This window comes from Ursus americanus, chromosome 18, assembly GCF_024610735.1.
Source record: "Ursus americanus isolate L20-20 chromosome 18, mUrsAme1.1.p, whole genome shotgun sequence".
NCBI lineage: Eukaryota > Metazoa > Chordata > Mammalia > Carnivora > Ursidae > Ursus > Ursus americanus.
Window position 1 is genome coordinate 35679492 of NC_142144.1, and position 113042 is coordinate 35792533.

The 113042-nt window shown below is 42.2% G+C and overlaps 2 protein-coding genes, 1 non-coding gene and 1 pseudogene across 7 annotated transcripts; 2 read left to right on the top strand and 2 right to left on the bottom strand.

The window, feature by feature from the left end:
- Window positions 1–1796: 1796 nt before the first annotated feature.
- Window positions 1797–14080, bottom strand: DNAJB5 (DnaJ heat shock protein family (Hsp40) member B5). The gene is made up of 5 exons (XM_045780642.2): window positions 13918–14080; window positions 12922–13066; window positions 10322–10566; window positions 6608–7209; window positions 1797–6477 (listed from the first exon to the last, which is right to left on the bottom strand). Exons 1-5 carry the CDS (start codon window positions 14078–14080, stop codon window positions 6244–6246), a joined length of 1389 nt encoding a protein of 462 aa, XP_045636598.2. The 3' UTR covers window positions 1797–6243.
- Window positions 14081–19026: 4946 nt separating this feature from the next.
- On the top strand, window positions 19027–19133 carry LOC123781364 (U6 spliceosomal RNA). The gene has a single exon (XR_006776699.1). It is a non-coding gene; the product is annotated as a U6 spliceosomal RNA (small nuclear RNA).
- A 1781-nt stretch (window positions 19134–20914) lies between these two features.
- On the bottom strand, window positions 20915–48401 carry PHF24 (PHD finger protein 24). 5 transcript variants are annotated; one of them, XM_087869581.1, is made up of 8 exons: window positions 48281–48401; window positions 32048–32429; window positions 31202–31387; window positions 27193–27271; window positions 26663–26868; window positions 26156–26316; window positions 25754–25849; window positions 20915–25431 (listed from the first exon to the last, which is right to left on the bottom strand). In XM_087869581.1, exons 2-8 carry the CDS (start codon window positions 32423–32425, stop codon window positions 25335–25337), a joined length of 1203 nt encoding a protein of 400 aa, XP_087725707.1. In that variant the 5' UTR covers window positions 32426–32429; window positions 48281–48401; the 3' UTR covers window positions 20915–25334. The 5 variants fall into 5 exon arrangements, with proteins under 5 accessions (XP_087725707.1, XP_087725706.1, XP_087725708.1 ...); XM_087869580.1 differs by lacking the exon at window positions 48281–48401 and adding an exon at window positions 47616–47746; XM_087869582.1 differs by lacking the exon at window positions 48281–48401 and adding an exon at window positions 47616–47740 and having other exon boundaries at window positions 31202–31322; window positions 32314–32429.
- LOC148108588 (uncharacterized) lies at window positions 42354–48314 on the top strand (annotated as a pseudogene).
- Window positions 48402–113042: the final 64641 nt, after the last annotated feature.

Sequence of the window (113042 nt, forward strand, 5' to 3'; positions counted from 1 at the left end):
GTGTGTAAGTGTGGATCTCTTTGTGTTTGTCCTGTTTGGAATTTGTTGAGCTTCTTGGATGTGTAGACTAGTCTTTCAGTCAGCATGGGTGGTTTGGGGGCATTGTTTTTCCAGATATTATTTCTGCCCCTTCCTCTCCCTTCTTTCTGGGATTCCTATTATTTGTATATTGTTATTCTTCGTGGTTTCCCACAGGTCTCCTAGGCTCTGTTCATTTTCTTCATTTTTTTCCCTGCTCCTCACATTGCATAATCTCAATTAACTTATCTTTAAATTCATTGACTTTTTTCTTCTATCTTCTCAGATTTGCTCTTGAACTTTTATTGAAATTTTCATTTCAGTTATTGTACTTTTTAACTCCAGAATTTCTATTTGGTTATATTTTTTAAAGTAATTTCTATCTCTTTATCGATAATACATATTTGGCAAGTCATTGTTTTCATACTTTCCGTTAGTTTTTTTAGACATAGTTTTCTTTACTTTGAACTTATTTTGAACAGGTGAAGTCTTTGTCTAGTAAGTTCAATGTCTGGGCTTCCTTGGGGGTCACTATTTATTAATTGCTGCTTTTTCCCTTGTGTATGTGTACGGGCCAAACTTTTTTTGTTTCTTTGCATGTTTTGTAGTTTTTGTTGAAAATTGGGACATTTTTAAATAATACAACGTGGCAAGTCTAGGAATCAGATTCTCTCCAGAGTTTGTTGTTTGCATAGTGACTCTTCTAAACTAATTCTTCAAGTCTATATTCTTTTTTGTGTGTAGCCACTCAAGTCTCTGCTTCGTTAGCTTAGTGGTCAGTTAATGATTGGACAGAGGTTTCATTAAAATTATTGGAACCAATGAGTTTCCTAGTTTTTGCTGAGGGAATACGTGTTTATATTCTTCTGAGACTATTTTTTTTTTAAAGATTTTATTTATTCATTCGACAGAGATAGAGACAGCCAGCGAGAGAGGGAACACAAGCAGGGGGAGTGGGAGAGGAAGAAGCAGGCTCATAGCAGAAGAGCCTGATGTGGGGCTCAATCCCATAACGCCGGGATCACGCCCTGAGCCGAAGGCAGACGCTTAACCGCTGTGCCACCCAGGCGCCCCTTTCTGAGACTATTTTTGAGTCACTCGCTGACATCCAGGATACCATAGGCTCCCAACCATGTGGAACACTGAAGATAAACAAGAGCAACTGCACAGTTTTCAACAGCTCCCACATTGCCAAACTTGGGGAGACCATTGCAGCATAGATGGAGGCAGCTTTCTTAGGGCTCCTCTCTCTGCACAGTGAGTCCCTTGTGGTTACTGTGCTGGTTTCTGGTGGTTGTTCCTCACTGGAGTCTCCCTTTGTTTTATGCAGTTTAATTTCTTTCTTTCTTTTTTAAAGATTTTATTTGAGATAGAGAAAAAGAGAGCGAGGAGCAGAGGGAGAGGGATAAGTGGGCTACATGCTGAGTGTGGAGCCCAGTGTGGGGCCCCATCCCATGACCCTGAGATCATGACTTGAGCCGAAGCCAAGAACCAGATGTTCAACCAACTGAGCTACCCAGGCACCCCTGCAGTATAATTTCTAATGCCCACTCCTCCATCCTTCAGTTTAAATTCAGGCTAAATGTTCCCCAGTTCTTCCCCAGCCCTGAACCCTTCTTCATTACCAGCCCCTACCTCAGGCCAAACTTCAACCCTTGCCCCCACTACTACTACCTTCTTTTCCAGCTCAGATTAGGATCTCTGGGGTATCCTTTCCTAGAACCCAGCATGAGGTACAATCTCTCACCTCAAATGAAATTTTATACCTGTTACAGAAGTGGTTTGAAAATTTGTGTTTTAATCGTTTTCAGTATATCCTGGCCACCCATTCCTATGTGCCAGTTTCCATTCTTCCTGGAGAATTTCCTATAAGCAATAATATTTGGAACTAGAGTGCACCACCTTTGAAAGAGTCCATGTGACGCTGGTGGGTCTTGGCTTGCAGGATCCAAGAGTCTCTGGTATTGATGAAGCCTTGTGGCAACTAACAGACAAATCTCAGCTAAGGAACAATTGTAGACTTTCATAGCCCTCTGTGTTTATGAGCCAAAGCAGCAAGGATCTAAGAAAGATTGGATTGTGACATCCAGGAAGTTCTATGTGAGGGGCCCACAAAGTTCCAGTTAGGAAATGACCAAGAGAAGAGTCTGAGGCATAGTCTAGAAAAGACCTATCAAGGAATCGTTACCTATCAAGGAATTCAGGAAGCTACCTAGTGAAGGCTTTGGGGACTGATTCTGTAGAGGAGATAAAAAGTGACTTGTTGAGTCACTCAGAGAATTGGTCAGAAAATGACTTATCAATGTGTTCAAAAGAGAACCTAGATTGGAAGCAACTGGAAAATGCATTGGTTTACTTGGACAGGAAGCTGGGGCAAGTCTATAACAGTGGTATCCCTATAGGTTCCCAATAGGTATTGTTCATGGCTTGCTGCCAATTATACATTTGCCCCCTCCTGGGAAGTCTTATAGCTGCTTGGAAACTGGAAATTTGGTACCCTCAATGAATCAGAAACACTGCCTGAATACCTCTTGGAGGGTATCTTCCCTTCCTTGATCTAGCCATTAGATAAGCACGAGGAAGCCAAGGTTACATAGTTTTGAGTGTGGCAGAGGTAGAGCTTACCTCACCAGGTCCTTGAATCCATAAAACTGTTATGTTGATAGAGACCCAATCATGGTTTCTTCCCTGGTCCACTTTTCTCTCTCAGCCACCCATGTTTTAGGAATGGCTAAGCCAAGGTTGCTTAGCTCTTTGACAGAAACCATTGTGTAGGTCAGAGGATTGGCTGATCACAAAATATTCAGTCCCTACCTTGGATAGTTCTTTCCCTGCTCCATCAGCTGTGAGCAAGGAAGCCAGAGGGCCCTGAGATGCTGGTCATGGTTCACACAGGACCCTCAGTCCAAGAAAAGCAGACAAATTTTTGCCCATCAACCTGGACAAATCATGGCAGAATGCAAGTGTATGGGGGACAAGAGAGGCTGTCCAGAGTCACTTCCAAGTGATGGCAGAACATGACCCAAGGGGTAAGTGTGGAGTTGTGTACCCACAGACTCCAGCCATGGAGGAGCACTGCCCCAGAGGCAGAGAACAGAGGAAGAGTGTCTGGAGGGGATCCCCACAGAGGGGAGCATTCTTCTTGGAGTTTCCACTTTAGGAAAAGGATATTGGAGATTAATTTAGAGATTCCTTCAAGGGTCAGATAGTCTAGGGAGATATTGAAGTCCAAGAAGATTCCATCTGCTAAGTCACAATTGGAGGATGTTCTGAGAGTCAGTGAGCTGGGAGATGCCCAGAAGCTAAATGGCTCTCTGAGTGGTCAAGGAGCTCCAGTGACCAAGGAATGGCCCCTACCACCAAGGGTGATGGTTGTCCAAGATTCAGGATGGCCAAGCCTTAAAGAACATGTTACTGTCATACAAATGAGCAGATGACAGCCATAGTACTGTCATTACGAAATTGTACACACACACACACACACACACACACACACACACACACACTACTATAAAAGGATTCAGGGGCTTCTCAAAGTGAATTAAGACCCCACTGCCCAGGGGCAGTGTGTGTGTGTGTGTGTGTGTGTGTGTGTGTGTGTGTGTGTGTGTGTGTGTAGGGGGTCACACAGGCATTAAAGGACCACAAATCCCCCCATGCAACCTCTAAGACAGGAAAGGCTCAAATTGCAGGCAGAGTTGCAGAGCCATGTTCAGGGCTTTCTCATGGGAGTGCCCCTGGCCTCAGACAGCCTGGCTTTTAAAGACTCATAGGCTTATCCCCAGAGTGCACTCAGTGGAGATAACGACAGTTTCCCGGGTCTTACATGTACACACTGAAGCCAGGGGAAGTAGTCTGGCTTAGCCGACCCGAATCCGAAAGCTTCAGGCCTCAGGAAAGAGCCAGGACAATAATTTAGCCCCAAGTGAAGAGGGATGACCTAGGGGACCCAAAACAGGAAAGCACGGAGTAGTGGATGCAGGATTGGGGATCTCCCTGCCCAGGCCAGGAAATTCGCAGACACCTTTGTGAGCAAGACCCCTTGGTTTCTGCAGTGGAAGGAACAGGTTCCTCCCAAAAGTACGTTAGCAAAAGGATGAGAAGCTTTTTCATTGGCATTGTCCCAAGAGAAAAGGCAAGGGCAGAATTTCTCTGTTAAAGCTTAGTTGGTGTTAGCCTCTGTATGGAGCCTAGGCCCAGGTGAAGGCAGAGATGTCTTCATGGCACTGTGGACACTGAAGCTTAGAAGGGCATGGTTCTTGTGGGCTTGATCTTGAAGAATCCGGAGCTCAGGCATGGAAGAAAGTCAGCATCAGGAGGAAGTCCAGGCCCAGGCATAGCCTACAGATGGGCATTCCTGCGACTACAGGGCTCTTCCTTACCCAGATCCAAGGAAAGTGACAAGTGCATCATGCAGGCAGCATGCAGGTCCTGAGGATCAGAGTTGTCTCAGCAGGATAAGTAGTTCAGAGACAAGGACAGACATGCCCAGAAAGTGGTAAGATTTAAGGATCAGCAACAGTGTTCATGCCTTCCAGGGAGCCTGCATCCCCAGCCAGGCCCTGCCAGCACGGGCCAAAGATGCCAGCCAGGTACCTCTAGCCGTTCTTTCCACTGCCCCTTTGTGGCTTTGTCTTTGGGGATGTGTCTCTTTTAGTTAGCCAGAAAGTCTTCCTTCATCCCCTCCTAGGAGGGACATTTCCTTTTCTCAAAGGAAAATTCCAGTCCATGTAGAGAAAATCTACAAGTTCTCATGCTAGCACATCCTTCAAAGAGGATAGTCTTTGTGTCTCATAACCAAGGATATTTATTCTTTCTAAATAGATTTGTGTCTTCTAATAGCTGAGTGGTATCTTCTGTCTCCGCTGTGTTTGGGGTATATGTTTTAGAAATGCCCGGAGCCTAGGCTTGGAGGAAGGAAGAAGCCCGCGTCACCTTATATTGAAGGACTGCCTGGATTTCTCAGAGATGACGAGGGCCCTTGAGTGGTATTTCACTCCTGCCCCCATCCCAGGTTCATTGCTCCTGCTCAGATGCCTTATTTTTAAAATACTTTATTTTTTTTCCATAATACTGTCATTACAAAAAAATACAAAAAAACTACTATAAAAACATTCAGGGGCTTGTCAAAGTGAGAAAACCATAAGACCCCACCCCAGGACCTGGCTGAAGCCGTCTTCCCCTAGCTCCTTCACTATTTGACCTTTATACAACTGTGGGAGTGGGGTGGGGTCACACAGGCATTAAAGGGCTGGAAATTCTCCCTCCATGAAGGGTAAGAAATAAGTAGCTTCACATATCACAAAAATGGGATTTGGAAATTTGGGGGTGGCTAGGCCCTGAGTTCAGAGGTGTGGGGAGAAACCTGTGACCCTGAATCTCTTGGTGGGGAATAGCTGCCACCTGACCCCCAAGCCCTTTCCCTTCCTGATGAAGGCTGGGAGGTGGACCCTGCCCCCTACCTCTTAGCCTTAATACAGTAGGCCCTCTGCCCCTCCCTCCACCCTTGCACACTCCTGAGTGTAGCAGGGAGGACAGAACTTTCAGCTCTGCGGGATCTGGGCAGGGGAGCTCTCAGGGGGGCTGCCAAGGGCCCTGTTCACCTTCCTGCCCCAAATGAAAAGTGTCTCGTGCTCAATGGCCCAGTTCATGGCTTACGGACCTTCCCTTCCCATCTCAACTCCGGAGAGGCACAGATAGCTCTAGGTGAGTGCTTTGTGTGCGTGAATATGTGTGCATTAACCTTAGACACTGTGGACCTATGGATGGGGCGGGGGCAGGGAAACAGTGTCCTTTCTATCTTCCTCGACCCCCAGTAGGAGGAAGCTGAAGCGCAGGGAGAGGAGAGGTATTAGCAAAGCTGAGAGGGGAAAGAGGACATGCTATTTACAGGCATAGACAGGGAATCTCTGTATCTTCAAGTAGCACTCAGGTCACTCTCCAGCCACTGGCGTGGGAACTGGATTCAAAGCTAGTGACATGAAAATTGACCCCTGACCTGGGCTAGCTCTCCCCACCTCCCACCCACTTCCCCAAGGCAGCCCAGCTCTGAAAGGGGTCAGGGACAGGAACATTTTCCTGAAATCCAGTGGCTTTTTTTTTTTTTTTTTTTTGCGTTTTAGAAAAAGTTGCTAGTGTCCAGTGGACATCAAGCTGGGTGCACATTGGGTGGGGTGAGTGTAGGGGGTATTGCTGTGGTAGACTCTGGGCTGCCTGGGGCAGAGCCTAGGAACAGGGTAGGTGCTGCTTAAGGATCTGTCGTGTCTGTGGTGTTAATCTGTCTGGGAAGCGAACTTTGAACTCGACAATGAGGTCTCCTCGCTGGGTGGGCACTTTGGGGAAGGGAAGGCCCTCCCCACGGAGTCTCTTCACGGTGCCTGGCTTGATGACATCATTGCAGGGTAATGGGATCACCCGGCCATCGATAGTGGGAATGTTCACAGTACAGCCACACAGCGCCTGGGGAAGAGGAAACAGAGTGAGGAAAAGGTGGGGTAGAGTGGGAAGGAGGAAAAGATTGAAGTGAGGTAAAAATGTTCCCATTTTTCCTCCCCTCCCCAACAAACACACCACCTGATCCAGGCCCTACCTCCTTAAGGCTAATCAGCGCACTGTAGAGCACGTTGGTGCCGTCTCGACGGAAGTGTGCATGGGGCTTGTCTTTGAGCACAAAGACGATATCAGCAGGGATGTTGTCAGGTGTGGCATCACCCTCTTTGGGAAAGGTGATCTTGGTGCCTTCCTTCCAGCCGCGCTTGATGACAATGTGCAGGATCTTGTCCTCGGTGCGCACAGTTCGCCCATCAGGGTTGAGACGCCGCCGTGTGATCTTCATGCGCTTGGTGGAGCCGTGGTAGATCTCCTCCAGGGACACCCGCAGCTCATGCACCACAGGTGGGTCCTGCACCTTGCGCCGAGGGTACAGTGGTTCTGGGGCTCGCCTTGGACCCCTACTCAGCCCATTGAAGCCAAAGCGGCCAAAGGCGCCAAATGGATCCTCATCTTCATCCACATCCATGTCATCTGGGTCAAAGCCACTGAAGGGTCTAGTGGACCGGCTGCTGGCAAAGAAGATATCGAAGGGGTTGGAGCCACCAAAGAAGGAGGCAAAGGTGGCATGGGGATCCCCATGAAAGGTGTAGTGAAAGGAGCCACTGGAGCCACCCGACGAACCACCGCCGGTCTTCAGGCCTGGAGGGAGGAGAAGTTAGGGATAGTGTGGCTGGTCCTGACCCCACCCCAACCTCCGCCCCTGCCCTCTAGCTCCAAGTTCATGGGCCTAGAGAAAGAAGTCACCTTTAACTCTCATAGAGAGGGCTGGCATAATAGAGTAAGAAAAGTCTCTGACAAGATTAATTTCTATTCTTAATTATATGTTTAATAATAAAGCACATCATGAGGTTCAAAGAGGTTGAGTTACCCAGGAGATAGAAAAGCCAAGGCTAGTAGACTTGGAGGATAGGACTTCCAGTCCTGTAGTCTCTTCCATGTCCCCATGACCCAAAGATGTCTCACAAAGCCTTGAGTGGCTGGCCTGCGATCACTACAGTCATACCTGACTCCCAAATCTTTATCTCCAAAGACACACAGAGCAAGAGGCAATTGGACAGGATTTAACTATACAGAAAGCTAGTAAGTGAACTGTCCCAAATAAGGTGGGGATACAGTCTAGGAGGAAGCCCACTCTCATTCTGCTTCTAGTGTAATTCCCTTTTTTTCTGACTCCTACCCAAATGGGAAATCAGGAGGGCCCAAAAAAGCAGGAAAGCTCATTAGCCTGGAGATGAGGAGTTATTTCTTTTCTTTTCTTTTTTAAGATTTTATTTATTTATATGAGAGAGAGAGAGAGAGCAAGTACCCGTGGCGGGGGGAGGGGCAGAGGGAGAGGGACAAGCAGATTCCCTGTTGAGCAGGGAGTCCTATGGTGGGGTGGGGGGACTGGACACAGGGGCTGGACACACAGGGGCTGGATGAGGGGGCTTGATCCCAGGACCCCTGAGATCATGGCTGGAGCCAAAGTCAGATGCTTAACTGACTGAGCCACCCAGGTGCCCCGAGGAGCTATTTCTCTAGAAAGTTTTCAAATGCTTTGTTTCTACACTCAGAGCTCATGGTATTATACAACTCCAGGGTGTCTTTCACACACTGGACAGATATAGAATACAATGGGAATAGAGCTTCTTGGACTTCTACACCAAGCCCCACACCCCAGAGCAACCAAAATGCATGAATGCGCTGGCACATTGTGGGTAGTGGCCTTAGCTGCTCTCTCGCCAGTCAGGTCCTATCTAAGGATCTCAGATTGCTGGAGGCAGCCTTCATGGGGGGATGGTAGTGGTGGTGATGGGGTGGGGGTGCGGGGAGGAGTGAGGGAGGAGGTTAACACAGAAATGATCTAGAATGTGTAGACTCAGGGGTGGGGCCCAGGCTAGGGGAAGGGACTCTTTTCTTTGAGGCTTTTTATCTTGAATTTCAATTGGCTGTGGAAGTCTAAGCCTAAATTAAATTAGCCTCTTATTTCCTGGGACCACAAGGACAGATTTAGGTTTCATTAGAGAGGCCAAGTGGCAGGCAGTTCAGAGACTTGTGGCAACTGCCTCTTCATCCCTCCCCTGGGGAGGGATGTTCTTTCCTTTTATTGAGGGTCTGATTATCAGGTGAGTTCAAGAAGTTTGGCAGAGCTCAGTGAGAGGGAGGTTGGACTGGTAACAACAGGGGGGGAAACTTCTCTGTGGGGATCCCTGTTGTACCACTGCCACCCCCTTTTTCAAGCTGGGAACAATTTGTCCCCAGCCAGGGTTGCGCAGGGAGTCTCTGTACACAGTTCTGCTGGCTGGCTGTTGGGGAGGAGGCAGGGCAGATAGAAACATAACCCACATTTTCAAGGCTCCTTCTCCTTCCCCAGGCCCTGGGTTTCTCCTTAAGGTTGTGTTGCATTCTTTGGAGACTTCCTGGGATGTAGATCGACATTAGAACCCATGCCTGTGCCTTGGGGCTGAGCTTTGCCCTTCAACTTAGGCTTGGTCATGCAGGAGGGGTGAAGTTTCTGGGTAGCTCTCCAGCTAATAAAGTGAGGCCAAGTGGAGAAAAGAGTGCAATTCCTAGACAGGTCACACGGTGGCGTGGTCTGTGCACTGCTTCCCTCTTCCCACCCCTGCTGCTCCCACCCCTCTACCCCAGGGAGAAAAATGTCTTAGCTGAGAGAACACCGGGGATTCCAGCAGATGTCTGTGAATCTGGGAGCTGGCAAGTCTAGTAGGCGAGCAGGGAAAAACCGAAGGAACTGGTGGCACGGAGAATGAGGAGAGGGGGTTGGGAGGACTGGGGTGCACAGAGGCTAGCATGGGACACCAAGCAAGGAGGAGAGGACAAGAACATTCTTTTGAGCACTTGCCTACTATCTACTCTGTAGCAGGTACAGTACATATCATTAGCCCATCTAGTTTTGAGGCTGGAGTGCGGAGAGTGAGGAGGAGAATGTGGAAGGCAGATGCTGTTGGGCAGGAAGGACAGTTCCTCCTAGGAAGCAGAGTCCTCGGCTGTGGCAACGTCTCTTAATATAGCCTGACAGGTGCCTGTGGCTGGCGGGTGGCAGGCGGCCCTGAGGGGCAGGCCCAGAATTAGCAGCTACATCATGCCTGTGGGATGTACTGGGAGGGGCCGCCCTCTCAGAGGCTTTATTTGGGCCTTTCCTGCCACCCTGTGCACGGCCACCAGCTACTTCAGGGAGGGGGGGGCAAGATGCCAGCAGCAGTTCCCCTTCCATCCTTGGATCCCTGCCACTTCCTCAGGGAGGCAAAGCTCCCCCTCCATTCTGCTGGTTTGAAGTGGGCAAGGAAGGGAAAATCATCTCTCTATATCAGAGCTCCAGTGGTTAATTCCCAGGCTGCTTAAGGGCCAAACTTTTATGCTGATGAATGTAAATGCTCTGTCCTCAGACCGCCAGGCCACACACACTCCTTTTCCCTAACCTTCCTTATCAGCCAATGAAGCAGCAGGGACTTCAGGCTGGACTAATAAGGCTGGGAGGGAAAAGGGGAGGGGGAAGGCCTCTGGTTCTGACTTCAGATGTCTCTAAGGCCTGAATTTGAGGAGAGAGAGGGGCAGAGAGAAGCGGGGAGAACTATGGTAAGCCAAGGCTGGGTAGTGGGTGGTCTCTTCTCTCCTCTGGGTGTCAGTGCTGAGGACATTTGCCTCCCTCACACCCTCCTCAGCTTCCAGTTGCCTGCTATGAAAACTGGGTCACCCAGCACCCCAGACAAGGACAGGGGTCCAGTAGCAGGCTGGAGCACTGCCCTCTTACCTTCCTCCCCATACTGGTCGTACAGGCCCCGTTTCTTAGGGTCACTCAGCACATCATAGGCCTCTGCAATCTCCTTAAACTTCTCCTCAGCATTGGGTTCTTTGTTCTTGTCTGGGTGGTACTTCAAGGCCATCTTCCGATAGGCTTTCTTGATCTCATCCTCGTTGGCTCCCGATGGGATCCCAAGAATCTTGTAATAATCCTTTCCCATCACAGCCACTGGACCAGCACTTGTCTCCTTGTTTCTGAAAGAAACCCAGGGCCAGTCCTTGAAGCCCCTCTTCTCTCCTGACCCAGCCCTGCTCCTGATGATCCTGCAATCCCTAAGTGACTCACTGTGTGACTTTCAGCAGGTCATGCCTGTTCTGTAGGCCTCTGTCTTCCCATCAGTGAAATGAAAGGTTTGGACTAGATGATCTCGTCCAGCTCTGACATTCTAGCATTCTGTCATTCTTTCGTCAGCTCCTGGATTTTCCCGGCAGGAAGCTGGGGGCTGTGGCCTACTAGGGGCTAGGCTAAGGCCCAGGTCCTTGGGCCAGACTGAGGACCCCTGAGAGGCCCTGCCGCCTGAGGTGGCACCATGGACTGACAGGCCCACACACAGAAGCTGGCAAAGATCAGTGTACTGGGTGAGGTCACCTGAGTGTCGTGGTCTTTTACGCCATGCCTCAGGCATGGTGCCCGGGCTAAGGGCAGTTGGGGCAGTGGCCCAGGACTGGGGACAGGCCTGGGTCTTTAGCCAGCTGTCCTGGCCAGCCAGGCTGAGTCAGGGTGTAGGTGCCTGGAGTCCTTTCCACTAGTGAAGACCCCAGGCCTCCTTGTCCCTGCTCCCCAGACGATGCTAAGCCTTACGTGTGACTCAGATCAGAGGATGACTCACAGCCTTTTGAAACTGCTGCTTCTAACTCCCTTATTAGCCGGGGATGACACTGTCCTTCCTCCAACCAGGGCAACAGTTCCCTTTACTCATTTCCCAGTGCCTGCACACAAAATGTGTATGAAGACATGTCTGTGCCACCTAAGCACTAGTGTTTGTGAACAAAAGCATCCTGGGCATAGGGCCTTTCTTAACCGTAGTTGTTAGAACAATTAGGCACTAATCACCATTTCCTTAATACCTTCCCTACCAGTCCCTCCTTCTCACCTGCCCAGTGGTTCAGGATCTGGCCCAGGGCCAGGTCCACACTCTTCTGATAGTTCCTTCTAAGCTGGATGCAGGGACATTTGTTTTGTGAGGGAGAAACACAGGGCTCTCATTCTTCCGCTCTAATCTCCCTTCACCCCTGCCTACGTGGTGGATAGGAAGGGAAGGGGACTTTCCTGTAGTTGGGCTATTTGGGGAGATGGCCAGAAGCCATTCTCTAGCCCTTCAGAGGCTTGGCCAACCCCTACCAAAGCCCAGAAAACCAGAGTCTTTCTAGCAATGTCCTGGACTGGCAGCCACAGCTGAGGCCTATTTTTCTGCCTCTGACTGCTCCAGTGAGGTATAGAGGGTTTCCTGGCAGGAGCGAGGGCTGTAATGGGTAAGGGGGGGCCTTAAGGCCCCAGGAAGGCAGGGACAATGGCCCTAGTTCCTGCCCCCACAGTGCCTGTTGCAGGTGGCTGAGTTGACTCATGGTTCTGGGAGTCACCTCGCTCTGACGAAGAGAAGGCTCCATAAAGGCGGGTACTCCCCCTTCTCCCCCTACCAGTATGTCACGCCTGGTGGGGGAAGCTGGGGTTGGAAGAGTGAGAGAAGAGCATCTGGGGGTGGGCAGCCATTTTCGGAAGCAACGGTAAAAGCCGTCTGAGAGGGAACTGGGGGTGGTCTGCCATCTCTGCCTCAGCCCACACCTTCTCCCTGTCACCCCAGGACTGGGAAGGAACCCTAGTCCACCAAGAGGGTGCCCCCAGAGAACCACAGCAGCTTCTAGGCAGAGGGCAAGTGGAAGCGCTTGCCAATGCTCCCAGCCTCCTCTTGCTGTCCCTGTATTACCTCCTCATCAGGCCAGCTTCCTTCCTGGCACTCACCTGATAACCGTTCTAGACCTACAATTCTCTTGTCTCCACAGACACAGGGCAAGCTCTTTCAGGAATTGCCTTTTTCCTCCTCCTTTCCTCCCTCTCTCCCTCCCTCCCCATACCCACAAGCCACGTGTTGGAATGACAAAGGAGCCCCATGGCATGGCACTGCCTTGGATGGAGAAGAATGAAGAGGATGTTCACGTAGAGGCAGGAATGAAAAATGAGAAATAGCAAGAAGGCCTGTGTAGGGAGGGGGATGGTTGATACAGAAAATGAAGTACTGGTGGAGGGGGACAAGGGATGACAAACGGAAATGGCTGAGGTGGAAAATGGGTTACCAGTGGGCTGAAAGAGAGAGATGTAGAGAGTTGAAATACTGGAGATGTTTGTGGAAAATGGATGGATGCCTGAACGGTTTGGTATAGGAGATGAAGGACAAGGGGTGCAGTTCATTCAAACGTAAGGGTGAGGTAGAAGGAGGGTTCTTACATGTAATGGGGATGAAATGAGGATGATATGATAGGCGATGAAGGGGGATGTGATGTGGAGAATTTGATGTGGTGGGGATATGAGTGCCCTTCTCCAGAGGGACTTACCGGAACTTTACAAACCCATTCAGCGTCCACGCTCGAAGTTTTAAGGGCTCCAGCTGAATTTTAAACATCAAGCTGGCTAAGAAGTCTTCTCCCCAGAAGTGTGGGAAGCTCCGGAAAGCTCCTCGGGCCTGTAGTGGGGGTGCTGCTGGGGATGGGCAGGAGAGCACTGTGCGCTTAAACATGCCCAGCCCAGCCCCTCACCTCTGATCGCTCCACTGGAGCCTGCTTGGAAAGCTGCAGCTCTGGAAGCCACCTCCTCAGGTTCTCAGAGGCACTTGCCCAGCAAGTCCCGTCCGGTGCAGCAGCAGCTAGACCTGATCCCCAGGTGTGGAGAGTGAAGGAATAGGGTCCAGCGGCCACCTGCTCTCAGGTGCAGCAATGTCTGTATGAATGGCTGTGTGGCAGTGGGACTGTAAGGCTGGCAGTGGCCAGCGTGTGCTTGCGAGTGGCAGCCTGTGTACCTGCGGTAGGTGTGATTGTGAGGGCCTGAGAGGCAGTGAGTTCCTCTCGCCTCTCTCTCCGGGGAGGATCCGACCCCGATCCCCAAGAACCTACTCAATGAAGTCACTGACCCGGAGTCTCCTCCCTCGCAGATGGGCGGGGAGGGGCGGGGCAGAGCAGAGCTCGCCCGGGACAAAAGGCGCGGCGAGGAGCGGAGGGGAAGGGAGGGGAGGGGGCTCGGGCGGGGGAGGGTGGTCGGTGATGTCACCGGCGCTGACAGGCGGGGCTGGCTCAGAAACGCCTCCGCCCACGGAACCTAATCCGACCCGGCCCGACCCTCCCCCCAGCTCAGACTCTGGCTGCCCCCGGTTAGAGGGTCGCAGACATCGAGCACCTTCCAGACCCCAGTCCCCGCACCACCACGGCAGAAGAAACGATGGGCCTTCAGTGTCCCAGCGCCACCCCCCCAATCTCCCCCCACCCCCTACACCAGGACCCCTGGCTCCGCGACGCCCCCGCTCCCGGGACCCCTGAGTCCTGGCTGGGTGCCCTCACCAGTGAGGAGCTGCGGGCGCCACCGCGGTCCGTCAGACAGCCGCTGCCCCCTCCCCTGGCTCCAGCTCCGCCGCCTCCACTCGGGACAGGAGTCGCCTGCCCGCCGGCCGCAGACAGCGGGCCGGGGAACCCGCCCCCACGGCTCCGCCTCCGCGCCGCCCATTGCGCGGCCTGCCCGTCACTCAGCTCAGCCTCCGCTGTAATTGGACAGCCTTCAACGAGTGCCTTGGTGATAGCCGCCCATTCTCCGCCCCTGTCACCCGGCCACACGCGCACACATTCCGGGCAGTGATTGGTGTCGGTCTGATTGGTGCACTCTGGGATCAGTCAACCACACCTCTTCGCTAGCTCGTCGTGTTATTGGTGAAAGGGACAGAGGGCGGCAACTCTACGCGCCCTTTGATTTTATTGGTTGGTCTGTGGGGCTCAGACCCGAGACTGGGGGCAACTATATTAGTCCAATCTCGGGTTTGAGAAGGTGGGACGTACTGGCCACCGCTCGAATCCCGGGAGAATCTTCTGGAACCTGTGTAACGTCAAAGGCAGCCTTAAAGGAAAACTGCCTGCCAGTTGGCGGTGACTCCGGGCATTCTTTCCTTTTTTCATTTAGGAGGGTCGGGGAGAGAGTAGTGTGCTGTGCGAGGTGTAGTCCCTCGACCAGGGTCAAAAGGTCACCCCTTCTTACCTGTCTTACATCGGAGCTGTGAACTGACCTGGACCAGACCTAATTCAGCTTTACCTTATCTTGACCCGGAATTGACCTGAGGTGACCTAACAAAACAGACCCTGATAGACATGCAGAATTTAAGCACCCTTCCGCTTTCTCCTTTGTAACCTGGTAGTTCTCCCCAGGTTTAGCGTCTCCTCATTCCCTTAGTGAGTCCCCTTTTCATCCTCTGTATAATCCCCTCATCCTAGCTCCCTTGTGAGCAGCCCCTCCTCAGCAGCCCCCACAATTGTCATTAACGTCCTCTCTGTAATCTTTCATCCTACTTTCCTCTTGAGTTCCCAAATGTTAGCCCACCCTTTCTTTCCCCTCTTCTTGGCTGGGTATGATCTCCTCCCCTCCCCCCCCCAAGTCTTCTGTTTTATCCTATTCTTAATCTGTTATCTACTCGTGTGATCTCTCCTATCCTAACTCCCCTCTTTAACCCTTCATCTCAGCTCCACATGATTTCCTTAACACACCCAGAACTCCCATCTCAGTCCCATCCCCCTCTCTCCCCCATTAAATCTCAGCCCTAGTGTCCCCGCCGCTGTTCAGAGCAGGCAGGGCTGCGGAGGCGGTAGCCAGCGGAAGCCGACGCTTGAGCAGACACGGTGCCTGGCGCCCACGTCACTGTCTCCCAGGCCCATCTGTGCTACAGGGAGCGGGGGTGGGGAGGGGGTTATCCGGGGGTGAGGAGGGGGAAGGAGTTCTTGGGGAGGTTTGAGGACAAAGGAAGGGCCAGGGCAGAAGCTCTCACCTCTCTTTCTTTCCCATTTCCCAGAAACAGTTTGGACACCCTTGAGTTCATGCAGTCTGGATAGAACCAGACACTGAGGCTTGGAGAACATCAGTACCTGGGCCACAGCAGAGCAGAGCAGGAGAGAGATCTAGGGGGTCCTGAGGTCAGATCTACATATTCTCCATTATCTGCCTTCTTTCTAGTATTCACCATGGTGATCCTAGGGTGTAAAGGGGTGTGAGCTCTGAAGTAAGGAAAGGAAGCGGGGTAAGAAGAGGATGGAGAAAAGGTGGGATGAGGGAAATGAGAGGAGGGAGGGAAGATGAGGTGAGGGGGATGGGAAGAAGAGGGGAGAGGAGATAGGGTGGGAGGTAAGGAGAAGGGTTGAGAAGGGAAGGAGAAGTGGGGAACAAAGACTAGAAGGGAGGGGAGATAGGATGATGAAGGAATGGAACAGTTGTGGGACACGGAGATGGGCAAGGTAGAATGAGGGGGCTCAGGACAGGTGCTGGCTACTTCGATCTGGGAGATCTCACTCCGCCACCTCCAGACTCATGGGGGCCCTGGCTGTGGGTGGCTCTACTTCCTCCTATTCCAGTTCTGTCTCTTTTGCCTCCTCCAGCCTTGCCTGTGCCAACACGGAGGCAGAGAGTTTAGTCATTGGCCCTTACCTGGTCCCTGCTAATGCTATATTGTGGGCTTAGACCTTCGGGGGTGCAGGGCCATACCTTCAGGTGCTGGTGGCATAGATTCCATTGTGTGCTGGGTTCTCTATTTCCACCCTGTGTTCTATTGTCCTGGGTTTCAGGTGTGCATTAGGAACCGGGGTGCACAGTGTGGCATAGGTGTAAGAACGTAGGCTCTGTTGACCTCGTGAAGTTACTTGCCACATCTGTGCCTCATTTCTGTCTTTGTATCCTGGGTATAGAAAAGAGCAGTACCTCATAGGGTTGTTCTGGGGGTTAATTAAGGTAACACATGCTGTGCATGTAGTTCTGAGCTTGGTATGTAGTTCTTGCTCAGCAAAGTTAACTGTTACTCTGTATGTTCACAGATATCTGGATGTGTGAGTGCATCTGTTTGACGTTCAGGTCTAATTGGGAGTTATTTGTACTGTTGTATCTGTAGTGTGATTTGTAAGGGAAAGTGTATCTGTGTCTATTTGTGTAATATTTTTGTGTGGTAATATGCCTGATTCTGTGTTATTTGTTGTGTATGTGAGTTTGTGCTAGTATACATATGTGATGAAATGACTGTGTAGGTCTGTGTCTGCATGATGAACAGCGTCATGGATGTGGACACGTTGACTGCCAGTGAACGCATGAATCTGTGATCATGTCAGTTCTGAACACCCGCATTCCCCTCCCTTCCTATGGAGACGTCATAACCCTAGGTGTCCCTCATTTTCTCACCCTGAGGGAACCGGAACCCGGGGGCAGGGGCGGGGGTGGGTGCCAGTGAGGAGGTGTTTAGACAGGAGCACATGTTCCCTCCCAGACTGTGTATGGGAGGGGGAGCCCCCTATCTTGCACATATCCTGAAGGCTCCAGAGGAAGTGCTCCCCCCCCAAGCCCATTCTTAGTTCCCTGTCTTGTCACCATGGCAGCAGTTGCCAGGGGCTCCCACGGTTGCTAAGATCTAGGTGTGGGAGGCTGCTAGGCCCTGTTGCCAGTAGAAACAGAATGGGAGGGGGGAAGGAAGACTACATCCACAGCTGCCAGCTCTCTGCAGTGACAGGACTGGTCCTTGGACCTCTCCTGTCCCCAAACCATACCTATGACTTGTATGTGGCAATACTATTGTTGTTGGGGGGCTTTCACAGGAAGTTGGAACTGGAATATAGGGATACACTTTCTGAGGGGACCGTGGCTCTAGCCTGCCCTTTACCATCTTTAAAGTTGGAAGGCCCTTAGAAATTAGCGACTACTTCATTCTGTCCCCCGACCCTTATACTTCTCCCCTAGCAATGTCTCTGCTTGAGTTCTCCTGTGGTTGGTGCTTATTACCTGAAGCTTTTACCCGGTATAGGAATGCTTCATTGACCTCTGGATGCAGACTGACTCCTTCCTGAAGTCAGACTCTTAGCATCTCACCTGGATACATACTTCATGCTGACACTTGGACCCAGAATTCAGTTCCACACTGAGTGCCAACTTTAACCTCACCTGAGACACTGACCTTGGCCTTAGTCCTGGACCAGACAGTTCCCCAAACTCAGCTTTAGCCTAAGCCCTTCAGACATGGATGAGCCCTAATCTTACTTGAATTGAACTACAGATTCACTTCTGATCCTGTTCACTGATTGGACGCTGACCAGCAATCTAACTCCCTGGTACTCACCTGGTCTAAAGCTACACTGACCCTAAGTACCGGTACCTAAGTGTTCAAAGGGTTTATTTCTTGCCTTGGGAGTGAGAGGATAGTGCTAGAAATGACCAACAGAGGGCGTGCAACATCAGGTTCTAGAGGCAGGCTTTCCAGAGCCGATCTGGAAAGGGGATGTCAGGGATATTAAGACCTTGGCTCTTTTCTCTCAGGTCAGGACCCAGAGCTGGAGGCACAACAGTCTATGAGGCTGAACTAAAGAAATTAAGTTTTGCAACCCAGTTATTCTAATGTCTTGTGGTCATGTGTGTCTGTACAATCTTGAATCTGCCTCTAGCTCAGGTGGGCTCAGGGCTGGGCATACACCAGAAGGTGCTTAACCATTTACAGGCATCACATATCGCAAGAGGACTGTATACCTGGTAAGGCATCCCACCCCCAACGCAACATTTCTGTCATCTACAGCTTCACTACCTTCCCTGGTATCCAGTTACCTTTTGGTCCTATTGAACAAAAATCTGCCTTTCCTCCACCTTTGGTCTTAGCTCCTTTGAGGTTACATTGACCTCATCAGTCCCATCTGTCAGACATCAGCCATCTACATCCCTCAAGTCTGCTCCTTTCTAGGTTGAGATACCTCTCAGGCCTTCATGGTCCTCTTCTGCCTTGTTCCATTCCAGCCCCTAAGACCATGCTCCCCTGGCTGGATTTCAGTTCATGGTGCCTGGCTCTGACTAGCTTTTTCCAGGAGTGCTGGTGCAGTGTACAAATGAGCCGGCCTGCCTCCCTCATCTGACTCTGAACTTCTTTCTACATAGCCTCACCTTACATCAGTTTTTTGGTAGCCACCTCATGTTGTTCCTCCATATCAACTGAAGAGTATAACCTCTTCTTTCTGAGCTGCTGGATCACATCTTGCCCATTTGTATAATGTCACAAATGTACAATTGCCCAAATGTTACAATTTTGGAAGGAGTGGTATATTTATTTTAAAAACAAAGATACTTGAAGTAAATGAAACAAATATTTATTTGCAATACCTTCTGCATTTTAGAACAATCCCTGGGCTTGGAAAGCTCCACATTTATGTTTACTTAAAGGTGGGACAGGGGGGCGCCTGGGTGGCACAGCGGTTGGGCATCTGCCTTCGGCTCAGGGCGTGATCCCGGCATTGTGGGATCGAGCCCCACATCAGGCTCCTCCACTGTGAGCCTGCTTCTTCCTCTCCCACTCCCCCTGCTTGTGTTCCCTCTCTCGTTGGCTGTCTCTATCTCTGTCAAATAAATAAATAAAATCTTTAAAAAAAAAAAATAAAGGTGGGACAGGAGGAACTGAAGTGCTGGCTTTAGCAGCACATATTCTAAAACTGGAACAATACAGAGAAGATTAGCATGGCCCGGGCACAAGGATGACATGCAAATTCATGAAGTGTTCCATATTTTTGGTTTTGATGAATGTTAAAATGTAATAATGTAAAGTGAATGTATATATGAATAAATTAGTATATTACCAAAAAAGAAAACAAAAAAAAAAAGAGGGACTGAAGATCCCCTGCAGTCTCTGCTGTGACTTCAGCACTGTGGACAGAGGCCATTAGCGGTACCCCCGGCTATGCCTGTGATTGTGGGTGGATGGAAGATGATACATGCACACTTTTAGATAGGCCCAGAAATCCTTGCTGCTCACTTAATGCCTTATAGTGTATGAAGCTCTTTCCTCTTCCCAAACTAATTTTGTCTTCACTCAACTATCAGCCCAGGAGACAGGACAGGAATTGCTTCCCAGACTTTTACAGATGAGGAAACAAGCTCAGCAAGGTCAAACTCCAAGCAACCCTTTGGGTGGGGTGAAAGAGAGAACACTTTCATGTTTAGCAAATTTAGCAGCTACTCTTTCCCCTTTGAGGAATGACTTCCTCTAAAGATAAGAGTGCACTTGAACCAAAGCAGGGCAGGGTGAGTGGAAGTTTGTGTGGAACCGAGGCTCCAGCCAGCCCTGGGAACAAGTGGCAGGAGGAGGAACAATACTAAGAGGATCTAAAGTTCATCAGGATTGCCATACTGAAGGTGGGGAAACCTTGCTTTTCATTAGGGTCCACAGAGGCCCAACTTTTATGTCTCTTTTTCTGTCCTAATGCTCATCTTCATTGAACTTGGAGACAGAAGGGACTCTTAAGATCTCAAGCTGAACTGAGCCTGATGGACCTCCATTTGCAAATTCCAGGGAGGAGAGGTATGGGAGCAGTGTGAGTGAATAGGGTGAGCTGTGCAGGTTGTAAGAAATCCTGTGACATGGCTACAAGACTGGCCGCTTATGTGTCTGTTCCCAGGGTGGAAAGGGGATATGCTAGGCTACACAGCAGCTGTTTCCTTGAGGTGTACCTTGACAGGAAGCACTGAAGTGGTTAAGAACATGGGCACTGAAGCCAGACTACCTGGTTCCCCTGCTTCCTATGTGACTGTGTAACCTTGAGAAACAGCCTCTGTTCCTCACTTTTCTCATCTGTAATACAAACCTCAGGGTTGTTTTGAAGATGATTTTATGTAAAGCACTTAGAACTGCCCAGTGCATAGTAAGTGCTCAACAATACTAACAATGATTTGTATTTGGGGTCCCTATGGTTTAGAGGTAAGACAATACACTGCTGATCCACACTCTAGAGATGATTTCCTGCCTACTATAGGTATTGGCTCTGTTCTTATCAGGTAAAGGAGATGAAAGGGGGATTTCAGAGTCCTCTGAAAGCTTCTCTTGACCTTAGTTTGCCCAACTCTATCATGGGGATAGAAAATGGGGAGGAAATTCTCTACCAAGAAGGACCCAGAAGACCAGAAAACGTAGCCAACTAGCTTCCCTACTTTGTCACCCAGCAGGGATTGGGAAGAGAAATGTGTCTAAAACTGGCCCTTGGTGGTGGTGGTGGTAGAATACATTGCAGAACAGCTTGGAGGCCTTACCTCTTCCTCAGTTTCTTAGAAAATTCTGGCTTCTCTCTTCAGTGCTTTCATTTCCCCCTCTGTGTCCATGGTGGAGCCCCTACCTCCTCCCTCCCATCACTTGATTCTTGGGAAGGTCAGCACCAGGAAAGCTCTAGAAAGAGCCACAGTGTACTGCATTCTTCCTGGAGGCCATAGCAGCTCCTTTGACTCCAGAATTAGCTAATGATAGGAAACCACACAGAAACTCAGCAGGTGCCCCAAATAACAGGAAGTAGGAAGCCAAAATAGCATCGCAATCTCTTTATTATGATTTCCATTGTGCCCAGACTCTGGGAGCATCAGCTCCTTCAAGAGGGAAGGCTGAGCCATGGGGAGGAGCATGCAGCTGTACTGGTGGGAAGACAGGGCTTGGGGATATTCCCCTCAGCTTACTGTCAAGTTACCTTCTGCAGAAAAGAACATAGGAAGGGCATGAGGGACCAGAGGGCATTGGATCCTCCAGTTACTTGAGTGTTCTCAGAACTCCCCTCACAAGCCTATGTTTGGCTGGGAGACAGATCACAGGCCATCTCTTAAAGGAGGGTAAGCTTGAAGGCTTTTATTTCACATGGATATGGAAAGGCCTTGCTGCTTCTACCTTGACATTCTCATCTATGTCATGCCAACCCATGCTATACAAACTGGAATGTGATTGGACTTCTTAGTCACTAGCCCAGGCCAGATGTGACACACCGTCCACAATCTAGGTCATCAGGTCATGTGGCTCAGAGGGAAGGTCTTCCTTAGTGCTAGTTGGGTCTAGTGGAAATTCTGTTACCTGTTTATTTTCTTTCCTTTTAAGGTTGCCAAAAGCAGTGGCAGCGGGAAAGCAAAGCAGGGGGAATGTCCAGTCCTACCACACTCCAGGACTGAGCTATAGGGAACAGGTATGATGCATTAATATTTTCCATTCTCCATCCAGGAGATCTCTATTGTCTGAGCTGCAGCCAGGGTCCCGGAGAGAGATCCTGGGCAAATTCAAACTAAGTGGCACAGGGAAAGTAGCAATTTTATTCTACTGTAAATTGAGTGAAAAGGGGTTATGGTTACTGGTGCTGCCAGGATGTTGTTCTGACATCCGGTTGTTCTGTTGTTTAGTGCCAAGTATATACCTGCCTTTACTCTGCTAGTCTGAAGGGGCCATGCTTGTAGGATCACTAGAGCCTGCTACCAGTCCTGCCTGGAGGTTATTCTTGGCTCTGGGGTGGTCATGGCTAGCCTTAGGCCCTGCAGAAAGCTTCTGCTGAGCTTCCCTCTTGGCTTTAGGGCTTCCTTGCACCGCTCTTACTGAAGCCATGAGACCTGCAGTGCTTGAGGTTGTGCTTCAGCTAAGAGGCCTAGGCACAATCCTGGGCTCACACCCCAGAGAGGTGCCCTCTTCCCAGACAGTTTGATTCTGTACCTCCAATGTTAGTGATAGGGTTGGGGGAACTCCCAGATCTGGCCACTCAAGTAAGGCCAGGTGGCATCCCATAGGGAGCACCAGGGCTAAAAAGGTATGCCTATCCTTTAGCCCCAGTCACTTGGGCTGAAGGTGGGAAGAGGCAATGTGCTCATGGCTTTGGCTGTTCTCAAAGGAAGGAAAGCACTTGAGAGTGGGTCAGTACCTGGGAGCAAGGGAACTGGTCCATTTCTGGGATCCAAAAGGGCCACTGCTCAAAAGCACAGAGTCTGCCTCTGTTGAGGAAGGCTGGTCTCAGGAGAGGAAGCCACAGAGCAGACCTGGAGAGGTTACGTAGCCACAGCTAACTGCCTCAGCTTACCTTCTGTCCCTGCAGCTCCACTGTGTCATCCAGATTTCCCTGTCTTTAAATCTAAGCATAGGGAGAGGGGTGTTGGGTGAAAAACAGGCTTAGTAAGGAGTCTTCAGAGGAGCACCCCTAACCTCTGTTGATAGTGGGTGGAGTGGGTCGTGTTTGTAAAAAGCATTGATTTCAATTCTGGGCAACCAAGAAGAAATGACTAGAACATTTTCTCAAACCGTTAGGCAGGCACTGATTTTTGTACTTGGCAGAATTTCAGATAGTCACAGTGATGGAAAGGCATGATGAGAAGGAAAGGGAATGGGCTTCACTTGGTTTGTAAAAGTTTGAACATCTTCATATGTACTGCAGAGGCGCTCCATGGATTAGAACACTGCAGAGGGAGATCCCAGACAGGGGGGTTGGGGTGGGGCTTCTACAACTCTGGTCTGGGGAAGCAAGATAATCTTTTCATTGGTAAAAGCTAGATGCCTAATGGACAAGAGGTTAGTCGCTCCTCCATGCTTTTCTGCTTCTTAGGACTCTTGTGGACTGCGAACTCTATGCTGGGGTCCCCTGGCCCTCTGTAGCATGCCCCTGCTAAGGAAACTTGCTGTCTTGGAACAGGGAGAGGAATAGTCCCAAATGGGCCTGATCCTATCACGGAAGAAATCCTGCTTTGCCAGGCCCTGAGATGCAGCAGGCCTGATTTGGCCCATGGTCTTTCACCGCTCATCCACAGAAAGCTAGAAGCTGCAGCTCCAGAGAGGTAGGCATCACCTTGTCTGTGAAAGATCAGGGAACAAGAAGATAGATTTCCAGTCCCTATGACTGATGATGAGGCAAGAGAAAAAAGCTGTTCAGACAAAGCCCAGAGCTTGTCTCTACTCAAAATGCCCTCTCTGTGAGATCCAGCAGCCCAAGGCCATTGGCATACAGGGTGATTTACCAGGAGAGTAAGCGAGAGCCCCTGTGCTGAATGTGCTTTAATCTTTTTCAGTGCAAAACTGCAGGTCTGGCTGCCTCGGAGGCAGTCCTTGGACCCAAGAGTCATGTGCTTTCACTTTTTTTTTTTTTTTCATTCTGGCTAAACTGAACAATGGCCCCTCTTACTGATCAGTCTTGGAAGTATGGCTAAGCAGTATTTACAAAAAGCTGTTTTTGTTTTGAAATGTTCAGAGCCATACACATGAACCCAGATTCATCTTATATCTGCTTCATTTTAGATCTGAATAATCCAACCCCCAAAGCTTCACAACCTGTTCTAGGTCAGGCAGCTTCTACAGAAGGCGCTGTTACCACAACCCTGGTTGCAGCTCCCCACTTTCCTCGGAGCACCTCAACACTGAGCTGTATGCTCCTTCTTCTGTTAGCCCCCAACTCAGTACAAGTGCCTTGAGCAGTGGAGATATGTCAGCTTTCACATGACTGAACCAACCCCCTCTCTAGTATTCAGATTGGAAACAGAATCTGGACTCCCAGGCCAGGGCTGACCCACAACAGGCAGTGACTTGAGAGCTCAGTGAGAACTTCGGGAGGACAGCCGGGACTTAGAGGCCAGGTGTGGTGGGGAAAGACATGTAGTGAGCAGCAGGGGGAAGCAGCAACTCAGGCCACATCTCAGTGAGGGGGAGAAGGATGAACCTCCTTCTGTGAGGCTTTACTTGGACTTTCTCTGCTAAAGAGGTGAGATAGAAGAAAGAAAAGAAAAGGAAAGATAAAAGAAAAGAAAGAAGGAAAGAAAGCAAGCAAGCTGAGATGCAAATCCTCTTCTTGGCTCCAGTGTGTCAGGGTGGTTGAAAGGAATCCTCGTTGCTCTTTCTTGGGCTGTGGAAGAGGCTGGCTCTTGTTCTCCATACAATGGCACACTCCTCTAGGTCTGCATTTGGGCTGAGGTGGAAAGATGGGAAATCATGGGCCTTCTCCTCTCATTTTCCATCCAAACCTTGTCCTCATTGGAGATCAGGCTTCAGGTCTCTGTGGTAGCTGACTTGGGTGAAGCACCTAATACAGAGGGCTGTGACTCCTGCCATCACACTTGTTCCATTCAGGCCCTTTGGGCTCTGGGCCATGTGTTCCCATCTGTAAAACAGGGGCCAGGATGGCTCAACTTGGTTTTTGACTGTTCTGCTAAAGACTTTTGGACTTGAAAGACCTGGCTGAGAGGTTCCTAGAATCCTGGGTTCCTGGCAGGGGCTGCCTGCCCTTCTTCTAATTAGGACTCCATAGACTAGTTGCCTTCTCTGTCACGAGGAATTAGAATTTAAATAAACAGCGGGCTGAAGTGCAGTGGTGGTTTTCAATAATGTACCCGCCCCACATACCTGAAGGACATAACACATGCCTACCAGAACAGTGGCTCACCACAGAAGGGATTTTCAACTGAGGAAGAGGGAGCCTATCAGCATCTCTAAGACAGCATGTGAGTCTGATATGACCTATTATTAAGAATCACTTGGCCAGAGACTTGTCAATTGGAAATCAAAACTGGCCAATAGAAGGAGTGAATAGAGACCCCTCTCATCTATACCAGGAGCTTCACAAAGGAACTTTGGTCCTTTTTCAACCAAGAAGAACCAGGTCTCTGAAGGCGTGGACAGCTAGGCGTGGGTGCGTGCGTGTGTGCACGCGCGTGCACATATGTGTGCAGTGGCAGGTCGAGTCTGTGAGGTGAGGGCAGGGGGCTGGGTCCAGGAGTGGATACTGCCGCAGCTCCCAGGGCTCTTCCCTGCAGCAATGCATATACTGCCTCTGTTGTGAGGGGAGCAGTGATTTCGGTTCCATAAAGCTTATTGGCAAATTGAGATGCTGGCAGTGCTCCATCCCCGCAAGTCTCAGTACCAGAGGATGGTGGGGTAAAGAGAGAAAGAGAAAAAGGAGAGGAGGGAGACCACTGTCCCCGAACTGAGCTTCTCTGCTCCATGCTATCCCGGGGGTTTCAGATGAATTGCGGCACTGTTGGGGCGAGCAGCCAAGATGTAGACAACATTCTCCCGCAGGAAGGTAGGCCAGTCCACAAATCTGGAGTGGGAGCAAAGAACAGGTTTGTGAGGTTGGCTGCAGAGCCCGGATGCTCATGAGACCTGATCCCGGTGGCAGTACGGCTTAAGCTGGGCAAAGCTCAGGGAAGCCCTGGCTTTTGGCTGACATAGGTATGGCTGGCTGTGCTTCCAAGCTGACAGACCAGCCGGCTGACCCTATGGATTTGGGGTCAAATGGACATTTTTGGAGCCTTTTTTTCTGGGATAGGCACTTGCTGTTTTGGGGCAGCAGTGGGTGATGGCCGCTTGTGTGTGTTGAAATGTTGGGAGTGCAGACAGCCCGGTGAGGGGATCCTACTCACCTGGACTCCTGCTCTGTGGGCAGCAGAGCCTTGTCCTGACTCTTGCTGCTGCTGCTGGCTGGGCTGCTGTCTGCTATGGGACCCACATGGCTGATGCTGTTGGGCACAAGAATATGTGGTTTAGGAGCGGGAAAGTGAAAGGTCTGGCCCCTCCCAAACTCTGGGGAACCCACGGCTCTGGATATGCATGTCCACGCTTTTCTGACACGGGCGACAGTTTGGAGTAGAGGATGCCCTATGTCTTGAACAATAACAGTCAATGTCCTTTGCCTAATGTGCAGGAAGGTCCTCTCCCGTCTGTTGACAGAAGAAACAGAGAGGTGCGTTTCATACCAAGGGCCATTTGGCGTGGAAAAAGGAAGAGGGCATGTGAGTGGGGGCAGGGATTGGTAGGGAACAGACCTGACACTGCAGGAAGGAGCCTCTGCAATGCGTTTGCAGAACCAAGAGTGCTGGGCTCCACGGCATTCTGCCTCACTGATAGCGCTCCCGCTGCCCCGGGCCAGGAAGGTGGCCCGGGCTCGCTCCCGCTCCTTGACTGTCAGAAGCCTTAACAGAGAGTTCTGGGGAAGAAGAGACAAGTTAAGATCTTGAGGTTGAAAAGATTTTGTAAAATGTCAAGCCACAGAGAATCCTACCTCCATTACCACCTCTGCAGCCTCCCTTTGAAGCCGCCCAGAGCCTTTCTGGTAGCATTAACATTTGCAGTTGGGTCCAGTGCAAATCAATCTTCCTTGGAAAGTTTCCCCAGCTTAGGCCCTGGATCACCTGTTGCTGGGTGGAATGTGAGCCCTTTCCTGCTATGGTCCCTGCTAAGACAGTACCCAGTGCTCCTCCAACCTGCTCAGCATGCTTCCTAGGTCTCTCTCACCCAGTATCCCATAGACATTCACCCCAGCTGGCCCTCACCTGGGGACGCAATTGCTGCAGAAGTAGGAGGGACTCATGGGACAAGAAGTCAGGCCACTCTATGTGTCCTCGATGTTCAGGGTCCAGGGCTGCAAACTGGCGGGCTGCCTGCTCCTCTTGCTCCTCGCTTAGAGCCCTGTCACTGTTCCCCCGCTTTGCTGCTTGGTGGCGGTAGCGTAGGAAGTCCTCCAGTGTCAGGGAGCAATCTGTGGGAGGCACCCCATACTAGCCAAACCCACCCTTTCCTCAGCCTCGGGGGCACCTCCATTTACTTTAGGGTACCCTCCAGAACACCTACATCCATAGCTTTCATGGAGTCTTTGTCTCCTATAGCCAGTATAATTCAGGCTGTGGTGGGTGGGGAAGATGGGTGGATGTGTGGGTGCCCCTGCTGGCCAACAGTTTGGGAACAGGGACCTATTTACCCATACTCTTCAAATTCCAGCATACTCCTTTTATGGTTCATCCTAGAAAGTACAGAGGAAAAATGTGCCAGCCCCTCTCCATCTGGCAGCACTGTCCAGCCTTACCAGGAATGACTTTACACTGCTGAAAGGTCTCTGTGAGGCTGTACATTTCCTCTTCAGTTAGCAGCAAGTTGAGATTATCCTGAAAAAAAGAAGGATGTGAGTCAGTAGCCATATAGACCAGTAAAAAAGAAAGGCCAAGGATCAAGAAGGATGGAAATTTTATTTCAACTTGAAGGCAGTTCTGGGATCATCTAATCCCAGCCTCTAATCATAATCAAGGAGACTGAAGCTCCAGAAAGGGGAAAGGATTTGCTCAGAGTTGCCCAGCTCTGGAGCAGAATCTTCTCCAGAAGCCAGGTATCTTGATTCTAGACCTGAGACCCTTTTACTAAACAGTTTTTAAATTATTCTCTGAGATACCCTAGGGAATACTTTGAAGTACCTTAGGAAGCTGCTGCAAGGGAAAAGGGGACTAATAAGCAGGCAGGGTTGTGCCTGCAGCTCCGTCTTTATTCATTTTACGTATTTGGCTCCATCTTTATTCATTTTACGTATTTGGCCTCTATGTTAGACTGTGCTCAAAGAGTATTTCAGTTAAAAAAGAAGTTTAATTGTAACTCTGCTCCTAGTAGGCTGTATTACTTTAAATAATCCAGAATGGTTTTGAAAGAGATGCCATCATGACGAAGTTCCTAAAACCAAATGAGGTGTTGTTTTTTTTTTTTTGTGGTGCCATAGACATTTTAATTCCAAAACAGCAGTGATATGTTATTTTATTAATACTAATTTACAGTCTTATAGTTTGTAAGCTGTCAAAGATTTTTTCTAGTAGGTTATTTTTCTCTCTTAAAATACCAGCAAATGGGGCGCCTGGGTGGCACAGCGGTTAAGCGTCTGCCTTCGGCTCAGGGCGTGATCCCGGCGTTATGGGATCGAGCCCCACATCAGGCTCCTCCGGTATGAGCCTGCTTCTTCCTCTCCTATTCCCCCTGCTTGTGTTCCCTCTCTAGCTGGCTGTCTCTATCCTGTCGAATAAATAAATAAAAAAAATCTTAAAAAAAAATACCAGCAAAGAAGAGCAGACATTTCATGAGTATTCATTTGTGGATTTCATAAAGAACTCAAACAATTCTTTCAATAAACACTTATTGAGCACCTGGTATATGCTGGGCACAGTGGGGTAAAACATTGTGAAATGTTCAGTGGGGCTGGATTGTAGGGGTTGGTGTCTGTGTGTGGAGGGAGAGTAAAGAGGAATGACAAAAGATAAGGGAGAGGTAGGCAGAAGCCTGACTGTGAAGTGCCTTAAATGCCCATTATTGAGCCCTTCCAATGGGCTTTTATTCTGAGGGCAAAGGGTAGTCACCAAATGTTTGTGTTTTAAGTAGGCTGCACACCCAGTGTGGATCATGACCTGAGGGAGCCAGAACAGGGAGCCAGATGCGGGGCTTGATCCCAGGATCCTGGGATCATGACCTGAGCCAAAGGTAGACACTTAACCCACTGAGCCACCCAGGCTCCCTGCCTTCCAACTTTTAAAAAGACAAAACCCAGATTCATATCCATTTCTCAGCACATCTGAATAGAATTTAAATCTTGCTTTAATGTTCTATTATCCTGCGGATATCTTCTAAGAAACATCTCAGCAGATCCCCCCTCTTCTTCCTACTGCCTCGAAGAAAGCAGAGATGTGCCACTTTCTAACAAATATCACTTTATCTATGGCTTGTCTATAAAATCAAGTATAGAACAGTTATTTCCAGCCACTTACACACCCTTTCCCCAGCTGAAGTATGTCACAGTAGACCCTGCTCTATATACCATCTTCTCTAGTCACCACCCCGCCAAACACCAGCCTTTTCACTCACAGCAACTCTGCCCCGCAGTGTTCTGCTGATGTGGGACCCGGTTGAAGGTGTCTCCTTCCTAACCCTTCCTGGCTTTCTGTCACAGTCCTACCATCATTACTACCACTTGCCAGACTTTTTACAAAGGTTTCTTCCAAGCTCCTCCCCTTTCTTCCCTTCCCAGCCAGGCTTCTTGAAAAGACTCCATCATCTCCTTGTGGCTCCTCAACCACCTATAATTCAGCTTCTGCATCTGTCATTCTGCTGGATTGGTTCTTCTTAAAGTCACCATAACCTGACAGTCATGTCTAGTGACCTTTTCTCAGGCATCTTCTTACTTGACCTCCATGAGGTATTTAGGACTTCCTTATTGCCTCCTCTTTTTGGGAGGGATTTAAATATTTATGAGAATTATTATGTAAAATAAGGAAACTAGAGAAAATAGAAAATCAGTAAAGTCCCATCGTAGTTGTATCACCACTGTTAACATTACCATCTACCCCCTGCTTGTGCCACTCTCTTTTCTTGGCTTCCCGTACTCTCGACTGATTCTCCTCCTACCTTCTCTGACCATTTGAGTTCCCTTAGTTAATTTCTTGTCACAGTCCTAAATGCTGGTCTTCCTTGGGGTTCTGTTGTTAACACTCTTCTTTTTTCATTGCACACACTCTATCCCTGGGTTATTTCATCTACTTCAGTGGCTACAGCTACCATCTAAACACAAATGATTCCCGGGGTGCCTGGGTGGTGCAGTCGTTAAGTGTCTGCCTTCAGCTCAGGGTGTGATCCCAGCGTTCTGGGATCGAGCCCCACATCAGGCTCTTCCGCTGGGAGCCTGCTTCTTCCTCTCCCACTCCCCCTGCCTGTGTTCCCTCTCTCGCTGGCTATCTCTGTCAAATAAATAAATAAAATCTTTAAAAGAAATAAAATAAACACAAATGATTCCCAAACATGGGTGTCCAGACCTAAATTTCTTGTCTCTTGGACTTATATCCATCTTGATGCCTCACAGGTACTTCACACTCATCATGCCCCAAAATGAACTCCTCTTTCCCCCCAAAACCTGTCCTCTCTAAATTTCTTACCTCTCTGAATTGTAATACCACCCCTCCAGTTACCAATACCAACTCATTTCTCCCCTTCATCCCTCACATCCAGTAAGTCAGCAGGTCCTATTGATCTACCTATTAATACCCCTCAAATCTCCTCTTTTCTATTCTCGTCTTAGGTTAGCCACTCATCTTGTCTTACCTGCACTATAGCAACAGCTAACTAACTGTTCTCCATGTCTCTAGACTTTGCCCCTCTGATTCATTCCCCACACAGCAAAGATCTGACTATGGCACTGCATACGCCCTTAAAAAACCGTTCAGTCAGGGCACCTGGGTAGCTCAGTTAAGCATCTGACTCTTGATCTCAGCTCAGGTTATGATCCCAGGGTCCTGGGATCAAGCCCCGCATCTGGCTCCCTGTTCAGTGGGGGTCTGCTTCTCCCTCTCCCTCTCCTGCTCCCCCTGCTTGTGCTCTCTTTCTCTGTCAAATAAACAAAATCTTTTTAAAAAGTTGGAAGGCATTTATATATAATTTGCAAAGTTCTGAATCAATGGACCTTTGTTAATTTACATAATGATCACATTAGAGATGAAGAACAAATGCTCCTAAGAGTTAGGTGGTAGGCCAAGTGATGATCTTAGGACTAAGCAGTGTTACTGTGTTAGAACCTATCCTTATTGGAAACAAGCTGATTAAAATGGTTTTTCAGATGAGTACAATGAATGACAGGTACAGACTATTAGAGAAGCACTACTCCAAGCAGAATTACTTTTGAGTAATTAGGCCTCATCCTACCCATTGATTCCTCTAGCTCAGTGTTTCTCAATTGGGATGAGTTTGCTCCCCTAGGACACATTGGGTAATATCTGGAGACATTTTTGGTTGTCACAACTGGGGGTGGGTGCTACTGACATCTAATGGGGTGGAGGCCAGGGATGCTGCTAAACATACTACATTGCACACATCCCCCACGACAAAAATTTCCGGTGTCCAAAATGTCATAGTACTGAGGTAGAAAAAGCTTGCTCAAGTTTGAGGATCCCTGTATCTACTACTGGAAAACTCTTTCAGGTTACTGCCTAGAAATCAGTGTTCTAAGACTGGGTCTCCAGAGTAGTGCCAAGTTCCCCGCGGTGCTGCAGCCCACAGTCCCTGCAGTCTAGGCTTACACAGTAGTGGCAGCTCCAGCCGGTTTCTGTGTGGGCTGTCTCGGTCACCTCTGCTGCACCATCTCCTTGGATGTAGCCCATGCGGCGCAGGCAGCCATCATGGAAAACCCTGGTGCAGATCCTGCATGGGAAGAGGCTCTCAGCTGTCCAGACCTCACAGACATCACACATCTCATCGTTGACAACCTGGCAAAAAGAATAGAGAGTGTATTCATTCTAGTGTAGGCGGCAAGATCCTATGGCCACCAAACACAGAAATACCCACATGGGGCTGAATATCCCTGGAGCAGCCCAGGGGAACAATTCCAACTGAGGCCAGTGTTAAGGTGATAGAGCTTTCTCTCTGCAAGACAAGAACCAGCAACCTCTTCCATCTGCTCAGGTTTCTGTGACCATGTTTCTGAACAGGGATAGTATTAAAATTTTTGGAAAAATTAATCTGTTCTGAAAGACTGTCTCAGACATTGCAGGACATTTAGCATCCCTGGTTTTCTTGGCACCAAAACCCAGTAGCAACTCCCAGTGATGATCACCTTGAATGCCCACAAATTTCTGAATGCCTCCTACAGGGAATACTGCTATACCTTAGTGAGACGGATGGCGAAGGACCTGCCATGGCGTCATTCCTTATGACCCACTGTCTCCGGTCTTTCACTCAGACCAATCCAGGATGTAACATTTTTATTCTTGTAAAAGAAATGCAAAGATTGTTCTGGACTCAACTGCACCTTTCTGGAGTTATTTTCTTTTTGAGTCTCACTTTAACTATACCCAGGCCTCCCTGTCTTGCTCCCTAATCCTCAGAAGGTCTAAGACTTGAGGACTGTGCCCTAACTGGATACTCACAAGTTCTCTGGGCTCCAAGCAGATATCAGGAGGCTTGTCATCATCCAGCTTCCGGGTGGGGCGGATGAAGGCAGGGGGTGTGAAACGATTAGTCCTGTCAAACTCCTCTGGCTCCACTCCACGCCCATCTCGGAGCCTCTCCCAGGCTGCACGGTTGACACTGCCCTCTTCTTGGAGCACCGGGGTACCTGCCTCTGCTTCTTTCTCCTCCTGTACCTCCTGGACAGAGCCCTCTACAGTACCACGGCGGGACCCTGGAAGCTCACCGGTGCGTCGGATGGAAGGCCTGTCCCGTAGCCCATCCTTGAAGGCAGACACAGCCAGGCTCACCCTCTGTACCTGCTCCACTGTCTGCCGCTTGGACATCAACACCCCCATGGCTCTGTAGACAAAATGCAGAGGGGCCCAGATTCAGCCAATGGCTGACCACGTCAAGCTGATCAATTTCAACTATTCACCTAAGTGGCAAGTGCTATTAAATACTTTTTCCCTCTTCTGGAACTTAGTGCCATGGTGGGGTGGAGAAAGCACTTATTAAAGAGTCAAAAGACCCTGATTCTATTTCTGATTGGCCGTGTGATTTTGGTTTTCCTATTTGTAAAATGAGGGCTATCTGCTCAGTGCATTTCACAGGGCTGTCATGAGGATAATATTAGAAAATGTGCTTATTAAGTGCTTAGTAGACTGGAAAGTATTCTACAGATATGAAATGGTATCTTTTTATTTCTTGCTGTCCCAAAGCCAATTAGGTCCAGGGTTCCCAGGCCTCTGGAGATAGTTGGAGACTTCAGAGCCTAAGTCTCTCCTCTGTCCCATGACATGACCCAAAGCTTAAAGCAAGACTATAGCAATACATTTCAGACTTCTGATTGAAGAAAAGCTCCTCCAATAAGTGTTGTGCACAGTGCATCCAGGGATAATCCACATCAAATTCTCACTTTTTCAGTCAGAGTGACTGCACTCCTATTTTTAGGGGACTCCTGAATTAGATAGGAAGCTCTACCAACATGTCCACATGGTCAAGGTCGCAAACACTCCTTTGCCTCCTCTAATTAGCTATGCTTCTTTGTGGGTCTGTTTGTCTTTCACAACCTGCCCATTATAAGTGCTAAAGTGCTTCTCAGACTTCTAAGGCTTCACTAATGTTACTCCCACATGTTCTCTTTTGATTTTCTGAGCTGTTCAATAAAACCTGTTAAGAAGTAACATTATCCCTGCTCTCCCTCTGCAGTACCAGGGTACAACACTGGAAAGTGAGGGCATGACATGGCATATTGCAAAGCTGGTTTGCTATTTCCTAGCCTGAAGGGTCTTAATGGAATTCAGCTGGGGAATGCGTGTTCTAAGTGAAACAGTCTGTTTTAGCCTTGCTCTCAATCCATTCTAATCAACGCTTATTGAACAGTACTATGTATAAGGTACTAACTACTCATCATAGGAAATAAAAGGAGAACAGTCTCACCACTTATGCTACTTAATATCAGAACTCAAAGAAGAGGGCACCTGGGTGTCTCAGTTAGTTAAGTGTCTGCCTTTGGCTCCCGTCACGATCCAGGGTCCTGGGATTGAGTCCCTCATCAGGCTCCAGCCCCACATCAGGCTCTCCTCTCAGCGGGGAGTCTGCCCCCCACACCGCTCCACTCCTCGTGCTCTCTTTCTCTCAAATAAATAAAATATTTTTAAAAACCTCAAAGAGTGAGACAAAGTATTGGAAATGCCTAAAGGAAGGTTAAGACCACACTACTGGGAATCAAAGTGGACCTTGAAAAATGGGTAGGAAGTTATCCTCTGTTTGTTTGGACGAAAAGGGGGCAGAGAGTAGGAGAGGTTAGGGCCACTTAGAAGGCTACTATAATAGTCCAGGCAAGATGTAGAGGGTTTAAACTGAAATGATGGCAGCAGGAATAATGCTGACTGAGTCTACTTGATACCATGGAAATAGAATTAGAGAAATTTAGGAATAAATTGGTAACTGACTAGATAAAGGGTAAAGGGAAAGAGGGCAGTTTTGTATTTATTTATTTCCCAGCTTCATTGAGATATAATTGACATATAATACTATAGAAGTTTAAAGTGTACAATGTGATGATTTGATACACTTACATATTACAAAATGCTTACCATAATAAGGCTAGGTAGCACATCCTTTACCTCACATAATTACCATTTTGTTGTTGTTGTTATGGTAAGAACATTACAGCTCTACTCTTGTAGCATCTTTCAAGTATACAATATAGTTTTATTAATTGTGGTCACCCTGCTGTACCTGAGATCCCCAGAACTCACTCGTTTTATATTTGAACATCTGTAGCCGTTGACCAATGTCTCCCCATTTCTGCCTCTCCTCAGCCTTTGGCAACCATAATTCTATTCTGTTTCTATTAGTCCAATGTTTTTAGATTCCATATATAAATGAAGTCATACAGTATTTCATTCAGCCTTTCTCTGTCTTACTTACAGAGAGGGCAGTTTTAAATCAACTAACTAGTGGAATTTAAGAAACAAGACGAACAATCATAAGGGGAAAAAAAAAGAGAGGTAAACCAAGAAACAGACTCTTAACTATAGAGAACAAACTGATGGTTACCAGAGGGGAGGTGGGTGGGGAGCAGGGTGAAATAGGTAATGGGGATTGGGGAGGGCACTTGGGATGAGCACCAGGTGGTGTATGGAAATGTTGAATCACTACATTGTACACCTAAAACTAATATTACAGTGTATGTTAACTGGAATTTAAATAAAAACTTAAAACTAGCAGAATGGTATTGCCATTTACAGAAATTGGGAAATGAAACTGGATTTTGTACATGTTGCATTAAAGAGGTTTGGGACATTCAGGTTTTATGTTATCCCCTGCTTAAAACTTTTAAATGGCTTTCTACAGCTTTCAGGATAAAGTCCTTCAAATTATGCTTTTTTTTTTTTTTTTTTTTTTAAACCACTGCCTGTGAAGCCCTGCTTGGTCTGGTCTCCTTTCTTTACTCTGTGTTTTAACCATACTGGCTTTCTTTCAGTCATTGTTTCCCATGCTTCCTATATTTTTGGGACCCTTGAACATTCCTTCCCTCCATAATACCTGTTCATCTGTCAGAGCTCAGCTCAAGTACCACCTCCTCATGGAAGTCCAGATTGGAGTGCTCATAGCACTGTGATCTGCTCTAGAGCACTTATCTTTGTCATCACATATTCAATAGGATGATTATCCAATCAATGTCAGTTTCCTCTATTAGACTGTTTTTACCCTGATTAGTACCTATCTTCACTGCCTAGCAATGTGTACAAAAAAAAATGACAATGAACATTTCCCAGGGTGCCTGGCTGACTCAGTTGGAAGAACACACAACCCAGTCTTGCGGTAGTGAGTTTGAGCCCCACATTGGGTGTAAAGATCACTGAAAACATTAAACTTAAAAAAGTAAACATTTCCCAATTAATTGTGGACAAGCTTTTTTGATATTTTAAATAAAGTCTTAATACACATATCTTTTTTTAAAAGATTTTTTTATTTGAGAGAGTGCGAGCAAGAGAGAGAACATGAACGGGGGAGGGGCAGAGGGAGAAGCAGACTCCCCACTGAGCAAGGAGCCTGACATGGGGCTCAATCCCAGGATCCTGGGATCATGACCTGAGCCTAAGGCAGACAGATGCTTAACTGACTGAGACACCCAGGCACCTCTACACATAATATCTGATGACAACTATAACTTCTTTCCAGAAACAACTATCATGTATCATAGTGGTGCAAATTTCCACCCTGCCTGGAATTGTTCTGCCATCAATTGTACCAAAGAAACAAAACCCATATTTTTGAATTTATAGACTGATAAGAAATGAAGGATCCTCTCTCCCCATTTTTAAAATTTGCTTATAAAAAATTAAAGTACACAACTAAGGAATATTTACTTTGGTGTGTTTTTTTTTTAAGATTTTAAATAAACTCTACACCCAATGTGGGGCTCAAACCCATACCTCGAGATCAAGAGTTGCATGCTCCACTGACTGAGCCAGCCAGGAATATTTACTTTGAATAAATAACTGTCTTTTACAGGACAGTGGCAAAGAAGACTGAATAAAGATTGATCAAATTCAGGGAATTGTGTTCATGTTAAGATGTTCATGCCCCAGTGGACATTTTTAAAAAATATATTTTATTTATTTACTTAAAAGGGAGAGAGAGAGAAAGAGAGCCCAAGCAAGCAAGCAAGTGTGGGCATGAGGGGCGGAGGGAGGGGGGTGAGAGAGAATCTCAAGCAGACTCCCTGCTGAGTGTGGAGACTGACCACAGGGGCTCTATCTCACAACCCTGAGATCATGACCTGCACTCAAATAGAGAGCCTGACTTAACCAACTGAGCCACCGAGGCGCCCCCCAGTGGACAATTAATAAATTGTGATTAAAAAAAATTTTTTTTGGCTTACAGTATAAGTCTTTGATTTAAAAAAATTTTTTTATTATGTTCAGTTAGCCACTGTATAGTACATCATTAGTTTTTGATGTGGTGTTCGATGATTCACTAGTTACATATAACACCCAGTGCTCATCATAACACATGCCCTCCTTAATACCCATTAATAAATTATGATTAAAAAATCCTTTTTTGGGGGTTTCTGGGTGGCTCAGTCAGTTAAGCAGCTGACTCTTGCATCCTAATGTTTATAGCAGCAATGCCACAATAGCCAAAATATGGAAAGAGCCCAGATGTCCATCAACAGATGAATGGATAAATAAGATGTAGAATATATATACAATGGCATATTACTCAGCCATCAAAAAGAATGAAATCTTGCCATTTGCAATGACATGGCTAGACCTAGAAGGTACTATGCTAAGCGAAATAAGTTAGTCAGAGAAAGACAAATACCATATGATTTCACTCATATGTGGAATTTAAGAAACAAAACAGATGAGCATAGGGGAAGGGAAGGAAAAATAAAATAAGATGAAAACAGAGAGGGAGACAAACCATAAGGACTCTTAACTATAGGAAACAAACTGAGGGTTTCTGGAGGGGAGGTGGGGGGCATGGGGTAATTGGGTGATGAGCATTAAGGAGGGCGCTTGATATAATGAGCACTGGGTGTTAATATGCAACCGATGAATCACTAAATTCTACCCCTGAAACTAATAATACACTGTATGTTAACTAAATTGAATTTATTTATTTTTTTTTTAAAAAGATTTTATTTATTTATTCGACAGAGAGAGACAGCCAGCAAGAGAGGGAACACAAGCAGTGGGAGTGGGAGAGGAAGAAGCAGGCCCATAGCGGAAGAGCCTGATGTGGGACTCGATCCCGCAACGACGGGATCACGCCCTGAGCCGAAGGCAGACGCTTAACCGCTGTGCCACCCAGGTGCCCCAACTAAACTGAATTTAAATTAAAAAGAAAAGAAAAAAAAGTTCATGTGACCTAATGGGGCCATCTGGCCTGGTGGGGTTAGGCCTAGGGGTGGAGAGGAGAGTGTATGTATGTTAGAGCTTTGGCTGAGGCTATGGATCCAGAGGATTCTTCTCCTTTTTTCTTTTTAAAAATATTTTATTTATTTATTTGAGAGAAAGACTGAGGGAGCACAAGCAGGAGGGTGGGGAGAGGCAGAGGGAGAGGGAGAGGAAGAAAGACTCCCTGTTGAGCAGGAAGCCCAGTGCAGGGCTCGATCCCAGGATCGCAGGATCAAGACCTGAACCGAAGGTAGACACTTAACCAACACTGAACCACCCAGGTACCCCAAAGGATCCAGAAGATTCTTGAAGAGGCTGGGTCTATAGTCTCCAGACACTGCCCACATGCTTCAAGAGCACCAGCTGTGCTCTATGGTTAGGGGGGAAAGCAAGTCCCCCGCTTAGAGCAAGAGGAACAGGCATACCACACCAAGAGGGAGAATGTAAAACTGACAACACTTCACTACAGACCTTTTTCATGATCAATTATTTATAAGGCTACAGGGTTTTCCTCAGAAAACTTTCAGGGTATGTTTTTCAAAATTTTTTATTGTGACTCACAGTAAGAAATATTGTTTATGATGTGACCCTTACGCATGTAGTTATAAACACATGTTCATAGATCTAGAACTGAACCCAAAATTTTGTGAACCAGTCCTACTTTTACTACATGTTATGCTCCCTGATATTTTCTACTCTCTCTATTCTATTTCATTAAAACAATCCTGATAGTGACTCTTTCAAATGATTTCATGATTTCCCAATGGGTCTGGACCTGCAATTTGAAAAATATAGCCTTAGGATAATTTTACATTTTTTATTAGAGAACTACATTTTTTGAGTTTTAAGAATGGTTACTGATAAGGTAAGGACAGAATTGTGGAGAATAAGGTAAGCTTTCCCCTTGACTGCTGTGGTGCAAGAACAGAAATCTCAAGCTTGTCCTAGGAGTCTGTGATTCTAAAACTGATAGTTATCAGAGGAGAGGTGGGTAGGGGTATGGGTGACATAGGTACTGGGGATTAAGGAGTGAACTTGTTGTGATGAGCACTAGCTGATATATGGAATTGTTGAATCACTATATTGTACACCTGAACGAATATAACACCGTATGTCAACTATACTGGAATTAAAATTAAAAAAAAGAGTTTATGGTTCTAGCAGAGATGGACAGCTACTAACATACCTTTGACTGAAGAAGACCCTACTCTACATGAGGCTGATCCTCTTTGACCTGTGCACAATGTAAAAGAATATTTATTGTAGCATTTTGTTTACAATGATAAAAAGGTGTCATATAATGATAAAAATAATGTCAATAGGAGAATTATTAAATAACCTGTGAAATATTCATAACAAAAACAAAGAGAGAAAAAAACTGATTTAATCCAATAAGAACACGAAGATCAGAGCAATGGATGATTCTCATTGGCTAGATCCTGGAGCAGGTGGGGGATATATATCTGAATTCCAAGAGGAGAAGAGAAATAGTGGGTTGAAAAATGCATATCAATTATAATATATATTTATATCTGTAAAGCAAATATTAAAAGTCATCACGGTTTTTGTGGGGTTTTTTTGTTTTGTTTTTTGTTTTTGGTAACATAGACTACAAAACAGCAGAGCTTGATAGTGTCCTCTTGGTTGCTGGGGAGATACAAAAGTACTAACTCTCTAAATAGTTGAGGGCAGCCCTGTCCCAGAAGTTGTATTATAAGTTTTAGGGAGTAGTTATAAGACATTTAAGTTTATCAGCAAGAAAGTATGGGTTGAAAAAAAAGTTGTGAAATGCTTATTTTGGAGACCTAGAATAACCATATGAAATTCAAGAATGATTCATTGAAGGAAAATCAATAGTATGCATTTGGTTCTTACTGGCTTTTTCAGATAATGTAATAAGAGTTCTCAACAAAGGCCAAGAGGAAGGTAAGTGAACTGAGTCATTAATAGTGTATCAGCAAATTAACCACAGGCATCTCCCAATATATTGTAGTCCTGCTACAACCCATTATTCTCCGTAAGGATAACAAGAATCACTATTAAGCAATCTCAATTGTTAATGATGTCACTGCAGTGCTTTGGGGAGTTGATCTTTAAAGGAATTTCAATGAAGACTGAAGATGACATCTACCAGCAAAACAAACAAACATAAAAACAAATTAAAAACCACTTTCCATCACCCTGTACCCCCTCCAGGGTGATGGGTATTAAGGAAGGCACGTGTTGTGATGAGCAGTAGGTGTTATCCGTAACTAATGAATCATTAACACTACAGCAAAAACTAAATGATGTACTACACAGTGACTGAACATAATAAAAAAAATCTGGCTAAAACACGCGCACACACACACACACACACACACACTTTCCATTCCTGACCACAGGATCCTGGAGTACTGCTACTGCTTTTACCTGAGATGGTTCAGTTTTCTAGGCTTGAAAAGAAACCATCAAAATCCAAGCAAGACCCCAAGGCATTGTGAATCGACATGGCTTTGATTTTGAGAGTAAACTGTGAGGACACAACAGCAGTAGGCTTCAAAGAATTAGGTTGAAACCCTTAGTGCCTAATGGAGAGGATTAAACCTGTATACAAGACACCTTGATTAAAAGCAAGTGTGCTGAAATATCCATGATGTGCACCTGGGTGTTTGAGAAATTAACAAAATGAGCTCTAATTTCTAGAGAAACAAGGGGTAGTGATTAGTGACAGGTAAAAACAAATGCCTGGTGAGAAAAACCTGGCTTTTCCTGTGCTGGAAAAAGTCCTAGAAGAAGAGCGAGTTAAAAGGAAATCAAGTTGTAAAGATCCCACAGATGATAGCTTATGATTACTTCTTTGGCTGGTGGGTGGAACTGGGTTTTCTGCCTCCCTAAAAAGGATGAAAGAAGGATAAAAAGACATTGTCTCAAGAATGATGTGACTGCCAGAGAATTAGTGGTATCTAAGGAAGGCTTGGAAAAAACCTCAGGAGGGCAGGAGCAGGTGGTGGTGAATAACAGAGGAATAAAAAAGTAGAACAGGGCTGTGTAGCTATATGACCTGGAGAAAATGAAAACAGATGACAAAAACAAAATCTTTCTTTGGGTAAGAGAAGTCTGTCTAAATGTATTTGTTAGGCAGTAAGACATATGTGGGCAGCTTGGAATGTGTGTGTGCAAGATACACCCATTCTCTGCAGAGCACATGCTTAGAACACAGTGAGAATATTTATAAGGGCAGAGTGGTGGGAGTAAGAGGAGGAAGGGTTGCTCCACAGTAGGAGCTGGTGGAAAAATAAGGAAGAAGGCACCTAGGGAACCTCTTCCCAAGCTCTCTATAAAGATTTGTAACTGGGAGGTGCCTGGCTCGCTCTGTTGAGCATGTGACTCTTGATCGCAGGGTTGTGAGTTCAAGCCCCATTTTGGGTGTACAGAGTACTTAAAAAAAAAAAAAAGATGTGTAACTGTGAGAAGCCTGGGGAGCAGCCCTGCTAATAGGCAGGAGTCTCCTCATTTGGCATGCTAAATGTAAATTACATTTACTGTACTTGCTTTTATCTGATTCTTGTTTTTAAATTTATTAATTTTGCATTCTGAAATTTACTGAATTCATTTATCAGTTCTAACAGTTTTTTTTGTGGAATATCAGGCTTTTCTATATATAGTCATCTGCAAATAGTGAAAGTTTTACTTCTTCTTTACCAATCTGGATGCCTTTTATTTATTTTATAAAGATTTTACTCCTTTGTTTGTCAGAGAGAGAGAGAGAGCCCAAGCAGGGGGAGTGGCAGGCAGAGGGAGAAGCAGGCTCCCCGGCCGAGAAAGGAGCCTGTTGTGGGACTCAATCCCAAGACTCTGGGATCATGACCTGAGCTGAATGCAGACGCTTAATTGACTGAGCCTCCCAAGCATCCTGCCTGTTATTTCTTTCATCTGATTCTTCATATAGGACTGGCAGCTGTTTGAAAAATGCTCAAAAACATCTAAAACTGATTGCTTGGAGGTTACGAAGGCTTTCCTAGGTGGGAACAAGGCAAAGAAAACCTCTGAGTGGAGGGACAAGGGAAAATAACCAGAGTGGCGGGTAGAAAAAAGAATCTCAGGTTGTCAGTGATATCAAGAGGGAGAAAAATTTAGATGGTTCCCAGTCTTCCACAGACCATGGGTTCTATAAATCTTTGTTGAATGAATGTTGCAGAGATGACTGGACAAAATAAAAAGTTTGAGATCATGGTGTTAGTACCCTTTCTCTTCCTCAAAGTTGGCCAGAGAGACTAATCAAACTAAATCTTCAGAGTTCAGGTCTAAAAACTACAAAGTCAGGGGCACCTGGGTGGCTCAGTCATTAAGCGTCTGCCTCCGGCTCAGGGCGTGATCCCAGAGTCCTGGGATCGAGCCCCGCGTTGGGCTCCCTGCTCTGCTGGGAGCCTGCTTCTTCCTCTCCCACTCCCCCTGCTTGTGTTCCCTCTCTCACTGGCTGTCTTTCTCTCTGTCAAATAAATAAATAAAATCTTAAAAAAAAAAAATAAAAACTACAAAGTCACCAGCTCATCTCATCACATCCACTCTACTTCCCCAGAGGTGGACCCTAAATGGTAGTTTGGGGCTAGCAGGGATGAGAACAGGTAACCATATAGTAGTTACAGGTGATTTCTTTGACCACAGGAGAGAGCTATAAAATTTTGGAATTTAGCTAGTTTGTACAAACACAGTAAGAAAAGAGATAATAGGTCAATGGCCCCCTGCATTTATGTTGCATCCTGTGGCACTGTGGCCTGGCCCACAGGAGGGCTGCTGCTCCAGGGGCATGTGTAGGAAGCTTGAAAATGTATCTCCTCCCTCCTGGGTTTGGGCTGGAGAAATTTAGCACAAGCAGCATCTGCACATGAGGGTGAAAAATTTCAAGGTGGCTGACAACTGGTTCCAGGAAGCATGTGCCAAAAAGATAGAGAGCCTCAGGGAAAGGTATGTACTTAACACAGAAGGTAACTAGCCACAAGGGTATGGAAAACCAGCAGAACCAGGGTCTAAGAAATGCAAAATGTATAGCACAGACTCTAAGCTCACTGTGGACATCAACATCAATTTCAAGATTTTAAAGAAAAGCCATAAAAAAGAGTTTTGCGTTAGGAATGCAATGTCTCACGACAGTGTTCTGGGAACCCTGTTCATAGTCAGCCATTCTGTGGCCTAACAGTAGTTTACAGCTTTTAGTTTTCATGTCTGCAGACCCTGGGGGTCTACCTAGTACCTCCCTGTCTTCCTCCATTCTCCCTAATTATCCAGCACAGCAGCACTGGCTTCAGCTAGTCCAGGGAAACAGTCACCCCCAGGTGCACAGGGCTCTTTTGGGGTTTCCAAGCAGCAGAAGGGCTAAAGACTGAACAAGACTGTCTTCCTGAACTCTGCTCAAGAGAATAAGACATGACGGAGGTCCTGTTTCTAATATTTACTGAAAGCCAACAAAGCTCTAATATACATTAGAACAAAATTATGGCATGATCTTTAGCCTCTGGGGGCTTGGGATGAGTCTTCACGAAAAGCTATAGTGCTGGCTTCCCACAGAAGCAGAGCAACAGTTAAGAAATAGCACACTATCAGTGATTGGCTGGTGTGACTGCACTTAGCAAGCAGAGCTTTTCATCAAGATGGAGAGGCACTCCCTGTTCTCTGCTGTGGGCCCCTGAAGCAGAGATTCAACCCCATTTAATAAACTTATTACACCTTAATTATCTTTATTTGCTTATTGATTCTATGAATATTTGATGAGTGCAGCCTACTGTGTGTCAGGCACAAATCAGGCACTTAATAACTGTTGGTAGAATGAACAAATGGAATCTCACTCAGCCTGTGAGAATGCAGTGTATAAGCATGTGTAGGGGGCATGAGTGTAGGATTTTTAAAAAGAGGTGTTGCTTGAGCTAAATTTTGAAATATGAGTGGGAGTTACCCGAGTGGCTAAGGAGAAAAAAAAGTCATTCCAGGAAGAGGTAAAAGCACATGCCAAGGCATGGACTGCTATATGGGGACTCCATCATAGCTTAGATGGTATGAAGCCAGCCGGTTGCTGGATAGAAATAGGCAAGGAAAACTGCCTTCACGTTATGAATCAGCCCAAAAAACTGGTTTGACACAGTATGCTTAAAATATTTGTTTAGAAGGAAATATGTATTTGGATTTCAGGAGGTTTAAAAAAACCCAGAGAACTGAATTTTCTGAGGCCAGGTAGTACGGTAGCCCTGATAAGTACCAGGGCTGACCAGTGGGCACATTGCTTGGCCTTTGGGCCCAACAAGAAACTCCTCTCTGTAGCCTGAGAGCTGGTAGGTGGTGACTGTAGTGAATCACTGGGGCTTTCCCTCTGGGAGACCCATAAACCTGATTAAGAGACTCCAAAAAGAAAAAAAAAAAAAGGAGAGAGAGTGATCTAGGCAGTGCACACACTGTTGTTTTAGTGAAAAGACCCCAGTAAGATGAAACATTCCTCACAAATAGAAATCATGTATGTAAAAGGGCTTTAACTACAACATGTTATCCAAATATAACATACTGTCCTTATTATCATATGAAGCTAAGAGTGTGGCCAGTTCACTCAAAGCATATTGGCAAAAGTAATTTTGGCAAGGCAATGGCAGGGTGGTTAACAATAGAGCTGCCAGAGGAGGCACAGAACAGCAGTTACATTTCAATGATGCTTGGGAAAAGGCATACTTACTCTACATTGATTCCTATAGACACTCTGTAAAACTGTAATTTCCCCTTACTTTTCTTACTCTATAGTAAATGATTAGAGAAAAGCAGACTGATTCTATGTGAACTCCTCAAGGGCAACCAAGTGTCATATTTATCCAGCATAATGCCTGGCAAGTAGGTAGCACTTAGTAAGTATCTATGAGTCTCTGAGGGGATTGCTGGAACGGGAGGAAGTTTGGAGAGGGATGTTATAATGGAAAAAATAATGTCTGCAGCTACAAATTGGTGGTCTTGGTTTCTTGGTCCAAAGCTGGTAAGCAATTCCTGTCAGAACTTGGTCATTAAGATTGAGGGGTGCAGTAGATGATGATATTCCCATCAGAAATGTATAAATCATGGGACACCTGGGTGGCTCAGTTGGTTAATTGTCTGCCTTCGGCTCGGGTCATGATCCCAGAGTCCTGGAATCGAGTCCCGCATTGGGCTCCTTGCTCAGTGGGGAGCCTGCTGCTCCCCCTGCTTGTGTGCTATCTCTGACAAATAAATAAATAAATATCTAAAAAAAAAAAAGACATGTATAAATCAATTTGAGAAATGAAGATAGCAGAAATCAAGAGTACTGCTGGAGAAAAGCAGGTGGGAGTAGAAGATAATAGATTCTGTAACTAAAGAGAAAGGAAACTATTTGCATAAATATGATCCACTTAGGAACAGGTGTACTGGAAAAAATAAAGGAAGTGTGGGAAATGGGCTGGAGAAGTCCTACTATTCATGTCTGAGGAAAAGGAAGCACTGTCAAAAATATGGCAAATGTAGGAGGAAAACTGTAAGAATGTGATCAGAGAAGATGTGGAAGATTAAAGGCTAAAAAATCCTTAAGTAAAACCCAGATATATCCGTGTACATGCAAGTGAAATTTTTTCCCCTTTTATTTTCCTTTGGAGAGAGCATTTTTTTGAGTAGGTTAAGGCAACTATGTGACATCCTTCACATCCATTCTGGAATGATTTGACTTATGTTGTGATTAGGAGAGAGTTAGACAGTATTCCTAGGATTTTTGTAATCTTTGTGTTTACCCAAACCTAGACATCAAGGAGATGATATTCAAGGTCCAGTATTTGGGGAGCACCTGAAGCCATCTAGCAATTTTTCCAGGGACATGAGAGGGTGTGATACCAAGAACCCTCAATGAAAAGACCAGTGTAGAAAAAAACCCCAAGGACATATTCTGAATTGGAGCAAGATATATTTGCAGCCTTGCTCCTTCTGATTTCTTAAAAAACTATATATGGATGTAAAAAACTATAATATATAAAAAACTATCTATCTATCCCTATTTATTTTGGTGGGTTTGAACTGAAAGGGGATTATAAACAACTCTGTAATGAGGAGGTGATTAATCAATATAAACCTTTATGAGAATTTACTCCACTGAGGGAGGTGTGCAGGAGGTGCCACACCCATGCTTCAGGCAGCCATTGAGTTAAATAGAAAAGCTAACAATTGGTAAATTAGGTTGTTTTGTTTTCTCAGAAGCCTGATCTTTCCTAAGTAACCCCAGGAGCCCAGGGAAGCCACTTCTATTATAGGAGGATATCACTAGGTTTGGCTATGTGGAAGGATAAAAGGGGAACAGGAAAACTCAGAATGGTTCTCTGGTAAATTACATTGCTTACTTCCCTCACCACTCCATTTTTGGACAAGAAACCAGAATCTCTTCTTGGTCCCAAATTTGCACCTTGGAATTCAGGTGGAATGAAAGCACGACCACAGCCAAGGGGGTGAGATAAGTGTGCATCACTATATCAGGCGAAGAACCCTTTGCCCTCCCCAGACAATTGGACTTCCAATAAGCCTTCCTTGGTTCTGCACCTGTTCAGCCCACCTCCTCATCATGCAGAAGCACTTTTTGGAAAAAGTGTCCTGCGTGTTATCTGTGGACCAGTGTCTATGGTGCAGTATTCAGATGGCCACAAAGACACTGTGAATCACGCTTCCTAAAAGTGACCCTGTCTCTCCCTCTGCCCCTTCAAGGATTCTGCAAACTGGAAGAGTGGTCTTAGAAGACCATCCTCTGAAGTGTTCCTCTTGTTCCCCAGAGCAAGTCCTATCAAAGACCACACCCAGAGGCCTCTTGCAGACCCAATTAAGTCTGGAGACACCCAGAGGCATCATTACAGTAGGGTTGCCAGTGAAGGAAGCCACACCCTGAAATCTGGGGATTCAGTGGATATCAGTTCCTGCAGCAGTCTCATCCCCGCTTATTTAATCATCACATTCACTAACCATATACAAAGCCCTATGCTTGGTATCTTAATGCAACTTAACAAATACACATTCTTGCTTCTGCCTCTCCTTGATACTTTTTTCCCCAAATAAGCTTCAAAAAACAGATTTCATGATTCCAAGCTTTGTGACCTTGGACAAATTGCTAAACTTCTCTGAGTCTAAACTGCCTAATGTTTAAAAGGGGATAATTTCATAATGCTGTTGTAAGGATTATATGAGATGTTAAATATCCTGGGCATGGTACTTGGCACATGGGTGCTCAATAATCCTACATATCCTTTCTTCCTTCCTTCAAAGGACTTTCTCTCCAGGACCTGCCAGCATCAATTATTCCACCTGGTCTTAACTGCTTGCTTGCAGATAGTCCAGCCCAGGGCCCCAAGTCTCTTGTCTTTGCTTCGGAGGCCTCACTGGCCCTCCCTTCCCTTACTCTCTTTGCTCTAATAGAAGTTCCTGCCTCCACAAAAATTCAGCCTGGAGCCAACCCGGGCTACCACGGAGAATGAAATTTCTAATGGGGTGGGGGTTGGAACGGACAAAGGCAGCAGCCCCACAGGGCCCCAGCCTCTCGACCACCTTGGAGGGACGCAATTTAGGGCACACTGAGCCCCAGAAAGGTCAAGGCCAAAGTCCTTTGAGCATATGGGGAGTTACCCTGGCCTAGATCCCGTGGCAGGCTCCTCTCCTTCCAGTCACAGGTTCCTTCCAGGCAGCTCTAGGGCACAGTCTAAAGTATTCCTTTATACAGGGGTCCTCTGTGGGGTCCGTCTCCACCGCGCAGGCTCCTGAGGCTCCGCTATGGTCTCAAATGGTCTTCCACTGAGACACCACCAGAGACCACCCTTGCCCTCCGGTAGTTATACTGACGGTCTCTCTGCGGGGACAGTGCCTCCACACTGCGCCTCCCCACGGCAGCAAATGCAGAGAGAGCCCTGGGAGTCTCCATTCACACAGGGGTCCTCCTTGGGGGCGGCTCCCCGCACCGCCTCCGGGACTCTCCCAAGGGGCAGAAGCAGGGACACTCGGGGGTTTATCCACTTACTCAAGGACTCCCTTAGGGGCGGCTCCCACACAACACCTCAGGGTCCCCAGAGGGTTGTCCGCGGCCCGCAGACTCGTCCCTTAGGGTGCCTGCCGGGTCCCCGCCGCCCCCGCCCCCGCTTACCGGGACCGTCAGGGTGCGGGACGCGGGTCCGGGACTGGCGGACTCTACACCGCGAACCCCGTGCCGCCCATGGCCGCTCGGGAGCCGGCGTGCTGGGGCCGAGCGCCGGGAGCAGGCGGCGCGGGCGGAGCAGCAGGCTGAGGCGGCAGCCGCGGCGGCGCGCGCGCCCCAAGCACACCCACCCTCCCCGCGCGGCTCCGGCGCGTGCGCCCGCGCGAGACGACCTCCGCGGGCCGGTGGGCGCGCGCCCCGCCCCGCCCTCCTGCGCCTCGCGGCGCGGCCCTGTGGGCTCAGCCGGCGACCTGGCTTGGGACTGAGGCGCTGAGGGACCGTAGGAGGGTGGCGACCGGCTCCGACGACCTGTGGGTCCGGGAGGCAGTGGGCGCCCCCGACCAGCGCCCGGCTCTGCGGCGCCGGGTCTTCTCGGCAGTCGGGCCGCCAGAGGCAAGGTCAGTGCCGGCCGGGAGGAGGCGTCCCGAGAGGGGGCTCCGCGGCGGCTCTCGGCTCCCGCCCGCCGAGGCGAAGCGTTCCGGCCGCCCGCAGCTGCCTGGGGAGGTGAGAATGACTCATCCACGAGGCCTCGGCCCGAGCCCTTCCCTCTCTCGCCAAACCCAGCTGCCCCGTCAAGGCCTCCGGGCGGACGACCCGCGCGTTAGGGCACTCACCTTCGCAGTACCCCACTGCGGAGTGTCCAAATGAGCCTTCGCGAAGTGCTCGGCTGGCCAACTGTCCTGTGCGCTGTTTTCTGAGGTTATTGGTCCTGCATCTCCAGCAGCAGGCACTACTGTAATGTAACCCACTTTTGGCTGCGGCAGCCTCATCCTCAGACTATTTGAATAGCCAGCGTGTGAGGAGGCCAGCAGCCCTGAGGGCTATAACATGGGTTACAACCAAACTGCATCCTCTGAAGAGGGCAAGAAAAAGATCAAGTCATAAAGCACCTAACAACTAATTACAAAGAAGTAACTGCAGATACGCAAATGAAATGCCAAGAACGCTTTGTAATTTCGTTTACATTTTTGACATACCTTCATTTTCTTGTGCGTTCAAATACATATCTCAAATACAAGTCACATCATTTTTTGAGCATCTAGTGTTTGTTACACACTGTACTAGGCAGGTAGTAGGGAATTAAAAAAAAAAAAGGAAATTCATTTTATCCTTAACATCATGCACCTTGCCAATAGGGAATATAAGATCAATATAGTACTACATGTTGCTATCACTTTTTTTAAAATTCAATTTAATTAACTGTATTCAGTTCAGAGGTAGAATTTAGTGATTCATCAGTTGAAGTAATGAGCACTGGGTGTTGTATGCTATTACTTCTAAACAAAGTACCAAGTACTGTTCTAAAAACTGTAAGTATATTAAGTCGTGAATTTTTATACCATTCCTTTGAGGGACTACATTTTGCTGATGATGAAAATGAAGCGCAGAAAAGTTAAACAATTTAAGGTCAGGTAGCTAATACGTGGTGGAGGTGAGATTAAATCCTTAAATTCTGACTTCAGACCCCAAGTTCCTATTTTACTGTATTGACATTGAGAAAGAAAAGTAACACTAATATATGGAATTTTAAAATAAGTACTTATTTCTCAGGAACCTCTGTCCCCCCACCCCACCCCCCCGGCTTGTGAAAGTAACACAAAAAAGCAGACAGCTTTCTATTAGTCTGGAAGCCCCTAACCTTCTTTAGAATTACATCATATCAACAGTTTCACAAATATAATTCTCTGAACTGTTTTCAGTAAGTATTTTATTTCCAGGCTGTTTGACAGGGTATATGGAAGAAAAGTCTGTAATAATATCTCCGTAGAAATCTCTGGTGGTTAATTTCTTCCTTCATTAAAAAATAAAAAACAAAACCCCATGTATTGTGCACCTATAGTATGTCAGGCATTGTGCTGAGAACTAGGAGGGGTGCAAATAAGATTAAGACGCAGTACTTTCCCTCAAGGAGTTGTAATCTCACAGAGAAAGCAAGCATTGACAGAGAACCATAATATAAAACAGAAAATGAGTTGTGCTCAGTAGAGGAACGAAATGTAATGGGAATTCCAAGGAGAAGAGAGACAGATTACTTCATGAAGGGAGGAGCTTGGGTTAAGGAAAACACGTAATTGTCATTTAACTTATTGTTGATATTTTAAGTATTGTAAACAGTATGAGAATTTTTCAAATTCTCTTATTTCTTAAAAATTACATGCAAAGTTCTCATGTTCAGAAAAGACAGCTTTTTACTATAAGGATTGTTTCGGGTATGGAGAGGTGAGTAAGTGCAAACTTTTTGAAGATGGTTTGTTTACCTTCTCTCTCCTAGTGAGGGGTACAGAATAGAATGATGATGCCCAAGATAAGATTTCAAGGTCAAAGGAATAGCAAAAGAAGCAAGGTGGTTTGCATTTCCGTGATGATTAGTGATGTTAAACATCTTTTCATGTGTCTGTTGGCCTTCTGTATGTCTTCTTTGGAAAAATGTCTATTCAGGTCCTCTGCCCGTTGTAAATCAGATTATTATTATTATTACTTTTGGGGTGTTGTAGAAGTTCTTTATGTTTTGGATAGTAAGCCTTTGCAAATATCTTCTCCCATTCAGTAGGTTGCCTTTTTATGTTGTTGATGGCTTCCTTTGCTATGCAAAGGCTTTTATTTTGGTGCAGTTCCAATAGTTTATTTTTGCTTTTGTTTCTCTTGCCTGAGAAGATACACCCATAAATATGTTGCTAAGGCTAATGTCCAAGCGATTACTGCCTATGTTTTCTTTAAGGACTTTGATGGTTTCGGGTCTCACATTTAGATCTTTAATACATTTTGAGTTTATTTTTGTGCATGGTGTAAGAAAGTGGTCCAGTTTCATTCTTTGAGTTACCACCTCATACCAGTCAAACTGACTAGTATTCAAAAGACAAGAAATAACTAGGGGCGCCTGGGTGGCTTAGTCGTTAAGCATCTGTCTTCTGCTCAGGGTGTGATCCCGGCAGTCTGAGATTCAGTCCCAGATCGGACTCCTCCGCTGGGAGCCTGCTTCTTCCTCTCCCACTCCCCCTGCTTGTGTTCCCTCTCTTGATGGCTGTCTCTCTCTCTATCAAATAAATAAATCTTAAAAAAAAAAAAGACAAATAACAAATGTTGGCAAGGATGTACAGAAAAGGGAACCCTCATGAACTGTTGGTGGGAATGTGTATTGGTGAAACTACTGTGGAAAACAGTACGGAGGCTCCTCAAAAAATTAAAAATAGAAATACCATATGATCCAGTAATTCCACTGCTGGGTATTTACCCAAAGAAAACAAAAACACTAATTTAAAAAGATATATATGCACCACTATATTTATTGCAGCATTATTTATAATAGCCAAGAAATGGAAGCAATCCAGGTGCCCACTTGTAAATGAATGGATAAAGAAGATGTAGTATGTGTACACACACAGAGAATATTATTCAGCCATAAAAAAGAATGAAATCTTGTCATTTGTGACAACATGGATGTACCTAGAGAATATTATGTTAAGTGAAATAAGTCAGACAGAGAAAGACAAATACCTTATAATTTCACTCATATGTGGAATCTAAAAAACAAAATGAGTGAAGAAACAATAAACAAACAAAAACAGACTTGTAAATACAGAGAACAAACTGGTAGTTGCCAGAGGGGAGGTATGGACAGATGAGTAAAATAGGTGAAAGGGATTAAGAGGTACACACTTCCAGTAATAAAATAAATAAATCATGGAGATTAAAAGTACAGCATGGGGAGTATAGTCACTAATATTGTAATAACTTTGTATGGTGACAGATGGTGACTACACTTATTGTGGCAAGCACTGACTAATTTATAGAATTGTCAAATCACGATGTGGTACCCCTGAAACTAGTATTATACATCAACAGTACTTCAATAATAAATATATATTTAAAAAAAAGAAAAAGCAAGATGGGAAGGAAAAATGTATGTCTGGGGGCAGCCAGGACTCTGACAAGACTGGGTCAAATGTTGCTGGAGAGTAGCCTGTATGTACCACACAAAACTGCTCTTGCAAGATAGAGATTGTGTTTTCAACTGTTTTTTTTTTCCCTTGTCTTTTAATTATGACAAACATATGCCACAAATATTCTGGGATGATCTGAGTTCAGAAATTTGATGCCAATATGCCCATAAGTTCTTGTAATTAAGATTGACAAATATGGTCAACATATCCATATTCATGTCTGGAAAGTAGAGATCATTGTATATTCAACAAATTTTTTTTAAGATTTTATTTATTTGAGAGAGAGTGAATATGAGGAGGGGGAGGGACAGAGGGACGAGCAGACTCCCTGCCAAATGCGGAACTTGACACAGGGCTCGATGCCAGGATCCTGAGATCATGGCCTGAGTCAAAGTCAGATGCTTAACCAACTGAGCCACCCAGGTGCCCCCTGACAAATGTTTAATAAATAAGGAGTTTGGAAAGGCAGAGAGAGGCTATTTGATAAAGAACTCTAAATAGTCTGATGTTTTAATATGGTAGGTAATAGGGAGCCCATACAAGTTTTTGAGCAGGTATTTGCATGTTAAAGACCACTCTAAGCATTTTGTTACTTTTAGGTAAAGGACTGAGGAAAGTGCATATGATCTTCTGTCAGTAGTTCAAACAAAATGTTACTTTTTTTTTTAAGATTTATTTATTTATCTGAGAGGGAGAGCAAGCACAAGCGGGAGGGGCAGGAAGAGAGAGAGAGAATCTCAAGTAGACTCCTCGAGGATCGCGGAGCGTGATGGGGACTTAATCTCGTAATCCTGAGATCACCACTTGAGCAGAAACCAGGAGTCAGATGCTTAACTGACTGCACCACTCAGGCACCCAGTTCAAACAAAATTTTAAAATATAAATGTGAGAATGAGTGTATTTTCTCTTAGGCCTTAGACAAAAATCTGTTGGGATATTGAGGAGACTGTGAGGGGAAAAAGTAATCAGAATGCCACTGAATCCTATTTTGTACTTTTCATATTCTGATGATTCCACCTCCAGTGGAAGGTAATCAGTACATCCTTTTTGCTTACAATACACATCTCTTGGGGCAACTACCTAGCACACAATTCCCCTTTGCTGTGAGTGGCTCTAGAGCACAAGGATAAGATCCCAGTGGTCTTCTCAGACTTAGGCAACTCACCCCCTGACTGCTGCCAGTTGATCCAGTGGTAGACAGCCAACTTAAATTGGTGCTGTCATAGTCTCTCCCAAATTTGAAACTCAGAACCAAGCAGTACATGGTAATTCTATGTTTAACTTTTTGAGGAACTGGTAACATGTTTTCCGCAGTGGCTGAACCATTTTACATTCCAACCAGAATTATATGAGCATTCCCATTTTTCTATACCCTCATCAACACCTGTTTTTTTTTTTCTTTTCAATGTTTATAACGACATTGTAGTGAATATAAGTGGTACCTCAGGGTGATTTTGATCTCCCTAATGGCTAATGGCGTTGAACATCTTTTTCATGTGCTTGTTGGCCATTCATATGTCATCTTCAGAGAAATGCCTATTCATTTGCCAAGTTTTTTTTTTTGCTTTTTGTTGTTGTTGTTGAGTTGTAAGAACTCTAAGTATTTTAGATGCTAGATTGTTATATATTTGATTTGTAAATGTTTCTCTCATTCTATATATTGTGAATGTACTGTATGTCACTGAATTGTTCTCTTAAAATGGTTAAATCTGTGTTATGTGAGTTTCCCCACAATTAAACAAAACAAAACCCAAACCAAAAAATCAAAACAAAAGAACCAAGCAGCACAGAGCTTGGGAATTGCTAGACTTGAGTTAGTGGGTGTCCTGAAGAAAAGACCCACCCACTGTTGCTGTTGTGACCCCAGGACTTTGTTGGTTGGTCCCTGTTCTTCCTGCATCTCGGTTGTTCTCTTCTTTCCATTTCTTTTCCTTATGCTTCAGCCAGTCAGTTGAGGGACATTAGGGCCATTTCTAGTTTTTGGTGATTATGAATGAAGTCACTAGAAATATTACTTACAGGTTTTTGTGTGGTAAGTTTTCCTTTCACTTGCATAAATACCTAGGTGTATGATTGCTGATTGGTATGGTAAGTGTATGTTTGACTTTACGAGGAACTTAAAAAGTGTTTTCCAAAATGGATGTATCTTTTTGCATTCCCATCAGCAATGTACAAGTGCTCCAGTTGTTCCACATCCTCTCCAGTACTTGGTATTGTCAGGTTTTTGTTTTGTTTTTAGCCATTATAAGTATGTATTGGTATCTCATTGATTTCATTGGATTTTATAGTGAGTAATGATGCTGAACTTTTTTCCTTGTGCTTATTTGCCATCCATTTAACATTTAAAAAAAAAGATTATATTTATTTATTTGATAGAGAGAGAGAGAGAGAGCATGCATGAGCACGAGGGGGGGGGAAGAGGAGCAGAAGGAGAGGGAGAAGCAGACTCCCTGCTGAGCAGGGAGCCTGACTCAGGGCTTGGCCTCAGCCAAAGGCAGATGCTTAACCAACTTAGTCACCCAGGAACCCTCCATTTAACATTTTTGATGAAGTGTCTGTTCAAATCTTTTGACTGTTCTAAAAAATTGGCTTTTCTTCTTATCTTTGAGTTTTGAGAGTTCTTTATATATTTTGGATACAAGGTCTTTTTTAGTTATGTGATTTACAAAAATTTTCTCCCTATTGATAGCTTGTCCTTTAATTCTCTCCACAGTGTGTTTTGCAGAGTGGAATTTTTAATTCGATAAAATCTAATTTATCAATTTTATTTTTTATGGGTTATGCTCTTGGTGCCATATCTCAGAAATCTTTGCCTAACCCAAAATCACAAAAGATTTTGTCCTGTATTTTACAGAAAAGAAGGAAAAGAAGTTAATAGTTTTATTGTTTACACTTAGGTCTATGATACATTTTGAATTAATTTCTGTATAAAGTATGAGGAATGGATTGAGATTCATTCTCTTGCATATGGTTGTCTAATTGTTCTCACATCCTTTGTAGGAAAAACTTTCTTCTTTGAATTACCTTTGCACCTCTGTCAAAACTCAATAGTCCATTTTTGTGTGGGTCAATTTCTGGACTCTCTGTTCTGCTTTATTGATCTATGTCTTCATCCTTTTGTCCTTACCACATTGTCATCTGTATTAGTATAGCTTTATAGTAAATCTTAAAACTTGGTGGTGTGAGCCCTTCAATTTTATTCTTTTTTTTTCCTTAAGATTTTATTTATTTATTTGACACAGAGATCCTGAGACCCTGGGATCATGACCTGAGCTAAAGGCAGCAGCTTAACTGACTGTACCACCCAGGTGCCCCAACTTTTTTCTTTTTCAAAATGGTTTTGGATATTCTAGTTCTTTTGCCTTTCCATATACATTTTAGAGTCAGCTTGTTGATTTGTACAAAAAATCCTGCTTGAGTTTTATTTGGAATTGTGTTAAATCTTTAGATTAGTTTGGGGAAAATTGTCGTCTTACAAACCCATGAACATGGTATATCTCTTAATAGGTTTCCTCTGATTTCTTTTTTTGGAGTTTTAGATCCTGCACATATTTTGTTATACTTAGGTATTTCATATTTTTGTGCAGTTTTCATAATTTCAATTTCTGATTATTCATTGCTAGTATAGAGACATACAGTTGGTTTTTTATTACGTTTGAATCCTGTGACCTTGATAAACTCATATGTTAGTTCTAGGAGCTCTTTTTTTTGGTAGATTCCTTGAGATTTGTCAATCTGAGTGAGCTTAGAAGTTTATTCTTTCTTAATGATACTATTTCCTATTGCTGCTGTAACAAATTTCCACAAATTTCGTGGCTTAAAAACACACAAATTTATTATCTCATAATTTTGAAGATCAGAAGTCCTAAATGAATCTTATGGAACTAAAGATCAAGGTGGCAGCAGGGCTGTATTCCTTCTGGAGGTTCTGGGGAAGAATCCATTCCTTGCCTTTTCCAGCTTCTAGAGGCCACCTGTATTCTCTGACTTGTGGCCCCTTCCTCTGTCTTCCAAGCTAGCAATGGCAGGTTAAATTTTGTCACATCATATCACCTTGACTTCTTCCATTGTCACATTTCCTTCTCAGACTTGCCTGCCTGCCTCTTTCTCTTCTAAGGACTCTTGTAATTACACTAAGCCCACCTAGATAATCCAGAATAATCTCCCACTTTAAGAATCTTAATTTAGTCACATCTGCAAAGCCTATTTGCTACCTAAGGTAACATATTCTCAGGTTCTGGGGATACAGGCATTGGCATCTTTGGAGAACCTTTATTCTGCCTAGTATGCCAGTGAAACCCTCATAAAAGAACATAGCCCAGCCAGCATCTTGATTGCAGTCTTATGAGATACTAAATAACATCCAGCTAAACCAAGCTTGAACTCTTAACCCACAGAAAGTGTGAGGTAATAAATGTGTTATTTTAAGCCACCATGTTTGTGTTCATTTGTTTTTTTTTTTTTTAAAGATTTTATTTATTTATTTATTTGGCAGAGATAGAGACAGCCAGCGAGAGAGGGAATACAAGCAGGGGGAGCGGGAGAGGAAGAAGCAGGCTCATAGCTGAAGAGCCTGATGTGGGGCTCGATCCCATAACGCCAGGATCACGCCCTGAGCCGAAGGCAGGCGCCCAACCGCTGTGCCACCCAGGCGCCCCCTGTGCCACCCAGGCGCCCCTGTGTTCATTTGTTAAATAGTAGTAGGAAACTAATGCAATGGGCATGTAGTTCATGATGTTTCTTCACTATCCTTTTATTTATTTATTTATTTATTTATTTATTTATTTATTTATTTATTTTTTAAAAAGATTTTATTTATTTATTTGACAGAGAGACAGCCAGTGAGAGAGGGAACACAGCAGGGGGAGTGTGAGAGGAAGAAGCAGGCTCCTAGGGGAGGAGCCTGATACGGGGCTTGATCCCAGAATGCCGGGATCATGCCCTGAGCCGAAGGCAGACACTTAACAACTGCGCCACCCAGGCGCCCCTCTTCACTATCCTTTTAACATCTGTAGGATCTGTAATGTTGTCCCTTATTTTATTTCCTTTTTTTTTTCTTTAAGATTTTATTTATTTATCCGAGAAAGAGAGAGAGATCATGAGCAGGGGGGGAGCAGTAGGGGGAGAAGAAGACTACCTGCCGAGCAGGGAGCCAGATGCAGGACTCGATCTCAGGATCCCGGGATCACAACCTGAGCCGAAGGCAGATGCTTAACTGACTGAACCACCCAGGTGTGCTATTTGATTTCCAGTATTAGAAATATGTGTCTTTTTCCCCACTTTTGGTTAGTCTGGCTAGAGTTTTGTCAATTTTATTGATCATTTAAAAGAATCAGCTTTTGTTTTCATTGATTTTTCTGTATTGTTTTTTGATTTATAATTTTATTATAAAACTGCTCTTGGGGCACCTGGGTGGCTAGGTTGGTTAAGCATCTGCCTTCAGCTCAGGTCATGATCCCAGGGTCCTGGGATCGAGTGCCGTGTAGGCCTCCCTGCTCAGCTGGGTGCCTGCTTCTTCCTCTGCTCCTCTCCCTGCTTGTGCGCTCTCTCTTTTTTTTTTTTTTAAAGATTTTATTTATTTATTTGACAGAGATAGAGACAGCCAGCAAGGGAGGGAACACAAGCAGGGGGAGTGGGAGAGGAAGAAGCAGGCTCATAGTGGAGGAGCCTGATGTGGGGCTCGATCCCATAACGCCGGGATCACGCCCTGAGCCGAAGGCAGACGCTTAACCGCTGTGCCACCCAGGTGCCCCTTGTGCGCTCTCTTTAACTCTCTCCTTCAAATGAATGAATGAATGAATGAATGAATGAATGAATAAATAAAATCTTTTAAAAAACCACTGCTCTTACCTTTATTTTTTTCTTCCTTTTGTTTTCTTTGCGTTTAGTTTGCTCTTCTGTTTTTAGTTTAAGGTGGAAACTTAGATTTTTGTTTTGAGACATTTCTTCTTTCTTCTATGATTTTAAATTGAGATATAATTCACATACCATTAAAAAATGCCGTCCAGTGGTTTTAGTATATTCACATTGTTGTGTAATGGTCACCACTATTTAATTTCAGAACATTCTTCTTTATTAACGTAAATATCTCCAAGTTTTGATATGTTGTATTTTCATTCAATTTAAAAATATTTTCTCATTTGTCTTGAGATTTATGCTCTGGTGCATGATAGTTACAAAACTCTATAAATGTACTAGAAATCACTGAATTGTACACTTAAGTGGATTCTGGTATGTTAATTAATTCTCAATAAAGGGGTTATTATTAGATTAGTTTGGGGAAAATTTGTAGTCTCTTGTTTAATTTTCAACTATTTTAAGATTTTCCCAGATACTTTTCTGTCATTGATTTCCATTTTATTTCATTATGGTCCAAGAACAGACTCTGTATGATTTCAATTCCTTTAAATTCATTATAGTTTATTTTATGGCCTAGAAATATGAAATGTGGTCAATCTTGCTGAATCTTTCAAGTACTCTTTTTTTTTTTTTTTTCTGAGAGAGAGAGTGTGTGTGCATATGCACATGAGTCAGGGAGGGTTGGGGAGGGGCAGAGGGAAAAGGGGAGAGAGAGAGAATCCTAAGCAGGTTCCACACCCAGTATTGAGCCTAACTCTGGGCTCCATCTCACAACCCTGAGATCATGACCTGAGCTGAAATCAAGAGTCAGAAACCCAACAGCTGAGCCACCCAGGCACCCCTCAAGTGCTCTTTAAAAGAATTTTGTTAGCTGCAGTACTCTATAAATGTCATTTGGGTCAAGTTGGTTGATAGTGTTCTTCAGGTCTTCTATATCCTTACTGATATTTTTATTTATTTGTTCTATTGATTACTGAGAGAGCAGTGTTTAAGCTTTCAAATATACTTACGAATTTGACTTCTAGTAATGTTTTTGCTCTATGTATTGTATCTGTTATTAGGTGCATACACTTTTAGGACTGTGATGCTACCTTTGTGAATTAACCTTTTATCATTATATAACGTGGCTCTTTTTCCTGGTAATGGCTCTTGTTCTGAAGTCTACTTTAATGATAATATAGGCACTCCAGATTTCTTTTAATTACTTTCCACTGGTATTTATTTTTCCATCTTTTAACTCTTGTGTATCTTGTTATTTAAAGTGGATTTCCTATAGATAGCATATAGTTGGGTATAATTTTTATTTAGTCTGACAATGTCTATTGTTTAATTGGTGTATTTATAATTTGTATTTAACATAGTTATTGATATGTAGATTTAGGTCTCTTCCTTTCCATTTTCCTTATTCGGTCATTCAGCAATTTTTTAACCCCTTTATTGAGAATTAATTAACATACCAGAATCCACTTAAGCGTACAATTCAGTGATTTCTAGTACATTTATAGAGTTTTGTAACTATCACCACAGTTCAGTTGTAGAATAGTTTTACCATCACAGAAAGATCCCTTTTGCCCATGTACAGTTATTCCTTGTTCCTAATCCCAGTCATCCATGAATCTCTTTGTCTGTGTAGATTTACTTTCTCTGGACTTTTTTTTTTTTTTTAAGATTTTATTTATTTATTTGACGGAGAGAGAGACAGCCAGCGAGAGAGGAACACAGGCAGGGGGAGTGGGAGAGGATGAAGCAGGCTCCCAGCAGAAGAGCCTGATGTGGGGCTCAACCCCACCTGGGATCACGCCCTAGGCCGAAGGCAGGCGCTTAACAACTGAGCCACCCAGGCGCCCCTGGACTTTTAATATAAACGGAATTATACAGTTTATGGCCTTTTGCACCTGGATATTTAAATGTAGCATATTTCTGAGGTTCATCTATGTTGTAGTATGTATCACTTCTTTCCTTTTTATTACCTCCTAGTAAGTCCATGGTATGGATGCCATGTTTTTTGTTTATCCATTCACCAGCAGATTGACATTTGGATTAATTCATGAAATTTTTGGCTATTTGGCCATTTATTTCTGGACTATCAATTCTCTTTTATTGATCTATATGGCTGTCCTTACACTAGTATCATGCTGTCTTGATTACCATAGCTTCACATTAGTTTTGAAATCGGGAAATGTAAGTTTGTTCTTCAAAATTGTTTTTTCTATTTTGAGTCCTTTGAATTTTCATATAAAACTTAGTATCGACTTGTCAATTTCTGCAACAAAGGCAGCTTGTATTTTAATACGATTGCAGTGAATCTATAGATAGATTTGGAGAGAATTACTATTTAATAATATTTCATCTTCTAATCTATGAACATGAAATGTCTCTCAATTTATTTAGCTCTTTCTCTTGGCAATGGTTCATAGTTTCCTGAGTTGTTTTCTTAGTTTGATTTTTGGATGACTCATTGGTGGTATTTAGAAATGCAGTTTCTTTTTTGTGTATTGATCTTGAATCTCATGAGCTTAACAAACTCATTCATTAATTTTACTAATTTTTTGTTGGTTTTTTGATTCCTTAGGGATTTTTTTACCTACAAGATCAAGTTATCTATGAAGAAAGATAGTTTTACTTCTTCCTTTCCAACATGGGGATGCCTCTTATTTCTTTTTCTTGCCTAGTTGTACTGGCTAGAATCGCCAGTATAATGTTACATAGCAATGGTGAGTGCAGACATCATTGCCTTGCCTTGATTTTGGGGGAAATCACTCAGTATCTTATAATCTGTATTAGTATGATATTAGCTATGGGTTTTTCATAAATGTTATTTATTAGGTTGAGGAAATTTTCTTCTCTTTCTAGTTTCTTGAAAATTTGTTCTTGAAGATTTAGTTATTTATTTGACAGAGTGGCAGGCAGAGGGAGAGGGAAAAGCAGGCTTTCTGCTGAGCAGGGAGCCTGTTCTGGGGCTCAATCCCAGGACCCTGGGATCATGACCTCAGCTGAAGGCAGCCACTTAACCAACTGAGCCACCCAGGTGCCCCTGAAATTTTTTTCACAACAGTACTTGAACCTTGATGAAAAGGGCTCTGTCAGGTTCTATTTTTTCACACAGCAGTTCAATTACTTGAGTGATGTCTCTCAATTGAAGAGAATCCTCCCTGTTCCTCAACTATTGGACTTGTAAACCTATGGCAAACTTAAAATTAAGGATTTTCCGGGGGAAAAAAAAACTTCCCTCGAAGCAGACTATTAATAAGGCAAAGCAGATAGCTTACACCCAAGACCACTGAACAAGATTCTACTAGATCCCCTGTCCTTTTCCCAGAGCTCATTTTAAAAAACAATTACTGTGATATTACTGTTTTATGAACTAACACAAAACATTCATACTCATGTTCCTTTTTCTGTTAGAGATTTTCTCTACCCAAGGCCCACTGCTCAATGCAATGGGCCTTTATTAATCAAAATGATCGTTGGTTATGCAGCCACTTAAATGCTTCGGAGATTCTCAGTTAATATTAGAACCAGCTCCTATACGTGCTTGGATGACAGGAAAAATGGCTTTACAAAAAGGAATGGTATCCATCGCTTGGCCATTTAACGAATACTTATAACCAATTAATCTGGTACTGGGAGGAAGCTTGGAAGCCAAAAGATAGCCCATAACCACTCAGACTTTGTTGGTAGCAGTCTGTCCCTTTGCATAGAAAACCTTAAAATTACTGGACCTAATTTCGGGCATGTTCTAGACTCACTCTATAATCACACAGTTTGGTTTGACTCAAATGATGGAGACTGGACTTCTATATATAATAACACAGATTTTAGAATAATGACAATAGATAATTTTTATTATGCTATTAGGAAAATTACTGTATGCAACCTCAACTTAGCTTATTCTGCAAAACAAGTGAAAATAACACAGATTTAGAATAATGACAATAGATAATTTTGATTATGCTATTAGGAAAATTACTGTATCCAACCTTAGCTTATTCTGCAAAACAAGTGAAAATTACCTTGGGCTACTTCTTGTATATGCCTCTGAAAATCGTAGATAAAATTCAAGCTGTTCCCCCTAATTGGCATGAGGTGGTCACTTTTAACCAATCCTCAATCATTAGGAAAACTCTAATGATATAATAAATATTGAAAATAATAAGCAACCTCTTCATTCTCACTATTTAAGGTGTCTTATAACAGTAAACCTTGGAGTCTCATTCCTTGTTAGTTTGAGAGCTCCCAATTGCAAACTATTTTTATGTACACAATAAACTCTGACTAATTAAAAAAAAAAAGAAATTTCTTCTCATGAATTGCTGTTGGAGCTTGTTGAATGTTTTTTCTGCATCTGTTTAGGTGATCATGTAGTTTTTGTCTTTTTTTATATTACCATGAGATATTACATTAGTTGGTTTTTATATGTTAAATCAGACTTGTATTGCTGGGATAAATTCCATTTGATCAGATGTTTAATCTATTTTATATTTTGCTAGATTCAATTTCCTATTATTTTGTTGAGGATTTTTGTGTTTGTATTTATGAAGGAATTTGGTTAATGATTTTTTTCTTTTGATGTCTTTGTCCAGCATATTTGTATCATGGCAATATTGACCTAGCAGAATAAGTTGAGAAGTGATCCTTCCTCAGCTAGTTTCCAAAGAGTTTGTGAAAGATTGGTATTACACACTCTTGAAATTTTGATAGAATTCACCATTGAAATTATCTGGGCCTGGGATTTTATTTGTGGAGAGATTTTCAATTATTGATTCACCTTCTTTATTTGTTATGGGTCTAGTTGGATTTTCCATTTCTTGTTGAGTTAATTTTGGTAATTTGTGTCTTTTTAGGACTTTATCTGTTTATGTAAGTTGTCCAAATTATTGGCATACAGATGTTTATATCATTCCTTTTATAATCCTTTTAATTTCTCTAAGATTTGTAGTGAAGTTTCCTTTTTCATTTCTATTTTAGTCATTTGTATCTTCTTTCTTTTTTTCTTGGTTAGTCTCACTAAAGGTTTGTCAAATTTATTCTTTTCAAAAGACCAACTTTTAGGATGCCTGCGTGGCTCAGTTGTTAAGCATCTGCCTTTGACTCAGGTCAGATCCCAGGGTTCTGGAATCAAGTCCTGCATCAGGCTCCTTACTCAGCGGGGAGCCTGCTTCTCCCTTTGCCTGCTCTGCCTGCCTGATCCCCCTGCTTGTGCTCTCTCTCTCTCTCTGATAAATAAATAAAATCTTTAAAAAGCAAAAAAAAGAACCAACTTTTGGTTTTATTGACTTCCTTCATTGTTTTTGTTTTCTGTTTCATCAATTTTTATTGCGTTCTTTATTTCCTTTTTCCCTGCAAGCTTAGCATTTATTTATTTATTTTATTTAAAAAAGACTTTATTTATTTATTTATTTGTCAGAGAGAAGGAGAGAGCACAAGCAGGGGAGTGGCAGGCAGAGCAGGCAGAGGGAGAAACAGGCTTCCTGCTGAGCAAGGAGACTGATGAGGACCCTGGGATCATGACCTGAGTCAAAGGCAGTTGCTTAACAAACTGAGTCACCCAGGTATCCCACTGCTAGCTTAGCATTTAGTTTGCTCATCTTTTCCTACTTTCTTAAGTTTAAAGCCCAAAGTTATTGATATGTGATTATTCTTTTCTAATATAGGCTTTCTTTTTTTAAGATTTTATTCATTTATTTGATAGAGAGAGAGAGCACAAGCAGGGGGGCAGCAGGCAGAGGGAGAGGGAGAAGCAAGCTTCCCCCCGAGCAAGGAGCCTGATGCAGGGCTTGATCCCAGGACCTTGGGATCATGACCTGGGCCAAATGTAGACGCCCAACTGACTGAGCCACTGAGGCACCCCCTAATATAGGCTTTAAAAAAAATTAGCTATGCATTTTCTCTTGCTTTCTCATCTCCTTAGAATGCTGCTGTAATGCCTCTTTTTTTTTTAAGATTTTATTTTTTAGTAATCTCTACACTCAATGTGGGGCTTGAACCTACAACCCTGATATCAAGAGTCGTTTCCTTTACCAACTGAGTTATCCAGTTGCCCCATGCCTCTTTTTTTAACTGTCAGTATTGGAATCTCCTTGGTATGGTTTAGGAATCATCAATTTTATGAATTTTGAAGGTTGCAGAGGGGCAACCAGTGTCTTGCACTGGACATCCAGTATCTAGTATCAGCATCCACTGTTCAGTGCCAGCATCCAGTATCCATTAGAGCAACATTGGCAATTTAAGCTAAAGAACCCAGAGTTCAATGATGGCAGCAGCAGCACTTTCATTGGACGCATTCTCTGGTATGATTTTGACTGTGTTTACTCTGAGCGTCATCTTTTTGTTTTCTTTCTATTTTTTAATCTTGCATCATCAGTCTTTCTAGGGGTTCTCTGAGCTACACAGAACCTTTTAAAATAAACTCTTTTTCTAATTAAATCAGCCAAAGTTGTTTTTTGTTGATTCATGGGTAACATGACTGGTCTATGCACCTTGCCTTACTTTGCCTGTCAGTTTTGCTGTCTAAAACTTATCTTTTTAAAAAGTCAGGTCAAATATTATTTCCTCCATACCAGCTAAGTTAGTATCTATCCTCTGGATTTACATAGTACCCTGTGCTCATCTCTATCATCATTTGGCCATTTTGTACCATTATCTGCAGGATTTCTGTCTGTATTACTAGCCTATGAGTTTCTTAAGGGCAGGGACCATGTTTTATTCAATGTCTGAAATTTAGTGGCTCCTCAAATGCACAAACATAAATGTTTGGTGGATATTACTTTTAATATTCTTAAATTCTTTGTTTTCCTCAAAACTGAATTATTTGCAGTGTGGAACTCATCAATGATGTAGAGCTATGAGGCAATGGAAGCTTGTGGAAGTCCTTAGTCATTCCTTAGAGCTCAGTTGCTTAGTTTCCGGCAAATGAAATTTAGCTAATTTCTAGGATACACTGCCTGGTTCTAAGGTATTAAAAAGGCAATTTTCTCTGTTTGAGTATGTCACACTTAGGAGAGTAGTTAATAAGTATGCTCCTTTTTTTCCCTGCAGTTATTTGTAGTTTGTGCCATTAGCATGTGACTTATTAAGGGACTGGTTTATTTTTTATTTATTTTTTTAAGATTTTGTTTGTTTGTTTATTTATTTATTTATTTATTTATTTATTTATTTATTTATTTGACAGAGAGAGAGACAGCCAGCGAGAGAGGGAACACAAGCAGGGGAAGTGGGAGAGGAAGAAGCAGGCTCATAGCGGAGTAGCCTGATGTGGGGCTCTATCCGCCGGGATAGTGCCCTGAGCCGAAGGCAGACACCTTACGACTGTGCCACCCAGGCGCCCCGGGACTGGTTTAAAGTTCAGTAAAATCCTAGAAAAATAAAATGTTCAGAGCTGAAGAAAGGAGGGAAAAATAATACCATAGGTAAGAAAAATCTGGCCATGGAAAGACTTTTTTATATGATCCTTGAGAACTGGGATGTGTTACTCTTCTTTGTTTTCCTCACAATGGCTCACACATAATAGATATACTAATATATGATTTTTTTTAACTCTCAGTTCCTTCTTACTTTAAAATCTCTTGATTGTCTGATTTTGGGCAGCTCAGGAAATGTTTGGATCAATAGAGTATATACATCCAGAAGAAAAAGCCAAAGTGATTTGGACCAAGAAAATTGCAGATTTAGGTAGCCTTAAAGTCCTAAATATAGACTGAGTGAGGAAGTCAGAAAGAATTTTTCTATATCTGGACTCTGGGTCTGCTCTTTGTACGTGTGACAGCCCCTATTGTAAACAGTTTTGAAATCCTTTGATGATTGTTGGGAACACCCTCGTACAAGTGATTAATCTGCTTTAAGAGGTCCTGTGCCTTATGGAAATAGACTGCCCTAATTGAAGTGTCTGGAAGCCCCTGGAGAGCCAGGGAGCCAGAGTCTTCTAAGAGTGTTTCTACTTTCAGTAAACATGCAAAATTGAAATTAAGTGTTAGAACTAGTGATTCACTAGCTCAAGAGCAAGTTCCATAAGAGAAGACAGGTAGATAGAGCTCCTCGGCAAGATTCTTGTTCTGTGGTAGCCTTTGTGGGCAAGCACTAAACAAAGATTGTGAGAAAGGACTCTGAGATGGCACAGAGTGGAGGTATAGAAACAAAAGGTTCATAGTCTATTGGAAAAGATGGGTAAATAGGAATGGATTTACCACAAAATAATTTGCATAGGCCCCTTCCAAGACTCTGCCTGGAAAGGGCTTAGCAATATTATATTAATAATATTTTTCTTAAAGATGCCCCCTCAGATGCACAAAACCAAACTGCATAAGCTTTAGGGCTCATAAAACCTAGATCTACCCTAGCATTCAAGTACATCAACGATTATGGCATGTTGTGATGAAGTAGTATAAAGATATTCTGATAGTTCTGTAGAAGCACTGAAGAAAGGCATCCAGTTCAAGGTACCGTTTGAATAGAGAGAGAATTCACCAGGAGGGCAGAGATTTTTGTCTTTGTATTCATCACATAGTCTCTAGTACCTAGAACATTGCCTGGCACATATCAAGTGGTTAATAAACATTTTATAAAAGAATAGGAGTGAGTTACGATAGACGGTTGGAGATTGTATATGTGTGGAGGGACTAGCAGCCTAATTTAGTAGGTGCCCGTCGGGGAGTGGTGAGTGATGTGGGTGGAGAATAGGTAGGCAGGAGCCAAAGCATGGAAGTTTCTGTTATACCCTGCTCAGGTTTTGGACTTTCCTAGGGCTATAGTGAACTCACTGAAGTCATTAAGCTTGGGAGTGTTATGATCTAATTTGATTTTAGAAAGATCATTCTAAAGGCTGTGTGCAGAATAGAGCAGAAGGGATTGAGGTTTGAGTTAAGAAACTGCTTAAGTAGCCTGGTCACAAAATGATTGGAATCTTAGCTCAGACAATGGCATTGTAGATAAGATATGGGAACATATTCAGTAAACAATTTTGGAAATAAAATGGCACATGAAAGGCACAGTACATATTGAACTATAAACATTATTGAACTGTTGAATCTATCTGAAGTTTTAGTGATTCATTTGTTCACTCCTTCAACAGATATTTAATGAGTACCTACTATGTGCCAGGGATTATGTTAGACATTGAGGATTTAACAACGAGAAATTTAGACAAGGTCCACTCTTGGTGTCTGCAAAAGTTACAGACAAGTAACCCGGCAATATCAGTACTGTGTTGTGATAAGTACTGTGAGAGGGAAAGTTTAAGGTGTCCTAGGAACACATAGAAGGAATAACGTATATAGACTTATGGGGTTGGCAAAAAGTTCCTGGGGAAAATGATGTCCAAGCTGAAACAAGAATGAGTAGCAGTTAGATGAGTGAAGATACATAGGTGAGATTGAGGAGGGAGAGGAAGGACTCTGGAATGACTTCTTGAAGACAGGGCAAGGTGACTATGGACCATGGGGATGTTAAGGGAGTTAGAGACAGAAGGTGATGGTCCAGGTACTGGTGAGAAGATGAGTTCATTTATGTTGTGTTAGATTTGAGATGCCTGTGGGACATCCAGATGCAGATGAAGGATATATGGGTTGGGAGTTCACAAGAGAGGTCAGGCCTGGAGATACAGATTTTGGAGTCATCAGGGTAGTTCTTGAAGCCATGGATATAGTTGAGATCATCCACAGAGAGTGAGTAGAGAGAACATAGAAGGAGACCAAAGACAAATTCTTTTAAAGGGCCAGAAAAAGAAGAAAAGCCTTTGAAAGAGACCAAAGGAAGGACTGGACAAAAAGAAAAACTGGGAGGGAATGTGACCAGAAGATGGAACAAGGAGACAGAGAAAGGCAGGAGAATAGAGCAAGAGGTGACCAACTCAATAACTGTTGCTGAGTTCCAGAACAATAAGCATTAAAAAACAGTCATTGGATTAGGCAATGTGGGTGTTGCTGGGGACTGGGAAAGAGCAATTTTAGTGGAAGGACTGGTGGCAGGAGCCAGACTGGAAGTAATGAAATTCTGAGATGTGTCCTGCCAATATCTAGCAAAATGATAGATGTTCACATTAGAGGGAATTGGTGAGCACATTACGCTCAGCCAAGGTTTTCACATGCCTAATGGATTCTCATACAGAAAATATCTTTCAATGAGATTATAAATGACAATGAGGACTTATACTAAATATCCTGGAGACAGAGAAGAAATGAAGAGTCTTTACTATATTCCAACTATTGAGGACCTTCTTGTGTTTCTGGTTTCTCCTTTATATGATATAAATTTCTTTTAAATACCTTGGACAAAGTGATTGCAAAGGGCAGGGAAAGAGTGACTGTATATTTTCCAGTCTTCTGGGGATTCTGATGAAAAGAGGATAAATCCCTCAGAAAATAACAATAAACCTTTGTGTTCCTGGTGCCTCTACACAAGATTTACCATTTATATCAAATCAGTTTGCACTGTTAGACTTCAGGTGGAGTAGAAGCTCCATATTCTAGCCCTCTAAGTTATTAAATACAGCCAGAAATTTTATTATCTGAAAAACATATTCATAATTATTCCATAGTTTTTAAGAACGCCAGCGAGTATAGGGATTATGAATGTTAGTGAAATGACATCTGTGAATTTTAAAGCATTTTAGCCTCAGGTAATAGACACAAATTGACTTCAAGAGAGGCCATGTGATATGCTGGTAAAGGGCATGGGTTCTGGAGTCAGAGAGATCTATATTCAGATCCTAAAACTGCATTTAGTAAATATGTGTCCTTGAGGGTGGTTCCTTTTTTTTTTTAAGTTTATTTTTAAGTAATCTCCACATCCATTGTGGGGCTCAAACTCATGACACCAAGATGAAGAGTCACATACTCCTCCAACTGAGCCAACCAGGCACCCCAGGGGTGGTTTCTTAATATCTGAGTCACAGTCTTCTCCTCATCTGTGAAATAGTGGTTAAATAAAGTAAGGCATATAAAGCTCTTAGGGTCATGCTTGGCATAAAGTATTCACTTAATAAATATCAGTTATTATATTACCCAAGATTACAAAATTGTTCAGTGCTGGAATCTAAATTTCACAAACGATATTCTCTTAAACCTATAAGCATGTGTATATGTACCATATGTGCTTATCCGTTAGTTTGGAAATATAGGCTTTCTTATTCTGACATTTTGACATTGACTCCTTTTAATCTTCCTTTCATTACCTCACACTTATTTATCAAATCAATTCTCTCCTTAGGTATCTGAGTTCTCTTTCACTTACAAATGACAGAAGCCCAATTCAAACAAATTTGAAGAAAGGAAAACAAATTCAAGCAAAGGTTTATTTTGTAACTGGGATGTCAGGGGTAGAGCTGACTGTAGGTTCTTTACAAATGTCGTCTCTTAGGTCTGGTTTTTCTCTCTGCATAGCTCCTTCCACCCACATGCTGCTGCACTCTGAACCTACCACTGCATTTGCACTAAGGCCACACTTCCCACCGACTATTGTTAGCCAATGACTGAGCACATCAGCCTTACTAAGGCAGGCCAGTCCTGCAAGATGTAGGACTCCTTTGGCAGGTTCCTTTGGCTTAACGATCTCCCATTGGCCTTGCCAAAATTTTCTTTGGACTGAATGACCATCTAAGATTCTTCCTACCCAGCCTTTCTTTTTTCTGCCTCTCTTACACAAGGCGACAGACCTATATCATGTTCTGATAGCTCTCTCACCTTTTTCTGGTTCCCTCCCCATTTTTCCTGACAGGAGTTCATCTTGCTCCCACCACAGATCTCTTGTGTATCTAATTTTATCTTGACATCTACTCCTTAGGTAATTCAACCAATACACATGGCCCAAGAAAACAGGTGGTAAGATGGAATTCTGGATATGGTTCACCCGTTTCCCAATGGGTAAAGATTATTCCCTCCTGGGTAATGTGTGAAGTATGAATAGTCCCTGTTACACAGTTGTGGGCCAGTTGCTACTGGGAAAAATTCCTGGTTGAGAGGCTTGACTTTGCTGATTTTTTTACTTCGATTCAATCATTTAGAAGATATGGGGGAGAACAATGCATACAAAGACAGTGGAGTTGATTGGCTACTGCTACACTGAATGAACACTCACTTGGCAGAGGGATGAGAATCAGAAGGCTATTAAATAGTTAACGTCTAAGTATGAGAGCCCTTATACACTGCAGTGGAAGAGAGGACATAACTGGGCAGCAAACAGATGATTTGATTAGAATGGCAGAGCTCCAGAGACATTTTTTTAAAAGATTAATTAATTTATTTATTTATTTAAGAGATAGAAAATGCTTGAGTGCACATCTGAGTTGAGGGGAGGGGGGAGGGGCAGAGGGCAGGAGAGAATCTCAAGCAGACTTCCTGCTGAGTGTGGAGCCCAACATGGAGCTTGATTCCATGACCCTAAGATCATGACCTGAGTCAAAACCAAGAGTTGGATGCTTAACCAACTGAGACACCCAGGTGCCCCACGCTCCAGAGACATTTAAATTATCAGTCAAGACAGTTATGGTAAGGTAACGGTCCTGGCTGGGAAAACCTGGGACCCTGATTTATGGGATAGGGACATCTGAATGGATGCTTCTAAGGATTTTGGCTCTAAAGACTCCCCTGAACCCTAAGAATTTGCAGAGTGGCCTACTCTTCTATAGTAAAAGCTAGCACTTTTGCATTGATAGACACTGTATTATAATGTAAGCTGTATAATCCCTTCTCCCATAAGGCAGCAGGTGCCCCCTCAGCAGCCCTACCTCCTCTCCTAGCTGGTAGGTCAATAACTTAGGGTTAATACTAGTACAACCTGGCCAGGGAAATGCTGGACCTGGTAAGGGAGGAAAGATGTTATACACTGAAGGAACTGCAAGAATTAGCTAGCAGAAGCAGGGTGTAAACCTGGGATTGTGTTTTGAGGGTACTTTATCGGGGGTTAGACTATAAGACTGGATAATCAGGAATTTGTAGACTTACAGACAATTTTTTGGGGGTCACAGGATTTAACACACTGGCAAGAACCCTAGAGGATGAGGTGGTTCTTAGAGTCTTTAAGAAAGGAATGCCCAATGTTGAATGAAGTAGAAATGCTTGAGCTATCCTGGCAGATAGTAGAAGGAATAAAGAGCCTAAGGAAAGAAGGTAAGCAGGAATGGCTGTGTTATGTGAGGCCATGAAACATACTGGTTGATTTTGTTCTATGGGAGGGCTCAGAAGACACACCATTTATGAAGCCATCAGGAAAGCACTGGTGGGAATAGCATCAGCATCATAGTGGTGGCTCTTCTCTGCAGGTCAGGCCTGATTGCAAGAGAGGTGGTTATAGAGTGGGGCTCATTAATATCCGTAGGGATGATGACTTTCAATGTAATAGAGGCTACAATGATTATAATGACCTTCAAGATCTGAGGGTACAGCCAAGGGACTTGAGCTTCACAGAATTGTAGAGATGGTAATAGAGCATGATGTCTCTGGCAGAAAAAGAGGTAGCAACACCATGGCAAGTACATACTATTCCCCTAGTTCTTTTTTGAAAGGTACCTCTGACAGTTTACTTGGGTGATTGTATACTGGGGAAGAGAAAATGCTCAGACATTTTGAGAACTGTTAGACACACAGTCTGGGTTGTCATTGATACCTGGAGACCCAAAGCATCATTATAGTTCTAATAAAGGGGGGGGGCTACAGGGACTGGGTAATAAATTAACTCCTCACTAAAGTCTGCTCAGAATGGGCCTGCTAGTTCAGTGGATACACCCAGTGGTCATTTTCTCTGTTCCTGATTGCATTGATATACTTGAATGATATACCCTCACATTGGTTTCTTAGTCTGTAGGGTAAAAGAGTGAGGAAAGCCAAGTAGAAACCTTTGAAACAGTTCCTTCACCTCCCTTCCTTTCCCAACCAAGATAGCAAATCAGAAACAATATCACATCCCTAAAGAATGACTGAAGACTTGCTGGCTTAAACAAGCAGTAGCCTTCATCATAGCTACTGTGCCAGATATGGCCTAATTGCTAGAGCAGATCGATTAGTCTTCAGATTCATGATATATGGCCATTGATCTGACAAAAGCAATTCTTTTCAATTTCAGTCAGGAAAGAGCATCAGGAACAGTTTGTATTCATGTGAGATGGCCAACAGTATTCATTTACACTTTGTCCTCAGGGCTATGTCAACTTTCCTGCCCACTGTCATGATATAGTTTGATGAGATCTGGACTGCCTCGGTATCCCACAGAAGCATCACACTGACCCATTTCATTGATGGCATGCTGATGTGCTCCAGATGATGGGAGATAAATCCTACAAAGAATAAGGAACCTGCCATTTCAGTAAAGGTTTTAGGAATCTAACGGTGAGGAGTATATTTTCTCCAAAGTAAAAAATTGCAGCATCTTTTAACCCCTACCACAAAGATGGAAGCACAGTGCCAGTAGTCTTCTTCGGGTTCTGGAAGCAATATATTCTACACCTAGGATCATTGCTTTGTTTCATATACCAGATAACGTGGAAGTCTGCCAGCTCTGAGTGAGACCTGGAAAAAGAAAAGGGTTCTGCCAGTAGGATCTGGAGAACGTTCTGGTGTTGGAAGTGTTGATGATGGGAAAAGATACAGTATGGAGATTCTGTTAAGCTCCAGTGGGGGAATCACGAATTCTGACTATTGGTGCCTCTGAATGCTTAACTTGTCAACAGTAGAGATCAATGCTGAGCCCTTGATGGGGCACTATTCTTTGAGGAAGCCAACGAGCTATTTGGTGGCAAGTCAACTCCCTTGGGCCTTACCTATAATAGAAGGGCCAGTGGTTAGGTATATATAGATAGGGATAGATGGGATAGGTGACTTATTTTGGGAATGAGTTTGCATTTCCTACCTGTAGTGCCTTGGCCACCATCGCTATTCAGGGACTTATGGAATGCCTAATCTACAAGCAGGATTCTCACTCATTCAAATATGGAACCCCCTTCACAGTAGAGGATGTGTGAAGTGGGCATGGGGCAACTGGTCATATATTGTACCATTCGGGGGCAGCTGGCCTTAGAAAATGTTAGAAGAGTCTTTTAAAGGCACAGCTTAAGTGTCAGCTTTGTGATAACACTCTAAAAGGATGGGAAATGTATAGAGAAAACTTTTGGTGCTAGGTCCCCAAAGGGAAGACTAAACGGGTCTGGGAACCAAGAGGTGCAAGCAGGAATAACCCCATTTACCAATTACTCACAATGACCCAATGGGGGGTTTTGTACTTTCTGTTCCTACAGCTCTGAGCTTTGCAAAGTTGGAGGTCCTGATTGTCTAAGAAGGTATACTCTTGTTAGGGGACACTGTGAGGCTCCCACTGAACTATAAGCTGTGGCTGCCGTGAGGACAGTTTTGGATTCCTTGTATCCAGGGACCAGCCTGAGAGAAGAGGAGTCACCAATATTCACAAAGGCAGTTGACCCTGATCAGCAGGAAAGGGTAAGGCTGCTCTTATACAATAGGGACAGGGAGGGAATATGTGTGGAATCTATGTGATGCAGTTTGGTGTCTCCTGGTATTGCCTTGTCCCATTGGATGGACACATGCAGCACCTCAAGCCTGAGAAGGGTGTGATTACCAACTATATGATTACTTCAGGAATGAAGGCTCAGGTCATATCACCAGGTAAACCACCTGGTGATGCAGTTGGTGTCTCCTGGTATTGCCTTGTCCCATTGGATGGACACATGCAGCACCTCAAGCCTGAGAAGGGTGTGATTACCAACTATATGATTACTTCAGGAATGAAGGCTCAGGTCATACCACCAGGTAAACCACCAAGACCAGCCAAGGTGACAGATGACAGTGAGGAGAATTTAGAATGGAGAAGGCAGAGTATGAGTATCAGTCGTAGGCCTGAAATCAACAGCAGTGATGAGGGCTGTAGTTCATTCCACTAACCTGGCCCTTCCTCAAGAAGAAAGGCCCCTGGGAACCAAGGAGGAACTGCTCCACAATCCCCTGTAGAGAGGGAGATGTGTGTAACTATGAGAATGTGCCTCTCAGATCTCCTACTGTGGGGAGCATAATTGACTGATGCCCCCAGCTGCTATATTATAAATACGCCACTGCATTTGCTCTGAGGCTATGTTTCCTGTGGTCTCTTTTAGCCAGTGAGGTGCACAGCAGGGATATTGCAGCAGGCCCACTCCTGTGAGACAGAGGACTCCTCTGACTGATGGTTTGGGCCCGAGGATTCTATATTGGCTTTGCAGAAACTTTCTGAAAGCTTCATGGCAATCTAAGGCTCTTCCTATCCTACCTTCTTTCCCTTTCTCCTTCCTATGGGTCAGATGTATGTCATTGTCTGACAGATCTCATCCTTCTCCAACTCCCTCTCCATTTTCTTTCACAGGCATTCCCACCAATTTCTTGCAAGTCTGATCTAATCTTGGTGTTTACTTCTTGGAGGACCTGAATGAACACATGTAGGTATAAATTTACCCATTGTATAGATGAAGAAACTATGCTTCAGAGAGGTTAAGTAACCTGCACAAGGTCATACAGCCACTTAGTGGCAGAGCAATGATTTAAATCCAGGATTATCTAGCTTCAAAGCCTGTGTGCCTAGATGTCATATTCCTGCTTTCCTGCCTCTGCCCTTTCTGTTTGCTTCATTCTTCCTTAGTTTCCTGGAAAGGCTTTTGAATATTCCAGTCTGTCTCTACCTTGCAAAGGTAGGAGGAGTTTTTGACTATACTTGCACCAGAATGTGAAAGGAAGAATATTTGTATTCCTGGGGTCTGTGACAGTTCTTGAAGTTGAAGAGTCTCCCTGGGGAAAGAGAAACTCAGAGAACACAGTTGGGGCAGCTTTGCTGAACTTGCCCTTTCCTTCCTGAAAAGTCTCCTTGGAGAGTTAAATTATGAAAGTTCAATTTTGTTTTATAAGAGAAACCATATGCCTTTATACTCATTATCTTATTAGAACATGTCTCCCCACACAAAAATCTATGATTTTATAAGGTTTCCTCTTTTTTATTAAACACAAAATTTTAATCGTTGACACTGAAATGAAAACCAAGGGCTATCTGGATTTTGTGGCCCAGGTGCTGTATCTATGGAATTCATTCACCTTTTCCTGATCAGTTTCTCTGTTCTCCTTTCTAGCAAAACTCTTACTGTCTCCACTACCTCTCTTCCCATTCTTTGTTGAACTCCCATATCATTTCCTACCGTTCCAAAGAGAATGTTCTTGTGAAGGTCCCCAGTGGCCTTTAGGTTATGAAATTCAGCATTCATTTTCTCAGTTCCCATTTTGCTTGTCCTCTAGGCAGTATTAACACACTTGATCACTCCCTCTTACCTTAAAAATGGTCTTTGTCTTCACCTATCATTGGAGATACCACATTTCCCTGGTTTTCTGCCATATCATGAACTGCTCCTCTCTCTATATATATTTTTAGAGAGGGAGAGTGAGAGCAGGAAGAGCAAAGGGAGAGGCAAAGAAAGAATCTTTTTTTTAATTCAGTTTAATTAACATACAGTGTATCATTAGTTTCAGAGGTAATTTAGTGATTCATCAGTTGCATATAACACCCAGTGCTCATTACATCAAGTGCTCTCCTTAATGCCCATCACACAGTTACCCCATCCCCCTACCCATCTTCCCTCCAGCAACCCTCAGTTTGTTTCCTTTGGTTAAGAATCTCTTATGGTTTGTTTCCCTCTCTGTTTTTTTTTCTTATTTTTCCTTCCCTTCCCCATGGTCATTTGTTTGGTTTCTTAAATTCCATATATGAGTAAAATTATATATTCCTCTTCCTCTGACTGACTTATTTCGCTTAGCATAATACCCACTAGTTCCATCTACATTTTTGCAGATGGCAAGATTTCATTTTTTTAATGGCTGAGTAGTATTCCGTGTGTGTGTGTGTGTGTGTGTACATACACACAGTACATCTTCTTTATCCATTCATTTTGTTATTAGTTATTTTTGTTGATCTCTTAGTGTGCCTGATTTTTATTTTTTTTGAAGAATTTTTTAAAAAGATTTTTATTTGAGAGAGAGAGCAGAAGTGGGGGTGAAGGGTAGAGGGAGAGGAACAAGCAGACTCCCCACTGAGCAGGGAGCCTGATGCAAGGGCTCGATCCCAGGACCCCGAGAACATGACCTGAGCCAAAGGCAGACACTTAACCGACTGAGCCACTCAGGCGCCCCTGATTTTAATTTCTTAATTTTAAAAATTTTTTAAAAAGACTTATTTATTTTAGAGAGAGAGTGTGAGCAGTGGGAGGGGCAGAGGGAGAGGGAGAAAGAGAATCTCAAGCAGACTCTGTATTGAGTGCAGAGCCCAATGTGGGACTCCATCTCACCACCCCAAGATCATGACCTGAGCCGAAACCAAGAATTAGATGCCTAACTGACTGAGCCACCCAGGCGCCCCATCTTCTCTCCATATCTTAACTGGATTACTTATTTATTGGGTGTTGAGTTTGATAAGTTACTTATAGATTTTTTATATTAACCCTTTATCAAATATGTCACTTGCAAATATCTTCTCCCATTCTGTAGGCTGCCTTTTAGTTTTGTCGATTGTTTCCTTCACTGGGCAGGAGCTTTTTATCTTGATGAGGTTCCAATAGTTCATTTTTGCTTTTGTTTCCCTTGCCTCTGGCAACGTGTCTAGTAAGAAGTTGCTGTGGCTGAGGTCAAAGAGGTTGCCGTCTGTGTTCTCCTCTAGGATTTTGGTGGTTTCCTGTCTCACATTTAGGTCTTTCATCCATTTTGAGTTTATTTTTGTGTACGGTATAAGAAATTGGTCCAGTTTCATTCTTCTGCATGTGGCTGTCCAATTTTCCCAGCACCATTTGTTGAAGAGACTATCTTTTCTCCATGGATATTCTTTCCTGCTTTGTCAAAGATTAGTTGATCACACAGTTGTGGGTCCATTTCTGAGTTTTCTGTTCTGTTCTATTGATCTATGTGTCTGTTTTTGTGCTTGTACCATACTGTCTTGATGACTACAGCTTTGTAATATAGCTTGAAGTCCAGAATTGTGATGCCTCCAGGTTTGCTTTTTTTTTTTTTTTTCCCCAAGATTGCTTTGGCTATTTCAGGTCTTTTGTGGTTCCATACAAGTTTTAGGATTGTTTGTTATAACTGTGAAAAATGCTGGTGGTATTTTGATAGGAATTGCATTAAAGGTATAGATTGCTTTGGGTAGCACATGCATCTGTTTCTACCAGCATTATCAACAATAGCCAAACTATGGAAAGAGCCCAAATGTCTATCAGCTGATAAATGGATAAAGAAGATGTGGTATACAAAATATTAGCCATCAAAAAGAATGAAATCTTGCCATTTGCAATGACATGGATGGAGCTAGAGTGTATTATGCTAAGTGAAATAAGTCAGTCAGAGAAAGACAAATACCATATGATTTCACTCATGTGTTGAATTTAAGAAACAAAATAGATGAACATAAGGGAAAGGGGGGAAGGGAGAGAGGGAAGCAAACCATAAGAGACTCTTAACAATAGAGAAAAAACTGAGTGTTGATGGTGGGAGGTGGGTGGGGGATGGGCCGAATTGGTGATGGGTATGAAGGGGGGCACTTGTGATGAGCACTGGGTGGTATATGCAAGTGATGAATCACTAAATTCTACACCTGAAACCAATTTTACCATATATGTTAACTAACTAGAATTTAAATAAAAACTTAAAAAAATGAAATTCAGGGATTTTGAAAAGCTCAAGTCTCAGTCTGAACTCTTTTTTTTCTGATTCATGTCAGTATTCAGCCTTTGCTAATCACCTGGAAGTAGGAAGTGTGTAGGGGTGGGGAGGAGAAGAACTTCAGCAGCTGGGGGACATGTGGGGCAGCTTCTTCGTAGGGTCTGAGAAAGAAGGAGGTTACATTATTTGTTGAGATGTGATTAAACCCTTAAACTGAATTTTGAGAGACAGCTGCACATAGAAAAGAGATGATGATTAAAATTAATTACTGTTTTTGTAGATGTTTTGCATTTCTACAGCAGTTTGTATTTACTAAGAATTTTGTAATCACTTATTAACTCTCCCTCACAAGAGCCTTGTGACATGGGCAACATTACTACAAATGTTTGTTTTTGTTTTCTGGGAAGAAATAGGATGTGCTCTGGCCACATATTAGGATTAAGGAATCAAAATCCTTACTGTAGCTCTTTCACTCACTGTGATTTTGAGAATCCAAATGAGAACTTGAACATTGTCTTACTCTGTAATTTTATTATGAAGAACAACTCACAAAGATGGATCAGGGGTTTGGTAAATTAAAAAAGATATATGTAGGGGCACCTAGGTGGCCCAGTTGGTTAAGTGTTGGACTCTTGGGTTAGGCTCAGGTCATGATCTCAGGATCATAGATGGAGCCCTTCATCAGGCTCTGCACTCAGTGCAGAGTCTGCTTGAGATTCTCTCCCTCTCCCTCTCCCCCTCCCCATCGTGATCTCGGGGTCATGAGATCAAGCCCTGAGTCAGGGCTTCTCACTCAGCCAGAAGTCTGCTTCTTTCCCTCTCCCTCTGCCCCTCCCCCTGCACACACACTCTTTCTCTCTCTCTCAAATAAATAAATCTTTACAAAAAAGATATATGTAGGTATGTAATAACAATAGTAACCTCTCAAATTCATTTTCCTCCAGGTTTTTAAAAAATAAAATTAATAATACTACCTATATCATATTTTTACATATCAAGTATTTAGCCTAGTGCCTTGCATATTAATAAATGCTTAGTAAACATTACCCATTATCAATACTGTAATAAGACCCAGGTAATATATGCTTTCTTTTTGCTTCCATTTGATTACATTAGTGTTCCTGTCTTTGGATAAAGATGCATGCAGACATACATTCACTTACTCGGCAATATTTATTGAGTGACTACCATTTATCATGCAATGTTCCTGGAGCGAGGAATGTAGTGGTAAACAAATAGGACTTCCTATTCTCATGAAGTTTATATTTTGGTAGGAGGGAGAGGACTCACATTATCATGGTAGTGGGCTTATATTCCAGTGGGAGTTAGGCCAAGATAGAGAGGATAGAAGCATGATTAGGGTATATTTAGAAAATATGTGGGAAACTTTTTTCTGACTTTTATGTAAAAATAGTTTTTTATTATAGCAGCAGATTAAGTGTATATAAGCTATTCATTTTTATAAAAGTATTTAAAGGTATAATTATATATTTTATTTTAAAAATAAATACACATGAATTTAGAAAATTTTGAAAAGCAAGTATTATTTTATTTATGATTATGTAAATAAAACCACTATGCTGAATTTTTTAAAAATAGAAAAGTTATCCATAATTTCACTACAATACTATTCTTTTTAAATTGCCTTAGGAATTTATATGTATATAGATATATATAGATAGATAAATAGATAGATATATATGTATTTGTATATAGTTTATTTAGCATACATTTCCTAAGCATTTTCCCATGCTGTTTCAGCATGGAAAAAATGGGTTCAGTTTCCTGACATTTGGCCATGGCTTGGGGCTGCAGACAGTGCAGTGGGATGGCAGCAGTGGGAAGGAATATCACATAAAGGCATTCTGAACTTAGCCCAGAGCCTGCTTAAAGGGATGAGATGAAGAGAGAGGTATATTGGCTATGCTGAAAAGATGAGTAGACAGAAGCAGAATTCAATCCCTGGGATATGTCAGGTGCTTGAAGACCAAAGAGAAGGTTCTGGAAGTAGAGAGGAGCCTCAGATTCTCATTGTCGCCTTCTCAACCTTAGGTGATTTCTGGAGAAATACTGCCCCTACCGCCACAACATAGACTTGCACTTTTCTTTCTGTTAGGATATTGGAGCTGTGGATTGAGATGTAAGCCAGAGTCCCTTCCAAGATAATTTTGAAACAAGTTAATTTTGAGTTTGAGCATGGATTTGGCCTCTTGCTTTCTTTTCCAACTGCCACCAATGTTTTCTTAGGCTGGGTTCTTGCCTAGGTACATTTAAATTGGGAGGCAGTTTCATAGCTTATTCCTTATTCTTCAGGTACAGAAATGAGTTTATGAACAATTTTTAGATTTTTAGGGTAAGATTAGAGTTATAAAATTGAAAAAGATGTCAAGAAGATCATCTGGGAATTTCCTCTCTATGTCTCTGATCCTGTCTGAAAAGTTTATTGTTTTTTTTGTTCTGCTTAAAATGTTAGTTCCCTAATGGCAGAATTATATAAAATAAGAACAACAGTCACACAATTATGAGAAATCTTCCTAAGTACCAGGGGTAAATGTCCCTGATGTTTATGGAAATGTGTTTAAAGCTCTTCTGGTTCCTTCTACCCACTTTCCTGAGACACTACCTTGATTCTGCTCTGGACGTGAGCACTAGCTGCAAAACCCTCAGGCTTTTTTTCAAAAAATTTTATTTATGTATTTAGTTCCAGTATAATTAATGTACAGTGTTATATTCATTTAAGGTGTACAGTATAGTGATTCAACAATTCTATACATTAGTCAGTGCTCATCAAGATATGAGTACTCTTGGGGCACCTGCCTGGCTGTCTGTAGAGCATGTGACTATTGATCTTGGGGTTGTGAATTTGAGCCCCATGTTGTGTTGTGTTGAGATTACATAAAAATAAAATCTAAAAAATAAAAAAGCATACATGTATGCTTAATCCCCATCATCTCTTTCACCCATCCCCTACCCCCCCAACCAGTAATCACCAGTTTGTTTTGTATATTTAAGAGTCTGGTTCTTGTTTGTCTCTTTTTTCTTTGTTTGTTTTGTTTTTTAAAGTCCACATATGAGTAAAATCATATGGTATTTGTCTTTATCTGACAGACTTCTTTCACTTAGCACCATACCATCTAGATCCATCCATAGCTGCGGCAAATGGCAAGATTTCATTCTTTTCTATGGTTGGGTAACATTCCATTGTATATATAAACCATATCTTCTTTATCCTTTCATCTGTTGATAGACACTCGGGTTGCTTCCCTAATTTGGCTATTGTAAATAATGCTGCGCTAAACAAGGGTGCATATATCTTTTTGAATTAGTGTTTTTGTATTCTCCGGGTGGGATTATTGAATCATACAGTGATTTTTTTTGAGGAACCTCCATACTGTTTTCCTTAGTGGCTGTAGGAGTTTGCATTCCTACCAACAGTGCATGAGGGTTCCTTTTTCTCCACATCCTAACAAAACTTGTTATTTCTTGGGGTACCTGGGTGGCACAGTTGATTAAGTCTGGCTGTTGGTTTTGGCTCAGGTTGTGAGATCAGGCCCTGAGTAGGGCTCTGCACTGGGTGTGGAACATACTTGAGATTCTCTCTCTCTATCTCTCCCTCGGCTCCCCTCCCCACTTCCTCCCTCCCTCTTTCTCAAATATATAAAAAAATCTTTTAAAAAACTTGTTATTTCATGTTTTTGATTTTAGCCATTCTGACAGGTGTGAGGTGGTAGCTCATTGTGGTTTTGATTTGCATTTCCCTGATGATGAGTAATGTTGAATTTTTTCATGTCCGTTGGTCATCTATCTGTATGTCTTCTTTGGAGAAATGTCTGTTCATGTCATTTTTTTAATTGGGCTATTTGGTTTTTAGGTGTTGAGTTGTAGAAGTTCTTTATATATTTTGGATACTAACTCCTTCTCAGATGTATCATTTGCAAATATTTCCTCCCATTCAGTAGGTTGTCCTTTTGTTGATTGTTTCCTTTGCTGTGCAGAAGCTTTATGCTTTGATGTAGTCCCAATAGTTTATTTTTGCCTTTATATCCCTTTCCTTAGGAGACATATCTAGAAAAAACCTTTAAGCTTTTTTATTCTAGACATGAGGCCCACAGGATTCCTAGTGCCTCCTTTAATGGAGACGCATCCATGCTCTGCCCTTCTGTTGGAAAATCGTGTAAGAGTAAGGAACAAGAGAACATTTCAGGAGAATACTCCCAGATGATGTCTCTGATCTCAGGTTCCTTCCATTTTACCAAAGGAAAAGTCAACCAGGTCACCCTCTGATACAAAGAAACCCAGGTATAAGTCCATAGTGGCACTTAAGTATGCTGAGAAACCTGCACAAAACATAGGTTATCTTAGGCACTGAGAACTTAAATTTCAAGCTTGGATTAAGCCCCTGGACACATTAGGGAGACAACCAACAATTTTTCTATTTTACACATTAATGCTAATTTCACTTGCAAAAGAGAAGTACTAAAATAGTATTATGATTTTAACAGTAGAAATGTAGGAGTATGAAATTTGTAATGTTATACAAATTAAGCATGAAAGGCAAATACCACATCAGAGTGGGCTGGGTATCCAGATTTCAGCTGAAATTCTCTGAAAGGGTTACCATGGCTAGCTAGTTCCACTAACTAAAGGGCCCTAGTGTTAGGAGAAGGAGGTAAAAAGAGGATATAGAGAGAAAGTGAGGCAGTTTTAATGTTTGTGACATCTTCTTAGTTCTTCTCAGGAGGTTCTTCATGGATTTGAATATTTATAGTAGTATATTCTCTCACTGGAGTATGGGTACTTGAGAGCTAATTTAATAACTTTTACTTGGGAGGATAATATAGATTGCTGCTTATGCTGACTGTGATAGCTTGAAGACTATCTTATTTTGCTTGGGCTTCTATATGAAAATACAATAGACTGAGTGGCTTACAAATAGCAGAAATGAATTCTTACAGTTCTGGGGCTGGGAAGTCCAAGATTAAGGTGCTGGTAGATTCGGTGTCTTGTGAGGGCCTGCTTCCTGTCTTCTTGCTGTAACCTCAGATGTCAGAAAGCAGAGAGGGAAAGCAAGTCATTTCATGACTCTTAAAGGGAATTAATCCCATTTGTGAGATCTCCACACCCCTGACCGTATCTAACCCTACTTATCTTCCAAAGGCCCCACTTCCTAATACCAGAACATCGAGATTAGAGTTTCAACATATGAATTTGGAGGAGGGGAACACAATCATACAATTCATAACAAAAATATTTGATAACCTGCAAATCTGATTGTTTCAATCCTTTGCTCAAAATCCTCCAATGGATCCCAGTGCCAACAGCACAAAATCGCTCATTATCTGTTTGTTTGTTCATATTATTTCTTCATTCTTTCTACAATGAGTAACAGGTACTGGCGATACAGCAGTTAAGAAAACAGACAAAGGAGACCCATCCCTCTTGGAGCTTGGAGCTTGTGGTTAGACAAACAATTTAATTGGAGATGATATTTTGACAATAAACTAATGTAGCTTTTTTTCATGGACATCCATCCTATAACCCCAACATGTTTTCCAAATCCAATCATATTCCCCTGCAGCCATTCCACCAATATGGTCCCTACCTAAAGAAGGTACATTCCCTCCAGAGAAGATGAAGTAAAAGGAAGCACTTTTATTGAGAGTAGGGATATGGAGGTGGGAAGATACAGTAGAAATACTGACATTGAGTGAAGGAGGACCTGAGATCTTTTGAGCTTGGTGGCAGGTACAAGCCTAGGAGAAGCTCTGTGTTTGACATGGAGATAGAGAGGGGAGAGTGGACAACAGGGGAGCATCTGTGAAGGCAAGTGTCTAGGTAGACCTTCCCAAAAAATGCTGCTGGTACCCAGTGGTCTTTATCTAGAATGTAAGAGATTCAAAAGTTCCTCTATGGCCCCAGAATATTGTGAACACAACAAGACCCAGGAACTCCTGGGTTACTGAAATGATGGCAATAATGGAGGTTGGTGCCCCCAGAGTTCTGGTGGTGGTGTTTGTTCGTCCCAGATGGATTTTAGAAGGATAGAAACTGACAGGGATGGATTAGAGATAAACGGGATGAAATACCTCAACTGAAGGCCAGCAGAAAAAGAGCATGGAGACCAGCTGTACCTCCATGTTACAGGGAAGAGTAATAAGCTTCCTTTACACCAAGACATTGTGCTTCAGAGGGAGGAAGGGGAGGAGAAGAATACCCCTATGAGGCTGAACTTTGAATTGACTTATAACTTACCAGAAAGCGACTATCACGCATGAAAAGATCAAGGGGCAAAGGAGAGAATGAAAAGAAGGCTGAATTGATAGGAAAGGTTTAGCTCATGAGAGTCTTTTTGCCACAAAGTAGAAACATAATATTTTGTTGATTAATGTTTTAAAACACAGGTTTCAGGATGTTAACGCCTCTGATTAAAATTCTTCAGTGGCTTCCCATTGCATTTAGGATGAATCCTAAATTCTTAATAGAGCGTAGATGCCTCCATGATACTATGGCCCTGCCTACCTCTCCAACACCTGTACCACCATTCTAGTTTAACCAGTTATTATAATAATAACCTATTTATTGAACAATTACTCTCCTCACAAACACCCTATGTGGTAGATATAAATGAAGAAACTGAGGTCCAGAGAGGTTATGTAAATTATCCAAGGTCACACAGCAAGTGGAGGGTATAGCTGGGATTCGAATCCAGGCCATTTGACTTTGGAACCTGGACTCTTCACCATCACGCTGTACTGCTTGTTTCACTTCCTCATGTGCAAGCTCTTTCCACTTCAGCACCTATGGTGTTTTTTTTTTTTTAAGATTTATTTATTTGAGAGAGAGAGAACGGGGGAAGGTGCAGAGGGAAATGGAAAGAGAGTCTTCTTTTTTTTTTAAAGATTTTATTTATTTACTTGAGAAGGAGAGAGAGAGGGAGGGAGAGAATGAACAAGCAGGGGGAGCAGAGAGGGAGAGGGAGAAGCAGACTCCCCTCTGATCAGGGAGCCTGACATGGAGCTCTATCCCAGGACCCTGGGATCATGACCTGAGCCGAAGGCAGACATTTAACCTACTGAGCCACCCAGGCGCCCCAGGGAAAGAGAGTCTTAGGCAGACTTCATGCCAAGCGCGGAGCCCGTCATAGTTCTCAATCTCACGACACTGAGATCATGACCTGAGCCAAACCCAAGAGTCACATGCTTAACCGACTGTGCCACTCAGGCGTCCCACTTCAACACCTTTGTATACAATATTACCTCTGTGTAGAACGCTTCTCTTCAAATTAACTCACTCTTTTGGTCTCAATCTAAATGTCACATTCTCTGCAAAGCTTTCTCTGACAGCCACATCCCCAAGGTTAGGCTATGTTCCAGTGCTATACGCAGTCAGAATACCCTACTTTTTCCCAAGTAGAACTTTTTTGTGTGTGATTTTATATTTATTTGTGTGATAATGCAGTGCTGGTGGGAGGCTGGATCAAAATTTTAAGACTCAAACACATACACCAAAGAAAAGTACCTTTATTAAAAAATTGATCTAATCTTACTTTCCAGCCTCTTGTTTGTATTTCTGACTTTTGTTTTGAACAGCATTAGTAAAGTTTTTTTTTTTTTGAAGATTTTATTTATTTTTTTGACAGAGAGAGGGGGCAGATAAGCAGGGGGAGTGGCAGGCAGAGGGAAAGGGAGAAGCAGGCCTCTGCTAAGTAGAGAGCCTGATGTGGGGCTTGATCCCAGGACACTGGGATCAGGACCTGAGTCAAAGGCAAATGCTTAACCAACTGAGCCACCCAGGCACCCCAAAAGTTCTTATACATATTGCTAAGTTTTTGTAAATGGTAACAATTTATATTTATCCACTGTCTTACAATCTCAGGATTTTTTTAAAACAGGGATATTGAAAGAGAAGCTTTGTTCCAATTTTTAAAAAACTTCATAGTTTGGTAGTTTCCAGTTTGTTAAAAAAAAAATTAGTAGAGGGCCTGTTAGAGAGTGTGTGCTATTGTGTATTTATTTTTAAAAATTTTTAATTATAGTTGAAAAAGTATTACCTCAGTTTCAGGTGTACAACAGTGATTCAACAAGTTTATATATTATACTATGCTTTATGCTATGTTCATAAGTGTGGCTACTGTCTGTCACCATACAACGCCATTATAATATTGTTGACTGTATTCCTTATGCTGTGCCTTTTATTCCTGTGATTTGCTCATTCCATAATTGGAAGCCTGTATTTCCCACTCTCCTTCACACATTTTGCCAATCCCCCCAACCCCTGTGCCTTGGTAACCATCAATTTGTTTTTTGTAAAGGTCTTTATAGGTCTGATTTTTTGTTGTTGTTGTTCATTAAAAATTTTTTTCTTCTTATTTATTTATGTATTTATTTATTTATAGAGCCTATGCTTCCATCTTATTATGATCTTAAAATTTTATTATTTTTACAATTTTATGTATTATTTATTTTAATTTCATTTTGATTCCAGTGTAGTTAACATACAGTGTTGTATTATTTCAGGTGTAAAATATAGTGATTCAACAATTCCATGCATTACCCAGGGCTCATCACAACAAGTGCACTCCTTAATCCCCATCACTTATTTTACCCATCTCCCACCCACCTCCCCTCTGGTAACCATCAGTTTGTTCTCTATAGTTAAAAGTCTGTTTCTTTGTTTCTCTTTTTTCCCCTTTGCACATTTGTTTTGTTTCTTAAATTCACATATGAGTGAAATCATATGGTATGTCTTTCTCTGACTGACTTATTTCACTTAACATTATACTTTCTAGCTCCATCCATGCAAATGGCAAAATTTCATTCTTTTTTATGGCTGAACAATATTACATTGTGGATATATAACATCTTCTTTATCCATTCGTCTATGGGTGGACACTCAGGCTACTTCCATGATTTGGCTATTGTAGCTAAGGCTGCTATAAACATAAGGGTGCAAGTAACCTTTGGAGTAGTGGTTTTAGGGTTTTCTTTGGGGTAAATACCCAGTAGTGCGATTATTTTTAACTTTTTGAGGAACCTCCATATTGTCTTCCATAGTAGTTTGCATTCCCATCACAGTGCAAGAGGTTTCTTTTTTATCCAGTTCCTTGCCAACACTTGTTTCTTGTGTTTTTGATTTTAGCCATGCTGACAGGTGTGAGGTGATATCTCATTGTAGTTTTGATTTGCATTTCCCTGATGATGAGTGATGTTGAGTCTCTTGGCCATCTGGATGTCTTCTTTTTTTTTATATAAATTTTTTATTATGTTATGTTAGTCACCATACAGTACATCCCTAGTTTTTGATGTAAAGTTCCATGATTCATTACTTGCATATAACACCCAGTGCACCATGCAATACGTGCCCTCCTTAATACCCATCACCAGCCTATCCCGATCCCCCACACCCCTGCCCTCTAAAGCCCTCAGTTTGTTTCCCAGAGTCCCTAGTCTCTCATGGTTCATTCCCCCTTATTTTTACCCCCCTTCCTTCTTTCCTTTCTTCTCCTAAATCTCCCTGCTATTTCTTATGTTCCATAAATGAGTGAAACCATATGATAATTGTCTTTCTCTGCTTGACTTATTTCGCTTAGCATTATCTCCTCCAGTCCCATCCATGTTGCTGCAAATGTTGAGAAATCGTTCTTTTTGATGGCTGAGTAATATTCCATTGTATACATGGACCACATCTTCTTAATCCATTCGTCTGTTGAAGGGCATCTCGGCTCCTTCCACAATTTAACTATTGTGGACAATGCTGCTATGAACATTGGGGTGCATATGGCCCTTCTCTTCACTACATCTGTATCTTGGGTAAATACCCAGTAGTGCAATTGCTGGATCATAGGGTAGCTCAATTTTTAACTTTTTAAGGGAGCTCTACACTGTTTTCCAAAGTGGCTGTATTAGTTCTTTATATATTTTGGATACTAACCCTTTATTGGATATGTCATTTGAAAATATCTTCTCTCATTCAGTAGGTTGCGTTTTAGTTTTGTTGATTGTTTCCTTTGCTGCAGAAGCTTTTTATTTTGATGCAGTCCCAATAGTTTATTTTTGCTTTTATTTCCCTTGTCTCAGGAGACATATCTAGAAAAATATTGCTATGGCTGATGTCAGAGACATTACTGCCTGTGTTCTCTTTTAGGATTTTTATGACTTCAGATCTCATATTTAGGTCTTCAGTCTATTTTGAATTTATTTTTGTATATGGTATAAGAAAGTGGTCCAGTTTCATTCTTTTCAATGTAGCTAACCAGTCTTCTCAGCACCATTTGTTGAAGAAACTATCTTTTTCCCATTGGGTATTCTTTCCTGCTTTGTCAAAGATTAATGGACTGCATAATTGTGGGTTTATTTTTGAGTTTTCTATTCTATTCCATTGATCTATGTGTCTTTTTTTGTGCCAGGACCGTACTGTTTTGATTACTACAGCTTTGTAGTATAACTTGAAGTCTGGAATTATGATACCTCCAGCTTTGCTTTTCTTTTTTCAAAACTGCTTTGGCTATTTAGGGTCTTTTGTGGTTTCATATAAGTTTTAGGATTTTTTTCTTCTAGTTCCGTGAAAAATGCTGTTGGTATTTTTATAGGGATTACGTTAAATCTATAGATTGCTCTGGGCAGTATAAACATTTTTTCTTTTTTTCAAAATTTTTATTTAAATTCTAATTAGTTAATATATAGTGTATTATTGGTTTTAGGAGTAGAATTTAGTGGTTCATCATGGGTGGTATAGACATTTAACAATATTTGTTCTTCTAATCCATGAGCATGGAATGTCTTTCCATTTCTTTGTGTTGTCTTCAATTTCTTTCATCAGTTTTTTATAGTTTTCAGAGTACTGGTCTTTAACCTCTTTGGTTAGGTTTATTCGTAGGTATTTTATTATTTTTGTTGCATTTGTAAATGGAATTATTTTAATTTCTCTTTCTGCTGTTCCATTATTAGTGTATAAAATGCAACAGATTTCTGCACATTGATTTTGAATCCTGTGACTTTACTGAATTCATTTATCAGTTCCAGAAGTTTTTTGATGGAGAGAGGGAACACAAGCAGGGGGAGTGGGTGAGGAAGAAGCACGCTCCCAGCAGAGGAGCCCAATGTGGGGCTCGATCCCAGAATGCCAGGATCATGCCCTGAGCCGAAGGCAAACGCTTAACAACTGAGCCACCCAGGCGCCCCTGCCCATTTCTTGATTGGATTATTTGTTCTTTGGGTGTTGAGTTTACTAATAAGTTCTTTATAGATTTTGGATACTAACCCTTTATCTGATATGTCATTTGCAAATATCTTCTCCCATTCTGTCAGTTGTCTTTTGGTTTTCTTGACTGTTTACTTTGCTTTGCAAAAGCTTTTTATCTTGATGAAGTCCCAAGAGTTCATTTTTGCCCTTGCTTCTCTTGCATTTGGCGATGTATCCAGGAAGACATTGCTGCAGCCGAGGTCGAAGAGGTTGCTGCCTGTGTTCTCCTCAAGGATTTTGATGGATTCCTGTCTCAAATTAGGTCTTTCATCCATTTTGAGTCTGTTTTTGTGTATGGTATAAGGAAAGGGTCCAATTTCATTCTTCTGCATGTGGCTGTCCAATTTTCCCAACACCATTTGTTGATGAGACTGTCTTTTTTTCCACTGGACATTCTTTCCTGCTTTGTTGAAGATTAGTTGACTATAGAGTTGAGAGAGAACAGTTGAGAACTCCATTTCTGAGTTCTCTATTCTGTTCCATTGATCTATGTGTCTGTTTTTGTGCCAGTACCATACTGTCTTGATGACTACAGCTTTCTAATAGAGCTTGAAGTCCAGCATTGTGATGCCACCAGCTTTGGTTTTCTTTTTCAACATTCCTCTGGTTCCATACAAATTTTAGGATTATTTGTTCCAGTTCTGTGAAAAAAGTTGATGGTATTTTCATAGGGATTACGTTGAATGTATAGATTGCTCTAGGTAACATAGACATTTTAACAAGATTTGTTCTTCCAATCCATGAGCATGGAACATTTTTCCATTTCTTTGTGTCTTCCTCAATTTCTTTCATGAGTGTTCTAAGTTTTCTGAGTACAGATCCTTTGCCTCTTTGGTTAGATTTATTACTAGGTTTCTTATGATTTTGGTTGCAATTGTAAATGGGATTGACTCCTTAATTTCTTTCTTCTGTCTCATTGTTGGTGTATAGAAATGCAACTGATTTCTGTGCATTGATTTTATATCCTGCCACTTGGCTAAATTCCTGTATGAGTTCTAGCAATTTTGGGGTGGAGTCTTTTGGGTTTTCCACATAAAGTATCATATCATCTGCAAAGAGTGAGAGTTTGACTTCTTTGCTGATTTGGTTGCCTTTTATTTCTTTTTGTTGTCTGATTGCTGAGGCTAGGACTTCCAGTACTATGTTGAAGAGCAGTGGTGATAGTGGACATCCCTGCCATGTTCCTCACTAAGGTGGGAAAGCTCCCAGTGTTTCCCCATTGAAAATTATATCCGCTGTGGGTTTTTCATAGATGGCTTTTATGATATTGAGGTGTGTACTCTCTATCCCTAAACTGTGGAGAGTTTTAATCAAGAAAGGATGCTGTAGTTTGTCAGGTATTTTTTCTGCATCTATTGAGAGGATTATATGGTTCTTGTCCTTTCTTTTATTAATGTGGTGTATCATGTTGATTGATTTGCAGATGTTGAACGAACCTTACATCCCAGGAATAAATCCCACTTGGTTGTGGTGAATAATCCTTTTAATGTACTATTGGATCCTATTAGCTGGTATTTTGGTGAGAATTTTTGCATCCATGTTCATCAGGGATATTGGTCTGTAATTCTCCTTTTTGGTGTGGTCTCTGTCTGGTTTTGGGATCAGGGTAATGCTGGCCTCATAAAATGAGTTTGGAAGTTTTCCTCCCATTTCTATTTTTTGGAACAGTTTCAGAAGAATAGGTATTAATTCTTCTTTAAATATTTGGTAGAATTCCCCTGGGACGCCATCTGGCCCTGGGCGCTTGTTTATTGGAAGATTTTTGAGTACTGCTTCAATTTCCTTTCTGGTTATGGGTCTGTTTGGGTTTTCTGTTTCTTCCTGGTTCAGTTTTGGTGGTTTATACATATCTAGGAATGCATCCATTTCTTCCAGATTGTGTAATTTGTTGGCATATAGTTGCTCATAATATGTTCGTATAATTGTATTTCTTCGGTGTTGGTTGTGATCTCTCCTCTTTCCTTCATGATTTTATTTATTTGGGTCCTTTCTCTTTTCTGTTTGATAAGTCTGGCCAGGGGTTTATCAATCTTATTAATTTTTTCAAAGAACCAGCTCCTAGTTTTGTTGATCTGTTCTACTTTCTTTTGGTTTCTATTTCATTGATTTCTGCTCTGATCTTTATTATTTCTCTTCTCCTCCTGGGTTTAGGCTTTATTTGCTGTTCTTTCTCCAGCTTCTTTAAGGTTGGGTTAGGTTGTGTATTTGAGCTTTTTCTTGTTTTTTGAGAAAGTATTGCTATATACTTCCCTTTTAGGACCACTTTGCTGCATCCCAAAGATTTTGAATAGTTGTATTTTCATTTTTATTTGTTTCCATGAATTTTTAATTTACTTTTTATTTCTTATTTAATTTTTTATAACAGAATCCTTTTTTTATAAAGATTTTATTTATTCATTTGAGACAGAGAGACACAGAGAGAGAGAGCACAAGTGGGGGGGGCAGCAGGCAGAGGGAGAAGCAGGCTCCCTGCTGAGCAAGGAGCCCGATGTGGGACTCGATCCCAGCACCCCGGGATCATGACCTGAGCTGAAGGCAGAACACTTAACCTACTGAGCTACTCAGGCACCCCATCCATGAATTTTTTAAATTCTTCTTTAACTTCCTGGGTGACCCATTCATTCTTTAGTAGGATGCTCTTTAACCTCCATGTATTTGGGTTCTTTCCAAATTCCCTCTTGTGACTGAGTTTGTTTCAAAGCATTGTGATCCGAAAATATGTGGGGAATTATCCCGATCTTTTGGTACTGGCTGAGACCTGATTTGTGACCCAGTATGTGATCTATTCTGGAGAATGTTCCACATGCACTTGAGAAGAATGTGTATTCTGCTGCTTTAGGATGGAATGTTCTGAATATAGCTGTGAAGTCCATCTGGTTCAGTGTGTCATTCAAAGCTCTTATTTCTTTGTTGACCTTCTGCTTAGATGATCTGTCCTTTGCAGTGAGGGGGGTGTTTAGGTCCCCTACTATTATTGTATTATTATTGATGTGTTTTAAAAATTTTGTTATTAATTGGCTTATTTAATTGGCTGCTCCCATGTTAGAGGCATAAATATTTTCAATTGTTAGATCTTCTTGTTGGATAGACCCTTTATTTTTTTTTAATTATGTTCAGTTAGCCTCTGTAGAGTACATCATTAGTTTTTGATGTAGTATTCAATGTTTCATTAGTTATGTATAATACCCCATGCACATCACCCTTTAATTATGTTATAATGTCCTTCCTTATCTCTTATTACAGTCTTTGGTTTAAAATCTAATTTGTCTGATATAAGGATTGCCACCCCAGCTTTCTTTTGATGTCCATTAGCATGATAAATAGTTTTCCACCCCCTCATTTTAAATCTGGAAGTGTCTTTGGGTTTAAAAATGAGTCTCTTGCAGACAGCATATCAGTGGGTCTTGCTTTTTTATTCAATCTGATGAGCGTTGTGTCTTTTGATTGGGGCATTTAGCCCATTTACATTCAGAGTAACTATTGAAAGATATGAATTTAGTGCCATTGTATTACCTGTAAAGTGACTGTTACTGTATATTGTCTCTGTTCCTTTCTGGTCTTTGTTACTTTTGGGCTCTCTCTCTGCTTAGAGGATCCCTTTTAATATTTCTTGTAGGGCTGGTTTGGTGATCACAAATTCTTTTAGTTTCTGTTAGTCCTGGAAGCTTTTTATTACTCCTTCTATTTTGAATGGCATCCTAGCTGGATAAAGTATTTGTGGCTGCATACTTTTCTCAGTTAGCACCCTGAATATATTATGCCAGTCCTTTCTGGCCTACCAGGTCTTTGTGGATAGGTCTCTTGCCAATCTAATGTTTCTAATGTCAGTAACCTACAACGGTTGTCCTGAGCTGCTTTCAGGATTTTCTCTTTGTCTCTGAGATTTATAAATTTCACTATAATATGTCAAGGTGTTTACCCATTTTTATTGATTTTGAGAGGGGCTTCTCTGTCCTCCTGGATTTTGATGCCTGTTTCCTTCCCCAGATTAGGGAAGTTCTCTGTTACAATTTGCTGCAATATACCTTCTGCCCCCTCTCTCTTTCCTCTTCTTCTAGGATCCCAATTATTCTTATATTGTTTTGCCTTATGGTATCACTTATCTCTCAAATTCTCCCCTCGTGATCCAGTAGTTGTTTATCTCTCTTTTTCTCAGCTTCTTTATTCTCCATCATTTGGTCTTCTATATCACTAATTCTCTCTTCTGCCTCATTTATCCTAGCAGTTAGAGCATCCATTTTTTATTGCATCTCATTAATAGCCTTTTTTATTTTGACTTGGTTAGATTTTAGTTCTTTTATTTCTCCTGAAACAGATTCGCTAGGGTCTTCTATGCTTTTTTTCAAGCCCACCTAGTATTTTTATAACCATTATTCTGAACTCTAGTTTCAACAATTACTTATGTCCATACTGTCCCTGCTCTTGTTTTCTTTTTTGAGATGAGTTTTTCCATCTTGTCATTCTTGCAGAAAATGGTTGCTTTTCTATGTGAAGAGTTGCAGCTCTTTTCTTAGATCTCCAGTTGAGTTCACAGGTGTTCAGAATGATTTGATTGTTATATAGCTGAATTCCTGGGACCAGATGAAAGTAAGGTCTCCTATTCCTCCGCCATCTTGGACTCCTCCCCCGGAACCTGTACTTTTAAATGTCGCAGTGTTCTCCTGGGGCACTGCCACCTCTTGATCTTGCTCCCCCAGCAGCCAGCAGAGCCTGGCTGGAGTGCAGGGACCATGGCGCCACCAAGAGGCTGTTATTATATATTCATTAAAAAAACAGCTAATTGCAGGGGCGCCTGGGTAGCGCAGTCGTTAAAGCGTCTGCCTTCGGCTCAGGGCATGATCCCGGCATACCGGGATCGAGTCCCACATCGGGCTCCTCTGCTATGAGCCTGCTTCTTCCTCTCCCACTCCCCCTGCTGTGTTCCCTCTCTCGCTGGCTGTCTCTCTGTCACATAAATAAATAAAAATCTTTAAAAAAAAAACAGCTAATTGCAATAAAAATGGCACTTTACCTGTGTCATCTTTCTCTACAAACCCCATAACCCCAGTTTATTCATGAGACCAATAGACAAATTCCAGTAAAGGGGCATTTTACAGTGTGCCTGATTAGTACTCCTCAAAACTGTTAAGGCCATCAAAAACAAGGGAAGTCTGAGGAACTGCCACAGTCAAGAGGAGCCTAAGAAGACATGACAACCAGGGGCGCCTGGGTAGCGCAGTTGTTAAGCGTCTGCCTTCGGCTGAGGGCATGATCCCGGCGTTATGGGATCGAGCCCCACATCAGGCTCTTCTGCTGGAAGCCTGCTTCTTCCTCTCCCACTCCCCCTGCTTGTGTTCCCTCTCTCGCTGGCTGTCTCTGTCAAATAAATAAATAAAATCTTAAAAAAAAAAAAAGAAGAAGACATGACAACCAAATGTAATGTGGTATCCTAGATAGCATCCAGAAACTGGAAAGGAGCATTAGTTAGAAATTATGGAAATTTGACTAAAATGTAGACCTTAATTAATAACAATGTATTAATATTGGTTCATTAATTGTAACAAGTGTGCCATTTTAATACAATAATAATAGTAATAGTAGTAGTAGTATTAATAATAATAATAATAAAGTAACAAGGGAAAATGTGTGAGGGGGCTGAGGAAGGGAGGGGACTTTTTGCACTGTTACTTCAATTTTTCTATATATCCAAAACTTCCAAAAAATAGTTTGTTAAGAAAAATAGTTAAACTACATTTTACAAATGAAATTAAAACCAACACTTGTGAAATATTTGAATGCCCCAGAACACTTTGCTAGAACCCAGGATTTTGCAGAACACAATATGAAAACTACTGGTCTAATCAATATAAATGATTTTAAGGTAATTCAGTTTCTAGCACAGGCGGTTCTTACTTTGCATAGTAGCCTGGCACCATAAAAAGGACTGTGGAAGCTGAAACCATGTAAAGTGATCTTAAATAATCAATGGGGAAAATTACAATTGTTTAGTGACCTTTAAAATTATTTTATCAAAATATTAAAAATCCTCTTATTGCCATTAATAATCAAATACTGAGATTTCAGGTGTTTTATTTTTTATCTTTATTTTTTTTTTAAGAAACTTAATAAGATACTACTGCTAAGGATTTTCCCTTCGTCTGTCTCTAAACTGTGAACTTGTATCTTAAGGCTTACAGATTGGTCTTTCCTACTTACAAGAGACATTTTAGAGGATATGTTTTATATCTTTTTTTTCAACACTGAAGAATTTTATAGGTGTGAACACTTCAATAACTTTGTAAACAAAAATCCCCCATGATTTTGTTCAGCAGTACTCAAGTATTCAAAAGCTTGTGAGTTTTTTTAAAGCTTATTTTTTAAAGATTTATTTATTTGAAGGGCGCCTGGGTGGCACAGCGGTTAAGCGTCTGCCTTCAGCTCAGGGCATGATCCCGGCGTTATGGGATCGAGCCCCACGTCAGGCTCCTCCGCTATGAGCCTGCTTCTTCCTCTCCCACTCCCCCTGCTTGTGTTCCCTCTCTCACTGGCTGTCTCTATCTCTGTCGAATAAATAAATAAAAATCTTTAAAAAAAAAGATTTATTTATTTGAGAGAGAGAGAGCACTAGCATGAGCATGCAAGCAGGGCGTGGGGTAAAGGGAGAGGGAGAGGGAAAGAATCTCAAGCAGACTCCCTGCTGAGCGTGGAGCCTGATGTGGAGCTTGATCTCACAACCCTGAGATCATGACCTGAGCCAAAATGAAGAATCAGATGCTAAACCAACCAGGCACCCAAGCTTGTGAGTTTTCAGACTATTCAGTGATATTTTAAACTTTTCAAAGATACAGAATAATTTACATAGGAAAAAAGGATTTTTGTTTTTACTATATTATTGTTCATGTACATGGAAAATACGTATTTCTCTTTGAAAACCTATCCTTTTTTTTTTTAAAGATTTTATTTATTTATTTGACAGAGACAGCCAGTGAGAGAGGGAACGCAAGCAGGGGGAGTGGGAGAGGAAGAAGCAGGTTCCTAGCAGAGGAGCCTGATGTGGGGCTCGATCCCAGAACTCCAGGATCACGCCCTGAGCCGAAGGCAGACGCTTAACGACTGCGCCACCCAGGCACCCCTAATAAAACATTTTCAATCAAAAAAAATTTATCAAGAATGAGTTGAATCATGCTTGCCTTCTTATAATGTAACTTAGGGTATGGAGTATCTTTTCTATGCCTTTGCAGATTATCATACTCCTAAGTCTATATTGGCTTCCAACATTTTATCCTTTGCACTTTTAGTGTTACGAAATATCTCTGAGCATTACTTTAATGTGAGGTATTTTGCTGGCATCACTTTTTCTGGGACACGATCATCCTTTCCCCATTTATGTTGTTTATCTTCACTACATTCCTCTTTGCTACATATCTAAGGTCTCTCGAACGGTAGCAGTGTCATTTATGGTCATCTGTTTCTTTTATGACTCCATTTACTTTACATTTGATTCAGATTTCACCCCTAGTATTATTACTTGTGTTTCTTTGCTGTACTCTCATCTTTGTTGATTAATTCCCTCTGTCAAGTGTCTATTTTAGTAAAGTGCAGGTGGTTTATCACCTGGAGATTAAGGAGGTGACACAACTGTACTCTCTTTGTTATCTCTTTGTAAGCTGAATAATCACACAGTAATCAATCACTGACAGACTTTGAAAGAAGTGATACATGGGCCACTGACCACAATGCTTATCTGTTATTTACATAGTGATATTTGGACTTGTAGTTCATGTAGTTACTCACAGCTGATATACTGTGGTAACTGAAATCTCAACTGTGTTGTTTGGAAACTGGTGTTAGTTAACTGAACTGTGGTAACTGAAATTTTTGCATTTGGGAACTATGCCAAGTGAGTTCTGCATATATCCTACATGTCTACAAAATTTGCCGTAATCCTTTTACTATCTTAAAATTTGATTAGCTATTATGAGAAGACTATGACTTATTCAGAGGATTTATACTCATAGGGATACTGAAAAATGAGAGGATTCATTTGGTCTCATTCCTGTGTTCATTGCTAACATTTAAAAATTCAGAGCACATGTGTAGGACAGTGAAAGTCATCATCAAATAAATTTATTTTAAGAGCTGGAGCTAGATGGTACTGAGGAAAACATGGAAGACTAAAGGCTAGAAGACAGAAACCTTTAGATCATAAGAGCTTGAACTGTGTGTGGACCAAGATATTTCCCTGCATCTACCACACCATCTCCTGCTTCTTACAGAGGCTGAACCTTGCTCAAAAGAGAGACTTAGGCTAATAACGTTTTGGAATTCTCTCAAACCCCTATAACTCCAAAGTAGAAAGAAAAAAAACAAATTTATTATTTCAACAATTAGGTTTAGTATGTTTAAAAATGATTCCCCCCCCATATACTCTGTAAGTTCCAAACTGGTAGTAACCATTTCCCCATTTCCTTCTCTCTGAAGCATGAACTACTAGCTAAGATTGTCACTGAAAAGTTGGTTCCGTACCCACCCACCTACTTATGTTTTAAGCACTTTCACTCAGTCACATACAAAATGATACAACTAATTGTTCTATGCCAAAAAAATCTAATCACAGTGCAAGATACCTCACTGGCAGGGACGCCTGGGTGGCTCAGTCAGCTAAGCGTCTGCCTTGGCCCCAGGTCATGATCCCACAGTCCTGGGATCGAGTCCCGCATTGGGCTCCTTGCTCAGGGGGGAGTCTGCTTCTTCCTCTGCCTGCTCCCCCCTCTGCTTGTTCATTCCCTCTCCCTCTCTCTCTCTCTGACAAATAAATAAATAAATCTTAAAAAAAAAAAAAGGTACCTCACTGGCTGCAAAACCAAATTCATTTATGAATACCCTTCCTTAGGGCATATTTTAGGTTAAAAGGTTTTTGCCATCTATGCAGCAAGGTTATGCACAGAGGCTGCTCTGGTGCCGACTTACACGCAGAATAAATGGTTGTCAAATCCACTCATTGCTAGCTTCTTGGAGACAGCGTTCAAAAGCTATCTGAAAGGATAGTGTACTCAAGGTACAGACTTAAAAATTCAGTGAGTGGATGAAGTTTGACTAATCTCAAAAAAATGTTTTAATGGTGCCTGAGGATAGCAAGTAGATTAGAACAAGAAAATCAGTAATATACAATTAAGACGCTAAACTTGAGTTCAGATTTTCAGACTCCACTATTTATTTTATTTGATATTTTTTAATAAGGGAGCCATTTGGTCATTAAATCCCAACACAGGACTCCGTTTTCTGGAGTCTTAAATAACTGTAGGGATCTGATAAATATTAAGAGCCCAAAAAGTCATATAGAGAAGGGAAGCTAGAGTTCCGTGAAGTATTAGGCTCTTGTAAAACGCTTATAGGCTAAACAGCAGTGGGCTTGCATGATATGCTTGTAAGTGAACTGATAGTCCTGGGTAGATCATTTGCCATTGCTAGGGGTTAGCTTCTGGGGGCTGATGCCTAGAAGGTGTAAGCTCCTAAAGGTAGCAAGGAGCAGGATGATTAGAGGGAAAGTTATAGACAGTTCGTAAACAAAACTGAGAGTCAGGCTGAGAAGTCAAAAGCAGGTGAGCCCACTGGAAGCAGGATCAAGGCTGAGGATGAGAAAAAAAACGAGAAAAATTCACATACAGGTTTTTGTATGAACAGAGGCTTTTATTTCACTTTAGTAGTAAGTAGGACTGGGATTACTCGGTGGTATGGTAAATATTTTAAATTTGTAAGAAACTGGAAGAATGTTTACAAAGTAGGTGTAGCATTTTGCATCTCTACCAGCAATGTATGAAGAGTTCCAGTTGTTCCACATCTTCACTAGGTATTGTCAGTTTTCATTGTTGTTTCGGTTTGTTTTTTTAGGCATTCTATTAGGTTTATATTAGTATCTCATTGTGGTTTTAATTTGCATTTCCTTAATGAGTAATAATATTAAGCATCTTTTTATGTGCTTATTTGTCATCTGTACATCTTTTTAAAGTTATCTTATTTAAATTCAATTAATTAACATGTAGTGTGTATCATTAGTCTCAGATGTAGAGTTTGGTTATTCATCAGTTGCATATAACACCCAGTGCTCATTACATTCATGTGCCCTCCTTAATGCCCATCACCAAGTTACCCCATCCTCCCACTCACCTCCCCACCAGCAACCCTCAGTTTGTTTCCTATAGTTAAGAGTCTCTTATGGTTTGTCTCCCTCTCTGATTTCATTTTATTTTATCTTTCCCTCCCTTCCCCAATGATCCTCTGTTTTGTTTCATAAATTCCACATATGAGTGAAACCATGTGATAATTTCTGTACACCTTCCTTGGTGAAGTGTCCATACAAGTCTTTTGCCCATTTAAAAAATTACAGATTATTTCAGGGTACTCAATTTGGTGTCAAGAGTTCCCATTGATTTTTTTTTTCACTTAAAAAAGTTAAAGACTATCTTTTTAGAGTAGTTTAGGTTCACAGCAAAATTCAGAGGGAGGTACAGAGAGTTTCCATATATCCCTACTCCCACACATGCATAACCTCTTCCATTATCAACATCCCCCACCAGAGTGGTAATTTTTTTTTTTTTACAATTGATGAACTTACATTGACAAATCATAATCACCCAAAGTCCACAGTTATACTAGGGTTCACCCCCAGTGTTGCATTCTATGGGTGTAGACAAACGTATAATGACATGTATCCATCATTATAGTATCATACAGAGTATTTTCATTGCCCTAAAAGTCCTCTGTACTCTGCCTATTCATCCTTCCCCAGACTTTCTAGTAACTACTGATTCTTGTACTGTCACCATAGTTCAACCTTTTCCAGAATGTCAAATAGTTGAAATCAAACAGTATGTATCCTTTTCAGATTGGCTTCTTTCACTTAGTAATATGCATTAAAGTTTCCTCCTTGTCTTTTCATGGCTTGATAGCTCTTTTTTTTTTGTGCTGAATAATATTCCATTGTGTGGATGTATTTATCTATTTACCTATTGAGGGCCATCTGGGTTGCTTCCAAGTTTTGGCAATTATGAATAAAGCTGCAGGTTGTTGTGTGGAATAAGTTTTCAACTCCTTTGAATGAATACCAAAGAGCATGATTGCTGGATCATATAGTAAGAGTATGGTCCATTTTGTAAGAAACCACCAATCTGTCTTCCAAAGTGGCTGTATCATTTCACATTCCCACCAGCAATGTATGAGGGTTCCTATTGCCTCACTCCTCATCAGCATTTGGTGTTGTCAGTGTTCCAGATTTTGGTGTTTCTAATAGTTGTATAGTGATATCTCATTGTTTTAATTTGCATTTCCCTGATGACATATGATGTGGAGCATCTTTTCATATGCTTATTTGCCATCTGTATATCTTCTTTGGTGAGGTGTCTATTAAGGTCTTTGCCCCCCCTTTTTATTAGTTTTCAGAGGTAGAATTTAGTGATTCATCAGTTGCATATAACACCCAGTGCTCATTACATCAAATGCCCTCCTTAATGCCCATCAGCCAATTATCCCTTCCCCTCACCCACCTCCCCTCCAGCAACCCTATTTGTTTCCTAGAGTTCAGTGTCTCTTATGGTTTGCCTCCCTCTCAATTTTCATCTTACTTTATTTTTCCTTCCCTTCTCCTATGTTCATCTGTTTTGTTTCTTAAATCCCATATGAGTGTAATCATATGGTATTTGTCTTTCTCTGGCTGACTTATTTTGCTTAGCATAATACCATCTAGTTTCATCTATGTTGTTGCAAATGGCAAGATTTCATTCTTTTTGAAAGGGCTGAGTAATATTCTGTTGTATATATATACCATGTCTTCTTTATCCATTCATCTGTAGATGGACATCTGGGCTCTTTCCATTTTTTGGCTGTTGTGGACATTGCTGCTATAAGCATTTTTTCATTGGGCCCCCCCTTTTTTTAATATTGTTGAGTTTCAAGTGTTCTTTATATATTCTGGATACAAGTCCTTCATCACATATCTGATTTGCAAATATTATCTCCTAGTCTGTGGCTTGTCTTTTCATTCTCTCGACAGTGTCTTTCAAAAAGCAGAAGTTTAGAATTTTGATGAAGTCCAGTTTATCAGTGTGTTCTTCTATGGTTCTTGCTTGGATGGTGTATCCAAAAACTCTGCCTAGTTCAAAGTCAAAAAGGTCTTTCATGTTTTCTTCTAAGAGTTTTATAGTTTTATATTTTGCATTTAGGTTTATGATCAAGTTTGAGTTAATCTGGAATGTGTGAGGTATAGGTCAATTTTCAGTTGGGTTTTTTTATAGTGGTGGGGCACAAATGTATGCCAAATTATTCTGGCGCCATTTGTTGAAAGACTATCATTTATCTATTGTTTTGGCTTTTCACTTTGGTCAAAAATCATTTGACCATTTATGTGTTGGGTCTATTTCTGGACACTCTACTTCAAGAATTGACTTTTTTTCCCTTAAAGGGCCAGATAGTAAATATTTAAGGCTACTAGGTAGTAAATATTCAGGCCATATGGTCTGTGTAGCAACTACTCAATTTGACTATTTTAGCATGAAAGCAGCCATATGTACAATATGTAAAATGGGTATGACTGTGTTCTGTAAAACTTAATTTTCAAAAATAGGCAGTGGGTCAGATTTGGACCACAAGCTTCAGTTTACCAACTGCTCTAGTATATTCCATTGATTTTTGTTCTCTCCTTTCTCTGGTACCACACTGTACTGGTTACTGTAGCTTTATAGTAGGTCTTGCAATCAGGTAATGTGAGTCCTCTACTTTATTCTTCTTTTCCTTAGGTGTTTTGGGTATTCTACTTTCTTTGCCTTTCCATATAAATCTACAAAAAACATCCTGCTGGAAATAACTGATCAATTTGAGCAGAATTGAAATATTAACAATATTAACTTATCCAGTCTTTGAACTTAATGTATCTCTTTGTTTATTCAGGTCTTCTCTGATTTCTTTCATTTAGCATTTTGTAATAGCCAAATATTTGGGGATTTTCCAGATATATTTCTAGTCCTTAAACTATCACTTCTAGTTTAATTCTGTTATGGTGAGATAATATACTTTGTACAATTTCAATTTTTAAAAATTTAAGTTTTGTTTTATGGCCCATAATATGTTTTGTCTTGATGAATTACTTCATGTGCACTTGCAATGAATGGGCATTTTGCTTTTGTTGAGTGGAGTGCTCTATAAATGCCAGTACGAGACTTGAAACCATAAAAATCCTAGAAGAGAGGACAGGCAGTACCCTCTTTGACATCAGCCATAGCAACTTCTTTCTAGATATGTCTCCTGAGGCAAGAGAAACAAAAGCAAAAATAAACTATTGGGACTTCATCAAAATAAAAAGCTTCTGCACAGTGAAGGAAACAATCAACAAAACTAAAAGGCAATCCATGGAATGCGAGAAGATATTTGCAAATGACATACCTGATAAAGGGTTAATATGCAGAATATATAAAGAACTTATAAAACTCAACACCCCAAAAGTGAGTAATTCAATTAAAAAATGGGCAGAAGACATGAATAGACATTTTTACAAGGAAGACATACAGATGGCCAACAGACGCATGAAAAGATGCCCATCATTAGGGAAATACAAATCAAAACCATAATGAGAAATCACCTCACACCTGTCACAATGGCTAAAATCAACAACACAAGAGGGGCGCCTGGGTGGCTCAGTCTTTAAGCGTCTGCCTTCAGCTCAGGGCTTGATCCTGGAGCCCTGGGATCGAGTTCCACATCAGGCTCCTACGCTGGGAGCCTGCTTCTTCCTCTCCCACTCCCCCTGCTTGTGTTCCCTCTCTCACTGGGTGTCTCTCTCTCTGTCAAATAAATAAATAAAATCTTTAAAAAAAAAACCCACAAACGACAAATGTTGGTGAGGATGTGGAGAAAGAGGAACCGTCTTGCATAGTTGGTAGGAATTAACTGTGCAGCCACTCTGGAAAATACTATAGAGCTTCCTCAAAAAGTTAAAAATAGAACTACCCTATGATCCAGCAGTTGCACTACTATTTACCCAAAGAATACAAAAATACTAATCCAAAGGGATGCATGCACCTGATGTTTATAGCATCTACAATAGCCAAATTATGGAAACAGCCCAAGTGTCCATCAATTCATGAATGGATAAAGAAGAAGTGATATATATACATATACATACAATGGAATATTACTCAGCCATTAAAAAATAATGAAATCTTGCCATTTGCAATGACATGGTTGGAGCTAGAGAATATTTTGCTAAGCAAAATAAGTCCATCATAGAAAGACAAATACTAAATGATTTCACTCATGCATGGAATTTAAGAAACAAAACAAATGGGCAAAGGAGGAAAAAAAGGGGGGACAAACCAAGAAATAGCTCTTAATAGTTGAGAACAAACTGATGGTTCGCAGAGGGGAGGTGGGTGTGAGGATAGGTTAAATACGTGATGGGGATTAAGGAGTGCATTTGTGATGAGTACTGAGTGTCATATGGAAGTGTTGAATCATTATATTATACACCTGAAACTAATATTACACTGTATGTTAACTAACTGGAATTTAAATAAAACTTTAAAAAAATGTCAATATGGTGAGCTTGGTTAATAGCATTTTTAGGTTTTCTGTATCCTTACTAATTTTCTATCTACCTTTAAAGAGAAAGAAGTGTTTGATGTCTCCAGCTATACATATGAGTTTATCTCTCTTTTCAGTTCTGTCAGGTTTTGCTTCACGTATTCTGGATCTCTGTCCTTAGGTGCATATACATTAAAAATTGTTCCATCTTCTTTGGTAGTTGACCCATTCGTCGCTATATAATTTTCTTCTTTACTGGTGGTAATTTTCCTTGTTCTGAAGACTACTGTTCTATTAAAGAGCTAATCTGGCTTTTTTCTGATTAGTGTTTGTATAGTATATGTTTTTCAACTCATGTGTGTATGTGTGTGTATAATTCCATGTATATATAATTATATTTAAAGTAGGTTTCTTAAAAACACTGTATAATTATACAGCTTGGTCTTTTTAAAATAAAATCTAAGAATTTCTATATTTTAATTTGTATGTATAGATCATTCACATTTACTATAATTGAAATGTTTGGGTTTAGGTGTACTACTGTATTATTTTTCCGTTTGTCTTCTTTGTTTTCCGCTCCTTTTTTCCTATTCCTGGCCTCTTGGAATTTTGCATATTTATTAGTATTCTAATTTATCTATTTAATCTATCTATTGGCTTTTTGGCTATATAGCTTTGCATTATTTTTTAGTGGTTGCTCCAGTGATTATAAAATACATACCTAGCACTCACAGTCTATTTGGATTTAATATTTTTCACTTCAAGTGAAACCCAGAAGTCTTACAACCACAAAGGTCCCTTATCCTCTACCTTTATAGAAAGGTGTCTTATGTATTACATATAAATACAATGTTATAATTATTGCTTTCAACATTCTTACAAATTTTGATAGGAGTAGAAGAACAGTCTATTTACCCTTTCTGTAGCTCTTCCTTAAACATGAAATTCAAAGTTTCCTTCTGGGATCACATCAGAAGAACTTCTTTTAGCATTTATTTTAGAGCAGGTCTGCTGGCAGCAAATTCTCTTAGTTTTCTTTCATGTGAGAATGTTTCTAGTTCATCTTCATTTTAAAGGACATTTTAACTAGATATGACATTGTGGATTGATAGTGTTTTCGTTTGTTTGTTTTTAACACTTTAAAGTTGTTGTTATACCATCTTCTGGCCTATATGGTTTTTCATGAGAAATTCAGTCATTTGAGCTGTAACATATTGCTTTTCTCTGGTTGTTTTCTAGATTTCTTTGGTTAAGAAGCTTGATTATGATGGGTCTAGGAATGGATATCTTTTAGTTTATCCTGTTTGGGCTTCACTGAGTTTTTTGAATGTATGAATTTATAACTTTCATTAAATTTGGGCAATTTTCAGCCATGATTTCTTTTTTTTTTTTAAGATTTTATTTATTTTATTTTGACAGAGATAGAGACAGCCAGCGAGAGAGGGAACACAAGCAGGGGAAGTGGGAGAGGAAGAAGCAGCCTCCCAGCAGAGAAGCCTGATGTGGGGCTCGATCCCATAACACCGGGATCACTCCCTGAGCCGAAGGCAGACGCTTAACCACTGTGCCACCCAGGTGCCCCTTCAGCCATGATTTCTTGAAATAGATATTCTATACCAATGATATACATATTATATATGTATATATTAGTTTAAATGAAATAGTAATAATGGATATCTTTTCAAAGGAGTTTAATTTTATGAAATTCTTATAATTATAGAAGTCATAAGGGTATAATATATTAGCTAAAATTGTATTTCCAGATTCTTAACTAACTTTAAAACTTTAATCATCAAACAATCAGGTTAATTAATAAACAATCTCTGAATGCCTGGACTATTTCTAAGCAACAAATGTAGAAATACTGCTCACAAAACATAATTTTAATTTCTCCTCATTTCCTAGAATAGCAATATATTAACAAATATGAAAAAATATGCGAATGCACTGGATGATTATTTACTACCTCAATTTTCTTAAAATGATATATAGTAGGTGCCTGTACAAAAACTAGCTAAATCACTTCTACATTTCTGTCTTTTAGTTTTCCCCTACGTCTGGAGAAAAGTTGGTTACTTTCAATAAAGATGATGATTAATATAATTGGTTGGTATGCTAGGTATTTTTTCTGTTTCTACAGTAATCAGAACAAAGCCTTTAACATACACAAAAGCACCCAATTAAAATGTTTTGAATCAGTGAACGAACTGACTGTGGCAGTGACAGTGAAGACAAAAGCCTAAGACTGAGCCTCAAATATCTTTACAACAAGAGGTGCCCCCTTTCCCAATTTAAAAACAATCAATTCTGGGTTATGGGTGGGGTATGGTATTAGCTCCATACATTAGAAGAGAAAGGAAAAACAGAAAAAGAAAATTTCAGTGAAGAAAGGAATAGAACTGGAAGGATAAGAAAGGAAAGGAAGAAATAAAACTTTATTTTTGACAACAACAAAAAAAAAAAGGAAGAAAGAAAGAAAAGAAAGGAAGAAGAAATTAAAAGAAAAAACCCCAAAAGAGGGTTAAATTGGATGAAGGGAAGGACGATGAAAAGAGAGATAATGTGATGGATAAAAAATGGTATTTTGAAACACTAGCCTTTTACCAATAAATGTTGTTTTATTAGAAAAAGAACTTCTGAGGTCCATGTGACAATGAATTATCAACTACTTAAAATACTAATAATGTATAGCAGTTTCATATTTGGGCTTTAGACAGGTTTCCATCAACAGCTCACTTTCTTCCCCCCTACCCTGACACCCTTCTAATCCTTCTTCTGTCTTTCCTTCCTATCGTCTCGGGACTGCATGTGCACACACCCACAAAGACCAAAATATCTGCAGAGAAATGCACCCACACAGACGTTTATACCTAGAAACACATATGGTCAGATTCAGGAGACCTATCTGTGCAGTTTATGTCCACATCATGCAGAAAAATACAGCCACAAGGAGATATCCACAACCTCAGTTTCCACACACAGACACAATGAAGTCTAAGCCTCACTGCACTGAGATAAAATATATACAAAATAAAATGTGCCCAGAGTAAAATAAATATTTCAAGAATCCTTCTGTTATCTCCACATACCATTACACAGAAACACCAGCAAACTCTGTGTGCATACTGACTCCTGGATTTGGATCCCTTTCTCTTCCAATTACACACATTATAATTTTCTCTCTGCTTCAAGCAGCAGATTAAATGCCATTTTCTACATGAAGCTTTCCCAGATCACTTCAGCCAAAAATATTCTCTCTCCTCTTTATAGGAGACTTATATAGCAGTTTGTCTGCACCAGGAACACTCTGAAATATTTTGAGGATTTTTGTATAACTACCTATTATTTCCTACCAAGCTGAAAACATACAACTTTGAAGTGATCAGGATTCACTTCTAGATAACATTTATTACTCCTTGTGCTTTATTCGTCAAATAGTCTTTAATAGATACTACTTTACACTAGTGGGAGAAAACTAAGGCACACAAGAAGAAAGCGGCTTAGGTTGAGAAAGAGGACACTCACTGTCCTCTGAGGATGCTGGGGATTGTAGTCATTGCAGCAGCCTGATGTTTAGGATTGCTCTCCCTGCCTCTGCAGCTGGCTGGGAGGATGGAAACTACTAACTAGGAGGAACAGAAAGGAGGGTGAAGTAGGAGTCAACGTTCCTCAGCTTTACAAGAAAGACTCCATCTTGTCAAAGTTCTGCAAGCCAATTGGTTTCTTCAGGATGGACAAACTGTAATTAAATGGAAAAGAATGTGGGGCACCTGGCTGGGTCAGTCATTAGAGCATGCAACTCTTGATCTCAGGGTGGTGAGTTGGAGCCCCATGTTGGGTGTAGAGATTACTTAAAAAATAAAATCTTTAAAAAAAAGTGAGACATAAATTGTAATACTAATATACTAATTTACATTGGAAAATACAATTCCAAGAGACCTGTCATACTCGCATTTGCTGGTCAGTGCATTCTCTTCTTACAAGTTTATTTACATTGAAAGTTACATTCTAGTCAGAGTGATGAGCCTGTCATCAAGCCAGGAGTGTGACTGGGACAATCTTAGAAAGGTTCCTCTTTCTTCCTTGTGTTCCTGAATTCTTAACCTCCATTTATAGTTCACTGTCTATGTTAGGTCATTGCTAGAGATAACCAAACTCACCTACTGTAGGAGGATATTCCACAATATCATCACATAGAATTGGTTAAAATTTTATGAGTCTTTTGCTGTCACCCCTTTTCACTCCCCCCTCCCCATGAGAACTCTTTCCTTTTTAACTGAAATCATAAATAGGAATTAAATTTTCAGAACATTTAGAAGCATTTCTTTAAATGGGAAAAAAGGTGTATTTTTAAAATTGTTTTGATTTAAATTCAATTTAATTAACATATAGTATATTATTAGTTTCAGGGGTAGAATTTAGTTATTCATCAGTGATATATAACACGCAGTGCTCATTACATCACGTGCCCTCCTTAATGCCCAACACCTAGTTACCCCATCCCCCTACCCACCTCCCCCCAGCAACCCTGTTTGTTTCCTATAGTTAAGAGTCTCTTACTCTTATGGTTTGTCTCCCTCTCTGATTTCATCTTATTTTATTTTTCCTTCCTTTCCCTTCATCTGTTTTGTTTCTGAAATTCCACATATGAGTGAAATCATGTGGTATTTGTCTTTCTCTGATGGACTTATTTCACTTAGCATAATACACTCTAGTTCCAGCCATGTCATTGCAAATAGCAAGATTTCATTTTTTTTTTTTTGGTGGCTGAGTAATATTCCAGTGTGTGTGTGTGTGTGTGTGTGTGTGTGTGAGAATATATATATAAATTTTCATAATATTCTCTTATGATTATTTATATTTCTGTGATGTTGGCTGTTTTCTCTCCTCTTTCATTCATGATTTTATTTATTTGGGTTCTTTCTCTCTTCTTTTTGATAAGTCTGGCTAGGGCTTTATCAATTTTATTAATTCAAGGAACCAATTCTTAGTTTCATTGATCTGTTCTACTTTTTTGTTTATCATTTATTTCTGCTCTAATCTTCATTATTTCCCTTCTTCTGCTGGCTTTAGGCTTTATTTATTGTTCCATTTCTAGCGCCTTTAGGTGTAAGATTAGGTTGTGTATTTGAGACTTTTCTTGCTACTTGAGGTTGGCCTGTATTGCAATATACTTCCCTTAGGACTGCCTTTGCTGCATCCCAAAGGTTTTGAACTGTCATATATTCATTCTCATTTGCTTCCATGTACTTTCTTATTTCTTCTTTTTAGAAAAATTTTTAAAGATTTTTATTTTTGAGAGAGGAGAGAGAAAACACACGAGTGGGGGAGGGGCAGAAGGAAAAGGAGAAGCAGGCTCCCTGCTGAGCAGAGAGCCTGATTCAGGGCTTGATCCCAGGACCCCAGGATCATGACCTGAGCCGAAGGCAGATGCTTAACTGACTGAGCCACCCAGGTGCCCCTTTATTTCTTCTTTAATTTCCTGGTTAACCCATTCATTTTTAGTAGGATATTCTTTAACCTCCATGTATTTGTGGTCTTTCCAAATTCTTTCATGTGGTTGACTTCAAGTTTCTTAGTGTTGTCATCTGAAAATATGCATGGTATGATCTTGATCTTTTTGTACTCGTTGAGGGCTGATTTGTGACCCAGTATGTGATCTCTTCTAGAGAAGTTTCTCTTGCACTGAAAAGAATGTGTATTCCACTTCTTTAGGATGAAATCTTCTGAATATATCTGTTAAGTCCATCTGGTACAGTGTGTCATTCAAAGCCATTGTTTCCTTGTTGATTTTCTGCTCAGATGATCTGTCCATTGTTGTAAGTGGGGTCTTATAGTCCCCTACTATTATTGTATTATTATCAATGAGTTTCCTTATGTTTTTAAATTGATTTATATATTTGGCTGCTCCCAAGTTGGGGGCATAAGTATAACTGTTAGATCTTCTTGATACATAGGCCCCTTAATTATGATATAATGCCCTTCTTCATATCTTGTTACAGTCTTTGTTTTAAAATCTAGTTTGGCTGATATAAGTATGGCTACTCTGGCTTCCTTTTGGCATCCATTAGCATGATAGATGGTTCTCCATCCCCTCACTTTCCATCTGCAGGTGTCTTTAGGTCTAAAATGAGTCTCTTATAGGCAGCATATAGATGGATCTTATTTTTTTATTCATTCTGATACTCTAGGTCTTTTGATTGAAACATTTAGTCCAATTATCTTCAGAGTGATTAGTGATATGAATTTAGTGCCATTGTGTTACCTGTAAAGTTAGTGTTTCTGATGATGTTCTCTTTTCCTTTCTAGTCTTCATTGCTGGGTTTTTGTTTTGTTTTGTTTTGTTTTGTTTTGTTACCTCAAAGAGTCACTTTTAATATTTCTTGCAGGGCTGGTTTAGTGGTCACAAACTCCTTTAGTTTTTGTTTGTCTGGGAAACTATCTCTCCTTCTATTCTGAATGACAGCCTGGCTGGATAAAGTACTTTTGGCTGCATATTTCCCCCATTCAGCACATTGAACATATCCTGCCATTCTCTTCTGGCCTGCCAAGTTTCTGTGGACAGATCTGCTGTGAATGAGATCTGTCTTCCATTGTAGGTTAAGGACTTTTTTTCCCTTGTTGTTTTCAGGATTCTTTCCTTGTCTGTGTATTTTGTGAGTTTGACTATGGTATGTCTTAGTGGTGGCCGGCTTTTATGAATTTAATGGGAGTTCTCTGTGCTTCTTGAATTTCAGTGTCTGTTTCCTTCCCCAGATTAGGGAATTTTTTCAGCTATGATTTGCTGAAATAAACCTTCTGCCCCCTTTTCTTTCTCTTCTTCTTCTGGGGCTCCCATGGATGTTATTATGCTTTAAGGAGTTGCTGAGTTCCCTAAGTCTACATTTGTGACCCAATACCTTTCTTTCACTCTTCTTTCAGCTTCATTATTTTCTCTAGTGTCTTCTATGCTTTTCTCAAGCCCAACTAGTGTCCTTAATTATTATTGTTTTAAATTCTAGTCCAGACATCTTGCATATGTATTGATTAAATCCCTTTCTGTGACTTCTCTCTGTTCTTTCATTTCGGGTAAATTCCTCCACCTTGTCATTTTGTCTGGGTCATTTTTTGTGTGTGATTGTTAGGATAGCCTGTTGTATTCCTGCTCTTGAAAGTAATGGCTATATTAAGAAGAGATGAAAGAAAAAGAAAAGAAAAGAAAAGAAAAGAAAAGAAAAGAAAAAGAAAGAAAGAAAGAAAGAAAGAAAGAAAGAAAGAAAGAAAGAAAGAAAAAAGAGAAAAGAAAAGAAAAAAGAAAGAAGGAACGATAAAGGGAGAGGAAAGAAGGAAGAAAGAAAGAAGGAGGGAGGGAGGGAGGGAGGGAGGGAGGGAGGGAGGGAGGGAGGGAGCTAGATCCTAGGTGTGTTTTGGTCTGCTTGTTAAAAGAAGCTAGATCCAAAGAATAAAAAATAAATTAAAATAAATTTTTTTGAAAAGGGAAGCTAGATCTTAGGTATATTTTGGTCTGCTTGTTAAAAGAAATTAGATCCAAAAGAAAGAGAGAGAGAGAGAAAGAAAGGAAAAAAGAGAAAGAAAGCTAGATCCTATTTCTCCTAAAGCTGAACCCTTGCAGAATTCTGTGATCAGTGGACTTGGTGCTTGCAGAGGTTTATGCTGGTATTCTGGGGATGGGGCCTGCTCCACTGATTCTCAGATGGACTTGCCCTAGTGGACATGCACCTGCAGAGTGGGGCCGGTGCTTGGTGTAAGCAGCTCCAGCCTCCACCTGGTGGCACTGTTTTGCTCACTGAAGGTGGGCAGTGGGAGGAAAATGGCATCACCCCACTCTCTCCTCCCCAGAGTGGGGAGCTTGCACCTGCCACTCCTCAGGAAGCCCTCACAGAAGAGCAAACAATCACCCTTCCTGTGTCCCTGGCTTCCGTCAGGTCCCTGCCTTCACCCTGCCTGTGTTTGAGCTGTCTGCCTGCCAGGCAGGACAGCACTCCCATGTTTTATCTCAGGCAAGGCTGGGTTTCAGAACTCCAAACTTCAGAGACCACCGGTGGCATGGACCCACGCTGATCCTCTGGGGGAGGGTCACCTCGCTGTGGCCAGGTACTGGTTTGTCCCAGAAAACGGTTGTGCCTGAGCAGCAGCTGAGAATGTATGGTAAAGCGTGTAGCAAAAAGCCAGCACCAAGGCTTGCTACCCTCAGCCAAGTCCCCGTTCCTATGCTATTGAATGGGACAGCTCAGTGACATCTGCTGTGTCCCTTGTCCCCAGAGAGGCTGTGCCACCCCTCCCAAATGCACTCCCAAGAAGGCAAACTGTTTCTACCCATGTGACCCAGGGGATCCCCAGACTCCCTGGTCTCTGCCCTCCTTCCACACCACCAGAGCACTGCTCAACTTGCCACGTACAACTCTGGCAATGACATGGACCTCTAAATCTTCAGATGTTGCACTCCATTGCTTATATTTTTTTAATAATAATTTTTTATTATGTTGTGTTAGTTATCATACAGTACACCCTTAGTTTTTGATGTGTTCCATGATTCATTATTTGCGTATAACACCCTGTACTCCATGCAATATATGCCCTCCTTAATACCCATCACCGGCCTATCCCATTCCCCCACCCCCCTCCCCTCTGAAGCCCTCAGTTTGTTTCCCAGAGTCCAGAGTCTCTCGTGGTTCATTCCTCCTTCTGTTTACCCCCCCTTCATTCTTCCCTTCCTTCTCCTACCAATCTCCCTGCTATTTCTTATGTTCCATAAATGAGTGAAACCATGTGATAACTGTCTTTCTCTGCTTGACTTATTTCACTTAGCATAATCTCCTCCAGTCCCGTCCATGTTGCTGCAAATGTTGTGAAATCGTTCTTTCTGATGGCTGAGTAATATTCCATTGTATATATGGACCACAACTTCTTAATCCATTCGTCTGTTGAAGGGCATCTCGGCTCCTTCCACGATTTAGCTATTGTGGACAATGCTGCTATGAACATTGGGGTGCATATGGCCCTTCTCTTCACTACATCTGTATCTTTGGGATAAATACCCAGTAGTGCAATTGCTGGGTCATAGGGTAGCTCAATTTTTAACTTTTTAAGGGACCTCCACACTGTTTTCCAGAGTGGCTGTACCAACTTGCATTTCCACCAACAATGTAGGAGGGATCCCCTTTCTCCACATCCTCTCCAACATTTGTTGTTTCTTGCCTTGTCCATTTTTGCCATTCTAACTGGCATAAGGTGGTATCTCAATATGGTTTTAATTTGGATTTCCCTGATGGCTAATGATTTTTAACATTTTTTCATGTGTCAGTCATTTGTATGTCTTCATTGGAAAAGTGTCTGTTCATATCTTCTGCCCATTTTTTGATTTGATTGTTTCTCGTGTATTGAGTTTGAGAAGTTCTTTGTAGATCTTGGATACCAGTCTTTTATCTGTAGTGTCACTTGCAAATATCTTCTCCCATTCCTTCGACTGCCTCTTAGTTTTTTGACTGTTTCCTTGGTTATGCAGAAGCTTTTTATCATGAGAGACTGTGGACTCTGGGAAACAAACTGAGGGCTTCAGAGGGGAGGGGGGTGGGGGATTGAGATAGGCCGGTGATGGGTATTAAGGAGGCATGTATTGCATGGTGCACGGGGTGTTATATGCAAATAATGAATCATGGAACATTGCATCAAAAACTTAGGGATATATTGTATGGCGACTAATATAACAAAATAAAAATTATTTAAAAAAAGAAGCTTTTTATCTTGATGAAGTCCCACAAGTTCATTTTTTCTTTTGTTTCTCTTGCCTCTGGAAATGTGTCATGAAAAAAGTTGCTGTGGCTGATGTCAAAGAGGTTACAGCCTATGTTCTTCTCTATGATTTTGGTGGATTCCTGTCTCACATCGAGGTCTTTCATCCGCTTGGAGTTTATCTTTGTGTATGGTGTGAGAGAATGGTCAGGTTTCATTCTTTTGCACTCCATTGCTTATAAAAACTTGCAGTAGTCAGCCACTCTCCTTTTTCTAGTCAGTGGTTTTGGGGGAAAGTTTTTCTTGTGCAATCCCCTGCCCGTTTTCCCGTTCTCTCTTCCTCTCTCCTTTCCTCCCTTCTCTCCCTACAATTGGCTAACAGATACATGAAAATG

What these genes read in the sequence shown, in the direction of transcription:
- DNAJB5 (XM_045780642.2), bottom strand. Translation starts at nt 14,080, where the DNA reads ATGGGCGGCGCGGAGGCGGAGCCGTGGGGGCGGGTTCCCCGGCCCGCT. An exon ending in AATGGGTTTGTAAAGTTCCG is followed by an intron (nt 10,567 to 12,921) that starts GTAAGTCCCTCT and finishes GGTTTCTTTCAG; the next exon opens with AAACAAGGAGACAAGTGCTG. An exon ending in CGCTGATTAGCCTTAAGGAG is followed by an intron (nt 6,478 to 6,607) that starts GTAGGGCCTGGA and finishes CCTCTTCCCCAG; the next exon opens with GCGCTGTGTGGCTGTACTGT.
- PHF24 (XM_087869581.1), bottom strand. Translation starts at nt 32,425, where the DNA reads ATGGGGGTGTTGATGTCCAAGCGGCAGACAGTGGAGCAGGTACAGAGG. An exon ending in GCTGGAGCTGCCACTACTGT is followed by an intron (nt 27,272 to 31,201) that starts GTAAGCCTAGAC and finishes TCTTTTTTTCAG; the next exon opens with GATAATCTCAACTTGCTGCT. An exon ending in GCAGTGTAAAGTCATTCCTG is followed by an intron (nt 26,869 to 27,192) that starts GTAAGGCTGGAC and finishes TGCCTCCCACAG; the next exon opens with ATTGCTCCCTGACACTGGAG.